The sequence below is a fragment of the Tripterygium wilfordii genome, chromosome 7, assembly GCF_013401445.1.
Source record: "Tripterygium wilfordii isolate XIE 37 chromosome 7, ASM1340144v1, whole genome shotgun sequence".
Classification (NCBI taxonomy): Eukaryota; Viridiplantae; Streptophyta; class Magnoliopsida; order Celastrales; family Celastraceae; genus Tripterygium; species Tripterygium wilfordii.
The window spans coordinates 12,476,735-12,620,913 of NC_052238.1; the positions used below are offsets into that span (position 1 = coordinate 12,476,735).

At 36.9% G+C, this 144,179-nt stretch overlaps 6 protein-coding genes and 2 long non-coding RNA genes across 9 annotated transcripts in view; 4 read left to right on the top strand and 4 right to left on the bottom strand.

Moving 5' to 3' along the window:
• LOC120002599 (probable LRR receptor-like serine/threonine-protein kinase At4g29180) overlaps positions 1-8,779 on the top strand; it is a 14,973-nt gene extending 6,194 nt beyond the window's left edge. Inside the window, exons 7-15 of the mRNA XM_038851360.1 lie at positions 1,726-1,797; positions 1,881-1,961; positions 2,199-2,344; positions 4,619-4,836; positions 4,975-5,092; positions 7,322-7,330; positions 7,599-7,661; positions 7,807-7,996; positions 8,226-8,779. Of these exons, the coding sequence (XP_038707288.1) occupies positions 1,726-1,797; positions 1,881-1,961; positions 2,199-2,344; positions 4,619-4,836; positions 4,975-5,092; positions 7,322-7,330; positions 7,599-7,661; positions 7,807-7,996; positions 8,226-8,652 (1,324 nt within the window). The 3' untranslated portion in view covers positions 8,653-8,779. The remainder of the gene's footprint in view (positions 1-1,725; positions 1,798-1,880; positions 1,962-2,198; positions 2,345-4,618; positions 4,837-4,974; positions 5,093-7,321; positions 7,331-7,598; positions 7,662-7,806; positions 7,997-8,225) is intronic.
• A 16,418-nt stretch (positions 8,780-25,197) lies between these two features.
• LOC120002600 lies at positions 25,198-29,408 on the top strand. Its single transcript, XM_038851361.1, has 3 exons — positions 25,198-25,636; positions 28,333-29,206; positions 29,358-29,408. The coding sequence occupies exons 2-3, from the start codon at positions 28,334-28,336 to the stop codon at positions 29,406-29,408; spliced, it is 924 nt and encodes a 307-aa protein (XP_038707289.1). The 5' UTR covers positions 25,198-25,636; position 28,333.
• Positions 29,409-30,121: 713 nt separating this feature from the next.
• LOC120002601 (probable LRR receptor-like serine/threonine-protein kinase At4g29180) lies at positions 30,122-52,385 on the top strand. The gene is made up of 17 exons (XM_038851362.1): positions 30,122-30,322; positions 30,383-30,520; positions 35,058-35,079; positions 42,991-43,540; positions 43,804-44,282; positions 44,474-44,609; positions 44,860-44,931; positions 45,722-45,793; positions 48,755-48,774; positions 49,711-49,808; positions 50,713-50,785; positions 50,863-51,016; positions 51,366-51,511; positions 51,621-51,832; positions 51,971-52,097; positions 52,204-52,266; positions 52,345-52,385. Exons 1-17 carry the CDS (start codon positions 30,122-30,124, stop codon positions 52,383-52,385), a joined length of 2,604 nt encoding a protein of 867 aa, XP_038707290.1.
• Positions 52,386-67,080: 14,695 nt separating this feature from the next.
• Positions 67,081-68,177, bottom strand: LOC120001283. The gene is made up of 2 exons (XR_005468826.1): positions 68,123-68,177; positions 67,081-67,292 (listed from the first exon to the last, which is right to left on the bottom strand). It is a non-coding gene; the product is annotated as an uncharacterized LOC120001283 (long non-coding RNA).
• A 3,956-nt stretch (positions 68,178-72,133) lies between these two features.
• On the bottom strand, positions 72,134-74,089 carry LOC120002602. Its single transcript, XM_038851363.1, has 3 exons — positions 72,658-74,089; positions 72,295-72,543; positions 72,134-72,240 (listed from the first exon to the last, which is right to left on the bottom strand). Exons 1-3 carry the CDS (start codon positions 74,087-74,089, stop codon positions 72,134-72,136), a joined length of 1,788 nt encoding a protein of 595 aa, XP_038707291.1.
• Positions 74,090-74,339: 250 nt separating this feature from the next.
• LOC120001284 lies at positions 74,340-76,258 on the bottom strand. The gene is made up of 4 exons (XR_005468827.1): positions 76,117-76,258; positions 75,940-76,005; positions 75,344-75,394; positions 74,340-74,511 (listed from the first exon to the last, which is right to left on the bottom strand). It is a non-coding gene; the product is annotated as an uncharacterized LOC120001284 (long non-coding RNA).
• Positions 76,259-86,588: 10,330 nt separating this feature from the next.
• Positions 86,589-88,951, top strand: LOC120001282. Of its 2 annotated transcripts, XM_038849531.1 has the most exons (4): positions 86,589-86,704; positions 86,888-88,170; positions 88,277-88,804; positions 88,886-88,951. In XM_038849531.1, the coding sequence occupies exon 2, from the start codon at positions 87,319-87,321 to the stop codon at positions 88,054-88,056; it is 738 nt and encodes a 245-aa protein (XP_038705459.1). In that variant the 5' UTR covers positions 86,589-86,704; positions 86,888-87,318; the 3' UTR covers positions 88,057-88,170; positions 88,277-88,804; positions 88,886-88,951. The 2 variants fall into 2 exon arrangements, with proteins under 2 accessions (XP_038705459.1, XP_038705460.1); XM_038849532.1 differs by lacking the exon at positions 86,589-86,704 and having other exon boundaries at positions 86,878-88,170.
• Positions 88,952-99,430: 10,479 nt separating this feature from the next.
• LOC120001736 (RNA demethylase ALKBH9B-like) lies at positions 99,431-103,853 on the bottom strand. Its single transcript, XM_038850182.1, has 7 exons — positions 103,703-103,853; positions 102,287-102,654; positions 101,642-101,851; positions 100,699-100,784; positions 100,152-100,462; positions 99,942-100,013; positions 99,431-99,855 (listed from the first exon to the last, which is right to left on the bottom strand). Exons 2-7 carry the CDS (start codon positions 102,459-102,461, stop codon positions 99,600-99,602), a joined length of 1,110 nt encoding a protein of 369 aa, XP_038706110.1. The 5' UTR covers positions 102,462-102,654; positions 103,703-103,853; the 3' UTR covers positions 99,431-99,599.
• Positions 103,854-144,179: the final 40,326 nt, after the last annotated feature.

Here is a 144,179-nt window from a genome sequence, read left to right on the forward strand (position 1 = left end):
CTAGACTTGTGGCTAAAGGATTCACCCAGACGTATGGGGTTGATTATCAGGAAACGTTTGCTCCTGTTGCAAAAATTAATACGGTTCGAGTCCTAATATCCCTAGCTGCAAATTTTGATTGGCCTCTACAAAAATATGATGTAAAAAATGCTTTTTTACATGGTGAGCTACAAGAAGAAGTTTATATGTCTCTGCCCCCAGGATATGAAGCTCCAGGTGATCAAAGTGTCGTGTGTAAACTGAAGAAAGCCTTATACGGGTTGAAACAATCTCCTCGAGCTTGGTTTGGTCGATTCCGACTTGCTATGAGAAGATTCGGCTATAAGCAAAGTAATGCAGATCACACTTTATTTTTGAAAAGAGTTGGTCATAAATTAACGGCTCTCATTATTTATGTTGACGACATGGTAGTGACAGGCAATGATTCTGAAGAAATGCGTAAACTGAGAGACTATTTGTCAACTGAATTTGATATGAAGGATTTGGGAGGATTAAAATATTTTTTGGGCATTGAAGTTGTTCGTTCTGAGCAAGGAATATTTTTATCCCAACGAAAGTATGTGCTTGACTTATTAACAGAAACTGGTATGCTTGGATGTCAGCCAATTGGATCTCCTATGGAACAAAATCATGGATTGGAAGAGTCTTCGAATCAAACTTCAATAGACAAATTACGATATCAAAGGTTAGTTGGGCGTTTAATCTATTTGTCTCATACGAGGCCAGATATTGCATATGCGGTCAGTGTTGTGAGTAGATTTATGCACAATCCTGGTAAACAACATATGGATGCAGTTATTAGAATTCTGAGATATTTAAAATCTGCACCGGGAAAACGCTTACTTTTTTCTAAGAATGGGCATGCAGACGTATGGGGCTATACCGACTCAGATTGGGCAGGTAAAGGAGACCGAAGAAGATCAACCACTGGGTATTTAACTTTTGTTGGAGGAAATCTGGTTACTTGGAGAAGTAAAAAGCAAAAAGTTGTCTCATTGTCTAGTGCAGAAGCCGAATACAGAGCAATGGTGAAAGGTATTTGTGAGTTGTTATGGCTCAAACGGCTTATGGGGGAGCTGAGTTTGTCCATTAAAAGACCAATGAAATTGTATTGTGATAATCAGTCAGCAATTAAAATTGCTGAGAACCCAGTGCAACATGATCAGACTAAACATGTGGAAATTGATAGGAATTTCGTGTATGAAAAGCTAGAAGAAAAAATAATTGAAGTTCCGTATATGAAGACCGAAGATCAGTTGGCTGATGTGTTAACCAAGGGAGTGTCAAATTCAGTGTTTGCTGATTCACTTGTCAAGCTGGGCATGTACGATGTCTATGCACCACCTTGAGGGGGAGTGTTGAATAGAGTCAAAGATTTACCCAAGATTTACTTTATTGATTGAAGACTTTATTGACAAACTCAATATTGATTGAAGACTTTCCTTAATTGAAGATTCGGCAATCAATATTGATTTGTCTAAGTTCATAATTGATGCCTCAATTGTTGACTAATTGATGCCTCAATTGTTGACTTTGATAGTGACTTTGATAGAGATTGTAATTACGTAGATCATTAATTGTAAACCAATGTAATAGCTATATATAGGTGTTTCCCACTTCAATAAAAGTAATTGATTGCAAAATTAAGTTTAAAGAGTATTGACATACCATTAGGTGTATATGGATTTATTTACTAATGAACTTATGAATTTCGCTTTTGCTAAGGGATTTGTCCTACAATAATTTTATTGGGCCAATACAAGAAGTTTTAGCGTTGTTGCCAAATTTGCAAATCCTGTAAGTTATTGAACTTTTATAATTCAATACTTAATTCTCATTTTTGAATTAGAGGATGATCATTTTTTACTCTGTCTCCATAGTAATTTGGCTGGCAACAACCTGAAAGGGCCAATTCCTAGAGGTCTTGTGGAAAAATCTAAGCATGGGGCATTGCAGTTGAGGTTCGCTTGGAAATTGCATTGTACAAAATTATTTATCTGTTATCATTAGTTACATCCACCTTTTATTCTATTTGTTCACCTCCATATTTCATATAACTTTTTTAGTTAAATCTCAAATAGTTGAGAAAAATAAAGGGAATAAATGGAGAAGATGGATTTGTATCTAGAAGTTTTTATAGGTACTTGATGTTAACCTAATATGTTGTGAATTTTCTTCCGTTTTCTGATTCATGACAGTCTACCAGAAAGTCTAGTACCAGGCCAGACAGATTCAGATAAAGGAAAGAGTAACTTTATTATTCCAGTTGTCACGTCTATAGTTGCACTTGTGCTCTTGATTTCTGTTGTCATATTTTGGAGGATTAAAAGGAAACGAGGACAAGGTACTTCTCTAATCTCTTAACAATGAATTTTATAAATTTTAAGCCCGCACACGTCGAACAATATCAATGAAAATAGTCTAAGTCTTTATAAATGTTATGTCCGTATTGATTGCTGTAGGTGTTGGACCAAATGTCCTACATTTTAATTTTGATGATCTAATATTATTGTGCTATTTGATTACATGCACTATGTGATGAATTTAAGATTGAATTTAACATTGGTTTAAACCTACTTGTGAACTCACTGATCATTTTTATATCCAATAAATTCGGATTAAGCTGAAATTTGGTAGAGACATTATTTACATTATAATAAACATTTTTCATGAAGACATGACTAAGAAATTTTGACTTTTTCTTGCTCAAAATCGTTGCCCAAATATCTGTCCGAAATTGCTGCGCAAAGTTATTATCCGATTGATTTATGTGACTTATTATATGACTATATAATATTTATTTGAGCTGGAAACTTACATGCACATTATTATATATATGTTATGATATTATATGCTTAGATTTTAATTATTTAATCTCAATTAACCTATGGTTCAAGCATGAAACTCAAATGAGTTTACAAGCAAATTTTCAGAAAAGATGAGAGGGACTTCATCGAGAGTTCATTATAAAATGTTTCGTTACATATACAAGACGTGTGATCTATATTAAAGAGGATGATTCAGTTTCCATGAGAAATTTTTGACATGGTGATATTTTGGAGATTAAAAGCAAAAGGTTTACTTTCCTTATTTGTTGTCCGAAATCATGGAGAGCTGGAGGTCAATATCTCATAAAGGAAATCTCCTGCTTGTGCTGCCAAATTACAGAGACTAAATGGAAAGATAGTTGGCCGGCATTTGATTTCAAATGAAGAAAGACTTACCATATTTGAAGCCACTAAGCCAAGAATTATGGAGAATGATATCAAGTTTTATATGGTGAATGTCAAGTCTGATCTAAGAAGGAAACAAATCAAGAAGTTTCCTAATCTACATGGAGGTGAATTAGTCTTCGACAAAAAGAAAGATCTTTGAAGCATATGCTCTTTAAGAAGCCAAGTTTCTATGTTAAGAAGGTGAATCAGACTTTGGTTATTAAAGGAAGTAAATCAAGAAAGGTTTCCTATTCTCTATGGAACCTAGTCAAAGTAAAAGTGAAGATTATCATTTCCTATTTGAAAGAGCTAAACGTGGGGTTAATTGTTGAATCAAATGGAAGTAATTGAAGGAGCAAATCAAAGCTATTATTTCAAGAATCAAATCACCGAAGATCAAGAGGCAATCAAGGAGTCCATGTGGATTATAAAAGGAGCTCTTGGGACGCCATCAAAGATATAAGAAAGTGTTAGAATTATCCAAGCTATTTGCTCTCAATTTCTCACCCATGCTCATATAATATTCTTCTATCTTGCTTCACCGTTTGCTTAGTGCAAACACAGGTGTGAAGAACTAAATCTTTATTGTTCATCTTCACCGATTGCTATTGCAATTCCAGGTGTGAAGAATCTTCTCTTCTTGTGAGCTCTTCTAAACTCAAATCCTATTTTCTATCCGTGAGCCTCACTTTAAAATCTCTTGAGAGTTCCTCCTAGTTTGTTGAGTGCAAACACTGAGTGAGTGAATCATTGAGCCTATCTTTGTAAAACCCAAACCGGGTACTATATTTGTGAGATTTTGGAAGAGTTGGGGTAATTTTGAAACCCTCGTGTAAGAGTTTTGTGGAGCTCTTGAAAAACCACACCTTAGTGGAGGTTGGAAAATCCTAGGTGGTGAACCTAGGTAGTAGACGTAGGAGAAGGGTCTCCGAACTACTATAAATTACTTGTATGCTCTTTACTTGCTTTACTTTTACAGGTTTCATTAACTCTTCTAATCTAACATAACTTGCTTTATTTTATTTACTTTATATTATTGTTTATTCTGTTCATATTGCTATTGTCCTGTAAAATTGCAAGTTAAGTACTTTCTAGTGCTTATCTTGTTAGAAGCTTTGCTTTAATTGGTTCCTATTGTGCAATTTATTCATATTGCTCATATAGGTCCATTTGTGTGCAACTATACTTTACCATTGATTAAATTGATAGGATTTTGCATCTAGACGCATTATATACTTAAGTTACAAGTTTGCTTGGAAATAAATTAGGAAAATTATATTAGTAAGACTCACTTTGTGTGCTTGGTGTGGTGCTTGATTTGTGAAATTGATATAAGGGGATTCCTATTCGGAATTTGGGGACACAATTCACCCCCCTCTTGTGTAACCTAGGTCCAACAGTAGGGACAGTTACCAGATCAAAGCAAGAAGATGCATTAAAACCAAAGAATCGGCAGTTTACTTACTCTGACGTTGTTCGTATTACTGCGAACTTTAGCACAGTCATTGGTGAAGGAGGTTATGGAAAAGTCTATCTTGGCACCATGAGAGATGGCAGTCAAGTTGCTGTTAAGGTGTTATCTTCATCATCAAACCAAGGGTATAAAGAATTTCAAGCAGAGGTTAGATACAAGAATTTAGTGAGGGCAGAGCCTCTAAATTATCCTTTTTATGATGTTGAACAGCAATTACAATTTATAAGTTACCTTATGCCGAAATTTTTCTTATTGAACTTGATGGAGCACCAATTTGTCTTCCAGGTGCAACACTTGATGCTTGTTTATCACAGAAACTTAGTTTCTCTTGTTGGGTATAGTGATGACCGGAGAAACAGGGCATTGATTTATGAATACTTGTCCAATGGAAACTTGCAACAGCATTTTGTTGGACCTATGGTCCTATATGTCTAATTTTGATGATATTAAATCATTTATAAATGATAATGAAACATTAAAGCAATATTTGATTTATATGAATTGAATTTAAATGACTATATATTTTTGAGATAGTGCTGGAAATTAAGTTTTGAAAACAAACATACATGAACTAAGTTAGAGCATTAATTTTCCAATTATCATATCTTAACCAACTTAGGTCGAAATGACTTGAAACTTGAACCACATGCACATGAAGGCTTAATATATGTTCTAGGACTATAATCATGAGAAATTAAGTGCATCACATATATATTTGGTCATATGCTTAAATTCCGCCAAAACTAGGTTTTACCTAATTTTGTGCATATGTGTTCTTTGAGAACGTGGTGAAACAAATGAACTCCGATTTAAATGAAATTTCGTGTGCATCTTAGTTTTATCACTATGAACATATTTGATTTAGTAAAGTTCAAGAGAAAAGGTCATTTACACTGAGTTTGCAAAATGACTTTGAATTTACACTTAGAATTTATCGGTTTCACTATTAGTGATCAAATTGCTTGGTTGAGTGACCAAACGATTTCCGATTGTTATAAAATTTTACATGGACATTCTAATACATATAAAATGATTTATCATGCAGTAATATGAATTTTCTGGGTTGTTTTTCTAATGTAATTAACCTATGCGCTCTATATGAAGCTCTTTGAGCTTACATGCAATTGGGGAGTTCTACCTCCTATTTCCTTGTAGGTTAATCATCATTGTGGTCTCATATGTCTCAGAATTCAGTATGTTCAAGAGTGGTCGAAGTTCTGTTTCTAAGAATGAGCTTGGAGCTCTAGGAAACTATGAAAAATCCTATATTTGCCAACTTTCCACTAAGGCACTTAATCAAGTTGAATGAATCAAACATTGAGGCTATTGGTTGTGGTCTTCATGGAGATACAACTCTTTTCAAACATGTGGGACAAACCTTGTCCTCTCTATCATTAGTGATATATTCTTGTTTGACATTTTCACTCAAGACATGTGCTACCAAGAAAGTTAGGTTGGTGCAATCAAACAAGATCCTTGACTAAGGGATCACTTTTGAAGTCTTTGATTCAAAATGAAGGGACAAGATGACACAGTATAATCTACATCCATGGTTGAGAATTAAAGAGAGTTTGAATGGTCAAGATTTGAAGACATGCATTGATCAAAGGGGTGTGCTTATGACAACACTTATGGAAGAAAGGTACAACTTGACTTCTCTTAAGCTTCCAACGTCTATATGCTCTATGGTGGAGATTTGTTTGCTCAAATCATCAATGACCAAGATTAGGAGCTACAATGGATGGTAGAGATCAACTCTTGAAATTTGATCCAATGGCTGCAAGTATAGGAGAGAATTGCCTTTAAAAGAAGATCTTCCCTTTCATACAACTTGGAGAAGCATTTGCAATCAAGAGAGAACTTTGTTCAAAGCTTTCAAGCATTCAAGCATCCATTGTCTACTAAAATCCCAGCTTCTTCTTGAGCCACTACTCAAGGCCTTCTCACCATTTTGCTGCTGCAAAGAGAGGGTGCTTTCACTTGAGCTCAAGGTGTTATTTCTCCCAAAATCACCTCACCTTACCTACTTGAAAATCCTACCCGTGAGTGTGTGATTGTTGTTATTGAAAGTTCTTCACTTAAATAGCTTAGTGCTAGTTGTGAGAACCTTGGCTAAAAAACCCATTGAGAAAGTCCTTTTGTTAGAGCATACTACAAACATTGAAGTTTGAGGGAGTTCTTAGAAACCCTTGGTTGTAAAGTTTGAAGATTGTCTTGAAATCTTTAGTTTCAAGGGTGACCTAAAAACCCTTGTGAGTTTTGTGGAGCTCTTGAGAAAACCACATCCTTAGTGGAGGTTGAAAATCCTAGGTTGGTGAACCTAGGTAGTAGACGTAGGAGAAGGGTCTCCGAACTACTATAAATCGTTGTGTCAATTTTTGTTCATTGCATTGTTTGCATGTTGATTGACTAAGTGTTTAATTGTTTCCTAAACTATTTTGGTTATTGCAAGACCATGCATTAAAACTGATTTTCTGCCCTTGTGTGTTGATAATTTGCTTGAGGTTGTTAATTGCATTAGTGGAGGTTTCTTTGTTAATTGTCATTAATTTGTTTAAATTGAAAAAGGGATTCCAATTGGAATTTGGGGACACAATTCACCCCCCCTCTTGTGTTAAACTCGATCCGTCACATTTGTCAGGTATTTCATAAGCTTTGATCACATACCACATTGTAAGCCCTGAATTCAATACATCTTTGCGTGAATCTTCAATTTTATTTTTATTATCATCATTATCGTCATAAGTGTGACTGCACCAAATCTTGTTTCCATTCTTTTTAGCATCATTGCCATCAACTTATATTTTGCATGAAGGATATACTTTGCTTCTTCTTGGCATTGCTACTTCTTATATTTTGCGTGAAGATCCTCTCTGACAAAAAAAAATGATGTGTACTTTGGCTTGCAGTATCTAATATAGATGTTCTGAGTTGGAATATGAGGCTTCAAATTGCTATTGATGCTGCAAATGGTAAAACAAACTTAGTTACATAGACTATTTGCTTTCATGTTTTATTTTCTTTGCTTAAAGAAACTCAAATGTGAATGACAGGGTTGGAATATTTTCCTTCATTTTTTACTTTATTTGCTTAAAGAAACTCAAATGTGAATGGCAGGGTTGGAATATCTTCATAACGGTTGCAAACCACCTATTATCCATAGAGATTTAAAAACTTCCAATATCTTACTGAATGAAAGTATGCAAGCCAAGATTGCTGATTTTGGGTTGTCCAGATCTTTCGCAACTGAAAATGACTCTCATGTTACAACTCGTCCTGCCGGCACACCTGGATACCTCGATCCTGAGTAAGTCTTGAACGCTCATATCACTCTTATAGATTATTTCATCTTCAAAATTTTGATAGTGTGATGCATATAATGTGGCATAGAGAACAGTTTCATGTAAAACATAGTATGGAGAAGAGACGAGGGATCAAACATATATGAGTTTCTTGTATCCCATTATAAAATTTCACTGAGAATCTCATGAAAAGTACTCATTTCCATTTAATAATTGTCTGTGTTTCCAATAAAGGTATCAATCTACTGGAAACTTCAACAAGAAAAGTGATGTTTACAGCTTTGGAATTATTCTTTTAGAGCTAATCACTGGGCAGCCTGTAATCTCTAGAAGCCATGAGAGTAGCAAGCATGTGCTTCAATGGGTTAATCCTTTGATCGAAAGAGGGGATATCCAGGGCATTGTTGATGGGAGGTTGCAGGGCGAATTCAACACCAACGTTGCTTGGAAAGCATTGGAGATAGCCATGTCGTGCGTACCACCAGCTGCAATCCAAAGGCCAGACATGAGTCATGTATTGGCAGATCTGAAGGAATGTTTGGCTGTAGAGATGGCATCTGGAACAAAATGGAAAACAGATAACAGCATGAAAAGGTCAAATAATTCATTTGAAATGACCTCTCTGGCACTTGATACAGAAATGGTTCCAAGTGCTAGGTAGTTGTTAAGGAATGACTATACATGATAGTTCAACTAGTTTTAAGTTTAGTAGATATCCCAATATGTTGTGAATTGAGGTAGTCCATGAAATATGTACTAAAAAAAATGTTATGAAAAGTGGTATGTGATTCTCCCTATTCTTGTGTGTTATATTTTTTTTAAAAAATAAGTCATGTTCATTATTATTAGGGGACTCAAACCTTACTCTGATTCGGTCAAGAAATCCTTTTTATAGTTCTGGATTTTAGTTGTCCATGGGTTTTCATCTTATACTTGGCACCTCTTATATGTGTGTCTGATTATGTTGTTTATGGGTCAACACAATCCATGCATAAGCAAAATAAATATAGGAACCAAGTTGGATAATTGTAAGCAATTGGACAATAGCATGGCTGGTTACCTCTCCTGGTTTCATGGGCCGTGCAGTCCAATTTTGGAGGGTTCGGTCCAGTCTAAAGCACTTGTGATGGTGGTGCGGGTTGTGATAGTCAAGCCTGAGTTTAAAATTGGTTTAGAAGTCACAAAGTGGCCGTTGGATTGAGGCCTTCCTAGTTACCAAAAAAAAATTTGGATAATTTTGAATAATATTTGTGGCCTATGTTATTTCATTAACTCCGGTCACAATTTTTAGAGTAAAAATCAGAAAATAATGGAGCAATTACCAATAATGACACAATTATGAAGATATGTTCCAATAAGAACAACTTAATAAATTTATTAATAAGGACATAACTCATTAAATTACATATATGCCCCTATTCATTTAATAAAATTCTATATTCCTTATGCATTAGCACTTTTCTGATTTCTTCTCCCACATTTCTCCATGAATGATATCATTAGTTTTGACATTTTTTTGTTTCTTGAAAAAACTTTAAAACGATTTGTCTCTAAAAATAAATGACGAATTCTGAAAAAAAAAATGCTAGTGACAGTTTTAAAGTAGCATATATGCTTAGGGAATGGACGTAGGAGGACTTGGTGAAGTCGTCGAACCACCATAAATCACTATTTGCATCTCTCTCAACCTTACTCTTTTGCAGTTTTGTTTTATTGCTTAAATTTGGTTTTATATGTTCTATATTATTCATTGTTTAATATATATTCAGGTGATTATTTCTTTACATTATCTTGAGATACCATTTGTCATCTTCTACTGTAGACAAGAGGCCTCACAATTCTGACTGTTGAGAACAAGAGTTTTGTGGATATGGATGTTGGATTTACAAGTGTGTCAGGGTTTGCTGTCAGCGCAAAAGATTTGATAGGATGGTTTATAGGATTCTACACGGAATCTGACCTCTGCACCAAATAGACTGTGCACAATTAGAGAACACAAACTTCTAGCTCTAGGTTTACCTTATGGGAAAAGGAATTAAAATACCTAGAGTGTCAATATGGAAAAAACAGGAAGACAGAAAACTAATCACCAAAATGAAAATAGCTCATATTGGAATGAAATGAAAAACAACGCATTGCTGGTGATAATACCAAAAATAACATCCACTAAGAACATCCCACGTGTCCTCACATCTGGCATAGAATGAAGAGCATACCAGAGGATGAACATCTAAGAGGGCGAGGAGAAGAGTTCCATGGCATGACCATAGGACCACCCTTGGTACCCCGCCAAGCATACATGCTCGGTTCCATAGAACGACCTATCCCGAACCTATACTCCATAAGAGAAACGATTACAAGAGGAGTAACCGATAGATCCACGTCCTTACCCATGATCTTCCACAATCGCTCGTAACTGCCACTTCCAAACCAATATAAAAGGGGACCACCAACCACAGGTAAATGGTACATGCTACTTTTCCTACTCTTGCACACTTAATAGTAATTTGAGAGAAGAGAGCTTCGAACACCGAGCACTCTCCCTTCTTGTCTAAGTACTGACTTGAGGGTCGGAGAGGTCCCCCTGAGCACAACCTCGGGGACCCCCATAGCTTACGTGCTTCATTGTGGAAGGTGAACTTGGCATAGCATAGCACAATCAGACGTAACATCTTTTGACCGGTGATGTCATCAGAATCGGAGAAAGTTTTATACATCATCAATTTGGCGTCATCTATGGGAAACGAAACTAAAAGTGCTCAAATCTCAAAAATGGTTAGAAGAAGTCAACGACTGGTCATCAGAGTGCCCCCAAGCATCAGAATGCTCTCTAGAAAGCTCCTCAAAATGATGCTCAACATGCTCGTGTTCATAAACAATTCATCCAGATCATACAATAGATGGACGCCCTCACCAAGATGAGAAATACTCATCAACCTCCACCTGTACAACAAGAGCATGAGCATAACAATCCTCACTATGAAGAAGATGAAAAGTAGCGAGCAGGGAGAAAATCCCAAATGTGGAGTTCAACAAAATTTTACTTGAAGAAGACACACAAGCTGATGTTCTCTCTCGTCTAGCATCAACATGCTTGGCCAAAAAATCATCCTCAATCCACGTGGATGTGCTCGCCCGAGTGAGCATAGAACAAGAGGTTAATATGGCCAAAAATAACGTAGAGTTGACTTGGATGGACCCGAATAGAAAATACATCTCCGAGGGTAAGCTACCCAAAGACAAGGATCTAGTGAAGAGTAGCCAAGTATTCTCTCATACATGAGGTCCAATATTGAAAATATTTCATCTTACCTTACCTGAGATGCCTTAAAGTGCCAAGATATGGATACTAGAGGCCCACCATGAAAGAGAATGCTAAATAGCTCATCAAGAGCTGTGACAAATGCCAGAGGCACCTCGCTATGTCCCGTCTCTTACTGAGCGAGATGACGACTATCCAAAACTCATGCTCTTCTCCAAATGAGTAGAAGAGTTCACATTATGTTATGGTCTTATTGAATTACTCCAAGAACATCAACAAGAGAGATTCCTTTCACTCTCGCCTTTGGGAAATGACCTCATTCCCTTTGAAATTGGGATCCCCATACAGTGGGTCACCCAGTATACCAAATAGGGAAAAAAATATGAGGTGCTTCTTAACAACCTCGATCTACATGAAGAAATGAGGGAACATGCTAAAGTCCAAACAACCTCCTACAAATAAAGGACAACTTGGTAATACAATAAGAGGGTGAATGAGAGAAAATTGACAAAGAAGACCTAGTGCTGATACAGATTGAGGCAACCAGGAAACACCCCAGAAAGCTAAGAGAAGTATGAGAAAGATCATTCAAAGTCATTGAGATCCTAAAAGAGGAAGCATACAGGCATGAAGACCCAAGCAAAGATAGGGACAAGAGGCCTTAGAATGCTGAACTCCTCAAGAACATCCAAGAGACAAACAATCCTCTCAAATAAGCTAAAACCAAGCAAATGCTCGGTAGCTTTGAATCCTCTCAAAGAAGGCAAAAGCAATCGAATGCTTGGTAGCTTAGAAGAGGATCATCTCAAAAAAAGCATAGAGCAAGCAAATGCACGGTAGCTTAAGAGCATCTTCTCAATGCATCATGGCATCCAAGAGTAAGTCCTCTCGAAGAGGCCAAAACCAAGCACATGCTTGGTAGCCCAGAAAAGGATCCTCTCAAAGAAGCTAAAACCAAGCAGAAGCATGGTAGCTCAGAAGAGGACACTCCAGATTGAATATTGCCAAGCAAAAGGTTTCGCATGACAACAAAAAGAGTAAGAAAAAGAGATCATGTTCGATACGAAACCACATGCCTAGGAAGATAATGATCTTGATCAAACATTTATACTTGGAACAAATTCTTTGTGGGAGAACCATCGTGTTCAAAATGAACACATTGAAAAATTCCAAGTAAAAAAATGAGAAAGGTGAACCCTCCCACAAATGAGATCTGGCAATCCTCCTCGACAAACTCTTACAAGACTTATAAAAAATTCAAGTGACATACCATGCTCGGTATAACACTTAGAGATAATTCAAGTCTTAAAAGTGGTCAAACCAAAGAGTTTTGTAATGAGCTGAAAAGAAGGTCAAAAATGAAGGAAAGACACCTTTGAAGGACCCAAAGAATAAACATGCTCCATCCTCATCAAAGATCAAAGGCATAAACATGCTCGATCCTCGCTAAGGACCCAAAGCATAAAACATGCTCCGACATCATCGAAGGATCATATACATAACATGCTCGCTCCTCACCCAATGCTCATAGAAAAATTTCTAAGTTTTTAAAAGAGCACAATCGAGCAGCATAGACATGCTCGGTCTTCATAAAAAACCAACACTTTGAAAATTTTCTAAATTTCTTATGTGTTAATGACTAAGCAGCACATACATGCTCTGTCCTCTTCAACAATATTCATGCTCGGTTTACACTTAGAAAAATTTCTTAAAATTTTCTATGAGCTGTGAACGAGAGCACAAAGGCATAACTGGAGCCCATGGTCCTCCGTACTGAATGCTTGTAAAAATAAACAAGTATTAAACAAACGGAAGTGATAGCTTTTATTCATAGCAAAGCAAGGAGTACATGGTTCATAAAAAGAGAGAGCGCCTAATCCATAATGAGCTTGGAAGCAGTCTCCTCAGGAATGGCCTCCTCGAGCATACGGTGCTCGACTAAAAAGGATTAACTGGAAGAGTAGAAAGAATAGTTGCTTGACTATCACCCTCATTCGAGATGATAATGGATGAATCCTGATGAGAAGGTTGATGATTAATGGACACCTCCTCGGTCTCATCATCTTCCACATCCTTAGAAGATGTAGAAGAAGGATTTTATAGCCTTTGTTAAGTAAAGTGAAAGAGATTGATAATATCCTGTTGGGTCTCCTCAACTTCGTCTATCCCCTTCAAAGTTGGACAGATTGGATTGGAAGAATGGAATTAAGCATGGCCTTGATGAGCTCCTTCCTAGCGTCCTTTGAAACTACTTTCCAGGTAAAGAAGCCCTCTAGTCTTCCACCATCATGAAGGCCATCCTCGAAGGTCTGACCGAACTCTTTATTTTCATCCTCCAAAGCATGAACCATTTTCGTCGAATTGCTAATCTCTTTGTTATATCTATTTTCCCTTGAGGAATAATGAGTAAGCAAAGCAGCAACTTCAGATTTATAATTGACCACTTCGACATTGACCTTCTCCAGCTTGACCCCCACCTTGGCCTTAGCAGCAACAGCAACCTTGACCTTCTCCAAGGCAATGGTCTCATTCTTGGCCCTAGCAGTGAAATGGTCAAGAAGAGTTGACCACATGGACACAACCTGCATGATAAACAAGAAAAAGAGTTAGAAAACTTTCTAACCTCCCAAAAAAACCGAGCACGGAGAAAAAATCCGATGATGGAAAAAATATGAAGATTGGCAAGAATCTAAGGATGGGAAAAATTTGAGGATGGCAAAAAATCGAGGATGGTAAAAATCTGAGGATGGCAAAAAGCCGAAGATTGACAAAAATCTGAGGATGGGAAAGATCCAAAGATGCCAAAAATTTGAGAATGACAAGAAATCCGAGAGTGACAAAAATCTGACTATAGTAAAAATCTGAACATGGAAAATTCTGCGCATCGAGAATTCTGAGCATTGAGAATTCCGAACATAGAGAATTCTGAACATGAAGAATTTTGAGCATTAAGAAATCCGAAAAGAGAACATACCTCCATAAGAAAGACACTCTCACGAGAGAGCTTTTCCAAAAAAAGAATTGTTGAAATCCTCTCCAAATCAGTAGGGGCAGGAAGGCGAGCTATCATCTCTCCAGCAATCCAAGGATTGTGCACACTATCACTCACGAAAACTCCCCACTTAGGCACGTGAAGTGACGCTGACAGATGAGAACAGAAGGCTACAAAAGGAGCTCCAACAGCTTAAAGCACTCAAATTGGCACAACCCTTTTACATGCACATGCCGACGGCCACTCTCACCATCTGCCCTTCTTGTGAAAGACTCGGTGGTTCTGATCACGGTGGCGCAACCAAAACTCCAAAGCCTCACTTCTACAATCCCTTCAATAATCCTCCCGCAGCTTGTTGAAACTTGAAATTCAAGTACAATGTCAAATTAGAAACAGATAAAAATGAATTTTATATATAGACTCTCATGAGGACCGATCCCTCTATTTTTTTTGTTAGGGGTTAAATATTGTATTAGCTAGTGTAATTATTTAACTTGTCTACAAAATTCAGTTTGTTTAGTTTTAAAAGAATGAAATGAAAATGAGTGGTGAAGTCACGTAGAAAAAGAAAAGAACAGGATTCATGTTCACTTTTCAATACACACATAATGAGAGATGATATTGGGTGTGTTTGGGAGTGAGTTACGACTCAAAAAAGGCACCAACTATTAAGCCGACTCACCTCGTTCGTCTTAAAACTCGTTTAGTCATGAGGTGTGTTAGGGTGTCACTATACTGTCATGAGTTACTTGCTGAAGCTCCAGCCACTTTCTTTCACTCATGACACGACAAGTGTTTTGCATCAAAAGTCAGGACTTGTTTTATGGTTCGTGATTTGGGATTCTAGGCGGTGATGGATTTGTGTCGAAATTAGTGTTTTGGCTGGTGACGGATTTGTCATTTGAGTTTATAGTTTGCAATTTTGATTTTATGTCTCGTTTATATTTATGATTATTTGGTCATTTTTTGCTTCTTGTGATTTTTCTTTGATGAGTTTTGATGTAGAATTTTAAACTACTAAAATTATAACAATTTCAAACTCAATTTATAAATTAAGATACTTGAGTAATAGCTTCTGAAAACATGTTGGAAGTCCCTGCCAGAGGAGGATCTTGTTGAGGCTCCAATGCCATATTATAAGTTGAGATTATCAGGAAATTACATGGTTAAAAACAAAAGTACGTAGCAGAGAAGAAGAACAAATAGAGAAGGTGTCCTCATTGAAAGTTGAAGGAGCTCACTTAGTTACAACGGGTATAAGCCTGATGGTATATATGTACAAAAATGATTTGATTATATTGCAATAAATAAATGATTTGATTATCGCCTATGGTGTATAGGCCCAAGGATATCCATTTTCTATTATGCTGCCATAGTATTTGTCAGACGACTGTTTGTACCAAAATGTTTTCCATCATCTAGCTGTCTTTTCAGTTCCATGGTCCAATTCTCTCTATAAAATTGGTGGGAATTCTTGCTTTGCCCTGAATGAATGGGAAGAAGTTGGGCTTGATTCTTAATGGACTGCACCTGGATTTGACAAGCACTGGAGTGGACTCAACTAAGAGGTTTGGGCCTAGTTAGCTCATTCAAAAGGTCAGTGAAGGGTATTATTGTCTTTCACAATTTCATTTAAAAGTATCATTTTTCCAAAAGCATGGAGAAGATGAAGAGGTGTCTATCGATTCCGTAGCATCTGGTCTCTAATGATGACTCTTTACTACTCAAAATCCAAATTAATGCATGCTGGTCTCTAAAAGAAGAGGTCTATGGCTGGTTCATTTAGATGAGAAAAGTTGATAGATGGGACGAATTGTTTATTCTTCTGTAGAGAGTTTCTTTGGAGATAAAGTGGCAAGGAAACGGAGGTTGCCGAGTTCCCACAGAGAACCAATCCCTCTTCGTGTGAGATATTATTAAAGAAATAATCTTTGGCCATGTAGTGCCATCGAAGGCGTCATGTCCCCCTAGACGTCGATCCAGTTCTTCTATTTGGATGCAACATTATGTAGTCCAGAATGCGAAAACTTAACTTAGAATGATGAGGACTTCTCTGCAATCAATTTTGCTGAAGAAATGCTATGAATCGTGAATTTTTTTATGATCAGTTTCGTAGAAGAGACATTTATAATATTATTTTTGAATAATTTGTAATCTTATTTTGAATCAATGAAAATTTACAATTTGAATCAATTTTGTCTCTATTCAATGATACTGATTTGAGTATGAATCCTTGAATTACCAATTCCACAATCATAGGAGTAGAAACTTACTCATATGGGGCTACTTCCATAGGACTTCGAGGCTTCTAAATAGGCACTCGCACGAGTAGCTCTTCCACTTGTTTGGCCATCACTTGGGTTAAACTGAAATGGGGGGGGGGGTATTATAGTCTTCTTCAAAGACTAGTTATGTAGCATTGATAAGGGATCTTGCTTGGAACAAACTCTCCACACATTTTTTTGTTATGTAAAAGGTCATCTTCTGCATGGAAACCTTCAATGCCTAGTCCTACTGAACTTCTGTCGATGGTCTCGATATCATTAACTTCTTATATGATTGGGGTAATCGGCCTGTAAATTTTTGTAATCAAAGAGCCAAAAACCTGAGTGTAGATAGTATATGATTGGGGCTACCGTATTTTTCCATGCCTGTAACTCTAAAATTTCCAATACTTTCATCATATAGCCTGGGTTCTACATAATTTGTTGATGCCATAAAAGGATTCTAGTTTGCCCTATTAACTTCTATATCATTCTCGTTTCAAAACACCACACACTGATGCAAAGGGGATGGAATTGCTATCAGGAGTGTATCCAGTCTCTTCCCATCTTGAGATTATATATGCAACGTGAAATGATCATAAAAAATGGAGTAGTCATAGTATTCTTGCCAATGGTGAGGTTCACAACCATGATACCTTTACTTTTAGATATCCCTCATACAAAGTCTGATATAGTAGCATTAGTGGCAACTAAATCAGACTCTTGCCTACCAATTTTGTGCACGGTAAAATGAGGCATCAGGTTTATTGTTGATCCATTGTCAACTAGGAGTTTGTTGATCATCATTCCATCCACATGGCTTCATAGATAGAGTGGTCGCAAGTGCTGAATCATGCTGAGTGTTAATTTCTCAAACTTAACACATGATGCCAGCTCATTTTCTGTATTTGCAGAAACTTCTTCTTGAACGAACATAACTGGTTGATACATTGGGTCACTTCTAAGGGAGATTTCTAAGCCATATCTTTGGTTGGTTTTGGGTTTTTTCCCTGATTGGTTGTTTTAGAAGGGTAGCAAAAAGGGTTGGTCTATGATGGATACGCTTGCTACTGAAATCGCTTTGATATTTTTTGTATCACTTGACAAAACATGGGTCATATTGTAATAGAGATCCACAAAATACCCCTGATTTGGTTAATATTGCTCCTTTTTCCACCCAAGCTATCTCCCTTCTACATGGTAGTCTAACGCTTTAGGAGTGTGATATTCTTAACATCAAAAGTGTCTGCTTTTTGAGTTTCTTGCTAGTAGAAACTTCTCTGTTGGGTACGCACCTCATCTGCTAGAGATTGGGCTACGTGCATGAAAAGATATTGAAAATTGATCCCTCCCAAGGTTAAGAATAATGAGTCACCAACAACAAATTGAGCACCTTCATCTATGGACTATCTAGACGAGATCAGGGTAGTTCTTCTAGATGGTTGTAAGGAAGACTTAGTAGCATTCCGTTCTTTCTGTCACTTCTTTTAGAACCGCCTCTTATGAGCTTTGGTGAGAGTTAGGTTTCTCCTTCGGATGTTGGACCTTTATCGAAATATAAACATGAGCAATTATATGTTTACCATCCTAGATCATGGTGATGGACTAACTTATCCATTATTCTCTTGACTTCTCTGATCCCTTTCCTATAGACATCCTACTGAAATAAGTTAGATCCTTATGAATTTACCTTCTTGACATTGAACTTGCCCCTTGAACTTAAACCCAAGCTTAAAACTTTGATCTTATGGAAAGGAGTATTCAGTCCCTTCTGTGATGTTGGGGTGAATCATCATTCTTTTATGCAGCGTCTGTTTTTGATTGAATATTTTGTGCCCACATTCTAAACAAAACATTGGTTTTTCAAAAGGTCTTCCTCAATGCCTCTTATGAAAATATTGTTGATTAAGCCAGCATTCTTTAGTATTTTGTATCTGGACAAGAGGTATCTTACATCTGTTAGGAAGTTTGACCTTTTGAAAGTTTTTCAAAATCAAATTTTGTTTTGGTGTGGACCTAGGCATTTGGCCTATGTTAATTAAAATCATGTACACTTCCATAACTAGTGGAATAGATTGACATCTACTCTCATTGCTGGTTTAGGAACAATGAAATCTCCTCTATCTATCCTGTCTTTAATCGCATTTCTAAAAGCAACACAATCATTGATAAAGTGATTCTAGGAATTGCGGTACTTATAGTAGGCATTCTCTAGATTTCTTCTAGAGGAAGAATTTTGTGCTTAGAAGGTAGCTTGATCATCTTATGCGCCAAGAGACAATCAAAGATCCTTTCTATTTTGGATACATCATAGGCGTATAACTTGGTTGATTTAGGTGAACCTACTGCTCATGACTGCTTAGGAAGTTCTTACTTGAAGATGTCTTTACTGATGTAGGATTTCTTATTCAAAATCTCGGTGACAGCAACTGATGTAGTTGGAATCTCTGTATTAGGTTCCCTTCGATGAGTTAGCCATGTCTTGCTCCTCTTTGAGGACTTTTTGTAGCGAACAGACCTAGCAATTAGATGAGTAAAATCATGAAAATCTACGTCATCAAACTTATCAAACTTCTTTATGAATTTAACAAGCATGCCCTTTACAGCTAGTGCAACAACTTCCTCTTTTGATATCTCAGCGTTGCACTGAAGTCTAGATTCCTTGAACCTATTGAGAAAAGGCTCAATTGGCTCTCCTGGAAACTGAGTGATCCTAGACAAGTCTGCCATCCTAACTTCTGGTTCTTCTTTGTAAAATTTCATGTGGAAAGATTCCTCAATCTCTCTCCATGTGTAAATGGAATTAGTGGGTAACTTTATGTACCAGGAGAAAGCTATACCAGTGAGGGATTTTATGAGAGTCTGCCATCATAACTTCTGGTTCTTCTTTGTAAAATTTCTTGTGGAAAGATTCCTCAATCTCTCTCCATGTGTAAATGGAATTAGTGGGTAACTTTATGTACCAGGAGAAAGCTATACCAGTGAGGGATTTTCTGAGTAGCTTGAGCTTGTAGTCATCTTTTGAGCCTACTTGTCCACACTAGATGATGAAACGGGCTATGTGCTCCAAAGTTGACTGAGTGTCCTTCCTTCAGGAAAAAGAAAAGTATGGAGTTCATAACTTTACTGTCATTTACCACTTGCTGATATTGATTATGGATCACCTGTTGTAAATGGTAAGGTTGTTGATAGCCATAGTAACCATGCCTCTCGAGTTCATTATGAGGATAAGGCTAGTAATGCTGCTATTGTAGTTGGACATATGGTTCTCTCCATTATTCTATAGGAGGTATAACTTGAGGAAGTATCAGGTTGACATTATTAACTTCCCTCTGTTCATTCGATCTTGTTCCAAAAGGAGTAATTGTACTTTTAATGATAGAAATATCAATTATTGGAGGAGAAGAGGTAAAGCCAGAAGACTTCATCTGAAAACCTATTTCTTGCGCTCCAGAATTCTGAACGGTTTGCATAGGAGTTGAATGAGTGATTGTAGGAATTGAAACTGAATTATTGACAATAGACAGTCCATTGCTGGTGTTGGGATATGAAAACAGTTGGCTGACCTTTAACATGGTAACTAGCTCAGAAACTCTTATGAGGGTTGAGGTATAGCTGGTTGTTTTGGTGTGTGTAGAATATTGTGGAGCTGAAAATGGATACAAAACTTGTTGCGAGCCTTGCATTGATCGAAGAATTTGCCAAAATTCATGGGATTACATTGAAGAGCTTATTGATTATGCAAGAAAGTCTGCTGACATACTTGTTGCACATTCTTTGCTATTTGCTCCTTAGTCTGCATCAAATTGTTATTTGCTGAGGATATTTCTCGAATTAGACGTTTGACAAGAATGGGACTATATTTCCTTCTCCTTCACCTTCGTGAAAACTAGTTGGTTCAAAAACGTTATGTGTCCCTGGGTGAAAGGGGCGTAGACGGGTGTCTTGCTACTTGTTCAACCACTTTTCTTATTTGATTTATCATGACTACAAATGCTTGAAACTATGTTAGGTGCAAGCCAAAGTCCCACATCGACTAGACATGGGAAAGAAGATGGGTTTATAAGTGTCGAAGATGCCAGTATCTTCCAATTCCGGTGCTCGAGAGCATGAGTATTTAGGCATGTGATGTGGTGATGTGTACTGCAAGCGTGCTAAGACGTGCCATTAGTCCAAGGATTTTTGATATGAGATTTGCGCACCAAAAAGTAGATAATGACAAACAATTGAATTAGATGGGAGAGAAGTAACAAATTGTATGGCTTTTAAATATCTGGGATCAATTTTCCAAGAAGACAAAGATATAAGAGATGATGTAGTTAATAGGATTAAAAAGGGGTGGAGTAAGTGGAATAGTGCATCCGGGGTATTATGCTACCAAAGGATTCTCTTAAGGTTTTAGGGAAAATTCTACAGGTGAGTTATTCAACTTGCAATAATGTATGGTTCCGAGTGTTGGGCTATCAAGAGACAACATATCCAAAAAAATACATGAAGCAGAAATGTGAATGCTTCGTTTGATGTGTGCTCACATTAGTAAAGATAGGATAAGAAATGAAATTATTAGATTTAAGGTAGGAGTAGCACCTATTGAAGATAAGTTGCGAGAAAATCGCTTGAGATGATATGGACATGTTCTATGGAGAGATAGCGGTGCGATGGTTAGAAGGAATGAGAGAATTTATATAGGAGAGAGTAGGAGGCGGCAAGGAAGACCAAAAAAGACATGCCTTGAAATAATAAGAAATGATATGAATTCAATAGGAGTTGATGAATGTATAATCTATGATAGAAATGAATGGAGAAAACAAGTACATGTGATTGATTCCCTATCAAGTGCCAATTGAGAAAAGCATAAGATAGAAGACAAATACCGGAACAAGAGTTCTTCTATTAGACATAATGAAAATAACACATCACTAGAATGCGTTATGGTTTTCATTAGGAATTCATCATGTAATGTATGAAATAACGTCCTTTCAGGCTAAAATAAAAAATGATAGCTATGGAGACTACAGCCACGGAGGCTTGTAAAGGAAATAATTGGGCTAAAGCTAGTTGACATGAGTTATGCTAATGTAATGGATAAAGTTTAGAGACACGGAGTTTGTGTTTGACATATTGTCTTGGTGGTGGTCATCTCTTATTCCCTAGGCATGATCTTGACATGTCTTGTCATGGTAGATCATGGGAAACTGCTTGTTAGCTTGGTGCTTGGGTAACTGGAGCAATCTTCTGTGACTTCCACATCTTCAAGTTGTATGGATCATGGTGATAGATCCAGGTCATCGTCTTTCCTTATTGAGGCTGATGGAGCACTAATTCATTGTAACTCTTCCTACTCCCCTGGAATGTTGGCTTCATGGTTGCAGTTAATGGAAAGAGGTTGGAGGTTTTCATTATTGACCACTACTGGTTGTTGAATGTGAGAATGTGGCTTAACCTTCCAAGTGTAGGAGGAAGTCAAGTTTGAACCCTATAAATCGTGCAATTGTTGAAAATATGTTCAAGATAATTTAGGAGCGTGTGGGTTGCAAATTTCAAAATCTCCCAATCCTCTTCTAAGCTTATCCTGATCCCCAACAATAGGTTCCTGGATTTCAGCTCACATAAAATTAAAATCCCTACAAAATGAACAAGAAATCAGTGCAAAACCTCATTGCCTTTCCATGTGTCCATTGGTGGTTGGATAAGAATGACCATTAGTGCAAAACCCCTATGTCGCCATGTGTCATTAAGTGACTAGAAGTCACTTTTAGTACAAATAAGAATTCATGAAGATAACTAACCGATACCACCGTGTGTGTACTTAACCCAAGTGTAGGGTATCCGCAACTTATAATCCTGTGAGACTGGTATCGAACCCTCAAGGAAGTGGTATGCAAATTTGGAAGTGAATGATATGCAACTACTAGCAAGCACTACTAAATGCAATGAATATCAAAACAAAAATAAGTAAGAAAGATGGCCGAATGACTCGATAGCATTTAAACAAGATTGTAACCAATTAAAGCATGATTTGATTTGAAAACAATTAATCAAAAACCTAATCTCTAATCCGTCCCGGTGGATACTCGATTCTCATACTCAGGGTAACATTGTAAACACGCATAACCATACACAATGCATTATGCGATACTATCAATCATGCATATGTAAAGAAAATTTGGGCATAAAGACTTTGATTCCTACTTGGAGGCCATCAGGCCTTTTGGTCTATGATGAACGCAAAGGGGTAGACACCGAATTTTATGGATTAATATTCCCCCCTGGGGCTAGGCTGACTAACACCGTAGTTTCACACTCAAAGACCAATTAACCATAACTCTCCCATGCATATTCCGTAATTAACCCAAAACTCCATTATCAATACACATAATTAATAGTTATGCAATGCAAAACTCAATTAGTTAAGGAAATCATGCATTGGGATTCCACAAATTTAAATCAAATATATTAAATTGAATCCCTGACTAGATAATCAAGGAATTAAAGGAGAGAGATCGAAGCTTCGACTCTTTAAGCATACCTTGAGTAATCGAAACCTTACACCCACCGTTAGGGACTAGAAATTAGAAAAGAGATTTAGCCACTCATCATAATGACGATAAACATCAATTTTATAGAAGAAAACTAATATTTACAATCAAAATCACAACAACCAAGCAAAGCCTAGAGAGAGACTACAAAGAGGCTATATATGTTGTAGAATGAATGAATGAGGCAAAACCCTTGGAATTGGGTTTTTACCCTCTTTTTACAATGAAAAATTCCTAACTACCCTTACAAAGTCGTCTCCCATTGGTTACAAATAAGATTTGTCCCAAATGCCCTTGAAATTTCTGTGCAGAATCACAACAGGTGTTCGACCACTTAGGAGAGATGTCCAGACACTTCATGTCTTTAGCAATTTTGGTGAAGCACCTGACTCTCTTTTTGTCTTAAGGTGTCCAGACGGCTGATTGTTGAAGGGTGTCCAGACACTCGAAGCTCTTCAAAAGTTAGGAGCCTCTACCTTCAATTTTGCTTCTAGGTGTCCGAATGATAGCAATGGTGTTCGGACACTTTGCCCTCGAATTTTGTTGAAGCTTATGTTTCCAATTGTGAAGGAAGTGTCCGGACGGTACCATGAGGTTTCCAGACACTGTTGAATTTGCAGCTCCTTTCTTCAGCTCCAAAAGTCTCTAATTTAATCGTCTTAGCCCGATTTTTTACAAAACCAATGAGAGACAACTATAAGAGTGAAACTAACTAAATTAAGCATAAATATACTACCTAAATGCTAGAACATCCTAATTAAATGACATTAGGACCTCAAAATAGAGGCCCGTTGGTCTTCGGCATATGTTTTGGACCAAGAAATTAAATATTAAATTAAACCCATCATTGGATTTCAAATCTTTTTTATTTTTTTATAAATCCAAAAATGAATTTTAGATCGAACGATTGAAATTACTTTCATTTTACATCTATTGAGAATGACCTAGAAGCACATGAGATCAAAAGTCAAAATCCCTGAAAAATCCTCGTTTGGGCTTCCTTCCGCGATGGTGGCTGTTTGAGGTATCTGATTTTATATTGATAGGGACCTTAATGGTGAAAAAGAAAATGAGAGTTTATCACCATGTCTGAGAAGTTGAGACGCTGACCACCGGTGGAGCTGATCTCTATTCACTCTCTTTGTTCTTGTCATCAGAGTTCCACTGGATGAAGGCATTGACATATCCACGATCTTAATAGTAAAATAATGTGTAGCGGAGCGATAGTAATCCACTATATCTAGCGGATCACTGTAGCACCTCTATACTTTACTAGTAAAATACAGGATCTGATTGGAGGGAATTTTTTATTTATTTATTTTTTTTAATCTCATCCGGTAAATAGGATAGAGTTGTTGTTTTTTTTTTTTTTTTTTTGGAATATAGGGAAGGGGATAGGAGAGGCTCGAGCTCGAGAGCTCTATGAGATACCATACACATAAGTGCTACCTGAGCTACTCATGGTTCTCGGATAGAGTTGTTGTTTAGGACACTTATTACACATGAAAAATACTTATTGTTAAAGTCTATCTTTTGGTCCACCCGGAGTTGTGGCCAAGTTGGCTTTGTGGTCCTAAATTATTTAATGCTTCCAAAAGTCACTAGTAAGCTTTGTGGTGATTCTTGATCAACGATTTTGAAATTATGGATTCCTGTTTGCCACGGCATTCTGATGTGAGTTAGAGTTGAAACAATTATATATGATTTTCGTCCGGCCCAAAAAAATAATAATAATAATAAAAAAATTAAAAAAATTAAAAATTAAAAAATTAAAAAATTAAATTCAAGAAAATACAATAATAATAATAATAATTCAAAAGCCCGTTCTGGAGCCCGTAATCTCACAAAAAATTCAAAGCCTGTTTCTTGGACCCATAAGCATGCAAAAAATCCTAAAGCCTATTTCTTGGACCATAAGCCCATAAAAATTCCAACTCAAGCCCAATATAACTAAACCCTAGAAAATATCTAAAAAATAGGACATTTAAATAAATAATAAACAAAAGAAAATCCTTAAGAGAGAAAGGTGGTTCCTTTATTAGGGTTTCACAAAAATAAGGAAAAGACAAAAATGTAAGTCTTGAGGGCTTTAGAGAAGGAGAGGTAGATAGGGTTTTTGGGGGTATTTTGGGATTTTTGGAAATAAAGATAAGTTAAAAGGGAGAGGGTAGCCGAATTGAGAGAAGGAAGAAAGGAGAAAAAGAAAAGGAGAAAAAAAAAGAAGCTTGTGAGAGGAGGGCTGCCGCACAAGAGGGTTTTGGTGTGAAAAGGGAAAAGAAAAAAAAAACAAGAGAGAAAAAAGGGTTCTTGACAGAGGAAACCGAGAGAGTAAAGGAGAGGCTGCACAAACACAAAAACCAAAAAAAAAGAGACAAAAGAAAAACAAACAAAAGGGAGAACAATAGGGGGATTCAGCGGCACAAAAGGGAAGTCGGGAAAGAAAAGAAGAAAAACAGAAAAAAAAACCAAAGAAATCAAAGGAAGGAGAGAAGAAATCGCACAGGAGAAGAAATTGAAGGAGTTTCAGGAGTTGAAGAAATCAGAAAGGAGAAAGCAAGAAAGGGATTTCTTCTTTTGGTTCTCGAAAGGTAGCGATTTACTAGATTTCATTTCTTTCTTTGCTTGGATTTTCATCCGGTTCTATTCCATTAAAGCATACTCTATTTTCTTCACTGATTTCTTGTTTGATTGCTGTTGATCAATTGTTTGCTTGGAATCGGAATTTGTTTGCTTGTTTATTGGTTTGCTTCACCGATGTCTTGTCCGCTTGTTGGCTGGAATTTCTTTTGTTTGCTTGGGTATTAATGCCGAGATCACTCTCTGTTTCTAATGTTAGGGTTCTAATGCTTGATAGATGCACGGGTTTGGCGTCCCTTTTTGAACCATAAAAGTTACATAAGTTGATGCCAAGTTCAGTCTCTGTTTCTATTTCTCTTGTTTTGTTGTTAAGGATAGATTTGGTTTTTTTGATATTTGTCATTCTGCATCTCTGTGGGATAATTGCTTTGAAGTTTTTTTGATTTTGGTTTACATTGCTGAATAGAATGGAGTTCATTGTTGATTTCGGTTTCTGATTTTGATTCAGAATAGAGTTGATTTCTGAAATTCTTGTTTCAAATCATTGATGGAGCAAGTTCTAGGTGCATATGTGTATATATATATATATGGTGTATGTGTATATAGCGTGTGTGTATAGCAAGTTCTGGGTGCATATGTGTATATATATATATATATATGGTGTATGTATATATAGCGTGTGTGCATATATGTATGCCTCTGTGTGTGTGCATATATATATGGTGTACGTGTATATGTATATATAATGTGTGTGTATATATGGGTATATGGGTTTAATTTGATTTGAGTTTCTATGGTATTTGAGCACCATTTTAACCCTTATCTTGTTTGATTTTTTGAATGTGGATCGGGCTCGACTTTATATGGGCCGGACTTGATTGGACTTGGGTCGGAGAGTTCATTTGGAGATTGGACCGGGCTTGAGCAGTTAATGGGCTCCATAGGCCATGTTTATATGTGTATTTTTACCTTTATGTTTTATTATTTGTATATATTTTTACTTTATTTTTGTTGGGCATGTATATCTTTGTAAATGTAAGCCATGTAATAGTATAGTGGAAAAATAATGAAAAGTAGTGTAGAGTAGTGTAATTTATATTTATGCATATTTAAATTGATTAGTATGCATGTTAGGGGTTATTAGTTTAGGATACATGTTTAGAATGTATATTAGAATTGTACGCATAGATCATTTTCCGCAAATCCGTCAATTCAACAACCACGTCTTTACCAACTTTTCACAAAAACAAATTAATGGATACTACATTAAAAGTCAATTAGGAGGATGACTTGATGACATTCAGCTCCTGCCTAGGCTTTAATTGTGCTATCCTTATTTAAGCAAATGTAAATGGTAATTTAATTTACTAGATACCTAAATTAAAGTTCATTAGGAGGAGGACTTGATGACATTCAGCTCCTGCCTAGGCTTTAATTACGTTATCTTTTTAAAGTGTCATTTATATTTCTAAACACAATAATAAATTAGTTTACTAGATACCTAAATTAAAGTTCATTAGGAGGAGGACTTGATAACATTCAGCTCCTGCCTAGGCTTTAATTATGTTATCTTTTCAAATTAAGGTATCATTTGTACTCAAAAATAATGGTAACTAAATTGAAGTTAATTAGGAGGAGGACTTGATGACATTCAGCTCCTGCCAATGCTTTAATTACGTTATCTTTTCAAATCAAAATATCATTTATATCGGACAAATAACTTTACAAGAAAAAGCACATAGATCAATCTAGGTAACCTTTTAGGGAGTTGTGGGGTGCTTAACACCTTCCCCACACTCAATAGACCCCCTTACTTATTCTCTGGTTCATAGACCATTTTTAGTGTCCAATTGCACTTAAATCAATTGGTGGCGACTCTAAATCATTTTTCATCCTTTCATCGCCGGTCCGCGTCGTGACCCCGGTTGCGACAACTGGCGACTCTGCTGGGGACTTGGTTTTTATACCAAAGGGGTTGAGCCTGTGTGATTGATTTTTGTGCTTTTCTTGTATAGTTTTTATGTTATTTTCTATTTGTATTTGTATATTAAATTTGAAGAATCTGATGGATTTGTTCAATGTTGTAGATTTCTTCATCAGATATGGGCTTTGTGGAATTTAAATGTTAGGGATATTGGTTTGTATGCCCCCACACACACATTCACATATCACTGCACACACATAACCCTATACCCGGGTTACTTAGTGATTAGCGAAGGTTGACCTACCACTTTCATGGGATTCACTTCCCTGTATGGGTGGGGGAATATACCTTCCTGGATTGACATCCTCTTATGACATTAAGGGATGGGCTTTTGTGATCCAATGGAGCAAAAGCCACCTGATCCAGAGACCTCGTGATTAGTTAGCTAAACCACCCATATGCACCATAGATAAACCGTAGCCATGGTTCTAAACCTCCAGACATTTTTAGGCGGTATTACCCATTTTAGGAACAAAAGGGGGCATCTCTATCCCTAACTATTTATTTCGCATGTCCATACTATGTCATATTTCTTGTTATATGCCTTAATCATGCTCATTATTTTTGGTGTAACTTATTCCCTCTCGTATATTGTTTTGCTTATATCCTAACCTAACCTGTGCAGGTTAATATCCATGATTGTTTTTCTTTTTCTTTCTTTATCATTGATCATGCATACACGTTAGAGCACATCTTTGCAATCTAACTAGATAATATTGGCAGAATGATCAAGCCCATAGGAACAAGCACGGTGGAGTTGGGTGATCCAGTAGAGATCAGAGACAAGTTAGAAAAGCTACAAGAAGAGTTGGGAGATAGTTTGAAAGAAGATCAGTCATTGAGACCAGTGAAGAAGGTTTCATTCCAGACTCGAGCACCGGAAGCTTTGTCTGAGTTTTGGCAGAAGCAGGATATGAATACAAAGAAAGCGTTTAGGAGTATGTTTGGGAGAATTGATCATCTGTTGACTATCCAGACGCCAGTAACTCTCCGGAAGGCGGCTATGCAGTATTGGGATCCAACATACCGTTGCTTCACTTTTGGGTCAATAGATTTATCACCATTGATGGAAGAGTATGCCGAATTATTGGGGTACACCTTGCACGCTAATAAAATCTATAACCCAAGAGAAAAAACTTTTGCGGAAGCAGTTATCTCTAAGCTTTTGGGTTTACCAGTGAAGAAGATTAAAGAAATGGGAAGTACAAAGGGTGCAAGGTGGACTTTTCCAGAAGAAATATTGATGAATTTTGCTAAAGAGAATTTCCACAAGGAAGAAGGACGATTTGCTTTTGCAATTGTCATATATGGTACCGTGATTTTTCCATGTGCTGGTGGAAATATAGATAGAGGTGTGATTAAGATGGTTAATCATGTTAAGCATCAAACGACTCCAGTGCCTGCCATATTATGTGAGACTTTTCGGTCCCTTAATCACTGTCGTGTTTCTACGGAAGGGAGGTTTATTGGGTGTGCTCAGTTGCTTGGGATTTGGCTTATTAGTCACCTAAAGTATGACAAGACAGTTGGGGCTCCTTTTGTGCAGTTCCAAAAAGATGATTGTCAGTTGAGAGATCCTATTAGTGATTTCGAAAAGGCAAGATTGCAGCCTTTAAAGCCTTCAATGGAGAAGTGGAGTTGTTTTTTGTCTAGTTTGGATGAAAAGAAGGTATACATGAGAGCCCCATGGCATAAAACAGACGGATTGATTTATAGGTGTGGTGATTTCGATTGGGTTCCACTTATAGGCCCTTGGGGAATTACAAGTCAGGCTCCAGCCATGTTTCTCCAACAAATAAGTGGGAATCCATGTAGACCAGTCACTTTTCAGTTGAAGGAGTTTGAATTCTCCCTTGAAGAGGAAAAAGCAAAGGCGTTAGTACGAAAGATAGTGGAGGCTTGGAGTACCCCTCAAGGAGTAAGAAAAGGTCCGCGAAATATTTATGGAACTGTTCAGTACAAGGCATGGCATGCAAAAAGAGGAAAATCTTATACAGATTATGATATGTCTGATGAGGGAAGAAGGAAAGGAAAAGGAAAGTTAGGTGGAAGAGATAATGGAGAAGAAAAGCATTCTCAGGAAAATGAAGCCATACTCAAGGAGGTCATTGAGGAAGAAGATGAAGATGGAAGGGTTTCTTATCCAGATTTTGTCCTAGACAGAGGTGCAGGAGTAATGGTGGAAGAAGAAATTCAGGAAATGGATGGAGATTTACAGATGGAGGACACATCAAGTGATGATGAAATGATTAGAGGACCATCTGGATATCCTGGCAAAGAGGCGAAGATAATGTGGAAAATGCTGCAAACTATGACTGAGAAATATAAAAAGTATAAAGGAAAGTTTAGAAGGATGAAAGCTGAGTTTGTCAAGAGCAAGAAAATGAAGCTGCAAGAAGATTGGCAAATGGAAAAAGAAAGGGGCAATCTTCAGGAAGAGTATACCAAGATGAAGGAGCAAGTGAGCAGTATGAAAGGAGAACTTCAAGAGGCGCGAAAGGAAATTACTCAAATGAAGGGAACAATTGTGACGTTGGAGGAGTTAAGCTACAATGCTAAGAAGGAGATAGTTGACAAAGTTGATAAGTTAAAGAGGAATAAGGTGGAGATCAACTCTCTGAAAGGACAAATGGAGTATGCCTTTTCAGAAAGTCGAAAATTCCAGAAGTTGTATGAGGCAGACGAAGATTTCATTCAGCAAAAAGAGGCTGAGGTAGAAGAATTGAATCAACAGAATGATTTCTTACATGATGAATTGAATGAATTTCAACAGAAGCAACAAGGCACAGAGGACAAAATCAAGTTAATTATGAGTCGAGCATTGCAATTATCAGAATGGGCTCACAGCTATGAAAAACGGGTACAAGATCTGAAAGTAAATCGGGCATTTAAGGCGCCGGAATTGGCTGGGGTTTCCTCGTTTTTGACAGATTTACACAAAGACTTGTATGTACTTAGGGAGAAGATATTTCAAACACAGTCAGCTAATTCTGATGTTATTGAGATTGATGATGAGTAAAGATGTAAACAATTCGAGCTACAATATTTTGAATGGAATGATATTTTGCCAATATTATTTTTTTGGATTGCAAAGATTTCTTAGGACTTGCATAAATAATAATCACATGCATGCGCATCTTTAAATTAAAATAAATGAGAACTAATGTTGTTGTTTTCATAATGCACAGAAAAATCATAAATAATCATAGCGCCCAAGAAGCACCATCGACACCCCTATCAGACTCACCTACAATCAAGAATTATTCAGAATATGGAGCAGGAAATGGGTGAGCATAGTCAGAATCAGGACATAGCTGAACTGAAAGAGCAAATGGCCCTATTAATGAAGAATATGGCGTTGCTGATGAAAGGAAAGGGAGTAGTTGAAAATTCTGAAATACCAGAGGTTCCTGAGAATCATTTGCACCAAGAAGTACCGGTTTACCCACCCGGGTTCACTCCTGTCCGTAACCAATCTTTGCCTGGTTTACACCAGCATCAATATATTTCTCAACAGGCAACGACTCAGAACCCAGCTTACATTCATCAAGTTGATCCTCCTGGGCATGAGAATCCTTTCCCAGTTGGTGCTGATACCGCGGGAACTTTTATTGGTGGGGTAGTAACGGAGGGAGTCCAGAATGAAGAAAGTAGCTCAATGGATGCTATCAAGAAGTTGGAGAAGAGATTAAGAGCCATGGAGGGTTTCAATGCTGTAGGGATGCTGAACCCAGCCAATTTGTGCTTGGTGAAGAATTTGAATGTTCCACATGACTTTGTACTACCAAAATTCAGCTTGTTTGATGGCACTGGAGTCCCTTTGGATCATTTAACGATGTATTGCCGGCGCATGCAGCCATATGCAAGCGATGAGAAAGTGTTGATGCATTATTTCCAAGATAGTCTGACTGGGGCAGCTCAAAGGTGGTTCAATACCCTTAATCCTTCATCAGTAGCTTCGTGGGAGGATTTGGCTGAAATGTTTATGAAGCAGTATAAGCATAACGAAGAAAAGATCCCTACCATTTACGATCTGCAGAACACAACAATGAGGAGTGGGGAAAGCTTTAGGGAATTTGCCCATCGATGGAGGGATTTGGCAGCCCAGATAATTCCGCCCCTTTCAGAAAAAGATTTGTTGAACGCTTTCATTGATGCTCTTCAGGAGCCTTATACTTCTAATTTGGCGGGAGGTGGCCATAATAACTTGGCTGATATGATACAAGCAGGCGAACGAGTTGAACGGTGCATGAAGAGAGGTACTCTGTATTATCCCACCCTTGATAAATCAGACCCGGCTAAAGCAAGTAAAGGCAAGAAGGCGGAAGTGCATTCTGTGAATTTTGATTCAAATCCAGCTGTTTATGGTGTGCCTACTTCAGATTATCACCCTAGAAGCAATGCCCCGAGAATGTCAAGCCCAGGAGCATACTATAATCATACCCACACCTAAAATCCTTATCCACTCCGATTCAATACACCATCACCCAATCAATACTCGCAAAACCCAAACACTTACCAAAACTTCCAAAGCCCAAACACTTACCAAAATTTTCAAAACCCAAACACTTACCAAAACCCTCGTCCAAATTTCCAAAACCAAAGACCCAAAAGGCCTATTGAGCATTTCGATCCTTTGCCCATAACTTATGCTGAATGCTTCACGAAACTTCAAGCGCAAGGAGCAGTGGCTCCTGTTCCGGGACGGGTCCACCAACCTCCATATCCCCATTGGTATGATCCTAATGCTACATGCTTATATCATGGAGGTACACCCGGGCACTCAACTGAAGGATGTTTACAATTCAAAAGGATAGTCCAGGGGATGATTGAAGCGAAATGGTTGGATCTTAGTGCAATCAATAAACCAAATGTCAACAACAATCCATTGCCTAATCATGAGAAGGAGGGGGTGAATGCCATTGAAGAATTTTGTGCTACAAAAAGATGGGTATCAGAGATTGCAATGCCGTTGGGCCAATTGTTTATGGTGTTGAGGAAAGAAGGATTAGTTGAGGAAGTGGCAATGGATACGCCCATTCAACATGGACTTTTTGATGACATGAAGACTTGTGAGTTCCATAGAGGACAAAGGGGACATGCTATTGAGAATTGTTGTGGCTTTCAGGAGAAGGTACAAGAGTTGATGGATTTGAAGATAATAAAGTTTGAGGTGAAAGGCCAATCAAATGAAGTCAGTGTTATAGGAGGATATTATCAAGGGCCTAGGCCGAACCGTGCTCCGCAATTTGTCTTGCAGTATTATGTGGAAGATACGCCACCAGTTGGGCCACTCAAACCAAAGATAGATCCTTTGTACAAGAATGACAAGGCTGTGCCATGGAATTATGAGGCTGAAGTTGGAGGAAAGTAAGGAGAAATGGTAGATAATATTTCTGGTGTTAGTGGAGTTACCCGGAGTGGGAGATGTTACACGAGAAATGAGCCAGAAGGGAATCCGGTAGTGGATCTTGAAGCTGAACGCAAAAGAAAAGGGAAAGCAATACCTGAAGTTGAAGGATCAGGTTCTATTCCAGAAGAAGGTCTTTTTGTACGCCCAGAGGAGAAAAAGAAAGTTGTAACTGATGTGGAAGTCCAGGAGTTCCTGAAAATTATTCGGCAGAGTGAGTACATGATAGTGGATCAATTGAAGAAAACCCCTGCAAAGATTTCGATCTTGGAGTTGATAATGAGTTCTGAACCGCATCACAAGTCTTGATGAGAATGTTAAATCAGGCATATGTATCAGACAAGATTCCTACAGACTCTTTTAATGGCATTGTGGGAAATGTGTTGGCGTCCCATTTGTTGTCCTTTACTGAGGATGATATTCCGCCTGAAGGGATGGGGCACAACAAAGCTTTGCATATTTCAGCCATGTGTCGTGGAAAGGAATTAGCAAGTATTTTGGTGGATAATGGGTCATCGCTCAATATTTTACCAAAGGAGACTTTTGAAAAGTTACCGATTGACAGATCTTATTTAAGACCAGTGCCGATGGTAGTAAGGGCATTCGACGGAACACGTAGAGAGATTATGGGAGAAATTGAAATACCTTTACAGGTTGCAAGCGTAACTTTCAATGTACCATTTGTGGTAATGGATATCTCACCAACCTACAGTTGCCTGTTGGGACGACCTTGGATTCACACTGCAGGAGCCGTTCCCTCATCATTGCATCAGATGCTCAAGTTTATTTATGAGGGAAGGGTTTATATAGTAAAGGGCCAGTCAGAATGGATGGTTGCTAGTTTGTCTAATAATTCTCCTATTGATGCTCCGACAGAAGGGATTGAGAGTTCATTCCAATCTTTTGAAATTGCTAGTGCTAGCTATGTGAAGGAAGGACTTTCTCCCTTAAAGCCACAAGTATCCAAGGTTACGAAGAATTTAGCAAAATTTATGTTGAAAAAGGGGTTTCTCCCGGGAGAAGGACTCGGTAAGAATCGACAAGGAATTAAGAAGCCAGTAGAAATGGTGAAACATCCAGAACGTTGGGGTTTGGGTTATAAGCCAACTAGAGCTGACAGGAACCGTGTACAAGCAGAAAAGCAGGCGAAGAGGTTTGCTCGTCTGGAAGGAAAGGAGATGGAAGTCGAAAAGAAATCGATTCCTTGGCTTTATGACAGTTTTGTGTATGGAGGGATGCAGAACAAGATAAGTTTGGCTGATACTGGGGCAGTTTTTGGAAAACTGCCAGTTGGAAACTCGACTAATGTAACTGGGGCAATTTTGACAAATATATGTGATCAGTTTGAGGAGTTCCAATTTGCTGTGGTGGAAGAGGAACAGAGTTCAGCTGCTAGACCTTGCTTTGTCATCTCACGTCCTTCAAATTTCAAATTAGGCAACTGGACCAGTCTGGAGCTCCCAGTATCTCTCAAGAACCTACAAGAGTAATCCCGAGTGCACTACCATCGTGGGCCCAGCTCACGGCCTTCGTTTGGGTCTTTTGTAATGAGCATGCTTTACTTTGCTTTCAATAAATCTTATAGTATGGCGATTGCATGTTCAAATCTCTGTACATATTCCCTTTTCCATGAAATGAAAGTCTTTTGACAGTCATCCATATTCATGTTTCTCCATTTCCATTTAAGTTTTGGTTCTCCATTCTCAAAACCATTTTTATTCATTTCTTTCACAGGATTGAAAATGATGATAACGAAGATGACGAACTTAATGAACCAGATTTTGATGCACCCATTAGCAATGTTGAATCTGACTATGAAATAGAGGAAGAAATTGAGATTTTACCGGAAATGTTAAGACAAGTCAATCAAGAAGAGAAACTAATAAAGCCGCACCAAGAGATAACTGAAGTTGTTAATTTGGGAACTGAGACGGAGAAAAAGGAGGTTAAGGTAGGAGCTGCCTTCGAAGGAGAGAATAAGAAGAAATTGATAGATTTGTTGCATAGTTACCAGGATGTCTTTGCATGGTCTTATCAGGACATGCCCGGTCTTGATACAGGTATTGTGGTTCACAAGTTACCATTGATTCCAGAATGTGCCCCAGTGAAACAAAAGTTGAGGAGATTGAAAGCAGATATGCTTTTGAAGATAAGAGATGAAGTGAAGAAGCAGTTCGATGCTGGTTTTTTAGCAGTGGCTAGATACCCTGAATGGGTGGCAAATATTGTACATGTTCCCAAGAAGGATGGAAAAGTGCGGATGTGTGTCGATTATAGAGATCTCAATCGTGCAAGCCCGAAGGATAATTTTCCGCTTCCCCATATCGATGTTTTAGTGGATAATACAGCTAGACATTCGACTTTCTCTTTCATGGATGGATTTTCGGGTTACAATCAGATCAAGATGGCACCAGAGGATCGTGAAAAACGACTTTTATTACCCTATGGGGAACCTTTTGCTATAAAGTCATGCCGTTTGGTTTGAAGAATGCCGGTGCTACTTATCAACGAGCCATGGTCACTTTATTTCATGACATGATGCATAGAGAAGTTGAAGTATATGTCGATGATATGATAGCAAAATCCAAAGAAGATGAAGATCATATTGTGAATCTCCAGAAGTTGTTTGATCGATTAAGGAAGCATCAATTGAAGTTGAATCCAGCTAAGTGCACATTTGGGGCGACCTCGAGGAAGTTGTTAGGTTTTATTGTAAGCAGGAAAGGAATTGAGGTAGATCCTGATAAAGTGAAGGCGATCTTGGAAATGCCACCCCCTCGGACAGAAAAGGAAGTTAGGGGTTTCTTAGGAAGGTTAAATTACATTGCCAGATTCATTTCACAGTTGACAGCTACTTGTGAACCTATCTTTAAATTATTACGTAAGAGTAACTCTACTGAGTGGAACGAAGATTGTCAGATTGCATTCGAAAAGATCAAGCAATACTTGAAAAGTCCTCCAGTGTTGATGCCTCCTGTAGCTGGCAGGCCGCTTATTCTCTATTTGACTGTCTCAGATAGTTCGATGGGATGTGTGCTTGGACAGCATGATTCATCGGGAAGAATAGAGCATGCCATTTATTACTTAAGCAAGAAGTTTACTAGTTGTGAAGCAAATTATTCGATGTTGGAGAAAACGTATTGCTCTTTGGTTTGGGTTGCACATCGGCTTAGACAATACATGCTTTATCATACGACGTGGTTGATTTCCAGAATGGACCCTATCAAATACATTTTTGAGAAACCTTCTCTTTCAGGGAGAATAGCAAAATGGCAGATGTTGTTATCAGAATATGATATTTTGTATGTTACACAGAAGGCAATCAAAGGGAGTGCAATAGCAGATTATTTGGCAGATGGAGCAATTGATGATACTCAGTCTATGGATTTGAAGTTTCCAGATATTGATGTCATGACTGTGTCGATAGAAAAGGGGAATCAGAGGGATTTGGCAAAATGGACTATGTTGTTCGATGGGGCTTCTAATATCATGGGATGTGGAATTGGTGCAGTGTTAATATCACCTGATGACAATATTATCCCGTTTACAGCTAAGTTGTATTTCGAATGTACTAACAATGTGGCTGAGTATGAAGCATGTACGATGGGAATTCAAGCTGCTATCGATATGGGGATTAGAGGGCTACAGGTCTATGGCGACTCACAGTTGGTGATTAGGCAATTGAATGATGAGTGGGAAACTAAAGATGACAAGCTCATTCCATATTACCAACATATCAAAAGGTTAGTCAAGCTTTTTGATTGGATTGAGTTTGATCATATCCCCAGGGAAGAAAATCAAATAGCAGATGCTTTGGCAACTTTGGCGGCAATGTTTGATGTAGACCCAAAAGGGGAAGTGCAGCTAATTAAAATTGAGAAACAAGAAGTTCGAGGTTACTGTTCAAATTTAGAGGGAGAGCCTGATGGTAAACCGTGGTATCATGATATCCAACAGTACATTGAAAAGAAAGAATATCCATCAGGGGTATCAGAGAATGATAAGCGTACCATCAGAAGATTAGCGGGATCTTTCTTCTTGAGTGGAAATGTTCTTTATAAAAGGAATGATGAGATAGTTTTCTTGCGTTGTGTCGATATGGCGGAGGCTAAACTAATTATGGAGGAAATTCATGAAGGAATATGTGGGACTCATTCCAATGGATATGCAATGGCAAGGAAGATTATACGTGCAGGGTATTATTGGTTAACCATGGAGAGGGACTGTATAAGTTATGCAAGCAGATGCCACAAGTGTCAGATTTATGCAGACAGAACACATGTTCCAGTTAATCCATTGCATGTGTTGACATCACCATGGCCTTTTTCAATGTGGGGATTAGATGTCATTGGTCCAATTGAGCCAAAGGCTTCTAATGGGCATCGTTTCATTTTGGTTGCTATTGATTATTTTACCAAATGGGTGGAGGCTGCTTCATATTCTAATGTGACAAGTAGTGTGGTTGTTCGGTTTTTGAGGAAAGAGATTGTTTGTCGATATGGAGTCCCAGAAAGAATTATCACTGACAATGGCACGAATTTCAACAGTAAAATGGTGAAGGATTTTTGTGACCAATTCAAAATTTATCACCATAATTCGACTCCTTACCGTCCGAAGATGAATGGGGCTGTCGAAGCGGCGAATAAGAATATCAAGAAGATCATTGGGAAGATGACAGAGAATTACAAAGATTGGCATGAAAAGCTCCCTTTTGCTCTATATGGTTATCGGACATCAATACGTACATATACCGGGGAAACTCCTTTCTCTTTGGTGTATGGCATGGAAGCGGTTTTGCCTATTGAAGTGGAGATTCCATCCCTTCGAGTAGTTTTGGAGGCAGGGTTGGAAGAATCAGAATGGACTCGAATGCGTTATGAGCAGTTGAATTTGATTGAAGAACGAAGACTAAGAGCAATTTGTAAAGGGCAATTGTATCAAAGAAGATTGATGAAAGCACATAATAAGAAAGTTCGATCTCGCAGTTTCAGGGAAGGAGATTTAGTGTTGAAGATGATCTTGCCGCCTCAAAAGGATCACCGAGGGAAGTGGACACCGAATTATGAGGGACCATATATGGTGAAGAAAGCCTTTGAAGGAGGGGCATTAATTTTGACAAGAATGGATGGAGAAGAATTGCCTAATCCGGTGAATGCAGACGCCATCAAAAAGTATTACCCATAAAAAAAAAAAAAAAAAAAAACTCGCTAGATTGAAAACCCGAAAGGGCGGTCTAGGCAAAAATTAGAGTTTAAAAAAAAAAAAAAAAAAAAAACTCGCTAGATTGAAAACCTGAAAAGGCGATCTAGGCAAAAATTAGAGTTAAAAGCTCGCTAGATTGAAAACCCGAAAGGGCGGTCTAGGCAAAAATTAGAGCAATAAAAATCCTGCTGAAGTGAAAACCCCTCGTGGGCGCTTCAGGCAAAAATTAGGGAAAAAAGAAAAGTCTCTACTAAAGTGAAAACCCTTCCTGGGAGCTTCAAATAATATTGAGATCAGAAAGGTGGGGTGAAAACAACTAAGGGGAAGGAGACAGAGGCCTTTCGAGGATTTGAGATGAATATAAGGAAATACAATGAATGACAAATAGCGAGGCTGTACAAAGGTGAATTGGTTATGTTTAGGAGTATGCATGATGAGTCTATGAAGGAGAAGCTTCATATGGAAGTAGTCAGATTCAATAATTGCAACATGGGGGCACACAAAACTGGGGCAGTTTTGTGCGGAATCAAAGTTATCTCATTTTATATCCTGTAAAGATTTTCGCTATTTCCTTTATTCCTAACCCTCTTGAATCATATATATACTTGATCAGTCTCTCCTGTTATCTATCTATTCTAAATAAAACTCTCTGAGGTCATTCAATTCATTTCTGAATTCCTTATTCATTGATTGTGTTCTTCACGATTTTTATTGCTTGTATATCTTGCCTTCAGAAATCTCATGTAGTACAAGCATTGCCATAGTATTGAATTTATTTGACAATTAAGTGAAGTATTAAAAGAATCATGACAAGTGTATCAGGACATTGTTCTTAGCAGGAACTTGAGAGAGTTTGGTGTTCTTGACTGTAAAGGAGCTAAAAGAAATTAAATGGCGCTAAAAAGCATGGTGGAGCCGAAGAGATTGTGGTGTTCTTAATTCCAAGAGAGCTAAAAGAAATTATATTATGTTAAAAGACATAGCGGGGCCCAAGAGATTTTGGAGCCGAAAAACTTTTGTTTGGCGTTAAAGGTATGTCGGATTTGATGGAAATAAGATGGAAGCAGTAAATCGATGGAAAGACCAGACAAAAAGAGAATGAAAGATATAAGAATAAGCGTAACATGGCAGATTGAAGATAGGGTGGAATCAAAAGTGCAGTCTTCTCATGATGGATGATTGTAGGATGATAGGGGTGATGGTGCCTACGACTATTAACCAAAATCAAATTTTCAAAATGAGAAAAATAAAAGAAAATACAATTTTCTTCATGCATTCATACACTCATGGATATTTTCTTGCACAAATTCAAACAAGCATTTGGCCAAGCCGGGAATGGCCTTGTGATCCCGTGCCCTTTATTTTCTGCACAAACATTTGGCCAAGCCGGGAATGGCCTTGTGATCCGGTGCCTTTTATTTTTCTGCACCAACATTTGGCCAAGCCGGGAATGGCCTTGTGATCCCGTGCCCTTTATTTTCTGCACCAACATTTGGCCAAGCCGGGAATGGCCTTGTGATCCCGTGCCCTTTATTTTCTGCACCAATATTTGGCCAAGCCGGGAATGGCCTTGTGATCCCGTGCCCTTTATTTTTTTGCACAAACAGTTGGCCAAGCCGGGAATGGCCACAGTGATCCCGCGCATTTTAGTTCCCGTACGAAACTCGGTTGACTACACCTTTGTTTGTCTTTTATTTCATAAAAGACATACAAAGGGGGGCAGCTGTAGTACCCGGTTTTCGTCCGGCCCAAAAAAAAAAAAATAATAATAATAAAATTAAAAAATTAAAAAATTAAAAAATTAAATTCAAGAAAATACAACAATAATAATAATAATTCAAAAGCCCGTTCTGGAGCCCGTAATCTCACAAAAAATTCAAAGCCTGTTTCTTGGACCCATAAGCATGCAAAAAATCCTAAAGCCTATTTCTTGGACCATAAGCCCATAAAAATTCCAACTCAAGCCCAATATAACTAAACCCTAGAAAATATCTAAAAAATAGGACATTTAAATAAATAATAAACAAAAGAAAATCCTTAAGAGAGAAAGGTGGTTCCTTTATTAAGGTTTCACAAAAATAAGGAAAAGACAAAAATGTAAGTCTTGAGGGTTTTAGAGAAGGAGAGGTAGATAGGGTTTTTGGGGGTATTTTGGGATTTTTGGAAATAAAGATAAGTTAAAAGGGAGAGGGTAGCCGAATTGAGAGAAGGAAGAAAGGAGAAAAAGAAAAGGAGAAAAAAAAAGAAGCTTGTGAGAGGAGGGCTGCCGCACAAGAGGGTTTTGGTGTGAAAAGGGAAAAGAAAAAAAAAACAAGAGAGAAGAAAGGGTTCTTGACAGAGGAAACCGAGAGAGTAAAGGAGAGGCTGCACAAACACAAAAACCAAAAAAAAAGAGACAAAAGAAAAACAAACAAAAGGGAGAACAATAGGGGGATTCAGCGGCACAAAAGGGAAGTCGGGAAAGAAAAGAAGAAAAACAGAAAAAAAACCAAAGAAATCAAAGGAAGGAGAGAAGAAATCGCACAGGAGAAGAAATTGAAGGAGTTTCAGGAGTTGAAGAAATCAGAAAGGAGAAAGCAAGAAAGGGATTTCTTCTTTTGGTTCTCGAAAGGTAGCGATTTACTAGATTTCATTTCTTTCTTTGCTTGGATTTTCATCCGGTTCTACTCCATTAAAGCATACTCTATTTTCTTCACTGATTTCTTGTTTGATTGCTGTTGATCAATTGTTTGCTTTGAATCGGAATTTGTTTGCTTGTTTATTGGTTTGCTTCACCGATGTCTTGTCCGCTTGTTGGCTGGAATTTCTTTTGTTTGCTTGGGTATTAATGCCGAGATCACTCTCTGTTTCTAATGTTAGGGTTCTAATGCTTGATAGATGCACGGGTTTGGCGTCCCTTTTTGAACCATAAAAGTTACATAAGTTGATGCCAAGTTCAGTCTCTGTTTCTATTTCTCTTGTTTTGATGTTAAGGATAGATTTGGTTTTTTTGATATTTGTCATTCTGCATCTCTGTGGGATAATTGCTTTGAAGTTTTTTTAATTTTGGTTTACATTGCTGAATAGAATGGAGTTCATTGTTGATTTCGGTTTCTGATTTTGATTCAGAATAGAGTTGATTTCTGAAATTCTTGTTTCAAATCATTGATGGAGCAAGTTCTAGGTGCATATGTGTATATATATATATATGGTGTATGTGTATATAGCGTGTGTGTATAGCAAGTTTTGGGTGCATATGTGTATATATATATATATATGGTGTATGTATATATAGCGTGTGTGCATATATGTATGCCTCTGTGTGTGTGCATATATATATGGTGTACGTGTATATGTATATATAATGTGTGTGTATATATGGGTATATGGGTTTAATTTGATTTGAGTTTCTATGGTATTTGAGCACCATTTTAACCCTTATCTTGTTTGATTTTTTGAATGTGGACCGGGCTCGACTTTATATGGGCCGGACTTGATTGGACTTGGGTCGGAGAGTTCATTTGGAGATTGGACCGGGCTTGAGCAGTTAATGGGCTCCATAGGCCATGTTTATATGTGTATTTTTACCTTTATGTTTTATTATTTGTATATATTTTTACTTTATTTTTGTTGGGCATGTATATCCTTGTAAATGTAAGCCATGTAATAGTATAGTGGAAAAATAATGAAAAGTAGTGTAGAGTAGTGTAATTTATATTTATGCATATTTAAATTGATTAGTATGCATGTTAGGGGTTATTAGTTTAGGATACATGTTTAGAATGTATATTAGAATTGTACGCATAGATCATTTTCCGCAAATCCGTCAATTCAACAACCACGTCTTTACCAACTTTTCACAAAAACAAATTAATGGATACTACATTAAAAGTCAATTAGGAGGATGACTTGATGACATTCAGCTCCTGCCTAGGCTTTAATTGTGCTATCCTTATTTAAGCAAATGTAAATGATAATTTAATTTACTAGATACCTAAATTAAAGTTCATTAGGAGGAGGACTTGATGACATTCAGCTCCTGCCTAGGCTTTAATTATGTTATCTTCTTAAAGTGTCATTTATATTTCTAAACACAATAATAAATTAATTTACTAGATACCTAAATTAAAGTTCATTAGGAGGAGGACTTGATAACATTCAGCTCCTGCCTAGGCTTTAATTATGTTATCTTTTCAAATTAAGGTATCATTTGTACTCAAAAATAATGGTAACTAAATTGAAGTTAATTAGGAGGAGGACTTGATGACATTCAGCTCCTGCCAATGCTTTAATTACGTTATCTTTTCAAATCAAAATATCATTTATATCGGACAAATAACTTTATAAGAAAAAGCACATAGATCAATCTAGGTAACCTTTTAGGGAGTTGTGGGGTGCTTAACACCTTCCCCACACTCAATAGACCCCCTTACTTATTCTCTGGTTCATAGACCATTTTTAGTGTCCAATTGCACTTAAATCAATTGGTGGCGACTCTAAATCATTTTTCATCCTTTCATCGCCGGTCCGCGTCGTGACCCCGGTTGCGACATGGTGGAAGAAGAACACTTGCTAGTGAGAATCCAGGTAATATAAGCTTCAGATATCAATTTTCAAAGCGTAACACACTTTCTTCATTATTTTTATGATAAAAAGTGACAAAACCCAAGTTTTCTTCTTCTCTGCTTCTACTGCTACTATTGGGGTTTCACATGGGAGGGAATAAAATTAACAGTCTTTTTCGAATTATAGAATCTATTTGTGTAATATATCCATTGATTGTGAAGCAGATTTCATTAGCATTGATTGTGGGTCGAGCCAAGATTATTTTGATGAAGCGAGTGGTATATTCTACAAGTCGGATTTGGCGTTCACAAGCTCTGGTGAGAATGGAGAAATACAAGGCGAATACACCCCTCAAGACCCGCTATACGGGCAGCAGCTAATCAACCTGAGGAGCTTTCCACAAGGAACGAAGAACTGCTACACTTTGAAGCCAATTCAAGGCAAGAACAATAGCTATCTCATCAGAGCTGTCTTCTTGTATGGAAATTATGATGGACAGAATGGAAATCCCAAATTTGATCTACATCTGGGTGTTAATTTCTGGGAGACTGTTCTGATTGGCGATATGTCTACTTATGTTATATATGAAATTATACATGTAGCACCAAGGGATGTGATACATGTGTGTCTTGTAAACACTGGGTCAGGAACACCTTTCATATCTGCTTTGGAATTACGTCTTCTCGACAAGTCCATGTACAGGATTGAATATGCTGGAGCACTAGCCGTGGCAGCCCGATTCGATATTGGCACCCAAGGAAGGACTATTGTCAGGTGTTCTTCTTGTTCTTCCTCCTCTTCCTCTTCTTTCTTGTGCAATCCCTAGTTTGAGTCCAAAGAACTTGAATAACCTGACAATATTCTATGCTTGTCCGAACCTGAGGGTTCCAATATTAAAATATGCATCTTTCCGTTGGAACGTAGAAAAAAATTAAAATATAATTTTTAGCAAATTTCAGTTGATTATTATGTATGTATTTAAAAACAATTTTTATTGTGCATGATCTAATATATGGTTGACATGGTCTCATCACTAGGCACAAGGATGACCCTTATGATCGCCTCTGGTCGCCTGACAACTTTTCTCCTGGGATTCCAATTAATACCACATCAAATATTACAGCATCCAGCAGCGGTACTGTTTACAAATTACCGGCACAAGTGTTGAGAACAGCAGTCATGCCCCAAAAAAACAAGACAGACTTGAGTTATTATTTGACCCTCAATCCCCAGAGGGAATATTACTTCTGCTTTCACTTCATGGAATTTGAGGAAGTCGCTGAAGCTCAGTCAAGACGAATCACTATCACGTTGAACAACATCAACTATGTTTCTAACCCCATCACTCTAGATTACTTGCAGCCGCAGTCTTTATGTCCCCAAGCTGCTCCTCTTAGAGGAAATGCTAACTTCACAATTTCTAAGACAACGGACTCTGGTCTTCCACCCATCCTCAATGCCTTTGAGATTTACCATGGACGTCCACTCCAGCAATCACCAACAAATCAAGATGATCGTATGTATTTATTTCCGAGTTATATTAGTTTCATACTCATATTGTAATCTGAAATTTATTGAAGCAAACACAAATTTAAACACGACATCACAAGACATCTTGCCCTCACCAAAGATGCATTGTGCAACATTAATATGTTTTGGCTCCACGTACAGTACCTCTCATATCTTTGTGTTCTGAAATGGTGACAGTTGATGCAATCATAGCCGTCAAACAAACATACAAGATAACCAGAGATGACTGGCAAGGAGACCCCTATGTCCCACGCAATTTTTTATGGAATGGTTTGAACTGTAGTGACGGCATTAGTCCAAGGATTATCTCATTGTAAGTTCCATTTCAGTTTCTATATGCAGAATTATGAGGACTCAATACTTGTTGGCACCATTTTGTTATATGTCAAATACTACTCACCAAGATTATTCCATTGAATAGGAAATAGAATTTACTTCATTTGTTTTTAGATGATTTAAAGTGTTCTAGAAAACGAAGAGTCATATTCATTTCAACCACTTGCGTTATATGTATACTTTGATAATGACAATCCCCTCTTACTCTATTTATTAATTACGAGCAGGAACTTGAACTCAAGCAAACTAAATGGGAACATAACTTCTTCATTTGCCAACCTGAGAGCATTGTATTCCTTGTAAGTATCTTCTAAGCCACTATTGATTTTCAATATTAGCTCGGCCAATGTTGTATAGAGATCTAATTCTTTGGACGATACTGGGGTAAATTCATAAAATTGAGTCTATTTTGTTCAACTAGGGCCTGGTTACTTTGTTTCTAAATCAAGATCGAGAAAAGGGAGTTTTCCAATCATTGATAAAATCCATTGTCATCTCTACCTAACGGGGTATGGAGGTAATTATGGCTGAAGGGGCCATAAAGCGATAGATGGAACTTTCATTATACGGTTTATTCATAGATTAATAGATCACTTCAAAATGACGTATACATCAGACATCATGGATCACGTAAAAACTTTGGATTTCCGCTAAGCCACCGCTACATCCGTTTCAATGGGAGTTGATGATCTTTTAATAATATCTTTTAAGGGGATGGCTAGTCCAAGACGTTGGAACAACAAACTTTTCTTTTGGAAAAACATTCCAATTTTCCAAATGTTGGGATGCTTATTCATGAGTTTATAATGAATAAGGAATTTTTTGGTAATTTCGTATATCTCCTTGTACATACATGGAAAAATTCAGTAAACCATTCGTTAATCTCTATTTTTCTAATGGAATTATCATGCATAATTTTTCACGGCTGTGGATTGGGAAGTGAAGACAATCTTGGGTTAATTAAACTGCATATAATCTCTAGATTAAAGGGTATTGACATACCATCAGGTGTAAATGGATTCTAGCAAAAAAAAGAAGGTGTAAATGGATTTATTTACTAATGAACTTACGAATTTTGCTTTTACTAAGGGATTTGTCCTACAATAATTTTACTGGGTCAATACCAGAAGTTTTAGCATCGCTGCCAAATTTGCAAATCCTGTAAGTTATCGGACTTTTATAATTCAATACTTAATTCTCATTTTTGAATTAGAGCATGATCTTTTATAATTGCATTGTACAAAATTTTTTACATGTTTTTAATTAGTCTACCATTAGTTACAACCACCTTTTTTGAGAATAAGAACAATTAAAACAAATGATCACAAATTACATAATACACATAGGAGGATCCTCCTCCAGAAATAGTACAAGTAAATAAAAATCCTACATCAAGAAGAAAGAAAAAAAATCCAAAACAATAGCATGAGCAAAGAGATATAATTATTTTTTGGATGCAAGTAGCGGCCTTGAAGCAGATATCATGACACTAAGATGAACTGCCTTGAAAACTCTCAAAATAATAAGATTTGGAGAGCAGATCCTGAAGTATTGAGACGTTTTCTTTATAACCTTGATCAGGACTACCAAAAGACAAACATCTCTTCCAGATAAACCCTCATAATAACCCAAAGATATCATATCTGAATGAGAGAGGGGCCAAAATACCAGATCGGTGGAGGAGACCACCAGATCATGTAGGAAAAACATCAGATCTAAGGAGAAAGTCCCCAGATCTCAAAGGAAAACCGACAAACTAAAAGAAAAACAGTGAAAATAGATAAGTAGAGGTGGGGGTGGAGGTGCAGGTGGAGGAGGAGTAGAAGGATCCTCTCCTCAAAGCTGTGTATTTGAGAGGGAGTTTCGAGATAATTTTAGAAATAGAGGGAGATGAAATCAATTACAACCACCTTTTATCGTCTTTGTTCTGTAGATTGCAATACACTACCAAATAATATCAGAAGAACAATTGATACTCAATTCAAGGCGTCACAAGCAGGGTTTTCATTAGAGAACTCCAAAAGGTTTTCATTCGTTTCAAATCTCAAAGACACAGACTACCACCATAAAAACAATTCCAAAGACAACACAAAAAGACCATAATACCCCAGAACTAAAAAGACCAAATAGGACAGATAATAAAACAAAAGAAACAAAGAGACAGACGAGCACAATTCAACCAACAAGCTCCCCCTTGAATTGAGCTCTGGACATCACACCAAGCAGACTCCTCAGCATACAAAATTTATCTCTTGGAAGTGCCTTTGTCATGATATCAGCAACTTGAACTTCAGACCTGCAGAACTCCAATGACACCACCTTCTCAGCAATGACATCTTTTATGTATTGATATTTGATAGCAATGTGTTTGGTGCGGTTGTGATCCACAGAATTTTTAGCAATTGCAATTGCGGACTTGCTGTCACTTTGAATAACAGTTGCCTCCTCTTGATTAACTCCAATGTCACTCAGAATTCTTCTCAGCCAGACAGCATGAGAGGCTGCCTTAGCAGCAGAAATATACTCTGCCTCAGTAGAGGATAGAGCCACACAATTCTGTTTCTTAGAGTTCCAGCTGCAACAACCAGAACCAACACTAAACATGTACCCACTAGTGCTTCTCATGTCATCAGCAGAACCAGCCCAGTCACTGTCACAGAAACCAGTGAGTTTCACTTCCCTGCCAGCTTCATAAAAAATCCCATAATCAATAGTTCCCTGTAGATATCTCAACACTCTTTTGGCTGATCCAAAATGAGTAACACTAGGCTTTTGCATAAATCTTGAGAGTAAGCTAGCTGCAAACATAAGGTCAAGTCTGGTAGCTGTCAAATATAACAAACTTCCAACCAATTTTCTATAAATATTTGCATTACACCTTCGGGATCCATCATCCTTCACAAGTTTTTCATTAACTATAAGAGGAACTGTCACTGCATTGCACCCATACATATTAAACCTTTCCAATATAGTTTTCACATAGCTGGACTGGGATATAAAGATTCCCTTAGATGTCTGCTCCACTTCAATACCAAGAAAGTAGCTCATATAGCCAATATCAGTCATCTCATATTTCTTCATCAAATTCTTTTTGAACTCTTTTATCTGAACTTCATTGTTTCCAGAAATAATAATATCATCAACATAGATAGAAACAATCAAGACAGATTTACCTTCAATGAGACTGTAGAGAGTATCCTCACTTCTGCTCTTTTGAAGACCCATGTTCTTGAAGAATTGATCCACTTCTGAGTACCAGGTTCTTGGGGACTATTTGAGTCCATAGAGAGCCTTCCTCAATCTATAGACTTTGTCTTCCTCACCCTTCACAATAAACCCATCTGGCTGAGCAACATAAACCTCCTCTTCCAACAAGCCATTAAGAAATGCAGATTTGACATCTAACTGATGTGTTTTCCAGTTACATTGAGCAGCAATAGAAATGATAACTCTGACAGTTTCAAGTCTAGCAACAGAAGCAAAGGTCTCGAAATAGTCTACACCAGGTTTTTGAGAGAAACCCTTAGCAACTAGACGAGCCTTGTGTTTCAGAATGCTTCCATCAGGATTGAGCTTGAGTTTAAATAGCCATTTGACACCAACAATGTCCCTGTTCAGGGGTTTATTCACCAAGAACCATGAATCATTTTTTTCAATCATCCGTAACTCCTCTTGCATAGCTTTTAGCCAAACAGGATCTGACATAGCTTCATCCACACTTCCAGGTTCAACAGTAGCAACATTACACGATTCATAAATGTCAGCCAGGCTTCTCAGCTTTCTTGGGGAAGACTCATTCTCACTCCCTTCTTCATTAGCTTTTCCACCTAAATGAGTATTTGTAGCTTGAGTTTGGAGATCAGAATTCCCTTCATTCTCAGACTCATAATCATCAGCATCATCATTATAGTTATCACCCTCCACTTCTTGCTCCACCAACAAATCATAGTTGGGATCATAATTTTTGTCTTCAGAATCAACATTCAGCTGCAAGGTTTTAGTCTCATCAAACTCTACATCTCTACTAATTTAAAGCTTCATGCTTTCTGGATCAAGAACTCTATAGGCCTTCGAGTTTGAGCTGTAACCAACAAATATGCATTTCTTACTCTTTGCATCTAGCTTAGACCTCTTCTCAGAAGGTATGTGAACATAGCATAAGGATCCAAAGACCCTAAGATATCCAACAGAGACTTTTACTTCACTCCAAGCCTCTTTAGGTGTCAAATCTATCAGAGCTTTTGTGGGGCTAACATTTAGAACATGCACAACAGTATGAACAGCTTCAGCCCATAGAATAAGAGGAAGCTCCTTTTCAAACAACATAGCCCTTGCCATCTCAACTATAGTCCTGTTCTTCCTCTCACACACGCCATTTTGCTGGGGACTATGTGCAGTAGTTAGATATCTTTTGATCCCTTCATGTTTACAGAAATTGTTAAACTCAGTGGAGTTGAATTCCCCTCCCCTGTCACTTCTAAGACTCTTTATCTGTCTACCACTTTCCTTTTCAACTGCAGCTTTGAATTCTTTGAAAAACACAAATGCTTCAGACTTTTCTTTTAGAAAATAAATCCAGACCATTCTAGTAAAGTCATCAATGAATATAAGAAAATACTTACACTTATTGAAAGACTCAACTTTCATGGGGCCACATATATCTGTGTGCACAAGTTCAAGAGGTTCAGATGCTCTCCAAGATGATGCTTGAGGAAATGATTTCCTCTGTTGCTTACCAGGCATACACCCTTCACATTTTTCAGTCATAACAGAAAGCTTAGGTAAACCAATAACCATATGCTTTTCTTGTAAAGACATTAAACCAGCAAAGTGAAGATGACAAAAACGCTTGTGCCACAAGTCTGAAACAGTTTCTTTCTTCTCTATTGCTTGACAAACATATTCCTCTTGACATGGCAAATCAACTAAAAACTTCCTCCGGTTCTTCATTTTTACCACCATCAACACTTTCTCATGATTTTCTCTATCAAAAACAGTACACTTATCATCTACAAAATCCAGTCTGTATCCATGTTCCATCATTTGTCCCACACTTAGTAAATTTTGACTAAGTGCAGGAACAAATAGAACATTGCTTAATAGCTTCATACCTCCCGGAGTGAAAACTCTAACAGATCCTTTCCCTTCTGTCATAACAGCTTCTCCATTTCCAAGGGTAACTTTGGATTTATACTTGAAATTAATTGACTCAAACAGCATATAGTTTCCAGTCATGTGATTTGTGCATCCACTGTCCAGATTCCATGTAAAATCTGAACATGCTTTTGACTGCTCAGAAGAATACAAAAGGCTCTCCTCAGAAAATGAATCGCTGTAGTGCTCCATGAAGTTTGCTTTGTAATCAGAATTAGTCCTACAATGCTTCTGCACATGGCCAAATCTTTTACACTTGAAGCACTGAGGCTTACCTTTGAACCAACAGTCATCAGGAACATGACCAAACCTCTTACAAATATCACAGATTATCCTTTTATCAGATGCATTTGAGTTTCCTCCACGCTCAACTTTTGTATCTCCTTTCCAGTTTGCTTGCTTGCCTCTTCTAGCATCCTCCCTCATGGAAACTTTTGCCTGAAAGGCGGACTTCAATGACTGATTTGAATCCCCTCTTTTCTGTCGTCTATTCTCATGAGACTCAAGTGCATTCACTAATTCTTCTGGTTTTAATATAGAGAGATCTTTTGATTCAAAGACAGCAACCACAATGTCATACCTCTCTGGAAGACTTATCAGCATCTTTTGCACCAATTTTTGATCATTTATATCCTCCCCCAAAATCCTCATCTGATTCACCAGATCAATGAGACGAGAATAGAAATCCCTAATACACTCACTTTCTTTCATTTGCACATTTTCAAACTCCCTTCTAAGATTTTGTAACTTCATAACAGAGGTTTTTTCATCACTTCCGAATTCATTTGCAATAATTTCCCATGCATCTTTTGCATATTCACATCTTATTATTCGAGGAAAGATTTCAGGACTCACCCCATTTTGAAGCCTTGTCAGAGCTTTGGCATTAACCATTCTATCACTTTCTAATTTTTTCTTCTCGGCAGACTCAAAACTGCTTTCATCTTCAGGTTCCTGGTAGCAAGAAACCACTATGCTCCACAGCCCTTCTGACATCAGGTATGTGCGCATCTTGACCTTCCAAGTATTATAATCAACACCCTGGAAGACCGGCATGAGAGTTGAAGCTTTCTCAGATGAGTTCGCCATGACTGAAATCTTCAATCCAAGGAACACAGCCTGCTCCGATACCACTGTAGATTGCAATACACTACCAAATAATATCAGAAGAACAACTGATACTCAATTCAAGGCGTCACAAGCAGGGTTTTCATTAGAGAACTCCAAAAGGTTTTCATTCGTTTCAAATCTCAAAGACACAGACTACCACCATAAAAACAATTCCAAAGACAACACAAAAAGACCAGAATACCCCAGAACTAAAAAGACCAAATAGGACAGATAATAAAACAAAAGAAACAAAGAGACAGACGAGCACAATTCAACCAACATGTTCACCTCCATATTTCATATAATTTTTTCTATTAAATCTGAAACAGTTAAGATAAATAAAGGGAATAAATGGAGAAGATAGATTTATATCTACAAGTTCTTACTCCAATTTCATTTCAGTTTTTATAGATACTTGATGTTAACCTAATATGTCATAACTTTTCTGCCGTGTTTTGTTTCGTGACAGTCTGCCAGAAAGTCTGGACCTAGGCCAGACAGATTCAAATAAAGGAAAGAGCAACTTTATTATTCCAGTTATCACATCTATAGTTGCACTCCTGCTCTTGATTTCTATTGTAATATTTTGGAGGATTAAAAGGAAACAAGGACAAGGTATTTTTCTAATCTCTTAACTACGAATGTAAACAATATCAATGGAAATAGTCTTAAGTCCTTTTATGAATGTTATGTTCGTACTCCGTATACATTGCTGTGGGGACAGTTACCAGATCAAAGCAAGAAGATGCAATAAAACCAAAGACTCGGCAGTATACTTACTCTGAGGTTGTTCGTATTACCGATAACTTTAGCACAGTCATTGGTGAAGGAGGTTATGGAAAAGTCTACCTTGGCACTATGAGAGATGCCAGTCAAGTTGCTGTTAAGATGCTATCTTCGTCATCTTACCAAGGGTATAAAGAATTTCAAGCAGAGGTTAGATACAAGAATTTAGTGAGGACAGAGCCTCTAAATTATCATTCTTATGATGTTGAACAGCAATTACAATTTATAAGTTACCTTATGCTGAAAATTTTCTCATTGAAGTTGTTGGAGCACCAATTTGAATTGCAGGTGCAACACTTGATGCTTGTTTATCACCGAAACTTAGTTTCTCTTGTTGGGTATAGCGATGACCGGGGTAACAAGGCATTGATTTATGAATACATGTCCAATGGAAACTTGCGACAGCATTTGTCAGGTATTTCATGAGCTTTTGTCCAATGGAAACTTGAAACTTGGGCTTGCATACTAGAATTACTATCAATTTTCTGACAAAAAGTTGGGCTTGAAACTTTGGCTTGCAGTAAATAATGGAGATGTTCTGAGTTGGAATATGAGGCTTGAAATTGCCATTGATGCAGCAAATGGTAAGGACAAAAATTATTTATTTGGTTTCATTTTTTTTTCACTTTCTTTGCTTAAAGAAACTCAAATGTGAATGGCAGGGCTGGAATACCTTCATAACGGGTGCAAACCTCCTGATTAAATTAAGTTTGAGTATAAGTTATATGTTCAAAATTAGCTTAAAACTCTAAAAATAAGTTATAAGGTGTTTGGTGAACTGAAAGTTGTTTGTAGTTTATAAGTTATGGAATTGGTTAAGTAAAATATATTTAATTGTATTATTATTAATTTATAAGTATAATTTATTATGTAAAAATTATTAGGTAAACATTAAATATATAATATATTTAATATAAATATATAATAATTATAAATTAATAAATATTATTAAGAATTTTGTATGTTATTAAGAATTTAATTTATCTGATTAAGAATTTAATTTAATTATATAAATATGTTATTAAGAATTTAATTTAATAGAACATTTTCTATGCCGTGCCAAACAGGCACAATTAAGCTGTGAAAAAAAAAACTGAGCTTAAAGCTCAAAAATAAACTATAAGGTATTTGATGAACTGAAAGCTGTTTGTAACTTATAAGCTATGAAATGAGTTAAGTAAAATAAATTTAGTTATATTATTATTAATTTATAAATATAATTTATTATGTAAAAATTATAATTGCTTTAGGTAAACATTCAATATATTATATATTTAATATAAATAAATATAATTTCTAATAGATAATTATAATAATTATAAATTAATAAATATAAAATATTATTAAGAATTTTGTATGTTATTAAGAATTTAATTTATGTTATTAAGAATTTAATAGTACATTTTCTATGTTATTAAGAATTTAATTATTTTATATAAATATTATTTAAACATAATACAGGTGGATCCCATCATTTTTAAATAAAAATCATTTTTAACATGTGGGATCCACATGGGTCCCACATTAAAAAAACAAAAATATGTGAACCGTTGTTGAAAAAGGGCGTTACCACCCCGTTTTGAGGGCGGTAACGCCCAACAGAACATGCTGTTTGGCACAGTGGTTCCATAAAGCAGGATCACTAGTAGTCTCACTGTGGGAACCGTCGTGCCAAACAGGCACATTGTATGTTATCTACTGCCCTTGACTTCTACAATAACAGTATTCATGTTTCTGAATGTACATACGGTGAACATTTAAAAACTGTTGAATAGGAAACGTTATGATCTTGTTCATCATTGCATGGCTATCAAAATCTCTATCTAGATCGTAAGATTGTACAATTCTAGATAAGCAAAATGATCCAGATTTTTGATAAGATTGTATGATTTTACTGTCCGATCTTACAATTCCATTTTACAATTTTACAAAATGTATTTTTTTTTATTTAGATGGTGATGTTTTTGAGAAATGGAGGAGAAAACGATGAAATTGCTAAAGATAGTGTTAAGGATAGTAGTAGTTGTGGAGAGTATTCTACGGATCTAGAAATTTGGATATTAGTGATTGTTCTTTTAATGATATTGATTTTCCGTAAAATATCAATTGATATAGATCTCCTAATTGAAGAATTAACAGCAACAGGAACTTAGGGTTTCCATTGATTGCATATTTTTGATTCTCATTCGGGAAAAAAATGATGCGAGGTTGTAGCAATGTGGGAATTTTCTGAGGGACTTGTGCTTTACATTTATGCTGGGAAATTTTTCGCTTTTAACTGTTGTGATAGAAAATGATGATGGCGACTATATCATGTTTATCCCAACTCTAATCATTGCAATGCAGGAGTTTTATACACGAGAATTGTTTACCTTTTTTTATTCATGAGATGTTTATGTTCTTATAAGTATAGTTGCTGGTGGGTGGAAATGATGAAAAGCCACATTAATCCTGATATGATGCAGTGGGCTTATGTGCTTATGTTTATAAAGTCCATTTGGGAATGAAAATACAAAATAGGTTGCAACTTGGTTTGGTCAGTACTCAAGGCCCAGGCTCAGGTCCATGAAGTTTAACAGTCTCCTTCATACAAAAGGCCAAAAGGGTAGTCTAGGATAAATATCTTGGTACGATTTATTTCGTCCTAGTTTCTTCTCGGTTCTTTCCTTCTGGCTGCATCTAGAGTCAATCGGTATTGGGTCCTCCCCGTTGGTTCATAATTTCCTTCGTCTCTTGATTTTACATCTCCTCTTTATGGTATTTCCAGGGTTAGTATCTATGGATATGTATGTATTTGCTGGAGATTAGTTTGTTGATTCCTTGTTTTGAACAATTGAAGTTATATAGTGTTAGCCCTTAGTGGCATGACCATGGTGTGAGTTATAGTTGACTTGGCCTTACTGCTACTGAGTTCTTGTTGGAGTGCCTTATATCTGTTGCTATACTCTGCTATTTCAAATCCCTTGTTCCAGCTTGCTGGCTTGATAGTCAGCTCCTACGGGGACACACCATGATCACGCTGTTGACTTACCTTATTTGTTTCATGTTGGTTTAGTGGTTATTCTTCACGACTTCCATCTTTCAATAAAAATCAGCGGTTAAATCAGTTGATCGGCTGTCCTCTAATGGAATTTTTGATACTTTGATTAGGCCAAAAGAACAGAACAAACGAAATTAAGTCGATAAGAATCAGTTCACACGTTTCGTGTTTCCTTAGAGAAACTATCCAAAGGCAGTCACGCCAAGAAAAACTGGACTTAATTGATGCTTACAGTTTCGCATTTTCATTCTTCACATGCCGACATGCAGACCAAATGCTTCGGTGGCCTCGAAAAAATTCCATTCATGAATTTATTTGTTAAACATCGAAATCAACAAATTATGTCGAAATCCACCGGCTGTAGCATCTTCAAATTGTTGTAGGCAGGCAAACCATAAATCTGTCTACAACAATGGCTTCACAATTTTCTCATATCTTCCCTGATGATGTCTAAAACAGGTATACCCTATCAGACGAATCAGCCAAGTCAGACTGAGCTGAAATAACTGATTTCTCCTTTGTCAGTACGTGATCTCTTCCTTCATTCCTTCCTTCACAAGAAGCGAACGTAAGCTTCGGTAGGGCCCCGAGAGTGTACTCGGGGGACCTCTCCGACGCTCAAGTCAGTATAGTACTAAACTTGGGAGGATGACTCGTTGCTTCGAGCGTTGCCTCTTGCTCAGTAAGTATTTTAGAGTGCAGGAGTTATAGAGCATACATGGAGGCAGAGGTTCCCCTTTTATATGAGTTTAAAGTGTTTAAGTTGTGGTAGGAGTCGGACTCTCTCTCATTGGCTTTCCAGAGGGTTTCTCGGATGGTAAATTCCATCCGTATCCCTCTCCAAAGGGGAGTATGACTCTCCTGAGAATTGACATCCTATGAGGACTCTTCTCTTGTCGAACCATGTATATCTTCGCTTTTGTAGTGCGGTTACCGAAGTATCCCCTTATGTTATATACCGAGACGAGGTTTTCGGTTCATACACCTAAGTGCCTTCTTCCATCTTGTACCGAGGTGAACACTTCGGTTAAAGTGTACCCTTCGGTTCTTCTATCTACGTGGCCTTGCTGGCATTTGTTCTGCCACGTGGCCCTCTCCACTTATTAGGGCTATTTTGGGAATATCATTCCCTTTTCTTTTCCTTTTTCACTTGTTCTTGACTACGCTAGAACTACAAAGGCTCGAATTGTTTTCCGAAGATGATATCAACATCACCAATAATGCTCTTCCAAGGCTTGAGAAGCGACTACGTCTTCCTTTTGTTGTTGATTCTGGCCCTCCTGTAGAACAACGTGGTCATTATGCTGGGTACTATGATCTTCCTCATACTAGATGGGCAAGGTAATTGAGCCAGCCTTTCTGGATTTATGTTATTTTATACCAACTTGAATATCAAGGATTTTGATGTTTCCATTGAGGAATTGCTATATATGTTAATTTTTATGATGTTTTACTTCTTCGAATCACGGACCAACAAGAAGGACCCAGTTGTGATTTGGTTGGTTGGAAGGTCTGGATGCGATGGTGAAATTGCATTGTTTTATGAAAATGATCCTTTCCTTTTTGCAAAAAACTAATCTCTTGTTTGGAATAAGTATGGATGGGATAAGGTGCTATGTCTTAAAATAATTGTCTCGTTCTCTAAGTCCTTATAGTATTTCCCTCTCAAGTATATTAAATTTTAATTATTTTGTAATATAGGTATCAAACCTTCTATACGTTGATCAATCTACCGAAACAGGTTTTACCTATACAACGAATGATGATGAATGAGAAAAAATCAAAATGATGTCACCAATGATTTGTATGACTTTTTACAGGTTGGCGTTTTAGCTTGTTGTATTCATTTTTTACGCTTGAATTTTGATTCTTAATTTTTTCGAAAAAAAATTTCTATAATAATAGGAACTAGTGTTTGGAATTGTACGATGCACGAATAATAAAAAATATTTATAACTTGACTAAATTTTGATTATAGATAGAAGAACCAAACACAACATCAGTTTTTAAAAAGTGTATGCGTAATTATGTTTGCTATAAAATATTGATCTAGAAATATATTGTTAAATAGGGATTGAGTTATGAATATAAAAAAATTTTGAACACGTAACATAAAATTTCAAGGAAAAGAAATAAAATATACCCAAATAGAGTTGTTAATATATATTGATATTAAAAAAATGTATAAACTTGTACGGGATAAGTTCTATGAAGGAAGAGATGTAAATTGGGTAAACCAAGTTCAAATAACATATTTTGTAAATGTCATGTTCAAGTTTACAGTAAAATAATATTTCCTATAACGAAAAATAAATAATCTTAACAAATACTTAGAAAGAAAAACAAAAAATCAGTATAAAAAGTCAAACTTGCTTAAATCAATAGAGTACTTCATGCGGTTATTCTTAGTTTGTTTTATGCAAAATATCATATAATTTAACTTTTTTTTGACCTGTAGAACACATGAATCTAATTCAATAAACATGTCAGACAAAACGAATATGGGCTTATAGAATATGTATTTCCTAGCCTTTTGTTAGGAACCCAAAGTCGAATACCAAGTTGAAATCTCATAAACTCTTGTTCAATAACTTGCAAGTAGAGCAAAAATAAGAACTTATTGGTATTGATAAAACCAATGTAAGAAAAATAGGAAAAAAGAGAAATCAATTAGCATAAGCAAGGTTCATCCAGTCCTAGTATACCATTGCAAAAAAAAAACAGAGAGTATATCCACCTATGCTCATTGCAAAGTTTAATAGACGAGTAATATTTGTTAATTTCAAATATACGTTGATTATGAATTGGGGGGAAAAGGCTAAGTTTTAGGACAATATATTAATTTAAAATCCATCAAAACAAAAATTATTATCGTGATTTTTCTTTTTTGAACATATTATCATAAACTAAAAAAACATTCAACAAATATAATGAGGTAATTAAGTACTTATATATAACCGTAAAAGAGGCATATGTTCAATAAAATTTTTGTAGAGACATTACTAATATTAAATTTAAATTTCTAATAAGAATTTATTGAATTGGATATTATCATAAACTAAAAAAACATTCAACAGATATAATGAGGTAATTAAGTACTTATATATAACCGTAAAAGAGGCAGATGTTCAACAAAATTTTTGTAGAGACATTACCAATATTAAATTTAAATTTCTAATAAGAATTTATTGAATTGGATAATAATAGAAATTTGATCAGATTATGACATACCTATGTTGATTCTAAGTAACCTCTTTGAATGCGAAATTGCTTGTGGTATTACATAATCGTTCTTCAGCATTGACAATCAATATCGTTAGCTCATTCCTATTTTTTACAACAGAGATTGAAACATATAGTTAGCGATGACTAAAACCGGCCTTGACAAATACAAAATAAAATGAGAGGTTCATGCTTCCATCATCAAGAAAATGAAGGCAAAACAAACATCATTCCTTCTGTTTTTCTATAAGCTAGGCATGAACGTAAAAGGCTTTCTTGCTCTAAAATCCAGCTCATAAAATGAAAAATTGATTCAGCTATCAACCTCTATATTTGGGGACAATACGTGTATTTTCAAATCCGTATTAGTGTTTAAACGGTATTATATAAAACAGAAGCAATTAGTGTTCAAACAATGCCATATATCATTTCTATGACTACTGCCTTGTTTGTAGTTATCAAATATTAATATTGGAGAATGTAAAATATACCATCTCAAAAGTAAGCAAATTATATCTAAAAACAATTCAAAGCTATCTAATTAATTTTCATCTGTAATCAAAATTCTTCCCTTATCCCTATCGAGGTCTCTATTTCACTGAGGTGACAAACTGATGTCGGTGCAAGAGTCTTATCTGTAGAAGGTAGGACAGGAGCAGAAGAGTTGTTTTGCATCATCTAGTAAGTAACAATGCAATATAAGAGTGTTTGGATTGAGAGATTTGGAGGGGAGGGGAGGGGAGGGAAGAGAAAAAGAGTTTCCTTCAAATTCCCTTGTTTGGATAGTTTATAAAAAATTGAGGGGAGGGATTTGAGAGGAAGATTTCATTAAATTTTTGTCAAAATTCTTTCCTCCCAAAATGGAGTCATTTGGAGGGAAGAGATTACTAATTAAGTTACTTATAAGTTTAAAATCTATTTTACACTTAAACATAAAAAATAAGGATAAACTATTAAATTAAACTATAAGGCGTGGCTGTCTTGAGACAAATTATGTGAGGCGAAGAAGGTTGGGGGTTTGGGTTTTAGAAATAGTGAGGCCTTCAATGAAGCACTTCTTGCAAAACAGTGTTGGAGGATCATTACTGATGGGGACTCTTTATCAAGTAGGGTGTTGAAGGCCAAATACTTTCCAAGCTCTGATTTTCTTAAGGTGGAAAAGAAAAGAAATGCATCATTTCTGTGGGCTAGTTTTTTAGATGCAGGATACTTATTGAATGATGGGTTGAGATGGAGAATTGGAAATGGAAACTCGGTGCAAATATGGCAGAATTTGTGGCTACCAAGACTTATATATTATGATAGGCATGCGGATGTACGGGGCTTTCCAAAATCTGCGTTGGTGGAGAACTTGATAGATTGGCCTTCGGGATGGTGGAATGTGCAACTGGTAGAGGAGCTTTTTGATGGTGATACAGTTCAGTTGATATTGAAACAACCACTTGGTTCATCCTTTGTAGAAGATGCAATTTATTGGAATGGGACCTCAAATGGTATTTACTCTGTGAGAAGTGGATATCACCGAGCTCTGGAAATCAAGAAACGAAATGTTGCCTCTTCTTCTGAGCCCCATGGTGAGTTCTTGGATTCAGTATGGTTTCTTATATGGTCCTTAAATGTTCCTCCTTCTACAAAGGTGTTTTTTTGAAGGGTTGTCCATGAGATCTTGCCCAATAATTTTTTGTTGCATCATAGACATATCATTATGCAATCCAATTGTCCCTTATGTTTAGTTGCTGTTGAAACCACCTTACACTCTCTTTGGGAGTGTCCTGCTGTGAAGGATGTTTATAGTGTGAGCCTAAGGAAGCTTCAGAAGATGGACTCGGAATTTTTTGGATCCTTTGCTCAATTTTGGTGCTCCATGTCAAGGGTTCTTGATGCACATGAGCTGACAACTGTAGCGATAACTATGCGATTGATTTGGCTTCGGAGAAATAAATTTGTGCATGAGGGGACCCTTACCCATCCTACTCAGGTAGCCAAGAATGGTTTACTTATAGCTGAAGAGTTTGTCCAGGCTAATTTGGAGGTGGTCAATATGCAGATGAATGGTGCAGTATCTAATATCCCTTCTACTTTGCATACGTGGCAAGGTCCTCCTACAAATTTCATCAAAGTAAATTGGGATGCTGCGCTACATTCATTGAATAATTGTTCGGGATTTCGAGTTATTTTTAGAGATGAGTCCGGAGATGTACTGGCATGTGGATCAATGGAGAGAGAGGTTTTACTTGACCCACATTTGGCTGAGGCAATGGCAGCCTTATTTGCGGTGAAGTTAGCCTTAGAGTTGGGGTTCAAGGAGTTAATTCTTGAAGGTGACTCTTCAAATATTGTAGAAGCTATTAATGGAGGTGTGTTGAATTTTTCACCATGGAGACCGGTGATACTGGAAGCAAGAAGAATATTGCAGTTTTTCCTGAATTGGAAAGTTGTTCATGTTAGAAGGACAGGGAACATGGCTGCTCTTGCATTGGCTAAATATGCTTTCCAACTACAAGATATGCTGGTATGGATTGAAGAAGTTCCAGAGCCAGTAAAGAGCATTGTCCAAGCTAATAAACTTTCTTGGATTGGAGAATGAGGAGTCACAAGATAGTAGTTGTTTTTTGATTTCATTATTGATGTTGGTGTTTTAATCTTTGTTGTTCTACAAGTGTTTTCCAGTATTCTTACTTTCTCTGGTTGTATCCCACTATTTAGTGGCCCAAGTGCCTGTCATGACCTCCATTTCTTTTACTCAGTTGGTGAGTATTTGAATATATATTTGATCTTTGATCCTTCAAAAAAAAACTAGTAAATTAAACTACTTTTCATTCCTTTATTTTTTTTATCTATCCAAACATGAGAGAGGGAAATGTATTTTCACTTCCATTCTCTTCCCTTCTCTTCCTTCCCCTTCCCTTTCCCTTCCCTTCCCTTCCCTTCCCCTCAAATCCCTCAATCCAAACACACTCTTAGGCCTTAAATATTGTCCACGGGGATCTTCACCCCACAGAAGAAAAACCTGCAAGACCATGTGATCAAGGAGATGACACAGTTATGGTTTTCAACCCATTATTCATTCATTTTTCCATTAATAAAGTTCAGCGCCATACAAAGGTCAATTTCCCTAAGCAAATAACTTGATGATTTCAGCAACATGTATATAACATTGAGATATGCTTTGTAATTTGTAAAGCTCATTTGTGTTCTCATGTTTCCCATCAATATAAGGAAGGAAAACTTTGTATGAGCTTCCTTCCATATTAAGATATATTAAGATAAGATAAGACGACGTTAGTTATCATAATATTTTGAATATAGTTGAACATATCTATTGGTTATTACAATCTTTTTAAATATATTTATAAATATTTTGTTGGTTAGTATTTTTTTGTCGTATCCTATTATCCACTATGTCTCTATTTTCGTTTAGAACAATTTGAATGTTGATTTAATTTTAGTTTAGGAGGAAAACAATTAAATTAAATATATATCCTAAAAATCTTGCAAGTTTAGGAGGGAAAAAAGTGGAAATGTATTCTACTTTTATATATTTATAGATAGATGATGAGAGGTTTAATCAATGTATATATTTAACAATGAAACGAACTAGGTGGCATGCCCGTGCTTTGCGAGGTATGTAATTTTACTTCTTAATTATAATGTAGTATAATTGTTGTGTTTGTTTTTCAATATCTAATTATAAATTTTATCAAATTTAGGTTATTGATGGAAGCGGGTTTTTTTTGGTAATTATATTACTGCATAAATATAGTGTTTATTTTTAATTTCCTTCTTTTTATTTGGACATTTTTAGATTGTGGATGGAAGCATATGCAATCGTGATAATTTTATTTTTTTTTAGAAATTGTTTCATTTTTTAGTAATTGTAACCATGAAAAACATCTAAATTGCAATTAGATTACTTTGTTAGAAATTTCAAATTTCATTTTTCACACAAGGAAATATCGTTCTACTGATTGTTTTGGTTTAAAATTTTGGTGGCGGTCTTCCAACTCCAATCCTCATTGTGAATAAAATTTTCTTTTTAACTGATATTTAATACAATAAATAATCCAAGATTGTAAGAGTCATTTTCTTTTCCTTTCTTTTTTCTCTTTTTAATTGATATTTAACCATAGATTTAAAAACACCATTTGGAATTGTAGGATGATAAGGGTCATTTCTTTCTCTGTTTTTTTTTTCCGTTATCTTTTTAATTGATATTTAATCCATAGATTTGAAAGCACCATTTCAAATTGCAAAATTATAAGAGATCATTTTCCTTTTTTTAAAAAAATTGATATTTAATGCATTGAATTGGAATTATAAGAGATCATTTTCTTTTTCTTTTAAATTGATATTTAATGCATTGAATACAACACTTGTAAGCAGTAAGAACAAAGACCCAAGCAACTATAAAGGAAAAAATACAGAGAGCCTTGTAGAGCAAATCGAAGAGCTAAAAGGCAAGAGGTATCACTTTCTTGTTTTATGTTCGAGCTTTAAACTTGGACATTTTACACATCATCTCTTTTTCCAACTCTGGAACACTTTTACCTTTACAAAATGAATATTGCATAGCAGATACAAATCTTTTTCTTGTGTCAAAACTGAAGAACTACCACTTTATTTTCCCGTCTTTGCCACAACTGAGTTGAACCAACTACCAACAACTCCTCCTCACAACACCACCACAAAATATACCTACAACCAATGAAAAAGAGGGAAAAATTAATAAATAAATCAAGAAATGAAACGCAATGCAACTCTGCAAACATAATCAATTTATGGGTATCTTTTTGGATTATATGAAACAAATGAGGGGAAAACACGTTCAGTTTATGATTTAATTTCGTATTATTAAAAAGAGAGGCATGGGTGATGAAAAGAAAAATCATTGCAAGTTATTGAAAAAACAAAGCTCTCCAATTTTCCTTTCATATTCCTTATCATGATTCACTTCAAAACTGGACTTCTCATCAGATTATTCTTCCTCTTCCACATGGATTCCCTACTATTATTAAAAGAAGAGAAAATTAAGGATAAGTCCCTCATTAGAAAGTTTTGTTCCAATAAGGACACTCTTAAAAGTCTTATTCCATAAAGTCCATATAGTTTGAACTAATATTCCAAGAAAGAAAAAAGTCAAATTATATGGTTTTATTGTCTAAAATACTCTTATCTTCATTCTCAAACATGGCACATGTCTCCTACACATGATTCATCTTGGATCTCCGTCGGAAGCTTTGTTTACGCTGCCAGAAGCTTTGTTTCCGCCCCTCGTGGCTTATTTGAGAGTTTTATGACATTTTTTTAGTGATTTTTTAACCGGATTTTTGTTGAGTTCGAACTAAATCTACTCATACTCACCACGAGACTTGTAGATCTTGTTGTTTTCCTTCGATATGTCATCACATCATTATTTTCGACAGTTTCTGTGGTGATTTTCATGGTTTTTTATTCTGATGTGAGATCTATAGACTGCAAATGATATGTTATCTGTCTCGATTAATTTGATATCTGTCATAATGTTATATGTTTTGTTAAAATGTTATCTGCCGTAAATAAATTGTTATCTGTTTGAAGTTTTGAAAGGACCAAAATCGATAACATATCATAACAGATCCAAAACAGATATAATATCTGCATATTCATATTTGATTTAGAAGAATATTGACTGGTACAAAACATATATAATATTGACAGATACAAAACAGATATAATATCATATACAAAACAGATATAATATCATATACGAAACAGATATAATATCTGCAGATTTAGATCCGATTTCAGATGGAAAAAAAAAGTTCGAAAAAGCAATAAAACCTCAAAGGTGATGCGCCCTTAGTCTGTGGAGTTGATTAGAGATGTTGATGGTCATCGGCGTTGGCCGTATTGGTCGGATCTAGTTCTTTTTCAAATGGTGACCGTGATTTCACGAAGCTTTTTTGACGACTCAAGTGATTTTCTACTATTGGTGATGATTGGGCTTTGATCGGGCTGATCAAGAGCTTCATTTCTGTAGTTCGTTCATCGAAAATGATGGCCAGACGACCAACTTCCGATATGGTGGCGCAAGGAAGAAGAAAGAGGAATAAGAAGAAAGGAGGAGGAAGAAGAAGGAGAGAGGGTATTTTGGTAAGTTGTTAGACTTTGTCCTTTTTTCTAAAGGTTTTTTTAGATTGTCTTTGTTGGAATAAAACTTTTAAGTTTTGTCCTTATGGATAAAAACCCCTTAAAAGAATTAAAAGTTGTAATCCAAAAAGAAATTCACAGTAAACATCTATGATTGCAAAGATTGCTTTCAATTTCAATAGGTACATGTTTCTCATTGTAACCTTCCATATTTTTATTATAATCACATTTTCCCCTTCTCTGTGTTCCCTACATAAGGAGCTTTATCTTGAAAATTGAATGAAGGTTGATTAAATTTCACACAGTAAATAAAATTGGGTTAGCATAGAAGGCTTAAGAGTTACAACAACTTTATATGCCGCACGATTCTCCTCATTATGGGAGACACCGTCAATAAGGAATTTTCTACTGCTATTTTCTTACATTGGTTCTTGGAGAAACTTTTAGTTACCTCTGAAGGGATAATCTTTTCCTCCTTAAACATATTCTAAATCATGGTTCTATAGAGCACAATGAAAGAAAGAGTGTTATGATTAAGATGTTAAACAATACCTACTAGAACTTCTTGTTGACACAAGTGGAGCAAATGTGCTGGGTTATGTGATATGAAAAAAATATTAATTGAAAATAGACCTACTACAAAATTAATTGATTTAAATCATATAAACAATAAGAAACATGCGAACCAAATAGTAAAAAATAGAATAGTCTAACATCACCTCTGCATCCAAAAGAAGCATATCCACACTCAGGATGTCATTGTTGACATTCTTAGAATCCCATAGCCCGCTGATACGGGCAATCACCTCCCAATCCATCCTTGAACCATCAAGGATAAGTTCAGGTGTTTTGAAAATTGAAAAGAACACAAAGATTTATTAATTTATATAGGTTAAACAATCATCACAATTAATAAATATTTTGTATTAAACATCATAGATTGAAACAAAATATAAATAATCAACCTCTGAGAATTTAATGGGAGACCTTCTCTTGCATTTCTTCTTAGCTGCACTACTTTTGAGAATTAACAGTTACCATGGGGTTGGTCTATCAAACATAGAAGACATGAATCAAATAGCCGAAAACATGGAAGACATCAAATAAAACGTATTTTATGTTTTGATAAACGTATTTTATGAAAACATGGAAGACATGAGTCAGAATGTGAATGGAATAATGACTCAATTAATGGATTTAATTATATGGTAACCATTTAGCAATTAAGTGTTAAAGGAAAATAAAATCAACATTAATGAAATGAGTGAGGTTGTGTATGGAATAATTGTCCAATTAATGATTAAATTATATGGTTGCCGTTTAGCAATTAAGTGTGAAAGGAAAACAAAATCAACTTTAATGACATAAATCAATTGATAAATTGAAATAGGAAAGAAATTGTTAAATTGGAATCATTCTCTAAAGGTTATGCATGATACTTTAATGACACAAATCAATTGATAAATTGAAATAGGAAAGAAAACGTTAAATTGGAATCATTTTGTAATGGTTATGCATGATTTAATTTGTTATAATTAAATCAATAATTAATACATGTTATTTGTGTGTTTGTGTATAACTTGAATAAATAAAAATTAATCTTTTCCATTAATCCACATGGCAATCATAGAGTTTTCCCAAAAGCTTATGTGGCTGCATCAAAATCATTCTATTATTCAGTAATCATACTATGTATATGATTATTATCATATTCCTAATTTTGAAAGGCATTATTATGTTGGTTATCATAATATTTTTTAATATTTGAAAATTAATTGCATGCAATATTATTTTTTATTTAGAATGAGATTATCCAATTAATTAAGTTAAATTTGTCCCTTTTTAAAATAATATATATGTTTGAAGGTAATAGTATCTCATTTGAAAAAAAATTTACCTTTGAAGTGTTGGTTATATCTAATAAATGAGTTTGAGAGATAATAATAAACACAAATATCTTATAAGTATTATTGTATTTGAAAAAAATTTGTGTATAAAGACAGTATTATCCCATTTAAAAGATGTATATATTTTGAAATGTTGTTATCACAATCTTTTTGAATATATTGAAAAACATATGAAAATTTATATAGAAGAGAAAAAAAAATTGTTGGTTAATATTCTATATACTATCTTATTATCCCCTATATATTTGATAAAAAAATCTCAATATTAGTTTAGTAGGAAAAATCAATTAATTAATATTGTAAAGAGGAAAAAAAAAAGGTGAATTGTCTTATACTTTTATATATTCAAATATTAGTTAATACTGATTCAGTTTAAATTTAATTTTTAGGAAAAAGAAGGTGTTATTTTTATTGATAATTCATTTATCAATTTTTTTTAGGATATGTTCTATTTTTATACGGGAGTTTATTGGGATTTTTTTTTCTTGATCTTGAAAAAAGCGTTTTATTGATCTTATTGAAATTGATAGAACCAAGCTTGAAAAAAGTGTTTTATTGATCTTATTGAAACTTAAGATCTCTCCACGAAATGACTACTTTAGTCACCGGTAGAACAAAAGGAATTGAGTTTGAATATTCTTCTCAATCAATTTTTCGATTTATTTTCTTTTTTCAAATTAAAAACTGCCATTTGATTTTTTTGTATCAAGAATATTGTGAAACCCTGATAAAAAAAATGTTAACTTTGAAACTATTGAAAACACAATTACAAAAAAGAAAAAAGAAAAAAGAAAGAAGAAAGAAGAAAAAAGAAATAGTGTACACTCATAACCTTTAACACAATTTCGTAGGCGAAATTGAATGAATACATAGCAGCTCTCTTGAGATATGTTCATGAAAAAAAAACAATAAAATTATGTCTGTACTCATTGTAATTGGAATATGTATGAATATAAATACAGTGTAAAGTCACAATCAAATCAAAAGCAATTGAGCTAAACAAAGGTATGTTGGATAACCATAACCAGGTCGCTTTATGTAACGACCCGTCCCGGAAGGGGGTCTGCGAAATTACCAATTTATCCAAAGTATAAACTATCTATTCAAATCCGCCAACAAAATCATTTAATATAATCCCAAAAAAATGAATAAAATGTATTTAGAAATCCATTAAGACATAATTAATAAGTCTTTAAAAATTTAACAAAGCGGAAGTCTTTAATAATAAAACCCTACGCTACCCATAAACCCCATCCACATCCATGGGAAACCGCTCATGCCTCGGGATGCTGGCCGTCATCCGCATTCTCACCTGAAAGGAAAAAAAAATAGAGGTTGAGCTAAATAGCCCAGTAGGAGTATAATACCCAATAAGGACTCGGATATCCATGATGCGGATACCAAGAGAGTAAATCACCATGACAATCAACTCGAGAGTAATGCAAGAATAGACAGAAACAACATGAACATGCTCATGCCACCATCACCACCCATATGAATGTATAAGTATACGAATGAATAAACTAACACACATCTCATTCCAATGCGCATAACACCACAAATATTCACTTTCAACCAGTATCACACGGCAGTCCAGGTTCCTCCACGGAGGTCATGGTGCTCAAATACCCCGTACTATCAAATGGGTAATAGAATAGGAAATAAATTCCAAACAACGATGCCCCGTACAATTAAATGGGCAACAAATAAGGGGATAAAACCCAACAGTGATCAGATACCCCGTACTATCAAATGGGTAATATATTTATAAGGGATAAATCCCAAACAGTGATCACGTTTCACACACATCCAAACAACAACCAGTCCATCCAAGCATACAATCAACCATATATCATGATACATGTATATGGCGATTCAATGAATAATATAATCAAGTAATAATCTAATAAAGTGAATCCAACGCATTTAACGCATATGGCACATATCATGGAATCAAAACTCCCAACCTCACAAGCAAGCTCTAGATGAATCAATCGGAGACAACAAAATGATAATAATTCCCAATGTAAATGACATTAAGGAATTTAACAAGCAAACATATAACAAGGGGAATATATCCAAGAATTTATAATGAATCGAAAAGTCGGGTATTTAGAAGTCAAAGATAATCAGAACCCCTACCTCGATAGCAGTGCAAATAACGCTAAACGTCTACTGTGTCTCCTCAATCTCCTAACAAAAATATATCGACGTATAGCGATCATTAAATAATCCAAACAAATTCTGATTATTTGATTATTTTTCCAGTTTTTAACTAGTCAAAACTACTGGCCAACCTTATAAGCATGGTCCAACTCAAAATCTGGTCAAAGGACCTTTATGTAACTGATGAGCTATAAGAGCCGAATATCCATATTCTTTTAACACACTTTAATGGCCAAGAGACCAAATGGCCACACTTCATCTAATGGCCCACATGGCCCTTGTCATGCATGTGACGACACTTGGGCCAAGGAATATTACCCAGCTCAGGTCCATGTTCTACATGGATGAAGATCCAAGTATTTCCCACACCAATAATGAGTCACGACTCACCTGCAACTTGTGGTGACTCAGTAACTCCTCCAGCCAATTCAGTGGCTTGGATCTAACATGACCGTTCGGCCATCTTCAAGGGAACCGGAGTTCCACCGTGGTTGGCATCACAGTGGTGACTCCCAATCATCCCAATTCGTTACAGATACCACTTAATAAATTTTCAAAATAAGTTGCTCGCCTGTTAGATCTCGATCAAACAGCCCAACGACGTACTTTACGGTTCCGATTTGCCTCCCCTAACACACTGTCAATCATATTTACCCAGATCAAGAATCAACTGACAACAATCAATCCATGTTGAACCAAATCATCCACCGAATCAACACATAAGTAGTATTAGAGTTCGTTCACTCACCAGTAAAATTTTCCTTATAATTTCTTTAATCCTCGGCTCAATCCACCAGATTTCAAACACCTTGACTTGTATCGTCTCCTTCGGCAAATTTCTCTGGCGGCTGAGGGTGAACAAGGTTTTGTTCTTCTTGAGAGGCTGTAATTATACGTAGTTAGGATTTTTTTTACAATGAACAGTATATTGGGATATATATACTATATGCTAGGTATTTATATTTTCTAAAATTCCCTTTTGACCCCTCCACTTTTCTCTAAATTAAATCCTTAACCCACTTATTTTATTGAATTTCGTATATATCACTTTCAAAAATTTGGGGTTTTACATCCTTCCCTCCTTAAGGAAATTTCGTCCTCGAAATTTAAATTGAACCTGAATTTTCGAATAACGCTGGGTAGTTTTCTCTCATCTCTGACTCTAACTACCATGTCGCCTCATCCGATCCGTGATGTTGCCATAGTACTTTCACTAGTGAAATAGTATTTCTACGCAATACCTTTTTCTGTTGATCTATAATCTGCACTGGCAACTCTGCAAAAGTGGCATCCTCACTCAAACTGACCCCCGACCAATCCAAAACATGCCTATGGTCTGGTTCATATTTCCTCAACATGGAAACATGAAACACGTTATGTACTGATGCAATCTGCGGTGGTAATGCTAATCTATAAGCCACTGGTCCAATGACCGACACCAAAGTGTGTGTGTGTACTTACCCCAAGTGTAGGGTATCGTCAAGTAATAAACCGGTGAGTCCGGTATCGATCCACGAGGAAGCAATGCAAATTTGAAGTGAATGATATGCAAATGACTAACTAACACTAATAAACACAATGAATATCAAATAAAAGCAAGTGAAAGAAATGGGCCGAATGACTCGGTAGCATGAGCGATTTTGTAATCAAAGTAAGCACAAATTGGATTTAAAACAATTAATTAAAAACCTAGTCTCTAGTCCGTCCCGGTGGCTACTCGGTTCTCATACTCAAGGTATCATTGCAAACACACACAACCATACACAATGCATTGTGTGATACTATCAATCATGCATATGCAAAGAGAATTGGGATATAAGACTTCAATTCATACATGTAGGCCATCGGGTCTCTTAATCTACGATGAACGCAAAGGGATAAGCACCTAATATTATGGATTAATGTTCCCCCTTGGGGCTCGGCTTGGCTAACACCCTAGTTTCACACTCAAAGATCAATTAACCATAACTCTCCCATGCACATTCCTAAATTAACCCAAAACCCCATCATCAATACACACAATTAATAGCTATGCAATGAAAAACTCAATTAATTAAGGAAATCATGCAATGGGTTTAACAATTCTCAATCGAACACATTAGATGCAATCCCTAGACTAGACAATCCAAGAATACAATCAAATATGTCATTCCCATAGATCCAATCACACAACTATCACGAAATTAAAAGAGAGAAATCGAAGCTACGATTCTTTGAGCATACCTTGAGTAATCGAAACCTTGCACCCACCGTTCGGGATTAGAAACTAAAGAAGAGAACTACCCACTCATGATTGTTGCAATAAACATCCAATCTATTGTCATCTAAATCAGAGTTTATACAAAATCAAGAGAAAGCACCAAAAACAACAAAGAAAACTTAGAGAGAGAAACTAGATCTACACTACTCCTATGGTGGCTTCCTCTTGGAGAAGTCAATGAATAAAATAGGAAGCCAACCAAATCTTAGGGTTTTCTTCTCTTTTTACAATAGAAAATACCTAACTACCCTTCTAAAATCGTTTCCCATTGGTTACATACATGATTTACCCCAAATGCCCTTGAAATTTCGGTGCAGAAAATTGCAGATTCGCCGTAGGTGTCCGGACGGGTGTCCGGACGGGTGTCCGGACAGGTGTCCGGACACTTCATGCATCCATCAACTTTGAAGCCTCTGCCTCAATTTGTGAAGAAAGCGTCCGGACGGCACTTGAGGTGTCCGGACGGGTGTCCGGACACTTTCTGAATCCCAGCTTCTTCTTTCAGCTCCAAAGGTGATCAATTCAGTCATTTACGCCCGATTTCCTGCAAAACCAACGGGAAACATGTATAAGAGTAAAATTACTTTATTTTAACACAAATGCATTACTATAAGCACTAGGACCTCCTAATTAGATGATATTAGGACCTCAAACTAGAGGTCCGATCATCCAACTCGCTCTAGAATATCAAACGGTCCAATAAATCTCGGAGTCAACTTCCCTTGCTTACTAAACCTCCGTATCCCTCTCTTAGGAGAGACTTTCAAGAACACCTTGTCCCCTACTGGAAACTCCAATGGTCTACGACGCTTATCTGTATAACTCTTCTGTCGATCTTGCGATGTCTTCAATCTCAACCGAATCAACTTGACTTTCTCTGAAGTCTGTCGAACCAACTCTGGACCAATCAAAGTAGTCTCTCCTACCTCGGCCCAACACAACGGGGATCTACACGGTCGTCCATATAACGCCTCATATCGGGCCATACCGATACTGCTCTGGAAGCTGTTATTATACGCAAACTCTACCAACGGCAAATGCTCTACCCAACTACCCCCGTAATCTAACACACATGCTCTCAGCATATCCTCCAAAATTTGTATTGTACGCTTACTTTGCCCATCTGTCTATGGATGCAATGCCATACTAAAACAAAGTTGAGTGCCCAAGGCTCTCTGTAAACTACCCCAAAATTGAGATGTGAACCGTGGGTCCCGGTCGGATACAATTGAGCGCGGTACACGATCAAGAAACGGTCTAAAGACCCTGTGCATCATATCCATAAAAGCTGCAGGTGCATTTGTCAAACCGAATGGCATTACCAAGAACTCATAGTGTCCATACCGAGTCCTAAAAGCAGTCTTGGGTACATCACTATCTCGTATCCTCAACTGATGATAACCTGACCTCAAATCAATCTTTGAGAAGAATTTTGCACCTCTCAACTGATCGAACAAATCGTTTATTCGTGGCAACGGATATTTATTTTTCACTGTGACTCGATTCAACTGTCGATAGTCGATGCACATCCGCAGTGAATCATCTTTTTTCTTCACAAACAGTGCAGGAGCTCCCCAAGGTGAAGTACTCGGCCTAATGAACCCCTTATCTTGTAACTCCTCCAATTGAGTCTTCATCTCTCTTAACTCAGCTGGTGCCATTCTATGTGGTGGCATAGAAATCGGGTTAGTTCCCGGGTGCAAATCAATCTCAAACTCTATCTCTCTCTACGGTGGCAAACCAGGTAAATCATCTGGAAAGACATCCATAAATTCCTCAATCACTGATGGTAACTGACTCGTTCCCTCTTTCGGCTCGGAAAGGGTTAAGTTCGCTACCATACAATGCTCATAAAAAGGGTTATCCAAGAAATGCGGACATGGCATACCTCGCGATCCCCTAACACGTATATTCAAACCCTGAGGCGTCCTCAAAATGACTCTCCTCTCATAACACTCCAAAACTGCCCGATTCTTTGACAACCTATTCATCCCTAGGATGACATCAAAACTAGAAAACTCCATAACAACTAGATCAGCCTGGAACTCATAGTCCCCAAACTGAATCACACAACCATAACACAAAGTAGTAACCCGAAGGTTTTGCACCATAGGGGACTCAACAAGCAAAGATTCCCCTAATGGGGTAGCATTCAAACCCAACGCAAACGCAAACGGGGCGGTTATAAAAGAATGCGTAGCCCCCGTATCAAATAACACTTTACACTAAGAACTAAAAAGTAAAAATGTACCTCCAATATATTGTTGGTCAACAGGAGCTGCCTCATGTCCCAAGGCGAAGACTCTGCCAGGTGCTCTCTGCTGCTGCTGTTGGGCGAGTGGTGCCTGTACAGCTGCTGGGCGCCCTCTACCTGCCGGAGGTAATGCTCTCTGCTGCGGTGGAGCTGGTAACTGGGTCTGCTGCCCCTGTTGTGCTAGTAGTGCTTGAGGTCCTAACCCTCTAGTAGGACAATCCCTGATCCGATGCCCAAACTGACCACACCAATAGCAAGTACCTCGATTCTTATCCGTACATTCCTTGGAGCGATGTCCATCCTGACCACATCTGAAACATACCAGCGTCTGTTGTCCAGGAGTCCTATCTCTGTATCCTCTCCTAACTCCTTGATCTCTACGAACAATACCCTGTTGTGTACCACCTTGACTCCTATTACTACGATTCTGTCGATCATCCCTACGATAAGATCTTCTATCCGCTCCCTGCTCAATCTTCTGCTTTGTACCATACTCAGTTTTCTTTTTCTTTTCTCCCCCAGTACCCGACGATGAAGCCTCACCTCTCTTCAGTGACTTGATACTCTCGTAATACTTCTTGCTATCCTGATTACTCTTGTCAGCCATCCGAGTTGCCTCTACAACATCTCTATATGAACTGGTCTTCATAGTGGCAAACTTCCCAGATATAGATGGACGCGGTCCCATCCTAAACTTGACCGCTCGGGCTGCCTCATTCGGCACATACACCCCTGCAAATTTAGCCAACTCATCAAACTTCGCCTCATACTCATCCACTGTCATGGTGCCTTGACGAAGCTCTAGATACTCTTGTGCCTTAGCCTCACGGACTGTCAAAGGCACATATTTTTCTAAGAATGCAATCTCGAACTGCTCCCAAGTCACATCCTGACCCAGTTTGCGTAGCTGACCCCTCCACCAGGTATACGCTGGTCCCTCCAAGAAGTGAGTGGCCAAATCAACCCTACGATCATTAGTAATTCGCATAGTATCCATCCTTCTAACAATCATCTCAAGCCACTCCTCGGCAGCCAAAGGATCCAACTGACCACGGAAAACTGTTGGCCTCGACCTCCGCAGTTCCCCTAACTCTAATAATGTCCTATTGGCAGCTCCAGTCCCCTGCTCTCCAACTGGGACCTGTGCAGCCTGTCCTGCAGCCTGTTGAGCTCCAAACATCTGTGGCATATACTGTCCAACTGCCTGAGCAAAAGCCTCCATCATCCCCCTAATCATCGGGTCCAACTGTGGCGCAGCAGCTGGTGCTGGTGCTAGCGCGTCTTGTGCTCCCTGATCCACTGGAACATCGTCCATAATAGTAGGAGGTGTATTCTCCCCAACAATCGAATTCTCAGGTGCAGGTGCCAGAATCCTTCCCTGACCTCTACCACGGCCTCTGCCGCGTCCACGACCTCTCCTAGCATTCATCATCTGAAATTCGCGGAAAGAATACTACTAAGCAATACATAACACAACCAAACACAAACAAAGGTGACTTACTGACCAGTCCCGAAAGCGTGTCGCGATGCCCATGGATATGGCCTAAGATACTAGAACCTAAGCTTCGATACCAACTGTAACGACCCGTCCCGGAAGGGGGTCTGCGAAATTACCAATTTATCTAAAGTATAAACTATCTATTCAAATCCGCCAACAAAATCATTTAATATAATCCCAAGAAAATGAATAAAATGTATTTAGAAATCCATTAAGACATAATTAATAAGTCTTTAAAAATTTAACAAAGCGGAAGTCTTTAATAATAAAACCCTACGCTACCCATAAACCCCACCCACATCCACGGGAAACCGCTCATGTCTCGGGATGCTGGCCGTCATCCGCATTCTCACCTGAAAGAAAAAAAAAATAGAGGTTGAGCTAAATAGCCCAGTAGGGGTATAATACCCGGTAAGGACTCGGATATCCATGATGTGGATACCAAGAGAGTAAATCACCATGACAATCAACTCGAGAGTAATGCAAGAATAGACAGAAACAACATGAACATGCTCATGCCACCATCACCACCCATATGAATGTATAAGTATACGAATGAATAAACTAACACACATCTCATTCCAATGTGCATAACACCACAAATATTCACATTCAACCAATATCACACAGCAGTCCAGGTTCCTCCACGGAGGTCATGGTGCTCAAATACCCCGTACTATCAAATGGGTAATAGAATAGGAAATAAATTCCAAACAACGATGCCCCGTACAATCAAATGGGCAACAAATAAGGGGATAAAACCCAACAGTGATCAGATACCCCGTACTATCAAATGGGTAATATATTTATAAGGGATAAATCCCAAACAGTGATCACGTTTCACACACATCCAAACAACAACCCAGTCCATCCAAGCATACAATCAACCATATATCATGATACATGTATATGGCGATTCAATGAATAATATAATCAAGTAATAATCCAATAAAGTGAATCCAACGCATTTAACGCATATGGCACATATCATGGAATCAAAACTCCCAACCTCACAAACAAGCTCTAGATGAATAAATCGGAGACAACAAAATGATAATAATTCCCAATGTAAATGACATTAAGGAATCTAACAAGCAAACATATAACAAGGGGAATAATATCCAAGAATTTATAATGAATCGAAAAGTCGGGTATTTAGAATTCAAAGATAATCAGAACCCCTACCTCGATAGCAGTGCAAATAACGCTAAACGTCTACTCTGTCTCCTCAATCTCCTAAAAAAAAATATATCGACGTATAGCAGTCATTAAATAATCCAAACAAATTCTGATTATTTGATTATTTTTCCAGTTTTTAACTAGTCAAAACTACTTGCCAACCTTATAAGCATGGTCCAACTCAAAATCTGGTCAAAGGACCTTTATGTAACTGATGAGCTATAAGAGCCGAATATCCATATTCTTTTAACACACTTTAATGGCCAAGAGGCCAAATGGCCACACTTCATCTAATGGCCCACATGGCCCTTGTCATGCATGTGACGACACTTGGGCCAAGGAATATTACCCAGCTCAGGTCCATGTTCTACATGGATAAAGATCCAAGTATTTCCCACACCAATAATGAGTCACGATTCACCTGCAACTTGTGGTGACTCAGTAACTCCTCCAACCAATTCAGTGGCTTGGATCTAACATGACCGTACGGCCATCTTCAAGGGAACCGGAGTTCCACCGTGGTTGCCATCACAGTGGTGACTCCCAGTCATCCCAATTCGTCACAGATACCACTTAATAAATTTTCAAAATGAGTTGCTCACCTGTTAGATCTTGATCAAACAGCCCAATGACGTACTTTACGGTTCCGATTTGCCTCCCCTAACACACTGTCAATCATATTTACCCAGATCAAGAATCAACAGACAACAATCAATCCATGTTGAACCAAATCATCCACCGAATCAACACATGAGTAGTATTAGAGTTCGTTCATTCACCAGTAAAATTTTCCTTACAATTTCTTTAATCCTCGGCTCAATCCACCAGATTTTAAACACCTTGACTTGTATCGTCTCCTTCGGCAAATTTCTCCGGTGGCTGAGGGTGAACAAGGTTTTGTTCTTCTTGAGAGGCTGTAATTATACGTAGTTAGGATTTTTTTTACAATGAACAGTATATTGGGATATATATACTGTATGCTAGGTATTTATATTTTCTAAAATTCCCTTTTGACCCCTCCACTTTTCTCTAAATTAAATCCTTAACCCACTTATTTTATTGAATTTCGTATATATCACTTTCAAAAATTTGGGGTTTTACACTTTATGCAGGAGAATGCCACAATAGAAGCATCCTACAAGAGTTGCAATAATGATTTTGAGACAAAATTATGTATGTAAACTAATTTTCCTACAAAATTGGAATCTCATACATACGTGCCCTCCTCCCCTGTATTGAAAAGGATGGCATGGATTCTAGGCTTCGCATGCTCTGTGCCCAAGTTACTTTCTACATACAAAACAGACCCTGGTGGTAGCCTATATACATCTCTTCTCGAGTTCACTGTCTTTATTTCATTGTTATGCCCATCTCAACCTTCCGGTTCCTGGACCCCAAAAAATCACACAACGGCATTAAAACAACAACAAAAAAAAAATATATACAGTGATAGTGGGTGAGGGAGAGAGAAAGTGAGATGTCATTTTTGAATATATTTAAAAAATTGGATAACATTTGTGCCTAGAACCAACGAAAGTAAATATAAAAAAGGAAAAATAAAAAGAAAAATTGGATAATATCTGCTTTTCTCTGTACTGTAGCAAGCCTCTTCAAATCCTGCACATCCATTCTTGTTCAGATCCTGCATGTCCAGGCAAACGAACCCAACGATGCTCAACGTAAAAACGAACCTAATAAGTTCAAGGAACAACTGAAATTCAAATTGTTTAGTTCATTCACATTTCTACAATCCACAGGACGTAGAAACCACAAGTACAATTTGGGCTCATTCCAGAAGAGTCATCTTTGATGTACAAAACTGCCCAAAGAATATCAAATATAATTAATTAGCCATTGTTACACCAATGAAATGATAACACAGAAATAAAAAGCAAGCATGATAATTTACTCATTTACCATTGTTTCCATAAATAAAAGCATCACCATAATTGGTGATGATTAACTCGTTTATATATGTTTAAAGTGTGGATTATCACAATCTTTTGAATATATTTAAAATCTTTTGACTGTTGGTTTTCACAATATTTTTGAATGTCTTTACAATATTTGAAAAAAATCATTGAAGTTTAAGAGATATCCTAATATCTATATATTTGATTTAAAACATTTCATTATTGGTTTATGAGGAAAATTTTAATTAATTTTATAAAATTCTTGCAAGTTTTGAAGTGACAAAAGTTGAAGTGTCTTTTACCTTTATATATAGTATGATAACTAAAATATAATAAAATTTGAAATATCTGAAAAATAATAAGAATTAAAAAATCTGAAAAAAAAACTTAGAAGTTTGGGAGAGAAAAAATGTAAAGTTGTATTATATTTTTATACATATTTTTTTCATAATTAGTAATAAATAATAGTTATATTATAATTTAAATAATGACAAAGGATAATCATTAAATTATTAAATTAGAGTTTAGATAAAGGATAAATTGTTGTTAGACGATTATGACTAAATAATTAAAACATAATAAAAATTAAAATATCTGAAATTAATAAGAATTAAAAAATCTAAAAAAAACTTAAAGTTTGGGAGGGAAAAAAATGTGAAGTTATATTATACTTTTATATATATATAGATAGATAGATAGATTCTTTATGGAGTATCATCTATTCGCTAAAAATGAATTTTTTATAACTGGAGAATCATATGCTGGGCATTATGCTCCGTCTCTTGCTTCTAAGATCCTTGAGGAAAACAAAGACAACAAGAGAATTCACATAAACCTGAAGGGTTTTTTTTCCCTTCTATCATAGGTTCTAAATTATAATCGTTTAACAGTATTATATTTTCTTAATTTTCTTATTTTACAGGGAATTGCCATTGATAATGGATTGATAAATCATGGAATTCAATACCCGGAACAATTATCTTATGCTTTGAGTCAAACTTTAATTATGGATGGTAGTTCTGATTACTTACGGATTAAGGGTATTGTTAAAAAATGTAAATTGTCTATAGAAACTTGCGGTGCGTACTCTTTTAGAGTGTGTTTGGATTGAGAGATTTGGAGGAAGAGAAGAGAAGGGAGGGGAGGGGGGAGAAGGAAGGGGGAATATTTTTCCCTCTCCCATGTTTGGATAGATGAAAAAAAGGAAGAAAAGAAGATTTGTTTAATTTACTAATTTATCCTTATCTTTATGTTGAAATATTATGTACAAAGTTAAAATAGATATTTGACTATTAAATGACTTAATTAGTAATTTTTTCCTTCCAAATGAAGAATTTTGACAAAAATTTAATGAAATATTCCCTCAAATTCCCTTCAAATCCCTCCTCTTAATTTTTTTTTTATAAACTATCCAAACAAGATAATTGAAAGGAATATCTCTTTCCTTTCCCTTCCCTTCAAATCCCTCAATCCAAACAACTCTTAAATCTTCTTATGTTTTCCATTTACATCTTTGTTTGGATATATTTATTATTTTTGGTGTTCTTGAATCCAGACTATTTATTATTTATTAATTTTGTAATTAATATTTGTCGCAATCGGGGTCACGACGCGGATCGGCGATGGAGGATGAAAAACGTTAGAGCCGCCACCAATTGTTTTAAGGTGCAATTTGACACCGTAAAGACCTGCGAACCAGAGAAAATGGGTACGAGGATCGATTGAGTGTGGGGAAGGTGTTAGGCACCCCACAACTCCTGTTTGAAAACAGTTATCCTAATTAATTTAATGGATATCTCATGGAAACTCGCTCTTTGCAAGATATAATTGTCTTGAGAAAAAATTTGTATGAAAAATACTATCAACTTATGATAGTTTTGGAGAAAGGTTTGAAATAACGCTATCAACTTATGATAGGTTTTTTTTGAAAGAAAGTTTGGAATATTACTATCAACTTATGATAGTTTTAGAAAAACACTACCAACTTTTGGTAAGTTTAATGAAAATACACTACCAACTTTTGATAGGTCAAATGAAAACACACTATCAACTTTTGGTAGGTTTAATTTTAAATACCAACTTATGGTATAAATGATAATTTGGGAAAGTGTCATCTATCAATTTAAATTATTATTGTCAACTTATGACAAACACATAAATAAAATCAAAGAAGACCCATAATCCAAATAAAGGGAATCAACTTATGATTTCCTTAAATGAAATGACCTACATTCAATTTTGAACTCATACACACATAATAAATAATAAATAAAAATAATTCGAATAATAAATGTTCAAATTATACTTGTCAATATGAATAAATTACCCAACATAAGGGCCAAATATATGCACATTACAAATCACAATAATCTAGACAAAATCCAAAAATTACTCAAGCTCTCAATAATTCCGGCCCAAATCCTCTAAGTATGTCCTCCGGCTCAAGTGGGGTTAAGCCCGATTCAAATCCAACATCAAACACAAAGAGTGATCAAAAAGTATTCAAATAAAATATCAAACCAAGTCCATATTTACAGATTCGCGTACACATATAAACATATATACAATAATATCTACACAAACCATACCATCACTACAAGAAACAATAGTTATGCTGACAAACTCTTTGTCGACAAAACAAAATTTTGTCGGCTAAAACACCTTTGCCGACAAATTTATCGGTTTCGTCGGTAAAAACTGGGCTAAAAATTATATTGATGGGAAACTTATCCCGACCATGCTGCCGACAAAAATATTCGTCTGGTTTATGTTAACCGACAAAGTATTGAAAGTTCGTCGGTAAAGTTGTCGTATTTTACCGACAAATGTTTTTATATCATGCTTCGTAGGCAAAACACAGCGCGGGCTCATTTTACGTGCGAATATTAATTTTTTTGGCAAAAATTAGATGGACGAAAGGCCCTAAAATATTGACCCCAGTCACCCCACTCCGTCGCAGACGGTACACTTGTGCTCATTCTCTCCCTTTCTCTCCGCACCTTCTCTCCCTTGTCTGAGTTCAGCCCGCTTCTGCCTCTGCCTCTGCCTCCGCCTCTTCGTCCGCCTCTCCATCCATCTCTGTCGTCTGTACATTTGGAAAGCCCTGCTTCATTTTATTCACTAAACGGTAAGGAATTGACCCTTGATTATTCTGCAATTTGTAGCTTGTGTTGGGATATACTATGGGAATAGGAATGCACACTTGATTCAAGTGTTAATTTCTTAGGTTTCTTGCAATTCATTTTTGAGTCAGGTCGACTTAGGTCATTCTCTCTAAATTAAAAGTTGAATTTTTGTCATTTGTATGTGTGTCATTCATTTGTTGAGGGTTTCCTTTGATGGATCGTACTTAACACAAGAGGGGGGTGAATTGTGTTCCCAAATTCCGATAAGAATCTCTTTTTATAATTTAAAAGGAAATCAATGTCAATTAACAATTAGCACACAAATTTGAACTCTAATGATTATCCTAATCAACATTCATTTCAATGCAAGATGTGATACAATATGGTGAATGATCAATTATCAAATAATCAAGGAATTGCAAAAACAGATTTTTTCAAACAACACATTGCACACAGATTTTAAAACTCAAATTTCACCTAGCAAATCGAGTCAGAATTCAATGAAATTTGGTATGCAGTATCACAACACCCTAATGAATACTATATCAAAAATTCAGATTAAAATTCAAAGTTTAGCTATGTGAACAGTGCACGGACAGACTAGTGGTTCAGAAAATTCTGCAATCAAAACACTTAATCAATCAACAAGCAAGCAATGCAATCAAGAAAGTCCACACAGCAATTTATAGTAGTTCGGAGACTCTTCTCCTACATCTACTACCTAGGTTCACCAACCTAGGATTTTCCAACCTCCACTAAGGATGTGGTTTTCTCAAGAGCTCCACAAAACTCACAAGGGTTTTTAGGTCACCCTTAAAACTGAAGATTTCAAGACAATCTTCAAACTTTACAACCAAGGGTTTCCAGCACTCCCTTAAACTCAACCTCAACAAGGTTTTTGCCCAATGAAGGGACTTTTACAAGTGTTCGGTATAAATGGTTCACTCAAGGTTTGCACTAAGCAAATAGGGTTGAGGAACACTCAAGAATCACAATATCACCTCACGGGTTGGATAGAAAATGAAGAATAATGAGGATATTCGAATCTGAAAATAAGAAGCCAAATGAGAAGCACTCCCTCTTTGCAAAAGCAAAATAGTGAGGAAGCCTTTAGAGTGGCTTGGGTAGAAGCTTGGATTCAATGGCACAAACTAGCTTGGAAGCTTTGAGAACAAGAATTTCTTCAATGTAATTTTGGCTTCTCCAAGTTGGAATGAGGAAGAACCCCTCTTTATAATTTACCAAGCTCTTGTGATTTCCACCATTGGATCTTTTTCTATCTTCAAATCTCGACCTTCAATGACATGTGCAAATCTTGGCCATTGAATGAATAGATCATTAAATCTTGACCTTACAATATGTAGCCGTTGCACTTGCATTATTTTCCAAGTCTAGCTTTCCAAGATTTGAGTTGTCATGTGCACTTGCAGCCATCTTTGACAATTTGATCAAACTTGCACCAAATCTTGACCTTGGTATCTCCAACAATTTTGTCATCTTTGACCATTTGATCAAACTTACACCAAATCTTAGCCTTGGTATCTCCAATGATTTCCTACAAAATGTGTAGCAACTTGCAACAATCTTTGACTCCAAAAATCAAGTAAGATCTTCTTTTAAGTCAAAAATTGCAAGCAAGAATATGGTCTTATGCACAACCATTGGATTCACCTTTTAAATGGTCATCTTAATCCTTCAAGTCTTGTTGTAATCTGATCCATTCATAATTCAAAACAATTCAATCTCAGCCATAGATTAGTGTACCGTTGGAGCTTGTAGTCTTCAAGAATATCTTCATAATCTAAGTCTTGTCTAGTTGCAAAATATACTTTCTCATCTCTTACAAATTTCAACCATTGCATTTGTCCTTTAGCTTCATCAATTGTCTTCTCACAAAAATATGATCATTGACCTCAATAAAGGAAGCATGTGCAAGATCTTGTTTGATGAAGACAAGAGATCCTTCAAGTGACCAAACATGTCCCTCCAATCTTGACTTCAAACTCTGAATTTGGCAGCACCAATATATCCATATTATACAGCCCTAAGGCTAGTTCCAATCATCAATCAAAATGCCTTAGTGGAAGGTTGATGAACATAGGTTTTTCTTGGTTTTCTAGAGATCCAAGCTCATACTTGAAAACCGGACTTCAATTCACTTGAGCAAACTGAATTCTGAGTGATATAACATCCTCATGATGATTAACCTACAAAGAAATAGGAGGTAGAACTCCCCAATTGCATGTAAGCTCAAAGAGCTTCATATAGAGCGCATAGGTTAATTACATTAGAAAAACAACCCAGAAAATTCGTATTACTGCATGATAAATCATTTTATATATATTAGAATGTCCACATAAAATTTCATAACAATCGGAAATCGTTTGGTCACTCAACCAAGCAAATAAGCCACTAATAGTGAAACCGATAAATTCTAAGTGTAAATTCAATGTTATTTTGCAAACTCAGTGTAAATGACATTTTCTCTTGAACTTTACTAAGTCAAATATGTTCATAGTGATGAAACTAAGATGCACACGAAATTTCATTTAAATCGGAGTTCATTTGGTTCACTACGTTCACAAAGAACACATATGCACAAAATTAGGTAAAACCTAGTTTTGGCGGAATTTAAGCATATGACCAAATATATATGTGACGCACTTAATTTATCATGATTATAGTCCTAGAACATATATTAAACCTTCATGTGCATGTGGTTCAAGTTTCAAGTAATTTGGACCTAAGTAAGATAAATTATGATCATTAGAAGATTAATACCCTAACTTAGTCCATGTATATTTATTTTCAAAACTTAATTTCCAGCACTATCTCAAAAATATATAGATACCAAATTCACATAGAGATATGCATAAGCCTTCATTTGTATATGCACAATTAAGATATTAAACAATTAACCAAATAACCATTTAAGCATGTTTTCTAGCATTTTAGGATATGTTCAAGTCAAGCATGCTCACACACATTTTAGTATACAATCATACACAATCATCAAAAACACAATGTTGACTAGACACTAAGTCTTGGTCCAACATCCTTGACAAGTATTAGCAATTTTTACTGGTTGTTTTGTGTGAATTGAATTGCATCTGTAACAATTTCACTGTATGTTTTTCCAATCCAAAAAATAGCAGAGTTTTCACTTATAATGTATTTGGTGAATTCTAATCATCGTATGTGTTGGTGATAACAGAAGCTTGACAAATGTCAAAGGGGAATTTGACTATGTGAGTTACAGGCAGGGTTGGAGCAAAGTTTTAATATGTTGGACATAAAAATTCCTTGAATTAATCTCAATCACTTTGTCAAAGAGCTTCCCTGAAGTTTAATTTATCGGAAAAGAGCAAAGAAATCATGACAGGCAGAGAGTGGATAATCAAGTGTCTAAACATTAATAATAAAATACAGTAGTTATGAGGTGTTTTCTAGGTTTATTTACAAATATGCTCGATTTATGTGTTTATTTAAAGAATTGTTAAGAGCCTTAGTTTAATCCCTGCACTATATGTTTAACCCTCCCCATTGTCAAACAATTTCTCAATACATTTGTGAGTTTTAAATTATTGCAGTACTATACTGGTATCTTTTATCATTTAAAGGAACATTTATGTGTTTGTGAAGAATGAAAGTGCTTTCTGGCTCATTTGTTGATATGATAATAAGATAATTTTTGATATATTTGATTTCAACCTTTTTCACAATGTCTAATTTTTTGCTGACATGGGACGATCTTCATATATTTCCATTTTTTTGATCCTTTAAGCTTTCAAGCAGAGTTGATTTGCTCAGCATGGATAGACATTGGATAGGAGATCGAAATCGATTGAGTGATCAGTATTTAGAAGGAATTGAAGGTTTCATTGAGCATGCCAAAAAATATGTTGATCAGCATAACGACATCAAGTGTTCGTGTATGAAATGTAGAAATTTGAGGATTTGGGATGTGGAGACAGTTCATAAACATTTATATGCCCATGCTATCGAGCCATTTTACACTACATGGGTCCATCATGGTGAGGCTCAAGGTTTCAGGGCAAAACATTCAAATGACGTGCCACATTCCGTTGATGACTATAATGATGATGCGCTTATGAACATACTCAATGATGCGTTTCCATATGCATCATGTCACGCCCCTCTCTCCTAAGGTATACCGAAGTGTACCTATACCACAGGAACGTGACCGACAGGGGACATCTCGTCCCCCAAACCTGATCCCATCTCATACAATTAAACTCAATAAAATAAACTGTAATAGTAATAATCATACTAACTCCCACATCCAACTCACCTGAAAGGGGATAAAGAAGAGAGGTGAGCCACAAAGCTCAGTAGGGCGTAGAGAGGAAACGCCAATATCCATAAATAATAAATCCATAAATATAATGCACAGTATGCAATACAGTAAATATACATCCATCGGTAAGCCAACCACAGTATGCAATACAATAAATATACATCCATCAGTAAGCCAACCAAATAGCACAATAGCCGATAAGGCTAAACAACACTGGAATCACCCACACTGGTCTCTAGAAATCCATACACCAATCCAATCAAGTAAAATGATAGCCGATAAGGCTATCCACACTAGAACCACCCACACTGGTCTCCAGAAATCCATACACCAATCCAATCAAGTAAAATGGTAGCCGATAAGGCTATCCAACACTGTAACCACCACACCAAACTCCCGTAATCCAGCATCCATAAATCACCCCTGGACCCACCCTAATCCCCGTAGGGTGTCTCAATCCAGGTCCACACCGAAACTGGATGAGGATCGGGTATCCCGATAGCATAGCCTACACCAGAGGGCGTCCCCTGTGATGCACCCCATCTCAGACGGTCCACCGGTATATATCCGGTCTGTATATACATATATCATCCATCATAAATCCATATCCGATCATTTGGGCTCCTATATGGGCCCACAATCCACATCCACATCCACATCCACATAAATCAACATGCAAACAGGTCGTATTTCCACCCCCGGAAATCGACAAAACCATAATATCATCAGAGTCCGTAAACCGAAACTCTAAAGTCACATGCAAGAGTAAGGAAACCCCTACCTGGAAATCAGAGTGCTAAAACCAAGCACGCGTCCCTGATAAACCCCTAACTCCAAAAGTTAACCCGCTCCGAATCTCAACCGTGACCACCGTCTACACCGAAAAACACGATATATGAAAATACTGTAAAAATACGGTCGGTCAACGGCCAAATAGTAACGGTCGGTCAACGACTAAATAGTAAGGCAAAGTCAACGACTAAATAGTAACGGTCAAAGTGAACAGCCAAATACTAACCGGGTCAAATAGTACCCAACCGGGTCAAATAGTACCCAACCGAGTCAACTCGCCCGTCAACCGAGTCAACTCGGCCTGACTCGGTCAAGTCGCCGGAAACCCATTTAACTCCATCGCCGGCGATCCGACCACCCAAACCTGCCAAATCTTATATCAAATTAAAGAACTCGATGAGATGAACTCATAGGTACCTGAAACAAGCAAAACCGTCGCCAGAATTGGCCGGATCGACCAAAAGAAATCCGAGAAAATCGGAGCTTCAAACTCCGATATCTCCCTAACTACAACTCCGATCGACGTGATTCAAGTTGGGTTATACTCGTCTCGTCAATACGCTTCTTTTGATACCGGTGGTGTCGCTCACCGTTGCCGGACTCAGAAAATGAATAGTAAAGAGTGCACGGGAGAGAGAAAAGGAAGAAGAGAAAAAAAAAACTACGTAAGTTTTTTTCATTTTAATTTTTCTTTTATAATATCTTTGACTTACCAAAACACCCACCTGTCAAAAACACCTCTAACTAAATTGTTATAATTAACTGTAAAAATTCATAACAAATCCGATTTAATTCTTACTCCAAAAATTTTCTTTTAAAATTCCCCATTTATTAAAAATATTTTTATAGTTTTATCACAATTTAATTTTTATTCTCTTCAAATATCGATTCACCAACACAGAGGTTCCCTCCACCTTAACCACCACGATAAGATACTATGAATAGTGTAAAATCATATCAGGATATTACACATTAGGGGTAGCTGATCTTGAAAATATGGATGATGATGACGACTATGATGATGTAGAAGGGAGTTAATGGAACTTTTCATCACTCAAAGATACTCTTCATTCCAACTCAGTCACTCAATTTCAGATTGTTCCAACTCAGTCACTCAAAGTTTAGTTTAGTTTTGTCTTCAAAAAAGACTTTGTTGCTGCAGTCTCTTGGACGCGATCTGGCTCCCGCTTGACAACAACCGTATATCACTATCACTCTAGTAAGAGTTTATTTATCTCATATCTTTCATGATTGTGTAGATTCAATCGATTTCTTTATTATGATTTGAGTTTGTACCCGATTTGGGTATCAGGGTTTTTAGGTTTTTGTGATTGTGTGTTATGTTTTTGTTGATCTGAGTTTGTAATTCGTTTTATGTGCTTTTGTGCTTATATGCTTGCAGTTTGTTGTTGAAATGAAACCTTCTGTTGAATGTTCTCTTGATGATGGGGATGATGATCTCCTTGATGCATATATGACATCTTTGGAAAACAATGTTGGAGGTTCTATTGAGATGGTGGCAGTGGAGATACTAGTAGTGATGGGAGTGAATATGAGGGTGGTGATGCCGATGGGAGTGGGTATGAGGATAGTGATGCCGATGGGAGTGGGTATGAGGATATTGATGTTGATGTTGATGTTGATGTTGATGGGAGTGGAGATAATTGCAATGATGCTGAGGGGAATGAAGATGATAAAAGTGGGGATGATGGCAGTGACGGTGATGGCTTGGGTGACATTGATAGTGATGAAGATTTTAAAGAGGTCTATGAATCAGATAATGAGGACATACTATTATTTGAAGATGATGGTGACAATGGCATTAGGAGAAGTATGGTTGCAAATCCAACGTTCAATCCTAAGGTTACTTCAGAAAAGTTGATCTTTGAACTTGGAATGGAATTTACTGATCTCAAAGAATTTAAAAATGCTATCAAGAGCTATGCGGTTGATGGTGGGTACCAAATACATATAGTGAGGAATGAGAAGACAAGATGTCAAGCAAAGTGTGATGTTGGATGCCCGTGGGTGATATGGTGCTCTCAAATCAAAGGGGAGAGTACTTACCAAATTAAGACATACTTTAAACAACATATGTGTAATCGGAGACTAGAAAACAAGCAAGCCAATAGCACATGGCTAGCAGTGAGATTGGTGGACAAGATAAGAGGGGAACCAAAAGTGAGTGCAGCTGATTTGGTTACATATGCAAAGGAACACATGTCTTTGGCAATTTCAAGGACACATGCATATAGAGCAAAGAAGAAAGCATTGGACATGATCGATGGGAAACATAAAGAACATTATGGTCAGTTGAGAAGTTACATGTCTGAGGTTTTAAGGACCAACATCGGTAGCACATGCAATTTACTTGTGGATAGGGATAGACTAGAAGACCCTGCAGTGTTCAAGCGGGTATATATGTGCCTTGCTCCGTTGAGGAATGGGTTCCTTGCTGGATGTAGGCCTTTGATTGGTCTAGACGGGTGTTTTTTGAAAACTGTTTATGGTGGTCAATTACTTACTGTAGTAGCACATGACGGTGCTAATGGGATTTTTCCCATAGCATGAGCGGTTGTCGAAAGGGAGAACGGAGATTCATGGGAATGGTTCTTAAGAAAGTTACTATTGGACATCGGAGGGTTCGATAGGAGGAGATGGTGCTTTATTTTTGATAGGCAAAAGGTATCACATTTAACATTCTGTTTTTCAAGTTGCACACGTTTTCTATATATTAATACATTCTCTGTTAACTCTACTTACTAAGGCTATATGATATATTATGTTGTAGGGATTGGTGTCAACCATTGATAAGCTTGAAAGAGAAGTGGAACAAGGCATTGAGCATCGATTCTGTGTGAGGCATATTTATGCCAACTTCAGCAAAAAATGGCCAGGAGCTCATTATAGAAAATTGGTATATGATTATGCAAAGGCCACAACAATGCAAGATTTCCTCTCACACATGCAGAAGCTAAAAGAGTTAGATGAAGAGGCTTGGAAGTATTTGGATGACATAGTTCCATGTTTGTGGACTAGGGCAGCTTTCTCGACATTTAGCAAGAATGATGCCATTGTGAATAACATGTCAGAGAGCTTCAATGGTAAGATTGTGCAAATTAGAGGCAAACCAATTATCACAATGTTAGAGGAGCTAAGAGCTGATGCAATGGATAGGCATGTTAGATTGAGGATAAAGATGGAAAGGAAACAAGGGAGACTTGTGCCAGAAGTGCATGATAGATTAGTTAAAGAGTTCCAGAAAAGTAGATTATGGACAGCAAAATGGTCTGGAGATTCAGAACAGTCAGCTTTTCAGGTATATGGTTATCAAATATTAGTCTTTTACATATCACATTGATGATGGTAGTTAATAAACACACAACTTTGTCTGTAACAGGTGAGCAAAAAGCCAGAGCAATACGTTGTCAATGTAAAACAAGCATCATGTACTTGTAGGTCATGGGACTTATCTGGCATTCCATGCACTCATGCTGTCGCTGCAATTGGATGGCTTCACAAAGATCTAGTAGACTTTGTGCATGAAGCATATACAAGGGAAACATATTTCAGGGTATACCATCACAATGTTGAACCAACAAATGGAGAGAACTTATGGGTTGCTACTGGTGGTGATACCGTTATACCTCCTCCAATGAAAGTATCTGTTGGAAGACCAACAAAAAAGAGAAGGAGAGAACACGATGAGCCTAAGACAAGCAGTTGACTAAGACGAAGGTATCCGAAGATAAAATGTGGCAAATGTGGAGGACTAGGGCACAACAAAAGAGGATGTCATAATCTTGCAATATCTTAGGTAGACATTGTTTTAAATGCAAAATTCATGAGATTTCTATAATATTCTGTAACTAAGATATCAAATTCTAAATTGCCAGCCACCTAATGTGAATGTTAATGTCGACATAGAAAGTGCAGTTGGAAGAAGGGGTACTAAGGGAAGAGGTCGTGTTAGAGGTGGTAGAAAGGTTGGTCCAATGAGAGGAGGTGGCATTGGTTGGTCTTCTATGACGGATCGAGTTTTAACACAAGAGGGGGGGGGGTGAATTGTGTCCCCAAATTCCAATTGGAATCCCTTTTTCAATTTAAACAAATTAATGGCAATTAACAAGTAGCACACAAATTTGGACTCTAATGATTTTCCTAATCAATATTCAATCCAATGCAAGATGTGATACAATATAGTGAATGACCAAATATCAAATAATCAAGAATTGCACAAAACAGATTTTCAAGCAACACACTGCACACAGATTTTTCAACTCAAATTTTACCTATCAAATGATGTCAAAATGCAACGAAATTTTATATGCAATGTCACAACACCTTAATAAACACTATATCAAAATTTCAGATCAAAATTCAAAGTTTAAGGCAGTCTGCTAATCTCGGACAGATTAGGGTTTTGAAAATCCTGCAGTTTGAAACAAGTAGTAAATATAAACAAGTAAACAAAGAAATCAACACAGCGATTTATAGTAGTTCGGAGACCCTTCTCCTACGTCTACTACCTAGATTCACCAACCTAGGATTTTCCCAACTCCACTAAGGTGTGGTTTTAAGAGACCCACAAAACTCCTTACACCAAGGGTTTCTAAGAACTCCCTCAAACTTCAATGTTTACAATTTCCCCTAACAAAGGGAATTTCTCAATGGGATTTTCAGCCAAGGTTCTCACAGGTTACCTCAAAGGTATTTGGTATGGAACTCTCAAGATTACAGCAACACTCTCAAAGATAGGATTTTAAGAACAAGAGAGGTTTAGATTGTAAGTAAACAAAGCCTAAAGGATATAGGAACTTCCCTTTTGCAAAAGCAAGAGTAGTGAGAAGTCCTTGATTGTAGAGGCTTGTATTGGAGAAGATTGTTGTAGCAAATAGCAAGAAGGCTTGATGATTGATGAACTTGATAGCAAGAGGTTTCTCTCAAGGATAATTTTTCAATTTGCTTCTCCAAGTTGTATGAAAGGGAAGATCCTCTTTTAAAGGCAATTCTCTCCTATGCTTGTAGCCGTTGGATCAAACTTCAAGAGTTGATCTCTAGCAAAGGGACATCATCTTCATCTTCTTCTAGCAATTGTACTCCATGTGTACCTTCATTTTTGTGCTTCAAAGGATGTTCCAAATCTGAAAATTTATTTTCTACACGCACATTTGGAGCAAGTGTGGTCATATCATCGAATTTAACATTTACACTTTCTTCCACAATTTTAGTTCTAGAGTTAAATACTCTATATGCTTTAGATGATGATGAATATCCTAAAAATATTCCAATGTCACTCTTTGTATCAAATTTATCCAAATTGTCTTTGGTATTTAAAATAAAACATTTAGCACCAAAAACCTTAAAGTAATCTACTTTAGGTTTCTTGCCATACAAGAGTTCATAAGGAGTTTTCTTTAATCCTTTTCTAATGCTAAGTCTATTACTCACGTAACATGCATTACTAGTAGCTTCGGCCCAAAAATATTTAGGAAGATTATATTCTAGAAGCATGGTTCTTCCTAGTTCTTGTAAAGTTCTATTCTTCCTTTCTACAACCCCATTTTGTTGAGGTGTCCTAGGAGCACTAAACTCGTGTTTAATACCAAAAGAAGCACACAAAGAATCAAAATTAGCATTTTCAAATTCACCTCCATGGTCACTTCTAATTTTTGAAACTTTTAAGTTATGCTCATTTTGCAATCTCCTAAGTAAGTTTTCAAAAGCATGCAATGCATCACTTTTATGCACAAGAAACAAACACCATGTAAATCTAGTATAATCATCCACAATAACAAATGCATAGTATTTTCCACCTAGACTCCTAACTCTACTAGGACCAAATAAATCCATATGTAACAATTCTAGAGGCCTAGAAGTACTAATATCAAGTTTAGGCTTAAAAGACTCTTTAGTTTGTTTACCCCTAACACAAACATCACAAACATGTTCAATATTGAAATTTAACACAGCGATTTATAGTAGTTCGGAGACCCTTCTCCTACGTCTACTACCTAGATTCACCAACCTAGGATTTTCCCAACTCCACTAAGGTGTGGTTTTAAGAAACCCACAAAACTCCTTACACCAAGGGTTTCTAAGAACTCCCTCAAAATTCAATGTTTACAATTTCCCCTAACAAAGGGAATTTCTCAATGGGATTTTCAGCCAAGGTTCTCACAGGTTACCTCAAAGGTATTTGGTATGGAACTCTCAAGATTACAGCAACACTCTCAAAGATAGGATTTTAAGAACAAGAGAGGTTTAGATTGTAAGTAAACAAAGCCTAAAGGATATAGGAACTTCCCTTTTGCAAAAGCAAGAGTAGTGAGAAGTCCTTGATTGTAGAGGCTTGTATTGGAGAAGATTGTTGTAGCAAATAGCAAGAAGGCTTGATAATTGATGAACTTGATAGCAAGAGGTTTCTCTCAAGGATAATTTTTCAATTTGCTTCTCCAAGTTGTATGAAAGGGAAGATCCTCTTTTAAAGGCAATTCTCTCCTATGCTTGTAGCCGTTGGATCAAACTTCAAGAGTTGATCTCTACCATCCATTGCAGCTCCTAATCTTGGTCATTGATGATTTGAGCAAACAAATCTCCACCATAGAGCATATAGACGTTGCACATGCTCCTTTTTTTAAGTCAAAAATTGCAAGCAAGAAAGTTGTCTTATGCACAACCATTTGATCAATGTATGTCTTCAAATCTTGACCATTCAAACTCTCTTTAATTCTCAACCATGGATGTAGATTATACTGTGTCATCTTGTCCCTTCATTTTGAATCAAAGACTTCAAAAGTGATCCCTTAGTCAAGGATCTTGTTTGATTGCACCAACATAACTTTCTTGGTAGCACATGTCTTGAGTGAAAATGTCAAGGATCTTGTTTGATTGCACCAACCTAACTTTCTTGGTAGCACATGTCTTGAGTGAAAATGTCAAACAAGAATATATCACTAATGATAGACAGGACAAGGTTTGTCTCATATGATTGAAAAGAGTTGTATCTCCATGAAGACCACAACCAGTAGCCTCAATGTTTGATTCATTCAACTTGATTAAGTGCCTTAGTGGAAAGTTGGCAAATATAGGATTTTTCATAGTTTCCTAGAGCTCCAAGCTCATTCTTAGAAACTAGACTTCGACCACTCTTGAACATACTGAATTCTGAGCCATATGAGACCACAATGATGATTAACCTACAAGGAAATAGGAGGTAGAACTCCCCAATTGCATGTAAGCTCAAAGAGCTTCATATAGAGCGCGTAGGTTAATTACATTAGAAAAACAACCCAGAAAATTCATATTACTGGATGATAAATAATTTTATATGTATTAGAATGTCAATGTAAAATTTCATAACAATCGGAAATCGTTTGGTCACTCAACCAAGCAATTAGATCACTAATAGTGAAACCGATAAATTCTAAGTGTAAATTCAAAGTCATTTTGCAAACTCAGTGTAAATAACCTTTTCTCTTGAACTTTACTAAATCAAATATGTTCATAGTGATGAAACTAAGATGCACACGAAATTTCATTTAAATCGGAGTTCATTTGGTTCACCACGTTCACAAAGAACACATATGCACAAAATTAGGTAAAACCTAGTTTTGGCGGAATTTAAGCATATGACCAAATATATACGTGATGCACTTAATTTCTCATGATTATAGTCCTAGAACATATATTAAGCCGTCATGTGCATGTGGTTCAAGTTTCAAGTCATTTCGACCTAAGTTGGTTAAGATATGATAATTGGAAAATTAATGCTCTAACTTAGTTCATGTATGTTTGTTTTCAAAACTTAATTTCCAGCACTATCTCAAAAATATATAGTCATTTAAATTCAATTCATATAAATCAAATATTGCTTTAATGTTTCATTATCATTTATAAATGATTTAATATCATCAAAATTAGACATATAGGACCATAGGTCCAACATTCTACTACTAATACTGATGCAGTGAGTACTGATGCGGATCGAGTCAACAGTGGTAGTGTCTTTAGATCAAAGATGCCCGTGAAAATATCTACGATGCAAGGGGGTGGAAGTGGTGGTGGAATTGTCATGACCGAGAGCCATACAATGCCAATGGATTTGAGTTTTGGTGGATCATGCAGCCCTGGAAAAAGAACAAAATCAAGTGCCAGGAGGATGCCAAACACTATTCTTACAATTCAAGGTGCAACATCCAAAGCTAGGTACACTACCATGCTGAATGCAACTCAGGAATCAATAACGAAAGCAAGGAGGTAGTCATATTAGTGATAATATTAGGGTCGTGCTAACTAAATTAGTAAATATCTATTGGATATGTTTTTGGTGGACTTAGCATCTGAATATGTTTTGGACTTACGTATGACAGTCATCTGGCATCTAGATAATGTTGTTTTGGACTTGCTTTTATGAAACAAATATGATATGGTGAATTAATATAAAGGTCTATTATGGTGGAATTTTAATCTTTTATGGTGGAGTTCTTTTGATTTGTTTTGTTAAGGTGCAGAATTTTGACATGTTTTGTTACAAATTTTTTTTCCACGTGGCATTTTTTCCACATCAGCCTTTGATCTGGTGGTCAACATGCCAGGTGTGATCATTGACTGCCCGTTTTTGTGAAAATCTACCCAGGTGATGAAATTGAAACAAAACTAAATTTAGAGTGATTGAGTTGAAACAATTTGAAATTGAGTGACTGAGTTGGAACAAAAGTATCTTTCAGTGATGAAAAGTTCCATTAACTCATGTAGAAGTGGACAGGTCTACTTTTTTGGATATGGATGATTCTGAGAATTTTCAGAGGTTGTTGAATGAGGCTTAACGAGAGTTGTATTCAGGGTGTACAGAGTTTTCAGTTTTATATGTTGTAGTGGAGTTGATGCACATGAAAGTTTCTTATCTAATGTCTAATAAATGTTTTGATGTCATGTTGGGTATTATTAAGCGGATGCTTCCACAAGATAACCGCTTGCCTCATTCACATTATCATACAATGAAGATATTGAAGGATCTTGGGTTGGGGTACGAAAAAATTCATGCTTGTTCGTATGATTGTGCTTTGTTCTACAAAGAGCATGAAGGAAAAGATAAATGCCCTGTTTGTGGAGAGTCGAGATAGAAGAACAAGAAAGGCGTACATCAAGATGATGTCGGAGACAAATATCAAAAGAAGATTCCTCAAAAAGTTTTGCGTTACTTTCCGTTGAAGCCGAGATTACAACGTCTATACATGGCAAACCACACAGCTCGTACTATGACGTGGCACAAAGAAGAAAGAGTCGAAGATAGCGTAATGAGGCACCCCGCAGATAGTAGGGCATGGAAGGAGTTTGATTGTTTGTATCCTGAATTTGCTGAAGATCCTCGTAATGTCAGATTAGGTCTTGCTTCAGATGGGTTTAACCCAAACAATAATATGACTAAACAATACAGCATGTGGCCTGTCATAACAATTCCTTATAATTTACCTCCATGGATGTGCATGAAGAAAGAATTTTCTATGTTGCTCTATTAATCCCGAGGCCACAGGCTCCAGGTGCTCAAATTGATGTGTACTTACGGCCATTGATCGATGAGCTTTAAGTTGCGAGCAGCAGTAATGTGGACAATTAACGACTTTCCCGCTTATGGCAATTTGTCAGGTTGGAGAACCAAGGGTTATACAACATGTTCGGTTTGTAATGAAGATGTCACATCTTTGGGGATAAGGGCAAAATTTGTTACATGGGACATCGTCATTGGTTGCCAAACGATCACCCATGGCGTATGAGTACTTCAGCATTTGATGGAAGCATTGAATGTAGAGTTCGACCAAGAGAGTATTCTGGTGATGACCATTTGGCCCAATTGAACAAAATAACCGATTTTGGAGAGAAGGGTAAGCATCCAACTGTGATGGATGCTAGGAAAAGAAAGAGGATAGACCCCAAGGGCAAGACTCCCATGGATAAGAGTAGTTACAAGCCTATGTGGAGCAAAAAAAAGTATATTTTTTGAGTTGCCGTATTGGTGAAAGCTGAAAATTAGACATAGACTTGATGTGATGCACATTGAAAAAAATGTGTACGATAGTATCGTTGGCACAATTTTGGGTGTAGAGGGTAAATCAAAGGATACAATCAAGGCACGACGTGATTGTATGGATTTGGGGTCAAGCGAAAGTTATGGTTGCAGTAGCAAGGGATAAGTATTTGAAGCATCATCCTTATCACACAATGAAGCCAACAGATAAGCGCGAATTCATGCATTTTTTGGCCTCAGTAAAATTTGTAGATGGTTATGCTTCCAATATAGCCAATTGTGTTAATGTTGAAACTGGAAAATTAACGGGTTTAAAGACACATGATTGCCATGTACTTTTACAGCGTCTTTTGCCCATTGGGATTCGCAAGTTCTTGCCACGAGAAGTTGTTGATCCAATCATGCATATATCAAGTTTTTTCCAACAATTATGTGCAAAATTTGTCAAAATTCCTGATATGGAGAGGTTGGAAGATGAAATTGTTCTCACTCTATGCAAGCTTGAACAAGTATTCCCTCCAGCCTTCTTCGATGTGATGATCCATTTGATGGTTCATGTGGCTTATGAAGTTAAGATCACGGGTCCCGTAACTTTTCGGTGGATGTATCCAATTGAAAGGTTACTTAAAATTTAAACATCTTTAATTTACTCATTACTTAAAATTTAATTAATCATATTTATTCTTGGTTATATTATGCAGAATGATGGGCACATATAAAAAATATGTGTGCAACAAAGCTCATCCTGAGGGATCTATAGCGGAGACATGCATTTCTAAGGAATCCCTTACTTTTTGTTCAATCTACCTCAAAAATGCAGAGACATCATTCAATCGATCTGATAGACATGATGACGGTGGTGTGCGAAATGAAACAATAGATGTGTTTGCACAGAGGGCTCGCCCATTTTTGTGGAGGTCGAGTAAAGTTATGTCCAAAGAAGATATTGAGGTGATTCAATGGTATATCTTGGAAAATTGTGAAGAATTGAAGGATTACATGGAGTAAGTTGGGCAATTATATTTTGTATCCAATTTCTGATCGAAATCCTATCTTTAAAAAAAATAAATGTTTTTCGGGGAGCATGCTAGACTATTGTTCTAACTTCATCAGTCGATGTGGAAGATCGACAGAGGAAGGAATTCCCATGTTGGTTTAAGCGATGAGTATGTAATTGATTTCATCAAAAGATTTTTTTTCTCATTAGGCTTTTTTTTTTCCGTATGAGTTATTGTCCTTACACATTGCCATATTTATTATTAGATGGAGGATTTACGAGATGAACGTTCCTCATTATACAATGTGGAATTGCTTGAGTTGGCATCAGGACCAATTAGATTTGAAACGTATATGGGTTGTGTTGTCAATGGAATCCAGTTTATCGGTGAGGCACGTGATGACAAAATGAGTACGCATAACAATGGGGTTTATGTCCCGGGATCATCGGAAACACAATCAATAGAATTTTATGGGAAGTTGATAGATGTTGTTGAAGTGCAGTATAGGCGATGCTGTATTGTGGTATTATTTAAGTGTCATTGGTATAACACAAATCCTGAAGTTAGAGGTAGTGTTAGATTCGATTACCAACTGAAATCGGTCAACACTAACACACGATGGTTTGAATATAATCCATACATCCTTGCAACACAAGCCCCACAAGTGTTTTATTTGGATGATACTAAGGCAGGGCATGGTTGGAAAGTAGTTCAAGAGATGACATATCGAAACATATGGGACATACCACACAAGAAGTAAGTGCAACCCAACATAGAACTATAGAAGTCGATGCTTATCAGGAAGATTCATCTTCGATATCACAAAGGACATCCCCAATAGACGATAGAAGGGTTGCAGCACCTGATGTTCGATTTGATGTAAATTTAATGAAATCTTCCCTCCAATTCCCTTCAAATCCCTCTTAATTTTTTATAAACTATCCAAACAAGAGAATTAAGAGGAACCTCTCTTTCATTTCCCTTCCCTTCAAATCCCTCAATCCAAACACACTCTTGGAGAGTGTTTGGATTGAGGGATTTTGGGGGGAAGAGAAGGGGAGAGGATGGAAGGGAAGAAAATGAAAGAAATAATAATTTTTCATCTCTCATGTCTGGATGGATAAAAAAAAAGAAGGAAGAAAATTAGTTTAACTTACTAATTTATCCTTAATTTTTATGTTATGTGTAAAATATGTTTTTAATATATAAACAACTTGATAAGTTATCCATTCCCTCCAAATTACTCCATTTTGGGGAGGAATAATTTTGATAAAAATTTAATAAAATCTTGTCTCCAATTCCTTCCAAATCCCTTCCCTTAATTTTTTTTCTAAACTATCCAAATAAGAGAATTGGAAGGAAGCTCCCTTTTCATTCTCTCCAAATCCCTCAATCCAAATACACTTTAAGTGTAGCTGGAAATATCAATGTAAGAAACTAAAAAAAGAAGGAAAAAAAAAAGCATGACTATACGTTATTTCTTAAGAAAAATTGGAAAACTTGGAGTATAATATATTTGAAATTTGCAGTATTACGATATTCGGGAAGAGTGTGAGGGCCCTTATGCTATGACTTCTCAAAAATGGAGAAACTAATGAATGATGAATCAATAAAGAAATCCCTGGGAGTAGGTGCAGATATACACTTTGTTCCATGTAGCTCTACCATATTAGACAACATGAAGGGGGATTTCATAATAAATTATGAAGTAGGAATACCTGCACTACTTAAAAATGGAATCAAGATTCTTATTTATGTTGGAGATCAAGATCTTTTATGCAATTGGAGAGGTATAAGCCTCCGACGAAAGAGCTAAGGCTTAAGCTCGAGCTCGTAGGGTAAATGATTGATTTTCTATTATTTGATCTCTTTGTGTTGGATTAGGAAACTTGAAGGGGTCCGTCGAATGAAATGGGATGGCGAAGAAATCTTCGAAGAATTAAGACCTGTTGATTTTTTTGTCGATGGGGACAAAGTAGGGAGTTAAGAAGTCACAAAGATCTGTCTTTTATTAAGGTTAATAATTAGTCTCACAATTTGCGTAAATGAGTGCATGTTTGGTTTATAAATTTTAATCTAACTTGATTGTGCCTTAGATAAATCAAGCTGATCACATGGTATCGATGGATCAACCAAATGTAGCTCTACAAATGATAGATTCATGGATCCAAGACGTCAATACACCTCTCAAAGTAAACATGGTTTTTTTTTGTTGGTAAGTTATGGAAAATAGATGGTTTTGAGACGTGAACTATCATTCTTTTAGGTGATATTTGCCCCCACTATAATAGTTTACTCATGGGTTAATGACAAAAAACCCTCAAGATACAACAAAGTCAAAAACTTGTGGATTTCAAAACTAAAAGTTTCTCTAAGAGTTCCTTATTGTTGTTGTAGAGAAAGAGAGATCGGAAAGAAAGGGTTAAGAAATTGTTTTCTCAATATCTGCTAACTCTTATTTGTCTGAATAAAAACTGCTAAACTGCAGGTGTTTCTATCCAATAGACATGATTTTTCATGTCTCAAAAATTAAAGCCAATTTCCTTGCAAATTTCAATAATCGAACTTGGAAGGCGAGGAAGATGAATGGTCACTTTGGGGTTGACCCAAAAGGAACAAGAAAGTTAACTAGATCATCTTCAATCTCATATATTGTTGTTGTTCACAAGGAAAGTAGTAGTGGACATGTGATCCATCTTGTGTTTTTGCAAAGAGGGTCTAAAGCATGAGACTGATCGCTAGAAATCCAGTTACAAAGAGGTGACAGAGGGAGAGAGATGAAAGTGGATATTTTTAAGTTGAATATTAATTTAAATTGCCACTTGTCATTAGCTCATTTGTATGTGACATGTAATTTCCATATGCAATTTTGTTTTACACATAAAAAATGCATTTAACGATCAGACTGTCATGTATGCAATTTGCCTACCCAAGTGACTTATTTGACACAATTTCATCTTTCGATTACGAAATTAAAACAATTTAACATTCAATGTGCAAATTGAAACAAGAACCATCTTTCAATGTGCAAAAGCGCAATTAACCCTATTTTGGAGAGATTGTTCTTTTCCGGCATACTTATGCACTCATCAGCTGTCCGGATTCATCCTAAACCTTCGCTTATGAATAGGCCCTTGCCTTGTCCGAGTCGAGTAATGCGGCTCTGATTGGGTACTATGTCTTCTAAAAGGCTGCCTTCTAGTGCGGTCATCAGAGTTAGAAGAATCAAACCTTCTCTCCTTGTCTGTTTCATATGATAATGGCTGAATCCCTTGCAAATCAGGTTCTGGAACAAACCAAATTGGCCTCTTTGATTCATCCATTTTTCTGAATGTGATTGATATTCTATGACACAGTAATAAACAGAAGTCATTTTTACCAATTGCAGTCACAACCAAGCTATAGAAATATAATAAATTTTGACTTGGTACCTCTTCGTGGGAACCGCAGGAACACAATGCTTCGCCACATCAGCCCCATTTCCATTTAGAACAAGAACAGACCTAGAAAAGAATAAATGCAAACTTCAAAGCCTTGAATAGCTGCAACCATGGTGCAGTAAGAAAACTTGGGAAATGTAAGGAAACACAAGACAACTACACAGACCAGCAGAATGTAAGTTTCCAAAAAATCATACTTACCCCACAGGAAGAGGAATAGCAATTGCACCAGCAAACTCTCCGGCATTCAAAATCTTTAAGTTTGACCCAAATATAATATTGCAATCACTAAGAAATGACACAGTGCAGAAGGGTCGGACGAAATCTTGGTTGTCAATGTGAGGAGGTATGCAATCCCCTTCTTCATAGATGTTCACAATGCAACTGTCAGGTACACATGTTGGAGGAAGAACGTGCCACCTGACCAACCTTCTAATCATCACCTTGAAAAGAGAAGGCAAAGGGTCTATAGTTTCTTTTTGGAGAATGCCTGGAGGGTTGCCCATTTTATCCTGAGATCATCATATTCAAATTGTGAGCTTTGCACCCCTTTTTATAAATCTTATTGTCATCAAATGACCACATAAAGGTCAGATAACTTAGATTCAAAAAGCAACATGAAAATCACAAAGACGAGCAAATGGCATTGCAAACACCTCTACCATCAATCAATCATCCATCTAACCAATAAACCAAAAAAAATATTATGCACAAAGAAATTATTGGAAAAGAAGTCGAGAGGGTCTACAGTGGCATAATTGTAACAACAACCAAACTGGATGGTTACACGCCCATTGCCCCTCATCCACTTCTTGGGTGCTGAATAAGTCTGCTCTGCAAGAAAATTCAAGCAAACATGAGTAGAGTCCTCCTGACAGGTTAAACAAAAACAAAAAGCATTTCCCTTAGAGATGCATGCCAAGATATAGAAGTATGCACAATTCTAAAAAGTTATGATCAGGATTAATCCAATATATTTATTCTCAAATTTACCCTAGTACAAATGAAGTAACTTAAAGTACTAATTGGAACAATTAGAGTAAATGAATTTCATTTAAACAGAGGAATTTTCTTAAGATACCACACTAACTAATGAGACTATGAGCGATTCTTCATAAAGACTAACAAGAAGAGGAAACACTATTAATCAACAGTAAAAGCTAAAAAGCATATAAGAAGAACAGGAACTACATCACTCTCACAAAGAATATTTGCCACAGATGGTACTTGAGACTAAAAGAACCCAAAAAAAAAAAAGAGTAACAGAGCCAAAAAAAACAACAAAAAAGCCCACCTCAATCCACAATTGACGACGATCACAAAGACTCAAAGCAACGACAAGGCTCAAGATCTAAGTCAGTTCATTAACTTAGGATACACTGAAATGATAGGAACCCAACAGACAGTAGCTTGCACAGTAGAATGAGCCATTTATACAAGAAAGAGAGCAAGATGATTCTTGATTCAAGACATCAGTTGAATATTCATTGGTTAAAATGCTCTCCACATAAATAAATCGAAATTACCAGCATGTATTATGTTTCATATGTATCAACATGAAATAGAGAACTAAACTAATCGTTGATAATTGATTTAACACATTCAAAATATAACGCCGAAAATAAGAAAGTCTCATTAGGAAATTCACATAATAACATTAAAAAAAAAAACAGATAGACTAGCTAACTAACCTTTCAATTCCCCCCTATGGCCCTTCTCCTCAAGGGCATAAACTTCTTCAACTATTATTTTCTGTTCTGCAGCACTGAAAACGCCACTGTGAAGTTCAAGCCCCTCAAGAACATTTAAAGTCTTCCCTTTAGATCTCTCATAGCAAAAATAATCTTTCTTCCTTTTCACATTCATGAACCGAATGTAATCTTCCTTTTCACCATCAAGTTCTACAATAATGTCAAAAAGTTGCAAAGTTAAAAATTCCTATTCAATAACAAGCATATTTAACAACCCCAAATTAGGGAAATAAATTCCAACTAAGAAACAGACTTCCTAACAAGATACCCTAACATACCCAACAGCAGGAATACAAAAAAAAAAAAAAAAAAAAGAGAAGACCAAACATAGTTTCTGAAGCAGAAGCAGAAAACATAATCTTCCACTAAAAATATACAACAGTGTTTTTTCTGTCTATTGGTTGCTAAAACTAAACTTCATGACAAATGTATAGAAATCAAAACAAAAATATGAGAAAGACGGAAAAATACAAAAACATGCAAGCAATAATCCAAATCTCCTTGTCCAGCACAAGTTAAATTTTCTCGCCAAACAAACATAATCTAAAACAGTGTACAATACTATCAATTCAAATCCTAGGTCACCTAGGTCGAGAGAACGGATGCGGTCGGAGAGGATTTGAGTGCACTTGTGACACAAATCTTTGGAGAGGAAGGGAAGCCATGTCGTCAAGAATTCCAATGCGTCACGTAGGTCTGATGGCTGGTACTGCGTGAGGAATGGGTCATCCTTTCTGACCAGATCAAGATCGCCGGTCATTGCTGGGTTTACTCGTTTGTTGGCAAGTAGATTCGGTGGTGGTCATAACAACATAATTGCCTTTTTCATTGCATCTGTCTTTGCAGGCACATCATTGCCTTCAAGAGCTTCCTTGATTTCATTCGCAATAGCTGGTGTTCCTTTGTCAAAGTGAATGAGTAGTGGGCAAGATTTCTCCATTCTTGCTGGTTTGCTGGTGTTACATGTGATTTATATCAAGTCAATGACACAATAACAAGATAATGGTACCACAAGAAGTACAACTTGCGAATAAAAGTTATAAGAAATACACAATTCTAATGAAAATAAGCAAACAAAACAACATAATCCTTTATATAAACCTTACAACTTCAGAATATAACATTCACCTCACAAGTCAATATTTATGATACATCATACATGCATCAACTTTGTTTAGCATATGAGAAAAGGAAGGAAAACAGAAAGGCTTTAAATATAGTATTATGAATATAGATGGTAACTGTCCCTGCATCCTCACCATTTCTAGACCCTGGGCTAAACATTCTGGGTATTACAGTTCAAAAATTACCATACCATCACTTCTGACATTTTTGCTATAAGAATCATAGGCGTAATGAAATAAAAACAATTATATATTCGGCATGCATAACTGATCCCATGCATTAGAAAGTCAGAATGATCAGTTACCCTGGCGTGCCAGGGTACCACATTAACATTGCCCGCTCTAAGTCAAGAAACAATGGAAATGTTTGTAAGACAATGCACGTTCAATTCTACACTGTTAAGTGCTAACAAAATGATATCAACCATTAAAGCGAACAACCAAAACCATCCTAACTTCAGATCCTCATTATTACTAAACAGACACATTATGGATCTGCACAATCACTAGCAAAAGGTAAGAACTGAAAACACACACACATTACGGATCTGCACAATCACCAGCAAAATATAGGAACTGAAAACACTTCTAACAATTATGTTGTTTCCTCGCAATAGATTTAAATTCTCCCATTTCAGATGAGAGAATCGACACTGAAACTCTACCATATACAGCTTCCCAACCAATCCAACCTACAAATGTAAATTCCTATAAAATGTTATGTTCTTGGCATCGTAGTTTACGTACGAGAAGTACCAAATACCAATCCCTAAAATTTTTGTGCACATGATCCAGGACGGCGGTTATAGATCAGAGATACGGAAGAAGTGTATCGGGATCGCTGAATGGCGCGTAGATCTAAAACAAAGTAGCTCACCTTTTCCCTCAAAATACCACCGAAAAGCTTGGAGGAGTCTATGGCTTAAGCGAAGAAGTGGATCGGAGGTCTTATATTCGTTACTGATGGTGAGATTTGGAAAGGTGGATCTTTATTCGTCAACATGAAGAAATGGTTCTGATTTGTAGTGGGTCAGTCATCAGAAGCCATGTATAAAGCCCATATATAAAAAGACCCACTCGAAAAGGGGTTATTTAACAAGCATATTGTTTGAATTAGAAAATAAAAACCTATACTTGGGAAAAAAAGGAATAAAAAAGCAAGGGGTTATCCTGTGGCATGAATCTAACCCTTAGCCTACCTGGTTAGGAGAAAACTTCACCTTTTGTGTAGCTTGGAGGTTCAAGCTTTATGAGCCTGTATATAAAATTATTATTTGGCTTAGGGAATAACCCTTTATCTGGTTTACATCAAGTACATACACATTAACGGGAGAACAATTAGTCAGGGGTGTCACCAACATAAAGGGTCACCCTGCCTAACATTTTTGGAGGAATGAAAGAAGTCAGTTGTAACACCATTCACTAAAATAGATCTCGGGTTTGAGGGTAAACTTGAGCAAAAATAATATCACTCTATTTGGAAACACAACGAATGTAGAGTTCCTTGTTGATGCTTTTGGGTGTGGAGTTAGCAGCATGCCTTTAAATTATCTTGGGCTTCTTTTGGATGCTAAATATAAAGGTCAAAATATTTAGAATCCCTTGGTAGCAAATTTTGACATAAAACTTTCAAAATTGGAGGAGGAATTGTCTCTCAAAAATTGAGAGGTTGACACTTATTAAAATTATGCTATCTAACCTCCTTGTTTATATGTTTTCTACTCGCCCCATCTCGTCCTCTATTGCTAGTAGAATCAATCAATTAGGTACAGATTTCTGTGGGATGATTTTGTGGAGAATAGGAAAGTCACGCATGGGTGCAAAAATGCTAAGAATCCAAGCATTTATTGTCCTGGCTATCTCAAATGCTGATATAGACGAACAAGATTCTTATGAAATAATGGACCCCACATATACCACATGATTCATATAAAATTGTATGCGTCCATCTTATTATTTGAGATAGTTGGAACAAAAAGTATTGGTATTCGTAAGACTACTCCACTTGAGTGAAGGACTGACGGTAGAGCAAATAAACCAATCAAATAATAATGCCTCATACGGTGCCATCTGTATACTGCTCTGGTAGCTATTATTGTACATAAACTCCACCAAAAGAATATCATTCTCCCAATCTCCTCGGAAGTCCACCACACAAGTCCGAAGCATATCCTCCAGAATCTGAATGGTACGCTCACTCTGCCCATCAGTCTGAGGATGAAAAAATAAAGGAATGAAAAGTAGTTTAATTTACTAGTTTTTTTTTGAAAGATCAAAGATCAAATATATATTCAAATACTCACCAACTGAGTAAAAGAAATGGAGGTCATGACAGGCACTTGGGCCACTAAATAGTGGGATACAACCAGAGAAAGTAAGAATACTGGAAAACACTTGTAGAACAACAAAGATTAAAACACCAACATCAATAATGAAATCAAAAAACAACTACTATCTTGTGACTCCTCATTCTCCAATCCAAGAAAGTTTATCAGATTGGACAATGCTCTGTACCGGCTCTGGAACTTCTTCAATTCATACCCGCATATCTTGTAGTTGGAAAGCATATTTAGCCAATGCATGAGCAGCCATGATCCCTGTCCTTCTAACATGAACAACTTTCCAATTCAGGAAAAACTGCAATATTCTTCTTGCTTCCAGTATCACCGGTCTCCATGGTGAAAAATTCGACACACCTCCATTAATAGCTTCTACAATATTTGAAGAGTCACCTTCAAGAATTAACTCCCTGAACCCCAACTCTAAGGCTAACTTCACCGCAAATAAGGCTGCCATTGCCTCAGCCAAATGTGGGTCAAGTAAAACCTCTCTCTCCATTGATCCACATGCCAGTACATCTCCGGACTCATCTCTAAAAATAACTCGAAATCCCGAACAATTATTCAATGAATGTAGCGCAGCATCCCAATTTACTTTGATGAAATTTGTAGGAGGACCTTGCCACGTATGCAAAGTAGAAGGGATATTAGATACTGCACCATTCATCTGCATATTGACCACCTCCAAATTAGCCTGGACAAACTCTTCAGCTATAAGTAAACCATTCTTGGCTACCTGAGTAGGATGGGTAAGGGTCCCCTCATGCACAAATTTATTTCTCCGAAGCCAAATCAATCGCATAGTTATCGCTACAGTTGTCAGCTCATGTGCATCAAGAACCTTTGACATGGAGCACCAAAATTGAGCAAAGGATCCAAAAAATTCCGAGTCCATCTTCTGAAGCTTCCTTAGGCTCACACTATAAACATCCTTCACAGCAGGACACTCCCAAAGAGAGTGTAAGGTGGTTTCAACAGCAACTAAACATAAGGGACAATTGGATTGCATAATGATATGTCTATGATGCAACAAAAAATTATTGGGCAAGATCTCATGGACAACCCTTCAAAAAAACACCTTTGTAGAAGGAGGAACATTTAAGGACCATATAAGAAACCATACTGAATCCAAGAACTCACCATGGGGCTCAGAAGAAGAGGCAACATTTGGTTTCTTGATTTCCAGAGCTCGGTGATATCCACTTCTCACAGAGTAAATACCATTTGAGGTCCCATTCCAATAAATTGCATCTTCTACAAAGGATGAACCAAGTGGTTGTTTCAATATCAACTGAACTGTATCACCATCAAAAAGCTCCTCTACCAGTTGCACATTCCACCATCCCGAAGGCCAATCTATCAAGTTCTCCACCAACGCAGATTTTGGAAAGCCCCGTACATCCGCATGCCTATCATAATATATAAGTCTTGGTAGCCACAAATTCTGCCATATTTGCACCGAGTTTCCATTTCCAATTCTCCATCTCAACCCATCATTCAATAAGTATCTTGCATCTAAAAAACTAGCCCACAGAAATGATGCATTTCTTTTCTTTTCCACCTTAAGAAAATCAGAGCTTGGAAAGTATTTGGCCTTCAACACCCTACTTGATAAAGAGTCCCCATCAGTAATGATCCTCCAACACTGTTTTGCAAGAAGTGCGTCATTGAAGGCCTCACTATTTCTGAAACCCAAACCCCCAACCTTCTTCGCCTCACATAATTTGTCCCAAGACAGCCACGCCTTATAGTTTAATTTACTAGTTTATCCTTATTTTTTATGTTTAAGTGTTATGTTCAAGGGTAAAATAGATTTTAAACTTATAAGTAACTTAATTAGTAATCTCTTCCCTCCAAATGACTCCATTTTGGGAGGAAAGAATTTTGACAAAAATTTAATGAAATATTCCTCTCAAATCCCTCTCCTCAATTTTTTATAAACTATCCAAACAAGAGAATTTGAAGGAAACTCTTTTTCTCTTCCCTCCCCTCCCCTCCAAATCTCTCAATCCAAACACTCTTATATTGCATTATTACTTACTAGATGATGCAAAAAAACTCTTCTGCTCCTGTCCTACCTTCTACAGATAAGACTCTTGCACCGACATCAGTTTGTCACCTTAGTGAAATAGAGACCTCTATAGGGATAAGGGAAGAATTTTGATTATAGATGAAAATTAATTAGATAGCTTTGAACTGTTTTTAGATATAATTTGCTTACTTTTGAGATGGTATATTTTACATTCTCCAATATTAATATTTGATAACTACAAACAAGGCAGTAGTCATAGAAATGATATATAGCATTGTTTGAACACTAATTGCTTCTGCTTTATATAATACCGTTTAAACACTAATACGGATTTGAAAATACACGTATTGTCCCCAAATATAGAGGTTGATAGCTGAATCAATTTTTCATTTTATGAGCTGGATTTTAGAGCAAGAAAGCCTTTTACGTTCATGCCTAGCTTATAGAAAAACAGAAGGAATGATGTTTGTTTTGCCTTCATTTTCTTGATGATGGAAGCATGAACCTCTCATTTTATTTTGTATTTGTCAAGGCCGGTTTTAGTAATCGCTAACTATATGTTTCAATCTCTATTGTAAAAAATAGGAATGAGCTAACGATATTGATTGTCAATGCTGAAGAACGATTATGTAATACCACAAGCAATTTCGCATTCAAAGAGGTTACTTAGAATCAACATAGGTATGTCATACTCTGATCAAATTTCTATTATTATCCAATTCAATAAATTCTTATTAAAAATTTAAATTTAATATTGGTAATGTCTCTACAAAAACTTTGTTGAACATCTGCCTCTTTTACCGTTATATATAAGTACTTAATTACCTCATTATATCTGTTGAATGTTTTTTTAGTTTATGATAATATCCAATTCAATAAATTCTTATTAGAAATTTAAATTTAATACTAGTAATGTCTCTACAAAAATTTTATTGAACATATGCCTCTTTTACGGTTATATATAAGTACTTAATTACCTCATTATATTTGTTGAATGTTTTTTTATTTTATGATAATATGTTCAAAAAAGAAAAATCACGATAATAATTTTTGTTTTGATGGATTTTAAATTAATATATTGTCCTAAAACTTAGCCTTTTTCCCCCAATTCATAATCAACGTATATTTGAAATTAACAAATATTACTCGCCTATTAAACTTTGCAATGAGCATAGGTGGATATACTCTCTGTTTTTTTTTTTTTTTGCAATGGTATACTAGGACTGGATGAACCTTGCTTATGCTAATTGATTTCTCTTTTTTCCTATTTTTCTTACATTGGTTTTATCAATACCAATAAGTTCTTATTTTTGCTCTACTTGCAAGTTATTGAACAAGAGTTTATGAGATTTAAACTTGGTATTCGACTTTAGGTTCCTAACAAAAGGCTAGGAAATACATATTCTATAAGCCCAAATTCGTTTTGTCTGCCACACATTTATCCAAATGTATTGTATATGACAAAGTCAGGAATCTGACATGTTTATTGAATTAGATTCATGTGTTCTACAGGTCAAAAAAGAGTTCAATTATATGATATTTTGCATAAAACAAACTAAGAATAACCGCATGAAGTACTCTATTGATTTAAGCAAGTTTGACTTTTTATACTGATTTTTTGTTTTTCCTTCTAAGTATTTGTTTAGATTATTTATTTTTCGTTATAGGAAATATTATTTTACTGTAAACTTGAACATGACATTTACAAATATGTTATTTAAACTTGGTTTACCCAATTTACATCTCTTCCTTCATAGAACTTATCCCGTACAAGTTTATACATTTTTTTAATATCAATATATATTAACAACTCTATTTGGGTATATTTTATTTCTTTTCCTTGAAATTTTATGTTACGTGTTCAAATTTTTTTTATATTCATAACTCAATCCCTATTTAACAATATATTTCTAGATCAATATTTTATAGCAAACATAATTACGCATACACTTTTTAAAAACTGATGTTGTGTTTGGTTCTTCTATCTATAATCAAAATTTAGCCAAGTTATAAACATTTTTTATTATTCGTGCATTGTACAAGTCCAAACACTAGTTCCTATTATTATAGAAATTTTTTTTTGAAAAAATTAAGAATCAAAATTCAAGCGTAAAAAATGAATACAACAAGCTAAAACGTCAACCCGTAAAAAGTCATACAAATCATTGGTGACATCATTTTGATTTTTTCTCATTCATCATCATTCGTTGTATACGTAAAACCTGTTTCGGTAGATTGATCAACGTATAGAAGGTTTGATACCTATATTACAAAATAATTAAAATTTAATATACTTGAGAGGGAAATACTATAAGGACTTAGAGAACGAGACAATTATTTTAAGACATAGCACCTTATCCCTTCCATACTTATTCCAAACAAGAGATAAGTTTTTTGCAAAATGGAAAGGACCATTTTCATAAAACAATGCAATTTCACCATCGCATCCAGACCTTTCAACCAACCAAATCACAACTGGGTCATTCTTGTTGGTCCGTGATTCGAAAAAGTAAAACATCATAAAAATTAACATATATAGCAATTCCTCAATGGAAACATCAAAATCCTTGATATTCAAGTTGGTATAAAATAACATAAATCCCGAAAGGCTGGCTCAATTACCTTGCCCATCTAGTATGAGGAAGATCATAGTACCCAGCATAATGACCACGTTGTTCTACAGGAGGGCCAGAATCAACAACAAAAGGAAGACGTAGTCGCTTCTCAAGCCTTGGAAGAGCATTATTGGTGATGTTGATATCATCTTCGGAAAACAATTCGAGCCTTTGTAGTTCTAGCGTAGTCAAGAACAAGTGAAAAAGGAAAAGAAAAGGGAATGATATTCCCAAAATAGCCCTAATAAGTGGAGAGGGTCACGTGGCAGAACAAATGCCAGCAAGGCCACGTAGATAGAAGAACCGAAGGGTACACTTCGGTTCTTAACCGAAGGGTACACTTCGGTTCTTAACCGAAGTGTTCACCTCGGTACAAGATGGAAGAAGGCACTTCGGTGTATGAACCGAAAACCTCGTCTCGGTATATAACATAAGGGGATACTTCGGTAACCGCACTGCAAAAGCGAAGATATACATGGTTCGACAGGAGAAGAGTCCTCGTAGGATGTCAATTCTCAAGAGAGTCATACTCCCCTTTGGAGAGGGATATGGATGGAATTTATCATCCGAGAAACCCTCTGGAAAGCCAATGAGAGAGAGTCCGACTCTTACCACAACTTAAACACTTTAAACTCATATAAAAGGGGAACCTCTGCCCTCATGTATGCTCTCTAACTCCTGCACTCTAAAATACTTACTGAGCAAGAGGCAACGCTCGAAGCAACGAGTCATCCTTCCAAGTTTAGTACTGTACTAACTTGAGCGTCGGAGAGGTCCCCCGAGTACACTCTCGGGGCCCTACCGAAGCTTACGTTCGCTTCTTGTGAAGGAAGGAATGAAGGAAGAGATCACGTACCGACAAAGGAGAAATCAGTTATTTCAGCTCATTCTGACTTGGCTGATTCGTCTGATAGGGTATACCTGTTTTAGACATCATCAGGGAAGATATGAGAAAATTGTGAAGCCATTGTTGTAGACAGATTTATGGTTTGCCTGCCTACAACAATTTGAAGATGCTACAGCCGGTGGATTTCGACATAATTTGTTGATTTCGATGTTTAACAAATAAATTCATGAATGGAATTTTTTCGAGGCCACCGAAGCATTTGGTCTGCATGTCGGCATGTGAAGAATGAAAATGCGAAACTGTAAGCATCAATTAAGTCCAGTTTTTCTTGGCTTGAAATAAACAAGAAAAATAATGTGCCCAACAAAGTAGGCTGAAGCGGATATACCATTGCTACTAATGCGGATAAATTTCCTGTAAAAGTATATTGTCATGCAATTAAAAAGGCCAATACGACAAAAGCAAGATAATCATCAATTGCGAAACATTAGCTCGGCCCTTCTCATCGGTAATATGTTCTCTCTACACAATTAATGGATCAAGCAACAAATTAAAAACATGTAATAAACTACAACATAAAATCACCAATTGCATTTTCATTCCATAATTGTCTTCTATTTACTGTAAACTTTTGAAATCTTGCATAGGATCTTGTTATAGGACTCCTATAATGGACCAAACCAAGTGCATCATAGGCAAGAAGAAAAAACAAATGAAATCAACCAGAAATAAGAAATACCAAAGCAGATCAAAAAGGGAGCAAAAAGTGACTGAGTATTCAACTAATACAAAAGCATTAGATAGTCATCAATGCTTAATAAGAAGTCATGGGAAATTGTTTCCTCACCCAAATACATACAAATACAATACCTATTTTGCAAGCATTATTATTTGTTGAAAAATTAGATCAGGTAAGCTATTTCCAACATGAAACAGTAGGACAAAATTAGGAAGCAAGAAACATGCATAGGAAGAACCAAAACAAAACCCACCCAGGAGTCTATCAATTTCGACTCAAAATAAAAAATGGCAACGTTCAATAGACTCAAACCCAAAATTATTGACATGGGAATCAAACAAAAAGAAAGTAAGTTATTCTTTGTTTGAATGGGAAATATGGATGTCATTCCATCTCTTTTATATGCTGCAACAACAGATGAAGAAAGAGAAGAATTTTCGAATCATTGTCGAGTAATTACAGGCATGTGGAAATTCTCACTGTTGAGTCTAAATCAATGTAAATTATAATAACTTTTCCAGAGAGTAAGTAAACCAATATATGTGAAGCACAATAAGCCTCAAGTATCGTCAATTTGCTCGTGTTGATGCTCATGAATTTGAAGACAATGTTAGAAATATAAATTGCAACTTCAGAACAAAACAAAACTCTAATAAGTAACAGGCCAAAATATGATCTAATAATGGCACAACTTAGTACTACAGCAGAGATGTTGAAAAGCAACAGACAAAAGTCAAAAATAAACGGGGCAACATTTTAAAAAATTATGTAACACAAAGTATCCATTAAAATGGCTTGGAAAGTCATATGCACAATAACGCCTACTACTCAATACCGTGCTGAAAACTTACCGTCACAAAGATAGTCATGGCATGGGGTTTGAGCTTTGAATTCTTGTCTAGAATAACATCTGATTCCTTCAAGAACGTGAAAAACTTCTCCATCAAACTGAGGATCCAACGCAGGTAAAACCAAAAAGGAAGAACGGCTAATAATTATAAGAATGGCTAATAATTATGGACTTCTCTATCCTATATATCTTTACATAAGAGTTTAATGGAACAAAAGGGTCGAGGAAATTTTGCATTTATCAACCATAAACATCATTGAATATGGCAACCTCTCAACCAAAATCCAGATCCCAAAACTACTTGATACCACATAAACTAAGAAATGCAAATAGGCCGTTCCGTGTTGGTCAATGGTAGGAGGAACCCTTGAGATTGGAGACAGATGAATGAAAGGAAAAACTAGAACGAAACCCAACTTTACATCATGAACTACCCTAAGAATTACAAACATAAACTGCTAGATAAAGATCTCATCATTTTTCACACTTTTGGAAGCTAAATTAGAGCACACCGTTATTGCAAATTTCATAATTAGACCATATAAATTTGTGAAAAAGATAATGAAGAACAAGGCCAAATGTCAAAAGAAAGAACAAATTGGAAAAAAGAAGAAAATACTGCTTTAGTTGCTCTTTCTTAGAGTTGGCATTGTCTTTACTGGTTGTCGTCCTTACAAATACTGCCCTTTTTCCATCTTTCCCCATTCCAACCCCAAATCCCTGAAAAAGGGAGGAAGGTTTTCATCTGCTCCAAAAGAGCATATTTTCCTCATCAACACTAATCAACTTATCATGTCTTCCAGAAGGCCAGCAAAGCATGAAGTGAGAAATTACACGGTAAGTGAACAAAAAGTATACAATATGGAATTGTTACAGGCTTACAACAGACCATGTGAGAAATGAAATACAACATGTGAATTGTGAAGGACTCATCAATACACATTCCCGGTGATATTGCAACACTACAAAGAAGTTATCACCACATGAGTACACCCCCTACCAATGGCACTAATGACACCAGAAGCATCAGCGTGGAATCCATGCTTGTTCAATACATGATTAGATAATTCCCCTTATTCCAACTAAAAGCCCAGAGGATTTGCAGGTCATAAATAACATTGATTCACCCAATTATTCAAGAAATGTCAGTAGACGGCAAATAATGTTTGTAGTGAGTGGTGCGAGATGTACCGAAGTGTACCGAAGTGTACCTATACCACAGGAACGTGACCGGCAGGGGACACCCCGTCCCCCGAACCTGATCCCAACTCATACAATTAAACTCAATAAAATAAATTGTAATAATAATAATCATACTAGCTCCCACAATGTATAATACCCAGTACTGAACCCAAAATATCATACATACCACCACCTAAATCACTTGAAATACCAGAGTATGAATACATCAGCGGAATAATAAAATATATCTACCCGATATCAAACCCAGTAATATATACAAAATACAATATCAAAAGTCCCCACACCCACTAAAGAGTCAGCCCAAGGCTACACACCAGCTCACGCATCCCGCCGCTGACCGCCATCACCTACATCCAACTCACCTGAAAGGGAATAAAGAAGAGGGGTGAGCCACAAAGCTCAGTAGGGCGTAGAGAGGAAACGCCAATATCCATAAATAATACTGATAAACCCAGAAATGAAATGCATAGTATGCGATACAGGAAATATACATCCATCAGTAAGTCAACCAAATAGCACAATAGCCGATAAGGCCAAGCAACACTGGAACCACCCACACTGGTCTCCAGAAATCCATACACCAATCCAATCAAGTGAAATGGTAGCCGATAAGGCTATCCAACACTGTAATCACCACATCAATCTCCAACAATCCATCACCCCTGGACCCACCCTAATCCCCGTAGGGTGTCTCAATCCAGGTCTACACCGAAACTGGATGAGGATCGGGTATCCCGATAGCATAGCCTACACCAGAGGGCGTCCCCTGTGATGCACCCCATCTCAGACGGTCCACCGGTATATATCCGGTCTGTATACGTATATATATATCATCCATCAGAAATCCATATCCGATCATTTGGGCGCCTATATGGGCCCACAATCCACATCCACATCCACATCCATATCCTCATCCAACACCTCCAATCACCCCACTCTCAGAAAACATACCAACAATGATATATATAACAGGGAATATAAATCAACATGCAAACAGGTCGTATTTCCACCCCTGGAAACCGACAAAACCATAATATCACCAGAGTCCCTAAAACCGGAACTCTAAAGTCACATGCAAGAGAATGGAAACCCCTACCTGGAAATCAGAGTGCTAAAACCAAGCACGCGTCCCAGGCAACCCCTACCTCGAAAAGTTAACCCGCTCCGAATCTCAATCGTGACCACCGTCTACACCGAAAAACACGATATATGAAAATACGGTAAAAATACGGTCGGTCAACTATGGTCAACGGCCAAATAGTACTGGTCAAAGTCAACGTATAAATAGTAACCGAGTCAAAGTCAATAGTCAAATAGTAACCGGGTCAGTAACCGGGTCAAATAGTACCCGACCGGGTCAAATCGGGTCAAATAGTACCCAGCCGAGTCAACTCACCGGTCAACCGAGTCAACTCGCCGGTCAACCGAGTCAACTCGGACTGACTCGGTCAACTCGCCGGAAACCCATTTAACCCCATCGCCGGCGATCCGACCACCCAAACCTGTCAAATCTTATATCAAATTGAAGAACTCGATGAGATAAACTCATAGGTACCTGAAACACGTCAAACCGTTGCCGGAATCGGCCGGATCGACCAAAAGAAATCCGAGGAAATCGGAACTTCAAACTCCGATATCTCCCTAACCACAACTCCGATCGACGTGATTCAAGTTGGGTTATACTCGTCTCGTCAATACGCTTCTTTTGATACCGGTGGTGTCGCTCACCGTCGTCGGACTCGGAAAATGAATAGTAACAAAGATGTACGGGAGAGAGAAAAGGAAGAAGAGAAGAAACTGCGTAAGAATTTTTATTTTTTTTTTGATTTTTTAAGTTTTCTTTTATAATAACTTTGACTTACCAAAAACACCCACCTGTCAAAAACGCCCCTAACTAAATTGTTATAATTAACTTCAAAAATTCATAACAAATCAAATTTAAATCCGATTTAAGTAATTCTTACTTTAAAAATTTTCCTTTAAAATTCCCCATTTATTAAAAATATTTTTCTAATTTTATCACAATTTAATTTTTACTCCTTCAAATACCGGTTCACCAACACAGAGGTTCCCTCCACCTCAACCACCACGAGAAGATACTATGAATAGTGTAAAATTAGACCAGGATATTACATATATTTTTTGAAAGAGAAGTCTGAAGTTTTTAGTGTGTTCCAAACTTTTAAGGCCCTTGTTGAAAAACAATCAGGCAAAGTGATTAAAACTCTTAGGAGTGATAGAGGTGGGGAATTTAACTCCAGAGAATTTGATAGATTCTGTGAATCAAATGGTATTCATCATCAACTGACTGTTGGTTTTGCTCCAGAACAAAATGGAGTCTCAGAACGGAAGAACAGAACTGTCATGGAAATGGCAAGAACTTTGCTAGCAGGGAAGAAATTTCCCAAATGGCTATGGGGAGAAGCCGTGAGTACTGGTGTTTACATGTTGAACAGGTGCCCTACTACTGCTGTAAAGAGTAGGACACCTTTGGAAGCTTGGTCAGGTATGAAACCCTCTGCAAAATACCTCAAAGTTTTTGGTAGTCCATGTTACATACATGTGCCCGATGCTAAAAGGAGAAAACTTGACAAAAAATGTGAGACAGGTATATTGCTTGGGTATAGTACCAGATCAAAGGGCTACAGGATATATAATTTGGAGTCCAAAAGACTTGTTGTTGCCAGGGATGTAGAAATTGATGAAGAAGCCATTTGGGATTGGGATAAGTAAGAAGTCATACATGTCTCCTTTTCTGTTTATTCTGATGATATGCAGGACACCGAGTCATTTGAAGCAAATGATCAAAAACCATCTGATGATATTGCTGAGAATGATATTGATAGCACATATGAGGATTCTGAGGTTGACAAATACCATATCGGCTGAAGTGTAACTGAAAGGTCTATCATATCGGCTGTGTCAGAGTTGACAAATACCAAAAAGTAGAATAAAGTAGTAGTACGAAATGATCACAACAGGTGTTGATAAAGGAGAGGGTAGAATTATGGGCCACATTCTATAAAGAGAAATATGTACGAGAGAATGTCTTACCTGGAGATATAGGTCTGTTACACCTATAGATATTTGCTGTAGACTAGACTGACAGGAACTGCTTTGCAAGAAAGGTAGCTCATGCAATGGCGCTCACACGAGCTAGCGCCATCACAATGCCTTGGGGCTTACACACGGTCGCCAACGCATCCAGACGTCTCGAAACCTGATACCATATTGCTTAAGGAAAAGTCATTGTACAAATGATAAAGTAAACAGGCTGTAAAGCTATAAAGCTCCTGCAAATACATGTCAGAGAGGGTGACAGCTTTATTGTAAGACTACTGTTATGTTTACTTAGTAATGATGTAAAGATTGTATATGGGCCTCTCAGATGGGCTTTCGGATTTGGGCCTAATCGTGGTAGTCAAAGTGGGAAGACCCAAATAGTTCTACTAGTTTTGTCATTATGTGATGACGTGGTGCCACACCATTTTTGGCACCTACAATTGTCCCCCACTCTCTAAGCATGAAAACAAATTCATCTTGGAGAGTAGCGCTAGAAGAATCCCTACAATAAACAGGAAAACGAAGGAATAAGTACTACTGAAGGCGACATGCAGAGCACCGACAATCCGAGGTGTTGGGTATCCAAAAAGGACACAGTGTAACGCATTCGCAGGGAAGCGGTGTAACGCACTGATACTTGTTGATGCTGGTGGGATACAACTCCTTTTGTTCGAAGTTGTATAGGAGACAACCTCGTTTGTTTGAGGTTGACAAAGCTTAGAACCTCGTTTGTTTGAGGTTGTATGTAGCCAGCATGGGCGTAAGCGTGATAATGAGATTGTAGTCATAGCTGTGGCCTGAATTGGCGCTAGCATGATGACTGTAGTGGAGCTGTTGCTGTGGCCTGAGATGGCGCTAGCATGTTAGCTATCTGATGTAACCGATCCATGCTTCGAAGGCGACTGTACCCACCTGTAAAAGAACACTCAATGGCGATTGCATGAGTACCATTTTTGCTCAGTGTATCACAAGAGTTTACGTAAATGAAAATGTAAAAGATCAGCAATTCTGATTTGGTAACCATTGTTCATCAAGCATTGGCAGGTAGCACCCTATAATTATAAAAACTAAAATGATTTATAAACAACTAACTGCCGACATGAAACCAGAAACATGGCCTGTAAACATGCGACAAAAATTGCTACCAGAGGGCCATGACTTAATGAGTGATTATGGTCAGATCTCTGAATGCATGAACAGATCTGGAATTGTGTATGACCCGAATACTTTAAACATAAAGTACTACTCAAGACTTCGAACTTCAGGGTGGAAAATTATGCAACTACACACTAGTAAGAAACGAATTTCGTTTTCATTCGAAATCTTTTTCAGAGACAATTTTCGCATATGGTCTACAAGCATAACGCAAAAGAGGCGAAATTTAATCCGAGAACTTGATAAAAAAACAAAAACTATACGAAGCTAGGAAACTAAATCAGAGACACAAAACCACGGCGAGACAACCAAATTGCAATACGAACACATATAACGCGATAGCCAACCGACTACAACAAATAAGTTGAGAATATGACAATACAATCGGATTCGAGAAAACATGATGGGCAGCGACGAGAAAAGACAGTGACTGAGGACGGCGACGGCGAGGCTGAAATAGGATTTTGAGGCCGAGAAGCAAAGGACAGCGTGCTAGGGCTTTGAAAGCCTCGACGGCAGATTGTTTCTCGAGAAATTTGCGTTTCGTGTTTCGGTAGGTTTTATGGACGGGATTTATTGAGAGGCGTACTAAAAGAGGCAAACGATTTTAAGCCTCTCTTTTTACGTCATTTGATAGAGCAGTTTAATCTGAAAAGGCATAATAATCTCATGTAATTGTGTCATTATTTAATATATTATTAATCCTTTTTAAGGCATAATAATCTCATGTAATTTTTTATGAAATTATATTTTCTTTATTTATAGTCTACAAGTATCCTACCGGTAGGTCACGCCCAGTACCCTATCTCTATGATACATATTGTATCAGTCCTATCAGCACCAAGACGTGACAATGTTGTTTGGTTGAAACCAACATTTATACCCAAAAATAGTATCAATGCTTCACAAAAATGTATATTTAGAGCACGCGTTGTTGTTGGGGGTTTAAATAGCATACCCGAATATATATATATATATATATATATATACTTTTAGTAGTAAAAATGCTGGTTGATAAATTATCAATTTATTTGAATTTAATTTATTTATTATTTAATTTATCTTAGAAATTTAGTCGTGGAACAACTAAGTATCGTCTAATTACAATATCTTACCGGCATGATACATAAGTATCCTATCGCTTGGATACATACCGTATCCTACCGGTCGGATACACAAGTATCATATCGCTAGGATTAATAACGTATCATACCGGTAGGCTACGTTAAGTATCCTATCGCTAGGATACATACCGTATCCTACCGGTAGGATACTTTAAGTATCCTATCTCTATGATACATATTGTATCCTACCGGTAGGATAGGCCTATCGTCACCAAGACATATCAATGTTGTTTGGTTCAAACCAACATTTATACTCAAAAGTAGTATAAATGCTTCACAAAAATGTATATTTTAGAGCACGCGTTGTTGTTGGGGCTTTAAATAGCAACGCCGAATATATATATATATATTTCTTTAATATAAATATATTTTTTAGTAGTAAAAATGCTGATTAATAAATTATGAATTTATTTGAATTTAATTTATTTATTATTTACTTTATCTTAGAAGTGAATATCCTTCAAAGGCCGTTCACAGGCGGTAACTTTGGCTTATGAATGATGTTCGCATTTCTTATATGTGAGCTTGTAGTTGCCTAGTTTTTGATAAAGACTGTGTTTTACAAGGTTGACACCGATTTTTAAAAATTAGACATACCTTTCAACCTATCCTACCGGTAGGTTACGCCCAGTTAGGGTGTTCTATTTTTATATATTGTATGACAACTAAAGTGCTATGGTCATTTGAAGGATATTCATGTTCGAATCACATACAATTGTGGCTTTTAAGAAAATATAATTGCCTAGTTTTTGATAAAGATTGTTTTTTACGAGGTTGACACCAGTTTTGAAAAATTAGACATATTTTTCACCCTATCCTACCGGTAGGTTATGTATTTAACAATATCCTACCGGTAGGTTACGCCCAGTATCCTATCTCTATGATACATATTGTATCCTACCGGGGTTATGAATTTATAAGTATCCTACCGGTACTTTATGAGTTTACTAGTATCCCATCGCTTGGATACATACCGTATCCTACCGGACGGATACATAAGTATCATATCGCTAGGATTGATAGTGTATCCTACCGGTAGGCTACGTTAAGTATCCTATCGCTAGGACACATATCGTATGCTACCGGACGGATACATTAAGTATCCTATCTCTATGATACATATTGTATCCTACCTTATCATGGTGACACAGTCTGGAGAGCTCAAGAGTGCTTGGAGCTCATTCATACTGATGTCTTTGGGCCCATGCACACTCCTACAGCTGAGGGTAATAAGTACTTCCTGTTGTTTATTGATGATTTTTCTCGAATGTCTTGGGTATATTTTTTGAAAGAGAAGTCTGAAGTTTTTAGTGTGTTCCAAACTTTTAAGGCCCTTGTTGAAAAACAATCAGGCAAAGTGATTAAAACTCTTAGGAGTGATAGAGGTGGGGAATTTAACTCCAGAGAATTTGATAGATTCTGTGAATCAAATGGTATTCATCATCAACTGACTGTTGGTTTTGCTCCAGAACAAAATGGAGTCTCAGAACGGAAGAACAGAACTGTCATGGAAATGGCAAGAACTTTGCTTGCAGGGAAGAAACTTCCCAAATGGCTATGGGGAGAAGCCGTGAGTACTGGTGTTTACCTGTTGAACAGGTGCCCTACTACTGCTGTAAAGAGTAGGACACCTTTGGAAGCTTGGTCAGGTATGAAACCCTCTGCAAAATACCTCAAAGTTTTTGGTAGTCCATGCTACATACATGTGCCCGATGCTAAAAGGAGAAAACTTGACAAAAAATGTGAGACAGGTATATTGCTTGGGTATAGTACCAGATCAAAGGGCTACAGGATATATAATTTGGAGTCCAAAAGACTTGTTGTTGCCAGGGATGTAGAAATTGATGAAGAAGCCATTTGGGATTGGGATAAGTAAGAAGTCATACATGTCTCCTTTTCTCTTTATTCTGATGATATGCAGGACACCGAGTCATTTGAAGCAAATGATCAAAAACCATCTGATGATATTGCTGAGAATGATATTGATAGCACATATGAGGATTCTGAGGTTGACAAATACCATATCGGCTGAAGTGTAACTGAAAGGTCTATCATACCGGCTGTGTCAGAGTTGACAAATACCAAAAAGTAGAATAAAGTAGTAGTACGAAATGATCACAACAGGTGTTGATAAAGGAGAGGGTAGAATTGTGGGCGACATTCTATAAAGAGAAATATGTACGAGAGAATGTCTTACCTGGAGATATAGGTCTGTTACACCTATAGATATTTGCTGTAGACTAGACTGACAGGAACTGCTTTGCAAGAAAGGTAGCTCATGCAATGGCGCTCACACGAGCTAGCGCCATCACAATGCCTTGGGGCTTACACACGGTCGCCAACGCATCCAGACGTCTCGAAACCTGATACCATATTGCTTAAGGAAAAGTCATTGTACAAATGATAAAGTAAACAGGCTGTAAAGCTATAAAGCTCCTGCAAATACATGTCAGAGAGGGTGACAGCTTTATTGTAAGACTACTGTTATGTTTACTTAGTAATGATGTAAAGATTGTATATGGGCCTCTCAGATGGGCTTTCGGATTTGGGCCTAATCGTGGTAGTCTAAGTGGGAAGACCCAAATAGTTCTACTAGTTTTGTCATTATGTGATGACGTGGTGCCACACCATTTTTGGCACCTACAATTGTCCCCCACTCTCTAAGCATGAAAACAAATTCATCTTGGAGAGTAGCGCTAGAAGAATCCCTACAATAAACAGGAAAACGAAGGAATAAGTACTACTGAAGGCGACATGCAGAGCACCGACAATCCGAGGTGTTGGGTATCCAAAAAGGACACAGTGTAACGCATTCGCAGGGAAGCGGTGTAACGCACTGATACTTGTTGATGCTGGTGGGATACAACTCCTTTTGTTCGAAGTTGTATAGGAGACAACCTCGTTTGTTTGAGGTTGACAAAGCTTAGAACCTCGTTTGTTTGAGGTTGTATGTAGCCAGCATGGGCGTAAGCGTTATAATGAGATTGTAGTCATAGCTGTGGCCTGAATTGGCGCTAGCATGATGACTTTAGTGGAGCTGTTGCTGTGGCCTGAGATGGCGCTAGCATGTTAGCTATCTGATGTAACCGATCCATGCTTCGAAGGCGACTGTACCCACATGTAAAAGAACACTCAATGGCGATTGCATGAGTACCAGTTTTGCTCAGTGTATCACAAGAGTTTACGTAAATGAAAATGTAAAAGATCAGCAATTCTGATTTGGTAACCATTGTTCATCAAGCATTGGCAGGTAGCACCCTGTAATTATAAAAACTAAAATGATTTATAAACAACTAACTGCCGACATGAAACCAGAAACATGGCCTGTAAACATGCGACAAAAATTGCTACCAGAGGGCCATGACTTAATGAGTGATTATGGTCAGATCTCTGAATGCATGAACAGATCTGGAATTGTGTATGACCTGAATACTTTAAACATAAAGTACTACTCAAGACTTCGAACTTCAGGGTGGAAAATTATGCAACTACACACTAGTAAGAAACGAATTTCGTTTTCATTCGAAATCTTTTTCAGAGACAATTTTCGCATATGGTCTACAAGCATAACGCAAAAGAGGCGAAATTTAATCCGAGAACTTGATAAAAAAACAAAAACTATACGAAGCTAGGAAACTAAATCAGAGACACAAAACCACGGCAAGACAACCAAATTGCAATACGAACACATATAACGCGATAGCCAACCGACTACAACAAATAAGTTGAGAATATGACAATACAATCGCATTCGAGAAAACATGATGGGCAGCGACGAGAAAAGACAGTGACTGAGGACGGCGACGGCGAGGCTGAAATAGGATTTTGAGGCCGAGAAGCAAAGGACAGCGTGTTAGGGCTTCGAAAGCCTCGACGGCAGATTGTTTCTCGAGAAATTTGCGTTTCGTGTTTCGGTAGGTTTTATGGACGGGATTTATTGAGAGGCGTACTAAAAGAGGCAAACGATTTTAAGCCTCTCCTTTTACGTCATTTGATAGAGTAGTTTAATCTGAAAAGGCATAATAATCTCATGTAATTGTGTCATTATTTAATATATTATTAATCCTTTTTAAGGCATAATAATCTCATGTAATTTTTTATGAAATTATATTTTCTTTATTTATAGTCTACAAGTATCCTACCGGTAGGTCACGCCCAGTACCCTATCTCTATGATACATATTGTATCAGTCCTATCATCACCAAGACGTGACAATGTTGTTTGGTTGAAACCAACATTTATACCCAAAAATAGTATCAATGCTTCACAAAAATGTATATTTAGAGCACGCGTTGTTGTTGGGGGTTTAAATAGCATACCCGAATATATATATATATATATACTTTTAGTAGTAAAAATGCTGGTTGATAAATTATCAATTTATTTGAATTTAATTTATTTATTATTTAATTTATCTTAGAAATTTAGTCGTGGAACAACTAAGTATCGTCTAATTACAATATCTTACCGGCATGATACATAAGTATCCTATCGCTTGGATACATACCGTATCCTACCGGTCGGATACACAAGTATCATATCGCTAGGATTAATAACGTATCCTACCGGTAGGCTACGTTAAGTATCCTATCGCTAGGATACATACCGTATCCTACCGGTAGGATACATTAAGTATCCTACCTCTATGATACATATTGTATCCTACCGGTAGGATAGGCTTATCGTCACCAAGACATATCAATGTTGTTTGGTTCAAACCAACATTTATACTCAAAAGTAGTATAAATGCTTCACAAAAATGTATATTTTAGAGCACCCGTTGTTGTTGGGGGTTTAAATAGCAACGCCGAATATATATATATATATATATATTTCTTTAGTATAAATATATTTTTTAGTAGTAAAAATGCTGATTAATAAATTATGAATTTATTTGAATTTAATTTATTTATTATTTACTTTATCTTAGAAGTGAATATCCTTCAAAGGCCGTTCACAGGCGGTAACTTTGGCTTATGAATGATGTTCGCATTTCTTATATGTGAGCTTGTAGTTGCCTAGTTTTTGATAAAGACTGTGTTTTACAAGGTTGACACCGATTTTTAAAAATTAGACATACCTTTCAACCTATCCTACCGGTAGGTTACGCCCAGTTAGGGTGTTCTATTTTTATATATTGTATGATAACTAAAGTGCTACGGTCATTTGAAGGATATTCATGTTCGAATCACATACAATTATGGCTTTTAAGAAAATATAATTGCCTAGTTTTTGATAAAGATTGTTTTTTACGAGGTTGACACCAGTTTTGAAAAATTAGACATATTTTTCACCCTATCCTACCGGTAGGTTATGTATTTAACAATATCCTACCGGTAGGTTACGCCCAGTATCCTATCTCTATGATACATATTGTATCCTACCGGGCTTATGAATTTATAAGTATCCTACCGGTACTTTAGGAGTTTACTAGTATCCCATCGCTTGGATACATACCGTATCCTACCGGACGGATACATAAGTATCATATCGCTAGGATTGATAGTGTATCCTACCGGTAGGCTACGTTAAGTATCCTATCGCTAGGACACATATCGTATGCTACCGGACGGATACATTAAGTATCCTATCTCTATGATACATATTGTATCCTACCTTGTCATGGTGACACAGTCTGGAGAGCTCAATAGTGCTTGGAGCTCATTCATACTGATGTCTGTGGGCCCATGCACACTCCTACAGCTGAGGGTAATAAGTACTTCCTGTTGTTTATTGATGATTTTTCTCGAATGTCTTGGGTATATTTTTTGAAAGAGAAGCCTGAAGTTTTTAGTGTGTTCCAAACTTTTAAGGCCCTTGTTGAAAAACAATCAGGCAAAGTGATTAAAACTCTTAGGAGTGATAGAGGTGGGGAATTTAACTCCAGAGAATTTGATAGATTCTGTGAATCAAATGGTATTCATCATCAACTGACTGTTGGTTTTGCTCCAGAACAAAATGGAGTCTCAGAACGGAAGAACAGAACTGTCATGGAAATGGCAAGAACTTTGCTAGCAGGGAAGAAACTTCCCAAATGGCTATGGGGAGAAGCCGTGAGTACTGGTGTTTACCTGTTGAACAGGTGCCCTACTACTGCTGTAAAGAGTAGGACACCTTTGGAAGCTTGGTCAGGTATGAAACCCTCTGCAAAATACCTCAAAGTTTTTGGTAGTCCATGTTACATACATGTGCCCGATGCTAAAAGGAGAAAACTTGACAAAAAATGTGAGACAGGTATATTGCTTGGGTATAGTACCAGATCAAAGGGCTACAGGATATATAATTTGGAGTCCAAAAGACTTGTTGTTGCCAGGGATGTAGAAATTGATGAAGAAGCCATTTGGGATTGGGATAAGTAAGAAGTCATACATGTCTCCTTTTCTGTTTATTCTGATGATATGCAGGACACCGAGTCATTTGAAGCAAATGATCAAAAACCATCTGATGATATTGCTGAGAATGATATTGATAGCACATATGAGGATTCTGAGGTTGACAAATACCATATCGGCTGAAGTGTAACTGAAAGGTCTATCATATCGGCTGTGTCAGAGTTGACAAATACCAAAAAGTAGAATAAAGTAGTAGTACGAAATGATCACAACAGGTGTTGATAAAGGAGAGGGTAGAATTGTGGGCGACATTCTATAAAGAGAAATATGTACGAGAGAATGTCTTACCTGGAGATATAGGTCTGTTACACCTATAGATATTTGCTGTAGACTAGACTGACAGGAACTGCTTTGCAAGAAAGGTAGCTCATGCAATGGCGCTCACACGAGCTAGCGCCATCACAATGCCTTGGGGCTTACACACGGTCGCCAACGCATCCAGACGTCTCGAAACCTGATACCATATTGCTTAAGGAAAAGTCATTGTACAAATGATAAAGTAAACAGGCTGTAAAGCTATAAAGCTCCTGCAAATACATGTCAGAGAGGGTGACAGCTTTATTGTAAGACTACTGTTATGTTTACTTAGTAATGATGTCAAGATTGTATATGGGCCTCTCAGATGGGCTTTCGGATTTGGGCCTAATCGTGGTAGTCTAAGTGGGAAGACCCAAATAGTTCTACTAGTTTTGTCATTATGTGATGACGTGGTGCCACACCATTTTTGGCACCTACAATTGTCCCCCACTCTCTAAGCATGAAAACAAATTCATCTTGGAGAGTAGCGCTAGAAGAATCCCTACAATAAACAGGAAAACGAAGGAATAAGTACTACTGAAGGCGACATGCAGAGCACCGACAATCCGAGGTGTTGGGTATCCAAAAAGGACACAGTGTAACGCATTCGCAGGGAAGCGGTGTAACGCACTGATACTTGTTGATGCTGGTGGGATACAACTCCTTTTGTTCGAAGTTGTATAGGAGACAACCTCGTTTGTTTGAGGTTGACAAAGCTTAGAACCTCGTTTGTTTGAGGTTGTATGTAGCCAGCATGGGCGTAAGCGTGATAATGAGATTGTAGTCATAGCTGTGGCCTGAATTGGCGCTAGCATGATGACTGTAGTGGAGCTGTTGCTGTGGCCTGAGATGGCGCTAGCATGTTAGCTATCTGATGTAACCGATCCATGCTTCGAAGGCGACTGTACCCACCTGTAAAAGAACACTCAATGGCGATTGCATGAGTACCAGTTTTGCTCAGTGTATCACAAGAGTTTACGTAAATGAAAATGTAAAAGATCAGCAATTCTGATTTGGTAACCATTGTTCATCAAGCATTGGCAGGTAGCACCCTGTAATTATAAAAACTAAAATGATTTATAAACAACTAACTGCCGACATGAAACCAGAAACATGGCCTGTAAACATGCGACAAAAATTGCTACCAGAGGGCCATGACTTAATGAGTGATTATGGTCAGATCTCTGAATGCATGAACAGATCTGGAATTGTGTATGACCCGAATACTTTAAACATAAAGTACTACTCAAGACTTCGAACTTCAGGGTGGAAAATTATGCAACTACACACTAGTAAGAAACGAATTTCGTTTTCATTCGAAATCTTTTTCAGAGACAATTTTCGCATATGGTATACAAGCATAACGCAAAAGAGGCGAAATTTAATCCGAGAACTTGATAAAAAAACAAAAACTATACGAAGCTAGGAAACTAAATCAGAGACACAAAACCACGGCGAGACAACCAAGTTGCAATACGAACACATGTAACGCGATAGCCAACCGACTACAACAAATAAGTTGAGAATATGACAATACAATCGGATTCGAGAAAACATGATGGGCAGCGACGAGAAAAGACAGTGACTGAGGACGGCGACGGCGAGGCTGAAATAGGATTTTGAGGCCGAGAAGCAAAGGACAGCGTGCTAGGGCTTTGAAAGCCTCGACGGCAGATTGTTTCTCGAGAAATTTGCGTTTCGTGTTTCGGTAGGTTTTATGGACGGGATTTATTGAGAGGCGTACTAAAAGAGGCAAACGATTTTAAGCCTCTCTTTTTACGTCATTTGATAGAGCAGTTTAATCTGAAAAGGCATAATAATCTCATGTAATTGTGTCATTATTTAATATATTATTAATCCTTTTTAAGGCATAATAATCTCATGTAATTTTTTATGAAATTATATTTTCTTTATTTATAGTCTACAAGTATCCTACCGGTAGGTCACGCCCAGTACCCTATCTCTATGATACATATTGTATCAGTCCTATCATCACCAAGACGTGACAATGTTGTTTGGTTGAAACCAACATTTATACCCAAAAATAGTATCAATGCTTCACAAAAATGTATATTTAGAGCACGCGTTGTTGTTGGGGGTTTAAATAGCATACCCGAATATATATATATATATACTTTTAGTAGTAAATATGCTGGTTGATAAATTATCAATTTATTTGAATTTAATTTATTTATTATTTAATTTATCTTAGAAATTTAGTCGTGGAACAACTAAGTATCGTCTAATTACAATATCTTACCGGCATGATACATAAGTATCCTATCGCTTGGATACATACCGTATCCTACCGGTCGGATACACAAGTATCATATCGCTAGGATTAATAACGTATCATACCGGTAGGCTACGTTAAGTATCCTATCGCTAGGATACATACCGTATCCTACCGGTAGGATACATTAAGTATCCTATCTCTATGATACATATTGTATCCTACCGGTAGGATAGGCCTATCGTCACCAAGACATATCAATGTTGTTTGGTTCAAACCAACATTTATACTCAAAAGTAGTATAAATGCTTCACAAAAATGTATATTTTAGAGCACGCGTTGTTGTTGGGGGTTTAAATAGCAACGCCGAATATATATATATATATATTTCTTTAATATAAATATATTTTTTAGTAGTAAAAATGCTGATTAATAAATTATGAATTTATTTGAATTTAATTTATTTATTATTTACTTTATCTTAGAAGTGAATATCCTTCAAAGGCCGTTCACAGGCGGTAACTTTGGCTTATGAATGATGTTCGCATTTCTTATATGTGAGCTTGTAGTTGCCTAGTTTTTGATAAAGACTGTGTTTTACAAGGTTGACACCGATTTTTAAAAATTAGACATACCTTTCAACCTATCCTACCGGTAGGTTACGCCCAGTTAGGGTGTTCTATTTTTATATATTGTATGATAACTAAAGTGCTACGGTCATTTGAAGGATATTCATGTTCGAATCACATACAATTATGGCTTTTAAGAAAATATAATTGCCTAGTTTTTGATAAAGATTGTTTTTTACGATGTTGACACCAGTTTTGAAAAATTAGACATATTTTTCACCCTATCCTACCGGTAGGTTATGTATTTAACAATATCCTACCGGTAGGTTACGCCCAGTATCCTATCTCTATGATACATATTGTATCCTACCGGGGTTATGAATTTATAAGTATCCTACCGGTACTTTATGAGTTTACTAGTATCCCATCGCTTGGATACATACCGTATCCTACCGGACGGATATATAAGTATCATATCGCTAGGATTGATAGTGTATCCTACCGGTAGGCTACGTTAAGTATCCTATCGCTAGGACACATACCGTATGCTACCGGACGGATACATTAAGTATCCTATCTCTATGATACATATTGTATCCTACCTTGTCATGGTGACACAGTCTGGAGAGCTCAAGAGTGCTTGGAGCTCATTCATACTGATGTCTGTGGGCCCATGCACACTCCTACAGCTGAGGGTAATAAGTACTTCCTGTTGTTTATTGATGATTTTTCTCGAATGTCTTGGGTATATTTTTTGAAAGAGAAGTCTGAAGTTTTTAGTGTGTTCCAAACTTTTAAGGCCCTTGTTGAAAAACAATCAGGCAAAGTGATTAAAACTCTTAGGAGTGATAGAGGTGGGGAATTTAACTCCAGAGAATTTGATAGATTCTGTGAATCAAATGGTATTCATCATCAACTGACTGTTGGTTTTGCTCCAGAACAAAATGGAGTCTCAGAACGGAAGAACAGAACTGTCATGGAAATGGCAAGAACTTTGCTAGCAGGGAAGAAACTTCCCAAATGGCTATGGGGAGAAGCCGTGAGTACTGGTGTTTACCTGTTGAACAGGTGCCCTACTACTGCTGTAAAGAGTAGGACACCTTTGGAAGCTTGGTCAGGTATGAAACCCTCTGCAAAATACCTCAAAGTTTTTGGTAGTCCATGTTACATACATGTGCCCGATGCTACAAGGAGAAAACTTGACAAAAAATGTGAGACAGGTATATTGCTTGGGTATAGTACCAGATCAAAGGGCTACAGGATATATAATTTGGAGTCCAAAAGACTTGTTGTTGCCAGGGATGTAGAAATTGATGAAGAAGCCATTTGGGATTGGGATAAGTAAGAAGTCATACATGTCTCCTTTTCTGTTTATTCTGATGATATGCAGGACCCCGAGTCATTTGAAGCAAATGATCAAAAACCATCTGATGATATTGCTGAGAATGATATTGATAGCACATATGAGGATTCTGAGGTTGACAAATACCATATCGGCTGAAGTGTAACTGAAAGGTCTATCATATCGGCTGTGTCAGAGTTGACAAATACCAAAAAGTAGAATAAAGTAGTAGTACGAAATGATCACAACAGGTGTTGATAAAGGAGAGGGTAGAATTGTGGGCGACATTCTATAAAGAGAAATATGTACGAGAGAATGTCTTACCTGGAGATATAGGTCTGTTACACCTATAGATATTTGCTGTAGACTAGACTGACAGGAACTGCTTTGCAAGAAAGGTAGCTCATGCAATGGCGCTCACACGAGCTAGCGCCATCACAATGCCTTGGGGCTTACACATGGTCGCCAACGCATCCAGACGTCTCGAAACCTGATACCATATTGCTTAAGGAAAAGTCATTGTACAAATGATAAAGTAAACAGGCTGTAAAGCTATAAAGCTCCTGCAAATACATGTCAGAGAGGGTGACAGCTTTATTGTAAGACTACTGTTATGTTTAGTTAGTAATGATGTAAAGATTGTATATGGCCCTCTTAGATGGACTTTCGGATTTGGGCCTAATCGTGGTAGTCTAAGTGGGAAGACCCAAATAGTTCTACTAGTTTTGTCATTATGTGATGACGTGGTGCCACACCATTTTTGGCACCTACAATTGTCCCCCACTCTCTAAGCATGAAAACAAATTCATCTTGGAGAGTAGCACTAGAAGAATCCCTACAATAAACAGGAAAACGAAGGAATAAGTACTACTGAAGGCGACATGCAGAGCACCGACAATCCGAGGTGTTGGGTATCCAAAAAGGACACAGTGTAACGCATTCGCAGGGAAGCGGTGTAACGCACTGATACTTGTTGATGCTGGTGGGATACAACTCCTTTTGTTCGAAGTTGTATAGGAGACAACCTCGTTTGTTTGAGGTTGACAAAGCTTAGAACCTCGTTTGTTTGAGGTTGTATGTAGCCAGCATGGGCGTAAGCGTGATAATGAGATTGTAGTCATAGCTGTGGCCTGAATTGGCGCTAGCATGATGACTGTAGTGGAGCTGTTGCTGTGGCCTGAGATGGCGCTAGCATGTTAGCTATCTGATGTAACCGATCCATGCTTCGAAGGCGACTGTACCCACCTGTAAAAGAACACTCAATGGCGATTGCATGAGTACCATTTTTGCTCAGTGTATCACAAGAGTTTACGTAAATGAAAATGTAAAAGATCAGCAATTCTGATTTGGTAACCATTGTTCATCAAGCATTGGCAGGTAGCACCCTATAATTATAAAAACTAAAATGATTTATAAACAACTAACTGCCGACATGAAACCAGAAACATGGCCTGTAAACATGCGACAAAAATTGCTACCAGAGGGCCATGACTTAATGAGTGATTATGGTCAGATCTCTGAATGCATGAACAGATCTGGAATTGTGTATGACCCGAATACTTTAAACATAAAGTACTACTCAAGACTTCGAACTTCAGGGTGGAAAATTATGCAACTACACACTAGTAAGAAACGAATTTCGTTTTCATTCGAAATCTTTTTCAGAGACAATTTTCGCATATGGTCTACAAGCATAACGCAAAAGAGGCGAAATTTAATCCGAGAACTTGATAAAAAAACAAAAACTATACGAAGCTAGGAAACTAAATCAGAGACACAAAACCACGGCGAGACAACCAAATTGCAATACGAACACATATAACGCGATAGCCAACCGACTACAACAAATATGTTGAGAATATGACAATACAATCGGATTCGAGAAAACATGATGGGTAGCGACGAGAAAAGACAGTGACTGAGGACGGCGACGGCGAGGCTGAAATAGGATTTTGAGGCCGAGAAGCAAAGGACAGCGTGATAGGGCTTTGAAAGCCTCGACGGCAGATTGTTTCTCGAGAAATTTGCGTTTCGTGTTTCGGTAGGTTTTATGGACGGGATTTATTGAGAGGCGTACTAAAAGAGGCAAACGATTTTAAGCCTCTCTTTTTACGTCATTTGATAGAGCAGTTTAATCTGAAAAGGCATAATAATCTCATGTAATTGTGTCATTATTTAATATATTATTAATCCTTTTTTAGGCATAATAATCTCATGTAATTTTTTATGAAATTATATTTTCTTTATTTATAGTCTACAAGTATCCTACCGGTAGGTCACGCCCAGTACCCTATCTCTATGATACATATTGTATCAGTCCTATCATCACCAAGACGTGACAATGTTGTTTGGTTGAAACCAACATTTATACCCAAAAATAGTATCAATGCTTCACAAAAATGTATATTTAGAGCACGCGTTGTTGTTGGGGGTTTAAATAGCATACCCGAATATATATATATATACTTTTAGTAGTAAAAATGCTGGTTGATAAATTATCAATTTATTTGAATTTAATTTATTTATTATTTAATTTATCTTAGAAATTTAGTCGTGGAACAACTAAGTATCGTCTAATTACAATATCTTACCGGCATGATACATAAGTATCCTATCGCTTGGATACATACCGTATCCTACCGGTCGGATACACAAGTATCATATCGCTAGGATACATACCGTATCCTACCGGTAGGATACATTAAGTATCCTATCGCTAGGATACATACCGTATCCTACCGGTAGGATACATTAATCTCTATGATACATATTGTATCCTACCGGTAGGATAGGCCTATCGTCACCAAGACATATCAATGTTGTTTGGTTCAAACCAACATTTATACTCAAAAGTAGTATAAATGCTTCACAAAAATGTATATTTTAGAGCACGCGTTGTTGTTGGGGGTTTAAATAGCAACGCCGAATATATATATATATATATATTTCTTTAATATAAATATATTTTTTAGTAGTAAAAATGCTGATTAATAAATTATGAATTTATTTGAATTTAATTTATTTATTATTTACTTTATCTTAGAAGTGAATATCCTTCAAAGGCCGTTCACAGGCGGTAACTTTGGCTTATGAATGATGTTCGCATTTCTTATATGTGAGCTTGTAGTTGCCTAGTTTTTGATAAAGACTGTGTTTTACAAGGTTGACACCGATTTTTAAAAATTAGACATACCTTTCAACCTATCCTACCGGTAGGTTACGCCCAGTTAGGGTGTTCTATTTTTATATATTGTATGATAACTAAAGTGCTACGGTCATTTGAAGGATATTCATGTTCGAATCACATACAATTATGGCTTTTAAGAAAATATAATTGCCTAGTTTTTGATAAAGATTGTTTTTTACGAGGTTGACACCAGTTTTGAAAAATTAGACATATTTTTCACCCTATCCTACCGGTAGGTTATGTATTTAACAATATCCTACCGGTAGGTTACGCCCAGTATCCTATCTCTATGATACATATTGTATCCTACCGGGGTTATGAATTTATAAGTATCCTACCAGTACTTTATGAGTTTACTAGTATCCCATCGCTTGGATACATACCGTATCCTACCGGACGGATACATAAGTATCATATCGCTAGGATTGATAGTGTATCCTACCGGTAGGCTACGTTTGAGTATCCTATCGCTAGGACACATACCGTATGCTACCGGACGGATACATTAAGTATCCTATCTCTATGATACATATTGTATCCTACCTTGTCATGGTGACACAGTCTGGAGAGCTCAAGAGTGCTTGGAGCTCATTCATACTGATGTCTGTGGGCCCATGCACACTCCTACAGCCGAGGGTAATAAGTACTTCCTGTTGTTTATTGATGATTTTTCTCGAATGTCTTGGGTATATTTTTTGAAAGAGAAGTCTGAAGTTTTTAGTGTGTTCCAAACTTTTAAGGCCCTTGTTGAAAAACAATCAGGCAAAGTGATTAAAACTCTTAGGAGTGATAGAGGTGGGGAATTTAACTCCAGAGAATTTGATAGATTCTGTGAATCAAATGGTATTCATCATCAACTGACTGTTGGTTTTGCTCCAGAACAAAATGGAGTCTCAGAACGGAAGAACAGAACTGTCATGGAAATGGCAAGAACTTTGCTAGCAGGGAAGAAACTTCCCAAATGGCTATGGGGAGAAGCCGTGAGTACTGGTGTTTACCTGTTGAACAGGTGCCCTACTACTGCTGTAAAGAGTAGGACACCTTTGGAAGCTTGGTCAGGTATGAAACCCTCTGCAAAATACCTCAAAGTTTTTGGTAGTCCATGTTACATACATGTGCCCGATGCTAAAAGGAGAAAACTTGACAAAAAATGCGAGACAGGTATATTGCTTGGGTATAGTACCAGATCAAAAGGCTACAGGATATAGAATTTGGAGTCCAAAAGACTTGTTGTTGCCAGGGATGTAGAAATTGATGAAGAAGCCATTTGGGATTGGGATAAGTAAGAAGTCATACATGTCTCCTTTTCTGTTTATTCTGATGATATGCAGGACACCGAGTCATTTGAAGCAAATGATCAAAAACCATCTGATGATATTGCTGAGAATGATATTGATAGCACATATGAGGATTCTGAGGTTGACAAATACCATATCGGCTGAAGTGTAACTGAAAGGTCTATCATATCGGCTGTGTCAGAGTTGACAAATACCAAAAAGTAGAATAAAGTAGTAGTACGAAATGATCACAACAGGTGTTGATAAAGGAGAGGGTAGAATTGTGGGCGACATTCTATAAAGAGAAATATGTACGAGAGAATGTCTTACCTGGAGATATAGGTCTGTTACACCTATAGATATTTGCTGTAGACTAGACTGACAGGAACTGCTTTGCAAGAAAGGTAGCTCATGCAATGGCGCTCACACGAGCTAGCGCCATCACAATGCCTTGGGGCTTACACACGGTCGCCAACGCATCCAGACGTCTCGAAACCTGATACCATATTGCTTAAGGAAAAGTCATTGTACAAATGATAAAGTAAACAGGCTGTAAAGCTATAAAGCTCCTGCAAATACATGTCAGAGAGGGTGACAGCTTTATTGTAAGACTACTGTTATGTTTACTTAGTAATGATGTAAAGATTGTATATGGGCCTCTCAGATGGGCTTTCGGATTTGGGCCTAATCGTGGTAGTCTAAGTGGGAAGACCCAAATAGTTCTACTAGTTTTGTCATTATGTGATGACGTGGTGCCACACCATTTTTGGCACCTACAATTGTCCCCCACTCTCTAAGCATGAAAACAAATTCATCTTGGAGAGTAGTGCTAGAAGAATCCCTACAATAAACAGGAAAACGAAGGAATAAGTACTACTGAAGGCGACATGCAGAGCACCGACAATCCGAGGTGTTGGGTATCCAAAAAGGACACAGTGTAACGCATTCGCAGGGAAGCGGTGTAACGCACTGATACTTGTTGATGCTGGTGGGATACAACTCCTTTTGTTCGAAGTTGTATAGGAGACAACCTCGTTTGTTTGAGGTTGACAAAGCTTAGAACCTCGTTTGTTTGAGGTTGTATGTAGCCAGCATGGGCGTAAGCGTGATAATGAGATTGTAGTCATAGCTGTGGCCTGAATTGGCGCTAGCATGATGACTGTAGTGGAGCTGCTGCTGTGGCCTGAGATGGCGCAAGCATGTTAGCTATCTGATGTAACCGATCCATGCTTCGAAGGCGACTGTACCCACCTGTAAAAGAACACTCAATGGCGATTGCATGAGTACCAGTTTTGCTCAGTGTATCACAAGAGTTTACGTAAATGAAAATGTAAAAGATCAGCAATTCTGATTTGGTAACCATTGTTCATCAAGCATTGGCAGGTAGCACCCTGTAATTATAAAAACTAAAATGATTTATAAACAACTAACTGCCGACATGAAACCAGAAACATGGCCTGTAAACATGCGACAAAAATTGCTACCAGAGGGCCATGACTTAATGAGTGATTATGGTCAGATCTCTGAATGCATGAACAGATCTGGAATTGTGTATGACCCGAATACTTTAAACATAAAGTACTACTCAAGACTTCGAACTTCAGGGTGGAAAATTATGCAACTACACACTAGTAAGAAATGAATTTCGTTTTCATTCGAAATCTTTTTCAGAGACAATTTTCGCATATGGTCTACAAGCATAACGTAAAAGAGGCGAAATTTAATCCGAGAACTTGATAAAAAAACAAAAACTATACGATGCTAGGAAACTAAATCAGAGACAAAAACCACGGCGAGACAACCAAATTGCAATACGAACACATATAACGCGATAGCCAACCGACTACAACAAATAAGTTGAGAATATGACAATACAATCGGATTCGAGAAAACATGATGGGCAGCGACGAGAAAAGACAGTGACTGAGGACGGCGACGGCGAGGCTGAAATAGGATTTTGAGGCCGAGAAGCAAAGGACAGCGTGCTAGGGCTTTGAAAGCCTCGACGGCAGATTGTTTATCGAGAAATTTGCGTTTCGTGTTTCGGTAGGTTTTATGGACGGGATTTATTGAGAGGCGTACTAAAAGAGGCAAACGATTTTAAGCCTCTCTTTTTACGTCATTTGATAGAGCAGTTTAATCTGAAAAGGCATAATAATCTCATGTAATTGTGTCATTATTTAATATATTATTAATCCTTTTTAAGGCATAATTATCTCAAGTAATTTTTTATGAAATTATATTTTCTTTATTTATAGTCTACAAGTATCCTACCGGTAGGTCACGCCCAGTACCCTATCTCTATGATACATATTGTATCAGTCCTATCATCACCAAGACGTGACAATGTTGTTTGGTTGAAACCAACATTTATACCCAAAAATAGTATCAATGCTTCACAAAAATGTATATTTTAGAGCACGCGTTGTTGTTGGGGGTTTAAATAGCATACCCGAATATATATATATATATATATATATATATATATAGTAGTAAAAATGCTGGTTGATTAATTATCAATTTATTTGAATTTAATTTATTTATTATTTAATTTATCTTAGAAATTTAGTCGTGGAACAACTAAGTATCGTCTAATTACAATATCTTACCGGCATGATACATAAGTATCCTATCGCTTGGATACATACCGTATCCTACCGGTCGGATACACAAGTATCATATCGCTAGGATTAATAACGTATCATACAGGTAGGCTACGTTAAGTATCCTATCGCTAGGATACATACCGTATCCTACCGGTAGGATACATTAAGTATCCTATCTCAATGATACATATTGTATCCTACCGGTAGGATAGGCCTATCGTCACCAAGACATATCAATGTTGTTTGGTTCAAACCAACATTTATACTCAAAAGTAGTATAAATGCTTCACAAAAATGTATATTTTAGAGCACGCGTTGTTGTTGGGGGTTTAAATAGCAACGCCGAATATATATATATATATATATATATATATTTCTTTAATATAAATATATTTTTTAGTAGTAAAAATGCTGATTAATAAATTATGAATTTATTTGAATTTAATTTATTTATTATTTACTTTATCTTAGACGTGAATATCCTTCAAAGGCCGTTCACAGGCGGTAACTTTGGCTTATGAATGATGTTCGCATTTCTTATATGTGAGCTTGTAGTTGCCTAGTTTTTGATAAAGACTGTGTTTTACAAGGTTGACACCGATTTTTAAAAATTAGACATACCTTTCAACCTATCCTACCGGTAGGTTACGCCCAGTTAGGGTGTTCTATTTTTATATATTGTATGATAACTTAAGTGCTACGGTCATTTGAAGGATATTCATGTTCGAATCACATACAATTATGGCTTTTAAGAAAATATAATTGCCTAGTTTTTGATAAAGATTGTTTTTTACGAGGTTGACACCAGTTTTGAAAAATTAGACATATTTTTCACCCTATCCTACCGGTAGGTTATGTATTTAACAATATCCTACCGGTAGGTTACGCCCAGTATCCTATCTCTATGATACATATTGTATCCTACCGGGGTTATGAATTTATAAGTATCCTACCGGTACTTTATGAGTTTACTAGTATCCCATCGCTTGGATACATACCGTATCCTACCGGACGGATACATAAGTATCATATTGCTAGGATTGATAGTGTATCCTACCGGTAGGCTACGTTAAGTATCCTATCGCTAGGACACATACCGTATGCTACCGGACGGATACATTAAGTATCCTATCTCTATGATACATATTGTATCCTACCTTGTCATGGTGACACAGTCTGGAGAGCTCAAGAGTGCTTGGAGCTCATTCATACTGATGTCTGTGGGCCCATGCACACTCCTACAGCTGAGGGTAATAAGTACTTCCTGTTGTTTATTGATGATTTTTCTCGAATGTCTTGGGTATATTTTTTGAAAGAGAAGTCTGAAGTTTTTAGTGTGTTCCAAACTTTTAAGGCCCTTGTTGAAAAACAATCAGGCAAAGTGATTAAAACTCTTAGGAGTGATAGAGGTGGGGAATTTAACTCCAGAGAATTTGATAGATTCTGTGAATCAAATGGTATTCATCATCAACTGACTGTTGGTTTTGCTCCAGAACAAAATGGAGTCTCAGAACGGAAGAACAGAACTGTCATGGAAATGGCAAGAACTTTGCTAGCAGGGAAGAAACTTCCCAAATGGCTATGGGGAGAAGCCGTGAGTACTGGTGTTTACCTGTTGAACAGGTGCCCTACTACTGCTGTAAAGAGTAGGACACCTTTGGAAGCTTGGTCAGGTATGAAACCCTCTGCAAAATACCTCAAAGTTTTTGGTAGTCCATGTTACATACATGTTCCCGATGCTAAAAGGCGAAAACTTGACAAAAAATGTGAGACAGGTATATTGCTTGGGTATAGTACCAGATCAAAGGGCTACAGGATATATAATTTGGAGTCCAAAAGACTTGTTGTTGCCAGGGATGTAGAAATTGATGAAGAAGCCATTTGGGATTGGGATAAGTAAGAAGTCATACATGTCTCCTTTTCTGTTTATTCTGATGATAGGCAGGACACCGAGTCATTTGAAGCAAATGATCAAAAACCATCTGATGATATTGCTGAGAATGATATTGATAGCACATATGAGGATTCTGAGGTTGACAAATACCATATCGGCTGAAGTGTAACTGAAAGGTCTATCATATCGGCTGTGTCAGAGTTGACAAATACCAAAAAGTAGAATAAAGTAGTAGTACGAAATGATCACAACAGGTGTCGATAAAGGAGAGGGTAGAATTGTGGGCGACATTCTATAAAGAGAAATATGTACGAGAGAATGTCTTACCTGGAGATATAGGTCTGTTACACCTATAGATATTTGCTGTAGACTAGACTGACAGGAACTGCTTTGCAAGAAAGGTAGCTCATGCAATGGCGCTCACACGAGCTAGCGCCATCACAATGCCTTGGGGCTTACACACGGTCGCCAACGCATCCAGACGTCTCGAAACCTGATACCATATTGCTTAAGGAAAAGTCATTGTACAAATGATAAAGTAAACAGGCTGTAAAGCTATAAAGCTCCTGCAAATACATGTCAGAGAGGGTGACAGCTTTATTGTAAGACTACTGTTATGTTTACTTAGTAATGATGTAAAGATTGTATATGGGCCTCTCAGATGGGCTTTCGGATTTGGGCCTAATCGTGGTAGTCTAAGTGGGAAGACCCAAATAGTTCTACTAGTTTTGTCATTATGTGATGACGTGGTGCCACACCATTTTTGGCACCTACAATTGTCCCCCACTCTCTAAGCATGAAAACAAATTCATCTTGGAGAGTAGCGCTAGAAGAATCCCTACAATAAACAGGAAAACGAAGGAATAAGTACTACTGAAGGTGACATGCAGAGCACCGACAATCCGAGGTGTTGGGTATCCAAAAAGGACACAGTGTAACGCATTTGCAGGGAAGCGGTGTAACGCACTGATACTTGTTGATGCTGGTGGGATACAACTCCTTTTGTTCGAAGTTGTATAGGAGACAACCTCGTTTGTTTGAGGTTGACAAAGCTTAGAACCTCGTTTGTTTGAGGTTGTATGTAGCCAGCATGGGCGTAAGCGTGATAATGAGATTGTAGTCATAGCTGTGGCCTGAATTGGCGCTAGCATGATGACTGTAGTGGAGCTGTTGCTGTGGCCTGAGATGGCGCTAGCATGTTAGCTATCTGATGTAACCGATCCATGCTTCGAAGGCGACTGTACCCACCTGTAAAAGAACACTCAATGGCGATTGCATGAGTACCAGTTTTGCTCAGTGTATCACAAGAGTTTACGTAAATGAAAATGTAAAAGATCAGCAATTCTGATTTGGTAACCATTGTTCATCAAGCATTGGCAGGTAGCACCCTGTAATTATAAAAACTAAAATGATTTATAAACAACTAACTGCCGACATGAAACCAGAAACATGGCCTGTAAACATGCGACAAAAATTGCTACCAGAGGGCCATGACTTAATGAGTGATTATGGTCAGATCTCTGAATGCATGAACAGATCTGGAATTGTGTATGACCCGAATACTTTAAACATAAAGTACTACTCAAGACTTCGAACTTCAGGGTGGAAAATTATGCAACTACACACTAGTAAGAAACGAATTTCGTTTTCATTCGAAATCTTTTTCAGAGACAATTTTCGCATATGGTCTACAAGCATAACGCAAAAGAGGCGAAATTTAATCCGAGAACTTGATAAAAAAACAAAAACTATACGAAGCTAGGAAACTAAATCAGAGACACAAAACCACGACGAGACAACCAAATTGCAATACGAACACATATAACGCGATAGCCAACCGACTACAACAAATAAGTTGAGAATATGACAATACAATCGGATTCGAGAAAACATGATGGGCAGCGACGAGAAAAGACAGTGACTGAGGACGGCGACGGCGAGGCTGAAATAGGATTTTGAGGCCGAGAAGCAAAGGACAGCGTGCTAGGGCTTTGAAAGCCTCGACGGCAGATTGTTTCTCGAGAAATTTGCGTTTCGTGTTTCGGTAGGTTTTATGGACGGGATTTATTGAGAGGCGTACTAAAAGAGGCAAACGATTTTAAGCCTCTCTTTTTACGTCATTTGATAGAGCAGTTTAATCTGAAAAGGCATAATAATCTCATGTAATTGTGTCATTATTTAATATATTATTAATCCTTTTTAAGGCATAATAATCTCATGTAATTTTTTATGAAATTATATTTTCTTTATTTATAGTCTACAAGTATCCTACCGGTAGGTCACGCCCAGTACCCTATCTCTATGATACATATTGTATCAGTCCTATCATCACCAAGACGTGACAATGTTGTTTGGTTGAAACCAACATTTATACCCAAAAATAGTATCAATGCTTCACAAAAATGTATATTTAGAGCACGCGTTGTTGTTGGGGGTTTAAATAGCATACCCGAATATATATATATATATATATATATATATATAGTAGTAAAAATGCTGGTTGATAAATTATCAATTTATTTGAATTTAATTTATTTATTATTTAATTTATCTTAGAAATTTAGTCGTGGAACAACTAAGTATCGTCTAATTACAATATCTTACCGGCATGATACATAAGTATCCTATCGCTTGGATACATACCGTATCCTACCGGTCGGATACACAAGTATCATATCGCTAGGATTAATAACGTATCATACCGGAAGGCTACGTTAAGTATCCTATCGCTAGGATACATACCGTATCCTACCGGTAGGATACATTAAGTATCCTATCTCTATGATACATATTGTATCCTACCGGTAGGATAGGCCTATCGTCACCAAGACATATCAATGTTGTTTGGTTCAAACCAACATTTATACTCAAAAGTAGTATAAATGCTTCACAAAAATGTATATTTTAGAGCACGCGTTGTTGTTGGGGGTTTAAATAGCAACGCCGAATATATATATATATATATTTCTTTAATATAAATATATTTTTTAGTAGTAGAAATGCTGATTAATAAATTATGAATTTATTTGAATTTAATTTATTTATTATTTACTTTATCTTAGAAGTGAATATCCTTCAAAGGCCGTTCACAGGCGGTAACTTTGGCTTATGAATGATGTTCGCATTTCTTATATGTGAGCTTGTAGTTGCCTAGTTTTTGATAAAGACTGTGTTTTACAAGGTTGACACCGATTTTTAAAAATTAGACATACCTTTCAACCTATCCTACCGGTAGGTTACGCCCAGTTAGGGTGTTCTATTTTTATATATTGTATGATAACTAAAGTGCTACGGTCATTTGCAGGATATTCATGTTCGAATCACATACAATTATGGCTTTTAAGAAAATATAATTGCCTAGTTTTTGATAAAGATTGTTTTTTACGAGGTTGACACCAGTTTTGAAAAATTAGACATATTTTTCACCCTATCCTACCGGTAGGTTATGTATTTAACAATATCCTACCGGTAGGTTACGCCCAGTATCCTATCTCTATGATACATATTGTATCCTACCGGGGTTATGAATTTATAAGTATCCTACCGGTACTTTATGAGTTTACTAGTATCCCATCGCTTGGATACATACCGTATCCTACCGGACGGATACATAAGTATCATATCGCTAGGATTGATAGTGTATCCTACCGGTAGGCTACGTTAAGTATCCTATCGCTAGGACACATATCGTATGCTACCGGACGGATACATTAAGTATTCTATCTCTATGATACATATTGTATCCTACCTTGTCATGGTGACACAGTCTGGAGAGCTCAAGAGTGCTTGGAGCTCATTCATACTGATGTCTGTGGGCCCATGCACACTCCTACAGCTGAGGGTAATAAGTACTTCCTGTTGTTTATTGATGATTTTTCTCGAATGTCTTGGGTATATTTTTTGAAAGAGAAGTCTGAAGTTTTTAGTGTGTTCCAAACTTATAAGGCCCTTGTTGAAAAACAATCAGGTAAAGTGATTAAAACACTTAGGAGTGATAGAGGTGGGGAATTTAACTCCAGAGAATTTGATAGATTCTGTGAATCAAATGGTATTCATCATCAACTGACTGTTGGTTTTGCTCCAGAACAAAATGGAGTCTCAGAACGGAAGAACAGAACTGTCACGGAAATGGCAAGAACTTTGCTAGCAGGGAAGAAACTTCCCAAATGGCTATGGGGAGAAGCCGTGAGTACTGGTGTTTACCTGTTGAACAGGTGCCCTACTACTGCTGTAAAGAGTAGGACACCTTTGGAAGCTTGGTCAGGTATGAAACCCTCTGCAAAATACCTCAAAGTTTTTGGTAGTCCATGTTACATACATGTGCCCGATGCTAAAAGGAGAAAACTTGACAAAAAATGTGAGACAGGTATATTGCTTGGGTATAGTACCAGATCAAAGGGCTACAGGATATATAATTTGGAGTCCAAAAGACTTGTTGTTGCCAGGGATGTAGAAATTGATGAAGAAGCCATTTGGGATTGGGATAAGTAAGAAGTCATACATGTCTCCTTTTCTGTTTATTCTGATGATATGCAGGACACCGAGTCATTTGAAGCAAATGATCAAAAACCATCTGATGATATTGCTGAGAATGATATTGATAGCACATATGAGGATTCTGAGGTTGACAAATACCATATCGGCTGAAGTGTAACTTAAAGGTCTATCATATCGGCTGTGTCAGAGTTGACAAATACCAAAAAGTAGAATAAAGTAGTAGTACGAAATGATCACAACAGGTGTTGATAAAGGAGAGGGTAGAATTGTGGGCGACATTCTATAAAGAGAAATATGTACGAGAGAATGTCTTACCTGGAGATATAGGTCTGTTACACCTATAGATATTTGCTGTAGACTAGACTGACAGGAACTGCTTTGCAAGAAAGGTAGCTCATGCAATGGCGCTCACACGAGCTAGCGCCATCACAATGCCTTGGGGCTTACACACGGTCGCCAACGCATCCAGACGTCTCGAAACCTGATACCATATTGCTTAAGGAAAAGTCATTGTACAAATGATAAAGTAAACAGGCTGTAAAGCTATAAAGCTCCTGCAAATACATGTCAGAGAGGGTGACAGCTTTATTGTAAGACTACTGTTATGTTTACTTAGTAATGATGTAAAGATTGTATATGGGCCTCTCAGATGGGCTTTCGGATTTGGGCCTAATCGTGGTAGTCTAAGTGGGAAGACCCAAATAGTTCTACTAGTTTTGTCATTATGTGATGACGTGGTGCCACACCATTTTTGGCACCTACAATTGTCCCCCACTCTCTAAGCATGAAAACAAATTCATCTTGGAGAGTAGCGCTAGAAGAATCCCTACAATAAACAGGAAAACGAAGGAATAAGTACTACTGAAGGCGACATGCAGAGCACCGACAATCCGAGGTGTTGGGTATCCAAAAAGGACACAGTGTAACGCATTCGCAGGGAAGCGGTGTAACGCACTGATACTTGTTGATGCTGGTGGGATACAACTCCTTTTGTTCGAAGTTGTATAGGAGACAACCTCGTTTGTTTGAGGTTGACAAAGCTTAGAACCTCGTTTGTTTGAGGTTGTATGTAGCCAGCATGGGCGTAAGCGTG

Coding starts and splice junctions, on each gene's coding strand:
- LOC120002600 (XM_038851361.1), top strand. CDS start 28,334: ATGATCAAGCCCATAGGAACAAGCACGGTGGAGTTGGGTGATCCAGTA. Junction 29,207..29,357: donor CTATTAGTGATTTCGAAAAG/GCAAGATTGCAG, acceptor TTCCACTTATAG/GCCCTTGGGGAATTACAAGT.
- LOC120002601 (XM_038851362.1), top strand. CDS start 30,122: ATGAAGGGAACAATTGTGACGTTGGAGGAGTTAAGCTACAATGCTAAG. Junction 44,932..45,721: donor CTGAGAGCATTGTATTCCTT/GTAAGTATCTTC, acceptor GCTTTTACTAAG/GGATTTGTCCTACAATAATT. Junction 51,833..51,970: donor ATAAAGAATTTCAAGCAGAG/GTTAGATACAAG, acceptor TTTGAATTGCAG/GTGCAACACTTGATGCTTGT.
- LOC120002602 (XM_038851363.1), bottom strand. CDS start 74,089: ATGAATGCTAGGAGAGGTCGTGGACGCGGCAGAGGCCGTGGTAGAGGT. Junction 72,544..72,657: donor TGACCAACAATATATTGGAG/GTACATTTTTAC, acceptor CTACCCCATTAG/GGGAATCTTTGCTTGTTGAG. Junction 72,241..72,294: donor ACGTGTTAGGGGATCGCGAG/GTATGCCATGTC, acceptor ATTGTATGGTAG/CGAACTTAACCCTTTCCGAG.
- LOC120001282 (XM_038849531.1), top strand. CDS start 87,319: ATGGTTGCAAATCCAACGTTCAATCCTAAGGTTACTTCAGAAAAGTTG.
- LOC120001736 (XM_038850182.1), bottom strand. CDS start 102,461: ATGACCGGCGATCTTGATCTGGTCAGAAAGGATGACCCATTCCTCACG. Junction 100,785..101,641: donor CCATAGGGGGGAATTGAAAG/GTTAGTTAGCTA, acceptor ATTTTCTTGCAG/AGCAGACTTATTCAGCACCC. Junction 99,856..99,941: donor CCTGCGGTTCCCACGAAGAG/GTACCAAGTCAA, acceptor ACTGTGTCATAG/AATATCAATCACATTCAGAA.